At 37.2% G+C, this 119,930-nt stretch overlaps 7 protein-coding genes across 10 annotated transcripts in view; 3 read left to right on the top strand and 4 right to left on the bottom strand.

Moving 5' to 3' along the window:
* Positions 1–2,620: 2,620 nt before the first annotated feature.
* Positions 2,621–5,458, bottom strand: marcksb (myristoylated alanine-rich protein kinase C substrate b). The gene is made up of 2 exons (XM_037746374.1): positions 5,031–5,458; positions 2,621–4,064 (listed from the first exon to the last, which is right to left on the bottom strand). Exons 1-2 carry the CDS (start codon positions 5,127–5,129, stop codon positions 3,483–3,485), a joined length of 681 nt encoding a protein of 226 aa, XP_037602302.1. The 5' UTR covers positions 5,130–5,458; the 3' UTR covers positions 2,621–3,482.
* Positions 5,459–12,088: 6,630 nt separating this feature from the next.
* fyna (FYN proto-oncogene, Src family tyrosine kinase a) lies at positions 12,089–35,216 on the top strand. Its single transcript, XM_037746891.1, has 12 exons — positions 12,089–12,289; positions 21,166–21,422; positions 24,651–24,747; positions 25,674–25,772; positions 25,988–26,091; positions 27,059–27,208; positions 27,350–27,514; positions 28,502–28,681; positions 29,096–29,172; positions 29,722–29,875; positions 32,239–32,370; positions 33,592–35,216. Exons 2-12 carry the CDS (start codon positions 21,176–21,178, stop codon positions 33,798–33,800), a joined length of 1,614 nt encoding a protein of 537 aa, XP_037602819.1. The 5' UTR covers positions 12,089–12,289; positions 21,166–21,175; the 3' UTR covers positions 33,801–35,216.
* A 577-nt stretch (positions 35,217–35,793) lies between these two features.
* LOC119474671 (E3 ubiquitin ligase TRAF3IP2-like) lies at positions 35,794–40,446 on the top strand. Of its 2 annotated transcripts, XM_037746840.1 has the most exons (10): positions 35,794–35,914; positions 36,153–36,597; positions 37,006–37,139; positions 37,565–37,712; positions 37,925–38,121; positions 39,322–39,410; positions 39,509–39,577; positions 39,829–39,933; positions 40,035–40,109; positions 40,207–40,446. In XM_037746840.1, exons 2-10 carry the CDS (start codon positions 36,164–36,166, stop codon positions 40,375–40,377), a joined length of 1,422 nt encoding a protein of 473 aa, XP_037602768.1. In that variant the 5' UTR covers positions 35,794–35,914; positions 36,153–36,163; the 3' UTR covers positions 40,378–40,446. The 2 variants fall into 2 exon arrangements, with proteins under 2 accessions (XP_037602768.1, XP_037602769.1); XM_037746841.1 differs by lacking the exons at positions 35,794–35,914; positions 36,153–36,597 and having other exon boundaries at positions 36,880–37,139.
* A 3,403-nt stretch (positions 40,447–43,849) lies between these two features.
* On the top strand, positions 43,850–91,528 carry si:ch211-266g18.10 (titin). Its single transcript, XM_037746467.1, has 108 exons — positions 43,850–44,295; positions 46,633–46,824; positions 46,913–46,996; positions 47,089–47,193; positions 47,295–47,450; positions 47,624–47,767; positions 47,888–48,031; positions 48,324–48,467; positions 48,577–48,696; positions 49,328–49,447; positions 49,548–49,592; positions 49,694–49,741; positions 49,844–49,870; positions 51,466–51,612; positions 51,704–53,104; positions 54,771–54,830; positions 55,007–55,141; positions 55,469–57,256; positions 58,362–58,457; positions 58,639–58,734; positions 58,977–59,027; positions 59,331–59,396; positions 59,670–59,765; positions 59,938–60,033; positions 60,274–60,324; positions 60,624–60,689; positions 60,963–61,058; positions 61,240–61,335; positions 61,743–61,793; positions 62,094–62,159; positions 62,444–62,482; positions 62,786–62,851; positions 63,122–63,217; positions 63,399–63,494; positions 63,737–63,787; positions 64,084–64,149; positions 64,422–64,472; positions 64,778–64,843; positions 65,109–65,204; positions 65,341–65,436; positions 65,678–65,728; positions 66,023–66,091; positions 66,364–66,414; positions 66,720–66,785; positions 67,034–67,129; positions 67,243–67,338; positions 67,680–67,730; positions 68,031–68,096; positions 68,351–68,401; positions 68,696–68,764; positions 69,038–69,088; positions 69,394–69,459; positions 69,709–69,804; positions 69,918–70,013; positions 70,359–70,409; positions 70,710–70,775; positions 71,030–71,080; positions 71,378–71,443; positions 71,716–71,766; positions 72,072–72,137; positions 72,390–72,485; positions 72,599–72,694; positions 73,088–73,138; positions 73,444–73,503; positions 73,776–73,826; positions 74,133–74,198; positions 74,451–74,546; positions 74,660–74,755; positions 75,100–75,150; positions 75,451–75,516; positions 75,769–75,819; positions 76,095–76,160; positions 76,426–76,521; positions 76,705–76,800; positions 78,646–78,696; positions 79,340–79,390; positions 79,671–79,736; positions 80,001–80,096; positions 80,223–80,318; positions 80,647–80,697; positions 80,978–81,043; positions 81,310–81,405; positions 81,533–81,583; positions 81,864–81,929; positions 82,430–82,480; positions 82,704–82,769; positions 83,271–83,312; positions 83,437–83,484; positions 83,586–83,654; positions 83,748–83,795; positions 83,893–83,940; positions 84,029–84,070; positions 84,141–84,209; positions 84,394–84,441; positions 84,571–84,621; positions 84,766–84,810; positions 85,413–85,451; positions 85,674–85,706; positions 86,142–86,186; positions 87,190–87,237; positions 87,416–87,457; positions 88,075–88,122; positions 88,205–88,246; positions 88,355–88,399; positions 88,543–88,584; positions 88,665–88,709; positions 88,791–88,826; positions 88,926–91,528. The coding sequence occupies exons 1-108, from the start codon at positions 44,286–44,288 to the stop codon at positions 89,009–89,011; spliced, it is 10,752 nt and encodes a 3,583-aa protein (XP_037602395.1). The 5' UTR covers positions 43,850–44,285; the 3' UTR covers positions 89,012–91,528.
* Positions 91,529–93,581: 2,053 nt separating this feature from the next.
* On the bottom strand, positions 93,582–94,906 carry fabp7a (fatty acid binding protein 7, brain, a). The gene is made up of 4 exons (XM_037746456.1): positions 94,743–94,906; positions 94,396–94,568; positions 94,181–94,282; positions 93,582–93,893 (listed from the first exon to the last, which is right to left on the bottom strand). Exons 1-4 carry the CDS (start codon positions 94,813–94,815, stop codon positions 93,843–93,845), a joined length of 399 nt encoding a protein of 132 aa, XP_037602384.1. The 5' UTR covers positions 94,816–94,906; the 3' UTR covers positions 93,582–93,842.
* Positions 94,907–97,737: 2,831 nt separating this feature from the next.
* On the bottom strand, positions 97,738–113,678 carry usp40 (ubiquitin specific peptidase 40). 3 transcript variants are annotated; one of them, XM_037746453.1, is made up of 31 exons: positions 113,023–113,678; positions 111,491–111,558; positions 110,619–110,732; positions 108,903–109,067; positions 108,634–108,780; positions 108,280–108,423; positions 107,990–108,118; positions 107,599–107,715; positions 107,374–107,481; positions 107,033–107,233; positions 106,719–106,857; positions 106,398–106,479; positions 105,813–105,984; positions 105,641–105,725; positions 105,481–105,551; positions 104,984–105,393; positions 104,757–104,907; positions 104,581–104,641; positions 103,398–103,451; positions 103,076–103,164; positions 102,798–102,884; positions 102,666–102,702; positions 102,402–102,466; positions 101,983–102,057; positions 101,661–101,891; positions 101,288–101,406; positions 100,791–100,856; positions 100,465–100,675; positions 100,027–100,137; positions 99,838–99,932; positions 97,738–99,581 (listed from the first exon to the last, which is right to left on the bottom strand). In XM_037746453.1, exons 1-31 carry the CDS (start codon positions 113,222–113,224, stop codon positions 99,473–99,475), a joined length of 3,915 nt encoding a protein of 1,304 aa, XP_037602381.1. In that variant the 5' UTR covers positions 113,225–113,678; the 3' UTR covers positions 97,738–99,472. The 3 variants fall into 3 exon arrangements, with proteins under 3 accessions (XP_037602381.1, XP_037602383.1, XP_037602382.1); XM_037746455.1 differs by having other exon boundaries at positions 100,027–100,122; positions 113,023–113,224; XM_037746454.1 differs by having other exon boundaries at positions 106,719–106,854; positions 113,023–113,224.
* Positions 113,679–116,715: 3,037 nt separating this feature from the next.
* The window catches only part of LOC119474433 (thrombospondin-type laminin G domain and EAR repeat-containing protein-like), a 13,869-nt gene continuing 10,654 nt past the window's right edge, over positions 116,716–119,930 (bottom strand). Inside the window, exons 11-15 of the mRNA XM_037746466.1 lie at positions 119,891–119,930; positions 119,576–119,808; positions 118,710–118,888; positions 117,991–118,092; positions 116,716–117,753 (exon numbers count right to left, since the gene is read on the bottom strand). The exon at positions 119,891–119,930 is cut by the window's right edge and continues 162 nt beyond it. Of these exons, the coding sequence (XP_037602394.1) occupies positions 117,600–117,753; positions 117,991–118,092; positions 118,710–118,888; positions 119,576–119,808; positions 119,891–119,930 (708 nt within the window). The 3' untranslated portion in view covers positions 116,716–117,599. The remainder of the gene's footprint in view (positions 117,754–117,990; positions 118,093–118,709; positions 118,889–119,575; positions 119,809–119,890) is intronic.

Raw genomic sequence — 119,930 nt, 5'->3', positions numbered from 1 at the left:
TAGGAATCCAGTGTCTAGATCAAGAACACTTTAGCAGAGTAGTGTCTAGAAGGTAACCCGCAAATTGCAAAACTCTCGCGAGATTGTTGCAGTTAGGCATTGACCTCGAATGGTTAAAGTTAGGATAGGTTGTCTGGCAGCGTCAGAATTTGGGGGTTACCTTCTAGACACAAGCCTTTAGCAGAGATGGGATGCTTTCCAGTATGGGAGCCTGATGATGAATCCAATGTAAGAATGGCTCGTGTGCTAACTTTTCCACCTGACTATCGCTCATGCTTGCAATATGGTACAAACTAAGATTAAAACCTTTCTACTAGCCTTCCTGTGCAGCTCTGAATTAAAGATCCACTAAGACACCAGGAATTTACCTGGTTTCCAAGCGCATTTGTCACAAGTTCTGCAAAACATTACATCACTGACAAAATATAAAAAGTAAATAAGATGTCAAAAACAGTTAATAATGGATGCTAGCATATTAGCTACACATAGCCACATGGACTTAGCAGATATAAGATATACTAACATGACGTATTTATTGTCATGAGTCAGATGAAGAATTCAGACCCTTTTTATGAGAGTAAAAGTAGAAATACACCAACAGAATCTACTTGGAGTATCAAAAGTAAAAGTACACCTAATGCAGAATCCCCCCTTACTATAAACTGTTGTGTATTTTAGTTGTTTTAGGTCAACCAGGTTAGCAAGTAGCCAAGGTAAACAGTCCCTTATCATATAGACTGTATAGAAACTGTAGCAAGGCATCATAGTTCATAAGCTGATATGTTCTGTATGTAGAATCTAAGTAAGCCGTTACTTTGCCTGTCAAATAAACAAAATGGAGTAAAAAGTACAATATCTACCTCTGAAATGTACTGAAGAAGTAGAAAGTAACATAAAATGGAAATACTGACTTCCGTGCAGTACTTGAGTAAATGTACTTAATTACTTCACACCACTGGTCCGTGTATAGAAGCTGAGACGGATGAGGATCATAATGTTTAAATTTCTCCCCACATGTTGGCCACTGGTGGAGCCAAAGTTTACAAAAGCTACTCTACCATGCAAGTCTGAATATGGGTGTGCTGAAAATAGCTAGCATGTGGGATGAGGGACAGGGATGGTCCTTTTGGTAGGGCAGCGGACGTTTGATCTTTCCTGGGAGAGAGAGCGAGACGGTGGTGAGGTGAGGGGCCCTCAAGGGACAGAAGAGAGAGGAAGCTGGTTGAAGGAAACCGCCGGGGACTGCCATGTGAGGGGACGGCCGTTCAGAGACGGTCTGCGGTCAGTGCACGAGGTGGAACAGACAGGAACACAGACGGGAGCGCTGCCTCTGGTCCACTCCACAAGCCACACTCCAAAATTATCTGTTGCACTCAAAGGAATATTTTTCACTTTGATATATTTTTGGTTTTTAGCAGGCTCACCTGTCTGTATTTAGTTGTATACTGTATCCATTTGTCTATAGAGAAGCTAACAAAGGAAGGATTGGAAGAACTTGGAGTAGGATGGAGAGTGGTGTGTGTCATTATGGGATACTGTGAGGCACACTAGGGGACAAAATGGGCAGCAAATCCCTCAACAACCTGACCAAGATGGACATGCAGACCAAGAAGCAAAAATAGAAATATTATGTGTAAAACACACCCTTCTTGCGGTGGCCAAAGCTGCAGTACACTGGGTTAAACTGGGTGCAAAGGAAATAAGAGGGTTTGAAAATGGGAGCAGATGTGGGTGTCTAAAAACACCCTGGAGGAGTTTGCAGCAAACTCTTCTACTCTTAAAATTATTCTGGTGTTTTTATGGGGTTTGAAGGAATCCCAACACGTCAACGGTTAGGTGTGTGCTGCAGCTGCTAAAAAACTCTAGACGCCGTAAAAATGTTTGTTTCACACACTATCATTTATGGTGCAAAACCAGCAGCTAACACAACTTAAACCCGAATATTGTGACATAATTATGCTGTGGCTGTTCCTCGAGTTAGTCAGTTGTATCCTAAAAATACTGCAGGGCAACAAGCACGTCTCAATTTGTCTCTTTGCAAATTAAGCTGGTTTAAAGAAAGACAAATGCTTATGATGATCAGATACTTTTTAGGATGTGTTGACTGGGGCCTCAAGGTGTACTTAAGCTATTCTGTCATCTAAAATTAGATTTTTTTTGTGTGAAAATGTATTTATTCTAGAAAAAGTTGCATTCTTCCCTTCCAGAGGCTGTGCAGTATTTTATCTTCTTGCTAATATGATTAATGTAATTGCTCCAATTGATTAGATTTCCTCCACGTGGGAGATGTTATGCCATCTTATGATTCCAAATAGATTCTTTTTTAAATGCTTTTCTATACAGCAATTGTTCACCTCAGACTTTTCCCATAATGCACCACACGAGGGTGCTATAAAGCAAAGAACCAATGTGTTCATTTCTTCCTCCAGAAGCTGATCTCAGTCTCACAACACAATCTCACACCTACTCAGTTAACAGATTAATAAGGGGGGGACATTTGAAGCTAAACATTATGAATAAATGAGCTCAGTGTGCCACTTCATTCCTTTATTCTTCATCAGTGCTCACAGGAACAGAAACTGAACACCTATAACCAGTTTGTGGGCAATGTTACATTCCATATTGAATAAGCCTTATTATATACAAAAAAGATGCGGTTCAAATATTGCACCCAAAACCCTGAATTTGTGTGCTTTCTAGTGTCGATTTTAAGTGGCGTTGTAGTCATCACAGCTTGATGCAAAATTTGCTTAAAACATCTCCCAATTTTATTCAATCTTACAAATGGTGAAAAACAAGAAAAACTTCATTTACAATGGGTAATCTGTTAAAAACTTCAGTCATTTAGGTACATCTCAGTCATAAAACCAGTAATATCAAAGTCTATACAACGTGCATTACTACAGAGTCTTGAAATGGTGGAATCTAAATGGGAAGTGATGAGCACCTACTGTTCTGACAGTTAACTAAATCTACTTCATTCAGGAATGGTTGTGTCCACAGGAGCGTTTGAGTTTAAAAGAGTTGTAAACAACTGTGCACTGCAAAGACAACATTTAAGACTTGGTTCCCTTTAAATATCACAATGTGTCAAATCTTGCAGACACAGCTTTAGCTGCTACATCCAATTGCCCAGCACCAAATACTTTGATAAAATATGTCAAATTCAGCAACGTGTCAACACAGTCATGGTTTCATGTAGAAAAAAACACATTCACGCTCGCATTCGCACTTTCACACTCGCCCCGACGTCACGCATGCAAAGCACCAATGAGCAGTGAGGAAGCAGCACACTCTCCAGTACACCTCCTGTCCGTCACTGCCAAGGACCTTGCAGTCATTATGGATGAGATGGTTGCAGAATAGTAAACAAACACCAACAAAAAAAAGAAACAAAAAAAATCCCTGGTTTTAGACAAGTCCTCGCATTCCTTCAGACGGGCGCCGTCGCCTCCTTCATTCCGGTGTCTGGTTCAGCAGGGTTACTCAGCGGCGGCCTTGGCCTCTGGACTGGCTGCCGTCTCTGGTTCAGTAGGTGAAGCCTCAGCTGGTTTCTCCTCGCCTCCTTCTGCTGCTGCTGCTGGTTCTTCTGCCTTCACCTCCTCCGCAACCTTTGGCTCCTCAGCTTCAGCCGCCTTTGCTCCCTCCTCAGCAGCCTCAGCCGGTTTGGCCTCCTCGGCGGCTGCCTCCTCTGATGCCGCCTTCTCTCCTTCGGCTGGTTCTGCTGCTCCTTCCTCCACCGCTGCCTCTTCGGACTCTTTCTTGGTTTTCTTAAATGAGAAGCCGCTGAGCTTGAAGGAGGGTTTCTTGAAGGAGAAACGCTTCTTCTTCTGCTTGCCGTCCTCGCTGGTGGACGGAGTGCCCTCCTCCGGCTTGGCAGAAGCCTCTCCGTTTGTGGCGGCGGGCTCCTTCTCGCCGTTGGCCTCAGCAACCTCTACTTTCTCGCCTTCTCCTTCTTTTGGCGCCTCCTCAGTAGGAGTGCTGCCGTTGGCCTGAACATCAGCTTTGTTGGCCTCCTCTGCAGCGGGAGAGGCATCCCCGTTGGTCTTGGCGTGGCCATTCTCCTGGAAGGGAAACAGAATTGTATTGAACATGATGCACATCACCGTGCTATTTAAGAAAAAAAAGGATTTTGTAATCATGCATCTGTAGCCTACATATGAACATGTGTGTGCAAGACTACCCCCCCACCCTGCAAAATCTGTCATGCTGTGTAATTTAATCAATGCAACTGGTAACCAATAGGAAAATTGTGCTAAAAACTGCAGCAACATCTGTTACTAGGAGAGTGACGACAGATATGTGGCTTTCAGCAGTAGGCTAGTCGTTAGACTGCAGTACCACCAAGATCCGCCAGGTGGCGATCAGTGTGCAGCCATAGTGGATACAACATAGGAATTTGTGTTTTTTAACCCTTCTTTTAATGACCTGTGTACTCAACCAATGTGTGTTATTTTAATTTTGATACACTTCCCTCATCCAATTTGGTGCTTGTTTTATAATTAGTTGGTTTTGGGGGTTTTGGGGTGTCCAAAAAACGTGGCTTGCTTTCTTGAATCTGGCAACAAAGGCGTGGTATGGTTTTTTAAAATGGCCATGATGCCACAGTGAGAGCGGCCACAAACCCCCCTGCTGCACACATTACAACCAAAACGAATAAAAAAAACCAATGTGTTAGGAAGCTAAAGCACCCAAATAATGTTCATAAAAAAAAAAAAAAAAAATCTGAATTAACAATTCTGCAATAAAATAACATTAGTTGTGCAGCCTAATATCCATATTCAAATGATAAATGAAAAAAAAGATGAATGCAATTTAAAGAAATAAAATAAATTTGAAACAATGTTGCAAAATAGATCCATTTGTAACAAAGCAGTTCCAGTGAACATGGATGGATACATGTGGCCACTTTCTCCTGGATGCCGGTGTGCTATACAGAGAACATGGAGCACGCCATTGACGCAACACATTGCTACAAACGAGACACAAAATTCCGCTCGAAGCAATTAACACTAAATGCACTAATGTACCTGTCCGTTTGTCTTCGCTGCTGCAACAGCTGCACCTTCTGCTGCCTTTTCCACCACAGCTTCCTCTTTTCCAGCGGTTTTGGTGATTTGTGATCCCATGCTCTTTTTTTTGGTGCAACAAAGGAAAACCCAACCGATCAAATGAATGAACAAAGACCGCAAAGCTTTCCTCCCCAAAAAATACAAGTCGAATCAAACCGACACCTTCTTTCCTTCTCCAAACCGAAGCCGAAGAAGTGACCGCAAAAAGGAGGACGTGGTGTGGAGAGCGTGCAAAAAAAATGTGGCTAAAGATGCAAAAAGAAACGCGAATTCTTTCAGTTTTTTTTCCTCGAGCCGTGAGTTTGTAAATGGAGAAATTGGCCCAGCCGCAAATGAGATGCGGAGTACAACGCCCAAGTCCACTGATGAATGGGCACTGAGGCTATGACGACACAGCCAGCCCGGCTCCACCAATCACAAGTGAGGAATCTCAACGAGGAGTAGGGGGGTCATGGACAATAGGAGAGACACAACAACATGGCCAACAACTTGTCTTTATGTCCACTTTAGAGTGCAAAAAACTTGATTTTATATGACTGAAATAACGACTGAGATTTCATAGAGCTTTACTACTGATTTCAAGAAGAGCAATATCACAGAAATATTAAAATAAACAATATGTTTCACCAAAAAAACTACAAAAATGGCTAACATGCCTTTAGATGAGGTTCAGTTATATATATATTTAGAAATATTCATTCTCCCCACTGACGAATATTTTGGCTGCTTTTTATTTCTTAATACAGTGAGAGTCATCTACGAGAGCAATTAATTGTTTTATAATTTTATGGACAATATAATATGCAATGATATATAGCCTTCAACAATAGGAGAGACACAACAACATGGCCAACAACTTGTCTTTATGTCCACTTTAGAGTGCAAAAAACTTGATTTTATTTGACTGAAATAACGACTGAGATTTCATAGAGCTTTACTACTGATTTCAAGAAGAGCAATATCACAGAAATATTAAAATAAACAATATGTTTCACCAAAAAAACTACAAAAATGGCTAACATGCCTTTAGATGAGGTTCAGTTATATATATATTTAGAAATATTCATTCTCCCCACTGATGAATATTTTGGCTGCTTTTTATTTCTTAATACAACGAGAGCAATTAATTGTTTTATAATTGTATGGACAATATAATATGCAATGATATATAGCCTTGAACAATAGGAGAGAGACAACAACATGGCCAATAACTTGTCTTTATGTCCACTATAGAGTGCACAAACTTGATTTTATTTGACTGAGATTTCATAGAGCTTTTACTACTGTTTTCAAGAAGGGAATATCCTAGAAATATTTAATAATCCTATACTACTAAAATAAACAATATGTTTCACAAAAAAATACAAAAATGGCTAACATTTTTTTTTTTTTTTACCTTTAGATGACTTTCAGTTTATATATTTAGAAATATTTATTCTCCCCACTGACGGATATTTTGGCTGCTCTTTTTTATTTCTTAATACAGTGAGAGTCATCTACGAGAGCAATTCATTGTTTTATAATTGTATGTACAATATAATGTGCAATGATATATAGCCTTCAACATTATTAGAGACAATAGGAGAGACACAACAACACGGCCAACAACTTGTCTTTATGTCCACTTCAGAGTGCACAAACTTGATTTTATTTGACTGAAATAACGACTGAGATTTCATAGAGCTTTACTACTGATTTCAAGAAGAGGAATATCCCAGAAATATGTAATAATCCCATACTAAAATAAACACATAAATCACAAAAAGAACTAAAAAAATGGCTAACATTTGTTTTTTTTTACCTTTAGATGACGTTCAGTTTATATATTTAGAAATATTCATTCTCCCCACTGCTTTGGCTGCTCTTTCATTTTTTAATTTCAAGATTTCAAGCCCTTTATTGTCATTGTCTAGTACAACGAAATTAGATTGTGACAATCCCATAGGTGATAATGAAAAGATAATACAATAATAATAAAAAAGAGATAGTTCAATACAAATATTAAAAATATAAAAGATAATACAATCTAAAATTTTAAAATACAATATCTATATTGATGAGATGATAGTTTTGTCAGATTACAGTTTTGCCAGATTATTGCACAAAGTGTCCGTCAGATAATTATATAATTATTGCACAACATCAGATAATAATTGCACAGAGTGATCAGCATGTGTTATTACACATATCCATAACAGTAGATTTACAGTAATAATAATAATAATACAGTGAGTGTCATCTAATACAGTGAGTGCCATCTACAAGAGCAATTCATTGTTTTATAATTGTATGTACATATACAATATAATATGCAATGATATAGCCTTCAATGTTATTAGAGCTGCAACGATTAATCGATTAGGTGTCAACTTTTAAATTAATCGCCAACTACTTTGATAATCGATTAATTAGTTTGAGTAATTTTTTAAGAAAAAAGTATTTTTCTAAGTAAAAAACTCTCTGATTCCAGCTTCTTAAATGTGAATATTTTCTGGTTTCTTTACTCCTCAATGACTGTAAACTGAATATCTTTGAGTTGTGGACAAAACGAGACATTTGAGGACGTCATCTTGGGCTTTGGGAAACACTGATTGACATTTTACAGACCAAACAACTAATCGATTAATCGAGAAAAGAATCAACAATGAAAATAATCGTAAACGTTATTTCAATAGCTCATATTTTCAACTCATACATTTAAATGTACCTCTTGATATACAAAGCTGCAACAAATGGAGCTTAAAAAGTTGTTTATCATAACGTTTAAATTGATATGCAAGGGCCAAAACAACAGCATGTTTTGGACAGCTGAGCTGAGAAAGCACTGCTCAGCTGGTCTTGTGTTATATCATCCTGACATATGCCTCGCTCAGTGCACAGACGTCCCCTGTAACTATAAGCCCCTGTGCCCACAACTTCCCTCATCCCTCTTCTTGCATAATAGCGTCTTGTCTGCTTGTTGCAGCTGGAGCATCCCAGTGACCCAGATATAATGAGAGTTTATGGCCCTCTGCTCCGGCAGCCTGCAGTGCTCTGACTCCACCACCAGCCACAAGTCTCCTCTCTCTCTGCCATCACTGCATGACCCACATCTCCATGGTTACCAGTCCAAAATGGCTCCAAGGAAGAGGCTGCATGTCGAGGGCTTCAGCGATCGTGACTCCTGGTTATGAAGGGAGAAGTAGGGTGAGAGTGAGTGCAGACAACAGTTTGAGGATTAGGGTGACTTCTTTCACCCACCCACCCACCCTCCCTTCATCAGGCTAACTAGGCCACACTCATTGTTGTGATATTCTGATTACATGCAAAGCTGTAATTGTTGTGGTGAGCTGCCATGAATATGTAAACCAGGGGACAAAGCCAGTTTTCAACAAGCACCATGCAGCCCAGACATTCAGACATAAAGACTTCACCTGTCAAGAAGATGAAGATACTGTATCATGTCAGGATCCCAGATGGAGTGGGCACCGTGTGTGTGTGTTTGTGGGTGTGTGTGCGTGTGCGTGTGCGTGTGCGTGCATGTGTCAGCAAGATGACTTATAAAAAGGCACAAATCAACACAAAATCTTAAATATGCCAAAGGTTTCCATTAATCTTTTCATTGTAAATCATGTCAAATTTAACCCTTTAATGGTCCCATTCAGAAAAATACACAACAGAAAATTGATTTATCTGAATTCTTTAGTTTCTTTGGGTGCTAACAACAAAAATCAATTATTGTTTTTTAAATTCACCATAGTTTTTTTTTTTTTAATTATGAGCCTCTACCAAACAGTTGATATGTCCATTTATACAGTATATATATATACAGTATATATATAAAAATATGAAGCATCACCCAAAATTCAGGTTAATACGATTCCCCTCATGTATTTAAAAAAAAGAAAAGCCCAAACTGTGTTTAAAAAGCTGAATGGTCTGATATAGAGCTGGAACAGTGAAATATTTGATTAGTCGTTTGACAGAAAATGAATCAGCCACAATTTTGATAATCAATTACTAGTATAATTGTCAAGTAATTTTGTCTTGTTCCAGCTTTTTCCTGTTTAATATCATTATAAATTGAATATTTTTTTGTTTTGGATGAACTGACATCCCCTCGTACTTTTACTTTTTTTTCATTTTCTGACATTTTTTAAACAAAAATAAAAATTGATCAACCAAACAATTCATTCAATAATTAAAGTAATTGTTTACTGCAGCCTGAATCTGATATGGTACAAGTCATTGAATTGGAATGGCTTTCTTTGGAGACAGTTGGGTTGCTAGTTTGATTCTTCCTGTCTACATGTCAAACTGTTCTCGAGCCACTGAATGCTTTTTCAGTCAACTAAATAAACCTGGAGTACATGTTTGGTTTCTTGAAGCCTGACCAGAGTTCAAACAGCTGCTAAACTGGAAGACTGTTAAGTGAATGGAGGTCAGAGGTCAGCATCGTGATTCATAATTACATTACAGAGCTGTAAATCCTTGTAAAGTATTAAAAAGTGATATAGTCTAATCTGAGTGGGGATTGTTTGCCTTAATTGTTGCAATACATGTTGTTGCATTTTCCACCCAAAATCCCCCTTTAGTGTGTGTTTGTTGCTGATGTTTTCATTTATTAAGGAGGAGACACTGTTTTCCTGTTTTAGTTGCTTGGGAAGCCTCAAATGAGAGAAGTTCATCACCTGAATATTACCTGAAATAATAAGCTACCAAGTGATTTTCGTTTTGCCTATGTTGATTGTGACTCTTTTGCTATTATTTATGTGCAATGGAGGACCAGTTGTGTATTCAGTTTTAATTCCAATATATATATATATAAACTCTTAGCAGGTGATTTCACTTATCAGCTGCCCTTCATGCAGAGAGGAAAATCACCTGTTGTTGATTTTAGTAAGAATAAAACTAATCCACTTAAAGCTGAAGTAGGCGAGATTGCAGCAAATATAATTAAAAGTTATTTTTATAAAATCGTGACAGTAGTACATGAAACAGGTAACCTGACAAAAATCATGTGCCTCTGTGTCCTCCAGTGCTCCTCACGGCATCTGCAAGATTTCACAGACCAGAGGAAAACAAGCTCATCTGAGGTCCGCTGTCCAGCTGCCGTCTATGAGAGCCGGCTGTCAATCACTCGTGAACTCTGATCAAATGGTCAAACTAGGCAGCGCTGATCAAATATGAATCAATATTATGTTATGTCTCTCTGAATTGACCTGTGATTGGTCAAAGTCTCCCATCACGGGCTAGATTTTCTAAAGCCTGAAAACAGAGCCATGAGGAGGTGCAGAAGTCTAGTTTTCTCTCAGAACACTTGAATTACAATATGCTGAAAGGTTATTATGGAATTTTTGCCCAATGATGTCAAAAATATACTGCCTACTGCCACTTTAAACTTGTTGAATACAATGGGATACATAAAAAAAATAGACCCAAAGATTAATTTATTTTGTCTCTAATTAAAATTAGTAAGCCTAATTAATATGTTTTTCTCTGTGTGAGGATCTGTGTTTCTTATCCACATTTAAATACTTAAATTGAGAGTGTAAAGAGAAGCTCTAATCAGAACAAAAACTAACAATTTTCCATCATCATTCTCTGTTTTTCAGTGTTCCCAAAAACGGGGCGGTGTCCCACTACGCTTTGCTGAACTCCTATTGGACGAAGACGGTGTCAATCACAGCTATTTGACGCAATCACAGCTGCGTCATGACGTCAAGAGGTAAACCGGAAAATAAAAACAGTATCTGCAAGTCAAAATAAGAGCACAAAGGTTAGTCGTTTAGAATTCATGTTTATTTTATTTTTATTTTATTTATTTATTTGCACATATATAAAACTGCACAAAAATCCAGTCAATGAAAAAAAAATAACAGAAAAGGAAGGAAGATCTAAACTAACATAATTTTAAAAATACAACAAAAGTTAAACAACAACAAGAAGTACACAAAATGTGCAGAACAAACTAACCAAACAGTGGAAAAGAAACAATCCAATAAAAACAATGAAATACACACAAAGAACAGTACAGAAAAAAAGAAAATATATCTAAAACATATCAAAAGATAATTAGACATCATGAATTAAATGTGATGATAATTTCTTTTTAAGATGTTCTAAGGATAACGAGCTCTTGATAATAATATAAATATAATATAAATCACTTTAAAAGAGCTATACAAAAAATATATTTCTGGGAGGTATATGGTTGAGGAAGAGTTGTGATAAGGGTTGCGTTAAGGGTTGGTTTATATCTACTTTTTAACTCCGGATGGATATGTGGGTTGTAAATAAACTTGGGATGCTGTTAATATATTTAATTTGGGATGTAAATAAATCTGGGATAGTTTATATATTATATTATATTATCATTCTTTGATATATACGTTATTAGAGGAGAAGTGAGAAAGGGGTAGGGAATTATAAGTTTGACTTCTACCTACTCCTTTTCAGACACTATTACTCTTTGTTTTGTTTGTTATTATTTTGTATCTGTTTTTTATTTATTTTTATGTTTGAAATAAATTCTTTCATTCATTCATTCATTCATAACATGTATCTGGCGCTTAAATACTGCTGATATGGATGCATGTGTGCCCATGTAAATTATATAACTATATATTTGAGCATTTGTATGATGATTGTATTTTTTTTTGTTATGTGTGTTTTTTTTTTTTTTTTTAACTCTACTCTTTTTTTGTCATCATTATTATTGTTATTTCTTTTCTTGGTTTTGTTTTGGTTCTGAATGTTGAGGTTGTTGTACTTGACTTGAATACTTGTTGGGTTTGTCTGTAAGCTCATCTACTTAAAAGTTGGTTTATAGACTGTTGTAATTACAAACAGTGGATTGCATATATGAAAACAGCCTTGAAAAAAAGGGGAAAAAAGTATATAAAAAAAACTGCTGATACAGTATTAGAGGAATTACTTTATTATAAATTATAAAAAAAAAAAAAAAACATTTTTATTTTGACAGCATTAACCGGAAGCTGGGTGTTTGTTATTGTTTGTGAACTTGACATGTGGTCGCCATCGTCATCATCTGTACGCACGGCGGCGACAGCAGCTCCTGGATCGGCCTGGACGGGTATATCCCATCGCTATTCTCTCTCTCTCTCTCTCAATGCGAAGAGAGAGAAAAACACTCACAGAGAGCAGCAGACTATCGGCCATCTCCTGCAAGAAAGTCCCTCTGGAAACCCCCGATGGATTAATCTGATTTATCTGCGGTAAGCACGCTGTCTTTCCTCCCTTTCCTGTGTTGAATTTCAATTTGGTGCACCCTCCGCCTCGTCTCCTATTTTTGCACTGTGGAGATAAATAACACATTGTGGGGTCGCTGAGATGAAGCTATAGTGTTTCCCTCCAGTCATCCTGCAGATGTAGGTGCGTGTATTTGACACTTTGGGTAAAAACAGAGTATTGGTGGTGATTGTGTGGATGATGTTTTTGCAGTGCTGTGATTGTGGAGAGAGGAGCTCTTGTGTTGCAGCAGCAGAGGATGGATGGATGCGCTGCAGAGCAGAGCAGAGCAGAGCAGAGCTGACCACTGAGGCCATCCACACACACATGATGATAAACGCCACAATGGCCTGCAGACAGCCTCCTATTGATTCACCCCCAAAATAATTGTGCAGCCATGCTGTTAAATATCCAATTAAAGCTGTCCCTAATCGGGTTATCTGATGTGTCTGGAGGTGCAGGCCATCCATCTTTGCTGGCAAAAACACCAATGATGATGAATAGAATAGAATAGAAAGCTTTATTGTCATTGTATTAAATACGACTAGTTTCACAGATGCCACTTCTAGTCAGTGCTTTAAAACAAATACTTGACAAGACTAAACGAGTCAGATAAAACATATAACAGGTAAAACACACACACAGTTATAAAGCAAATAAAACAGGTAAAGTAGATGTGATGAATAAATGTAAACAGAAGTGTTACACTAGAAGTATAAAACATAAAAATAGATGTAATGTAAACAGAGGTAATTGCACTTGTAAAATAGGTAGGGTAGATGTAATAAATAAAATGTAAACAAAATTGCACTTGAGGTGTATATTGCATCAAGGATATATTGCATAGATAAATGTATTCACATTCAGCGTATTAATATTGCACAGATTTATTGTTATAAATCTAATGATATCTATGAATCTAAATGATACATAGTGTGTGTGTGTGTGTGTGTGTGTGTGTGTAGCTGGGAGCCTCTGTTTTTTTATCCATGTGCAATAAGTTAGCCAGTATAGTTGTGTGTTGGTTTTGCAGCCTGAAGCTCTGAGTATTCAAGCCTGTCATTGGGCCATGAATGGCTATACACAACTGGCGTGCGTGATGTGTATGAATTTTGAATGAAAAGGAGTTTCATATTATGGTTCATGGACCATATATATACATCCCCCCCTCAGGCCCTCTGTCCTTACAGTTTATAGCCTACTTATCACACACATAAGCTGCTACTTGTGACTTTTAAGTATCACAAAGGTGAAACATTTAGCCCAATAAGGGGTTAATTGATTACTTTGGTTAAAGCTAAAAATGTGTTAATTTGCAAGATGTCTAGTAATTGTTTGACTGTTTTTGTGTCAGTCAACAAATATCACAGGAGGGCTACAACTTACTGATTGTATTCATTTACAGTGACAACAGTTGATTAATCCATTTGTTGATCAACAGACAATTAACAAGCAACTGTTTTTTTTTTTATAATTGATGTATCATTTAAGTCAGTGTGGAGGGTATACATAGGTATACAAGCTCTACTCACCTCTTTTTCTGGCAGTTTCCAGACCCACCTATCAGCCAAAAAGCCATTGGAATATACAGGAGAGTATACCCAATTCCTCCTCGGTAACCTACCTATCTACCTGGTAGTACACCCACCTCATCAACGACCTCTACATTAGTGATTTGAGTCATTTTTGAAGCAAAATTGCCCAACTTTTCATTGTTTCACCTTCTCAAATATGACTGTTTGCTGATTTTCCCCATCTTTTCATGATTGTAAACTGAATATCTTTAGGTTTTGGACTGTTCATGGGCTTCGATGGGCATGTTTCATATGTGTTCTGATATATTGCAGACTTAGTTGATTAATTGGATACTCGTTTGGTACAACATATCCATCCTGGTGTCCCAGAGAGCTCTATAGCTGACATATTCAAATGTCTTGTTTTATGCGGCCAACAATCTAGGGCTGCAACGATTATTTACTCGATTAATCGATTAGTTGTTTGGTCTAAAAAATGGTGAAAAATGTTAATCAGTGTTTCCCAAAGTCCAAGATGACGTCCTCAAATGTCTTGTTTTGTCCACAACTCAAAGATATTCAGTTTACTGTCATAGAGGAGTAAAGAAACCAGAAAATATTCACATTTAAGAAGCTGGAGTCAAAGAATTTAGATTTTTTTTTTTTAAACAATTACTCAAACCGATTAATCGATTATCAAAATAGTAAATAGTTGTAATTTGACAGTTGACAACAATCAATGTTGGACTGTTGATCAGACAAAACAACTCATTTGAAGACACCATCATGGGCTCTAGGAAATGGTGACGGGCATGTTTCATGTGTTTTCTGATATTTTACAGACTAATTGATTAATCAGATAATCGTTTGGTTCAAAAATATCCATCCTGGTGTCCCAGAGTCTGAGCTCACATATTCAAGTGTCTTGTTTTGTGCAACCAACAATCCAAAATCAAAGAGATTCTGTTTTTAATTCTATAAAACAGAAAAAAGTAGCAAATCTGCACATTTTTGGGCATTTTTGCTTTAAAAATAACTTCTCCAAATAGTTTCCAGTTGACTCTTTGTTGATCTGCTTATTGAGTTAATCAACTAATCGTGCAGCTCTAAATACAACTCACTCAAGTGTTATTCACTTCTACCAGAAAGCTTCCAACCTCCGTTGCCGGAGACCCACCATATCATTATTTCCAGTGGATTCTTACATCGACCATTGCCCTCCACTGGCACGAGATCTGGAAAGAACAGTTTAAAACCCCCCCAGTTAAGAGTGACAAGCAGAAGAATCTGCTCCTGTTTGTGGAAAAAAAAAGAGAAGAAGTTCACGTTTTTCTAATTTTCTCCCATTTGGAAAATCTTTATCTACTAACTAGGCCCAACTCTCGCTGACTGAATGGGCATTTACAATGGGCTCAGTGATTTAACAACATGACTCAACACACTTAACTGTGAACATTGTGACACCAAAACACAGCCACGTACGTACTGTATGAAGCTCAGCTGTGGGTTTTATAACCAGCTCTGTTCATTCAGTACATTCAGTAGAATGCTTTGAAAGCCTCAACACTGCGTCGCATTGTGCTGATAATCTTGTAGCAGGGTGAAATGTGGCCATTGTCTTGTTGTTGATATACTGAATGAACTCAGTTGTCCGACACAAGCAAATATTGTAACTATTCAGAGAATGGCAGCCATAAGGAGGAGATTGTCAAGAGTTGTACCAAGTCCAGCGAACACAGGAGCGAGTTTCATACGCACTCAACAGAAAATGATCCTCTTTTACGTCATTCCTTTGTTGAATGAAACAGAAAGTTGTATTTCGGAGTTGAATAAGGTCGTTGCGAGTGTGGCAGCAGTGGGAGGGGTGTGGGAGGTCTGACCTTGTTTTGTGCCATGTCAATGATCTGAGTGTAAAGGGACCCCACACACTTCAAATTGAACAGAGCTGTCCTGTTAAAGGCCGTGTTGAATTGCAAAATGATTGTATTCTGGAGAGATTTGCAAGTTCATCAGGGTTGAATAATGAAGGCTTTCTTAGATGGAGTGATGTTCAGCACAATTTGTAAGTCAGATTTCAGATTGAATAGTGTGTTCTCATTGGAGCTGAGACCAATAGACTATTATTTTAATCTTTTCAGTCATTTTTCAAGCAAACGTTTCTTCTAAAATGTCAGAATTTGCTGCTTTTCTTTATCATACATGATGGGTTTTGGGCTGATGGTTAGATAAAACAAAGCATTTTTCTGGAAAATTATAATGGCCATTAAAAAAAAAAAAATTCTGATATTTTATAGACCAAAAGATGCATTGATTAATCTTGATAACAAAGCGACTTGATTTTTTAAAGACTTTATTTTAGACAGAATAAGTGTGGACCGTGAAAGTAACAGGAAATACAAAAACAGTTCCACAATTTAACAATTTGATAATTTGAGACCAGTGCACACGAGACAATAAAATGATAAAGTAAAAACTACATTAATAAAAATAACAAAAATTGTATAAAATTATACAAATTAAATACAATAAAATAAGTGATTAATAAAACAACAATAACATGGAATAAAATGATACAAATTTAAATACAATAAAATAAGTGATCAATAAAATAACAATAAAATAAAATATACAAATGAAATACAATAAAATAAGTGATTAATAAAACAACAATAACATAGAATAAAATGATACAAATATAAATACAATAAAATAAGTGATTCATAAAATAACAATAAAATAAAATACAATTTTACAACTTAAATACCATAAAATAAGTAAATAAAATAATAACCATTCTTCATCAAAGGCCTGGCTAAATAGGTAGGTTTTAAGTTTATTGATCACCAGAGGGGAAAATTCACATTTTATAGCAGTACAAGAAACAGTACAGTCTATTTCAAATAATGAATCAGTTATCAAAAGTGTTGTTGATGAATTGTCTGTTGAATGAATGACTATTTCAGCTCTATAATGAATCAACACCAGTGTTATTTATTATTATCTCAGTTCACATGTACCGTTTTTTCAGGCCTCACATCTGTCTGTTTCTCAGGCCTGACTGGCTGACTCCTGTGTAATCCATCAGTCACGCTGCGTGACCCTGACATGTCTGTCCTTTCTAATTTACTATATTGATCTCGAAGCTTCTCTATAAATGGCCGAGTATCTCATTATGGCTCCCAGCTCTCTGTGCTACTGTAGATAATTAACACTCGTGCCCGTACAGCATCAAAATAAAGGAGGAAATTAATTTCCAGTTGAGCTCCTCAGCTGTGATTGATGTAGTAGCACTAACCCTGTCCTGTTAGTTTGTGCTCAGATAATATTGGCGTCTTCATTTCTTTTCATTCTTCACTTCCTGCTGTGAAGGAATCTCGCGACACATTTGACAAAATACTATTCAACAGATTTTGGCCAGACATCAAAGTCACATTTCAGACTGCATCTTGAGCCGATCAAGATGAGGAGATTTAATGTGATGATAGCTCTGTCTGTCTGTCTGTCTGTCTGTCTGTCCTCCCACTCCTCCACGTCTCTGCCTTTTGCCATTAACTGTTACAACACAACACGTAGCTACGATCCTGTCTCCATTGAACCTTCCCCATCACGCCAGCGTGGTCCTCTCCTCTCGGAGGCAAGCTGTTCATTTGGGTCTGAAAATAGCGTGATGAGTGTTCTCGCAGGCTGAGGTGGTCATGCGATACCCAGGCCGTGCCACAGAAAGGAACAAGCCCCACGGCTGTGATGCCATCATCTGCAAGTTGTGCTAAAAGTACATCCAGTAACTTCAGTCACATCACACAGTGCACACAGATATGATTCATATGCAAATGTTTACTAGGAGAGTAAAAAAAACAAAAAACAATACCACAAAGGGAACATATGTATATAAACAATACAAGATGGCCTAGTTTCTGTGCAGCAGAATGGTTACAGATATGTTAAAGCTGTGGTAGTCCCTAGTCTTTTCACTTCAAGAGCAGGAAACCTTTCATAATCCCCACAGGCGGCACGACGACGTGAGACCTCCCCTCATTTACTCTGATCCCTCCAGGAGTGGATCCAGTGCTATTTTCATTTCAATCACTGCAGTTAAAGAGAAAATCCAACGTAAAACCAACTGTTTTGTACCTGTGTTGTCCCCGTCAGTTCAGTTCATATTTCCATGCTTCTGCACCAAAGCTGTCAAACATTTGAATATGTTACTAACCCTGTTTTCATGGAACAAGAGGCTGGTCTGGACTGGATATCTGTGGGTTATTTTTTGTTTCATTTTCTTGACCAATTGATAAATTATTTGACAGTTGGTCACGTTGACATTATAATAGTAAATAGGGCTGCAACTATCGATTATTTTCCTTGTCGATTAATCTGTTGATTATTTTCTCGATTTCTCGATTAGTTGTTTGCTCTGTAAAATGTCAGAAAATTATGAAAAATGTCAATCAGTGTTTCCCAAAGCCCAAGATGACGTCCTCAAATGTCTTGTTTTGTCCACAACTCAAAGATATTACTGTCATAGAGGAGTAAAGAAACCAGAAAATATTCACATTTAAGAAGCTGGAATCAGAGATTTTTTGACTTTTTTCTTAAAAAAATTACTCAAACTGATCAATCGATTATCAAAATAGTTGACAATTAATTTAATAGTTGACAATTAATTGATTAATCGTTGCAGCTCTAATAATAAACAGTCTCATTTCTACTCTTCTGGAGTGTCTTTCCCCCTAAATGGAAATTGTAGGTTTAACATGTGTTTTAAGTTAGACTTTTAATATACCTGCTGCTACAGGGGCGCTGTAAATGCCAGAAGATAGGAGATGTAAATGTCTTTATGAAGATTATTATTTGCTATTTTAAGGATTACCAGAGAGTCAGAATCAGTCCTCCTCCTCCTCCTCCTCCTCCTCCTCCTCCTCCTTGTATTTCAGTCTGTGGTCTTTGGGCTTATACTGTAATGCTACCGCTGGGCTTGTTTCTTCTTCTGGGTATTTTATGGGGTTTTATTGGCAGTAATGAATCACAATGATTCTCCCTCTCACTGCAGTGGCTCCGGTCTTCTGTTAATGGAGCAAATATAAGACTGGAGAATCTGAGAGTGCTGTGCAGTGTGCTCTTTTATTTGTCTTATACTTCCATGTACCTGTGGGCAGCAGGTAACACAGTAGAGATATACTGTATACATGTCTGCATCACTATGTAGTTATTCCTTATTGCTGTAGCCACAAGCACCTAGTCCACAGATAACAACAAAAGCATCATGGACTTTCACATAACAAATGCGAGCACTCCCTTATTTATTTTCCATTTGTCTTAAATATTAGGTGCTCTCAAAGAAGTGAAATACTGATGCAAGATTTTTTTCTTTGCCTGTACCCTGTTGCAGTGCTCACAGTGTGCAGCGAGTGACACATCTGTTTGCACTTTTTCTGATGTAGGCATTTGGGTTTCTGGCTAGTAAATGTAAAACAGGCCTGAAGGAATTCGGTCATATACTCTTTAGCTTTCCTTGTAACCATTAAGCTCCGGTGTCCTTCAGGTTTACCTCTGATTCCAGCTCATGTGGGGCTGCAAACTATACTTTCCTAAGAAAAGATCCCACGGTGACATCTTTAAATGTATTGTTTTGTCTGACCAATAGTCCAAAACCAAAATCATAGAAGTAGACATGGAACAATATGAAAATTTCATGTCACGATTATCTTGGCCAAAACAAAATATGCTTAAATCTCTTTAAATGACATTAAAACATACTGGAATCACTTTACCTTTTAAGAAACAATTATTTTTTATTGCATCACAGGTAGGACACACATCTTTTTTTTTTTTGTTGAGAAAATCAAACCATCTTAAATAAGGTAATCAGAAATCATCAGGTCCCCTGCATAAAGAAAGAATAAATAAATAAAGAATATCAACATTGTGTGAGTCTGTTCTTTCTTGCACGATAATTCCTGTATTTTTTTAATCAGTCACTTATTTTTCACTTCTCTACCGTGATAGCGAGCTAGACAGCTTTTTCAAGTCACTCATATGGCGATATTCACCAGATAAAATCCTATATCGTCCCATCCCTACATAGAAAACCAGGACATTTAAGAAGCTGCAACCAGTAAAACGATTAATCGATGATCAAAATAATTGACTTATTATTAATTTTCTATCAATTGACTAATTGTTTCAGCTCTAAATCCTAAGTAATAACACAGTTACCTCCAAAATCATCTTTATTCTCTGTGTGATGCTGCTGGTTATTTTTATACTACATATTGGTTATTTTCACCTGAACTAATGTTTTGTCTATATCATTGGCAAAAACATTTTTCATGAGATGATCATTTTTCTTGTTATATAAATGACTCTTGAAAGAAAAGAGGCACCACCTGTGTGAGTCGACCAACTTTACGGTTAATGTGAATCTGAATCTTTTAGCTGTGGTCAAGAGCGGTGCGATGGTTTCCCCTCCTTCTCCTCCGTCTCCTGCCGCACTGGCGTTTGCCCCTAGCACCCCCCTTCTCCGTCCACAGCGACTGTAAACAAGTGTGTTTCCAATTAGCCGCATCCGAAGTCAGCTGGCCGCCAGTGCTGATGAAAGACAACAGAGCTGTCAGCTGTCTCCTCCTCGCCGTGGCTTCATGAGCTCGCAGGGCTTAAAGGGGGGCACGGTGAGCCGAAATGTGTATTAGTTTAACAACTGGGTCTTTTAAAAGACGGTAAGGCTCTCTTTTTAATTGGCAAAGCAGATTGCCTCACTCTCTACAGAAACTGGTTTAGCTCTGGGTTAGTGAGGCCAGTCCCCCTCATGAGACTCCGTGTAGAGCCGGGGAGCGGTTTGCTGTTCAGGGTGCATTTTAACTGAATCTGTAGATGGGTGTGTGTGTGGCTCCTTGTAAAGAAAACAAAAATAAAGTGCATGCCAGCTTGTAAACCCAATGGCTGGGTGTAAATTCTTCCCACCATTGTGGTCGTGCAATAAGATGGAACAGTAAACCGTGATAAGTAGTGCTGTTAAATTCTTTTATAGTGTATGTTAAGCTGGATATTCTCTGCATAAAGAATCTTTATCTGTACACATATTTTGCAACAGTGATCACATTATTCATACACTGCAGCTCTGTCACATAACGTTCCTAAGTATAATTAGTAATGGAGTTTAAAGTATCGTGTTTAATTTCAGCCTAATTGAAAGATTTTTCACAAGGCTCCCTGTAACTCTCAGAGGAAGCTCTGAAATAATGGAATATTGAATCATAATTTCCCCAACGGAGACGGCTTTTGTGCTATTATTTCACCCACGTACTAATTTCATCTCTGTCTCTTTCTCTTTCTCTCTCTCTCTCCGCCCACAGAAAGTAGAGAATGGGCTGTGTCCAATGTAAGGATAAAGAAGCAGCAAAACTCACTGATGACCGGGAGACCAGCGTCTCACACAACTCGGGGTACCGCTATGGGTCCGACCCGACGCCGCAGCACTACCCCAGCTTCGGGGTCACCACCATCCCCAACTACAACAACTTCCACAGCGGCGCCACACAGGGGGTGACCGTGTTCGGAGGAGTCCACTCGTCCTCGCAGTCTGGGACGCTTCGGTCTCGGGGAGGAACAGGTGAGATTGAAGGAGCTCTTCTGTGAATTCATGTAAAGATGGTTCAAATGCACGCCAGCTGTTTAGTAATAACGAATAGGGTTTGACTGGTCCAGGTTTTTAAAGGCTGTAGCTGTGATGTATTTTTCCATGTCAAACTATACTTAGACTTGTTCAGCATTATTGCCACTATGGAAAATCCTCTGTCAATGTGTTTAGACCACCAATGTAACACTAAAACTCTCCACTTAGAATAATACAAATTAAGTTATTTGGGTGAAATACCTTTGGGCAGAGCCAGGCTATCTATTACCCCGGTTTCCAGTCTTAATGCTAAGCTAAGCTAACCGGCTGCAGCTTCATATTTACTTCTCCTCTAACTCTCTGCAAGAAAGCAAATAAGCATATTTCCATAGATTGTATATAAGAAGTGGACGTAGTCACCATGATGTCCCGCTGGTTTGTGGACTGCTGTTTTGAAGCCTTGAGTTTGGCATTTTTGCAGTCGCCATGTTGTTTTTTTGCAACCAGAAGTGACACGAGAGGGTCGGGCTAAGTACAACTGAACCCTGAATAAGACATTTTCAGGTGACCAAAAAAGTTACACTCTGTGAAAGGGTTAAAGCTCTACGACAAAAACACGGACAACTCCCAGACCGGACAACGCCGTGGTAGCGATTTGTCAATCACAATGTAGCCACGCCCTAAAGCATCCCCTGCTTTATGGTCTATTTGACTCTAAATGGACCATAATTTACTAAATGAACATCGTGCTGTATTGAAGAAGACTTGAAACTAGAGATTGAGACCATAAACTCATGTTTACAATGTTTACTGAGGTAATAAATCCAGTGAGAAGTAGAGTCATCTTCTGAAAGACTTCTATACAATCAGACTTCTTTTTGCAACCAGAGGAGTCGCCCCCTGCTGGCTGTTAGAAAGAATGCAAGTTTAAGGCACTCCCGCATTGGCTTCACTTCTCACACCCGGAGGTAGTCCACTGAATACTTCCCGAAATGTCGAACTGTTCCTTTAAGACAGGGTGACATTGTAATTCTGAAATATGTTGCTGTCATTAAATGGGGGTCAAATTTCAAACAGATTAATCAAAAGGGAAATAAAACGTCAGTCTAAATTGTAAAGCTGTAAACTTCTCTGAAGACCACTCACTGTCTGGCCCTCGGCCAATATTCAGTAAAAAGGCTAATGTCTGCTTTGTTAACTGAGCAGCATATGTTATTTGTCTCCACTCTTAAATGAACTCCATCAAGGTTGGAATTTCAGATTAATTTCTCCTTTTTTTTCCTCCTGCATTCCTAGTAAATACGCGATTCTTCTCATGTGTGCTGATAAATTCATGTTTCTGCAGAAGATGAATGTCCACGGCCGGAAAGTTAATAGAAAACAGAGCGACCTAAATTATCTCCGCTGCTCTGTGAGGCACATTTCACACGGCCAGAGACATCAGACTTTGTGCTGAATAGTGGAGAAATGGACTTTACAGCCTCTCTAATCTTAAGGTTTTAAAGATACATCTGATGTGTGATGCATAAATCAACAGCATCTCTCGCTTTGATGTAAACTACGTTAGGGTTTTATTTTCCCTAGCACAGATAAACACTCTGTGGAGTCAGCACCACCAGCTTGTATGAATAAGAAATTACTCCAGGAGGGCAGCACTAAACAACACATTGTAAAGAGAAGGAAAAACCCCTCCAAACAACAGTTGACTAGGACGGAGTAGAGCAGAAACCTCATCTACCCTCCCCTGTGAAGACAGTTTGAGGCAGTTTTGGTCATTGTAAGGTGTGTTTCGGAGGTCACTGCATGGACAGTGAAACGCGCACTGCAGCACTGTAGCTCTGACTGTCCAGGACCGATTCAGATCAAATCAGAAAATGAAATCATTTTACAGTTTCAGGCTTATTAAGAGATACAGGGACTCCAGGGCCGTTCCAAATCACATCAGATAAATTTGATTGGCCTCCCTTGGCAGCATTAACTGTTCCTAGAGGATGCTCTAAATCAGGCCTCTGTCTTTTGTGTGCCAAACAAGGAGTTCTATTTAGTTGCAGGTTAAACCTGTAATAGTGATTTTTTTTTGTTTTGTTTTACTGATAAAAGCCACCTGACAAATGTAAGTTCAATATTTGCTTTCCTTTTGTCTCCACCAACTCCTGAGGGAAATATCAGTCTCTTAATGCTCCAGTATGTTCATCAGCTAGTCGCTAAATGTGTCCGTTTGCCATTTGGTGTTGAGCAGGTAGCCTATCGGAGCTTTTTTTTTATTGAAAACAGCTGCCTGCTGCAGCCGAAAACAATGTTTGTAGTGAGAGTGATGCAAAACACAAGTTGCAGGCTGTAAAACCAAAACAGTGAGCTGAAAGTTGCTAAAATTATTATTATTTCTTTTATTATTTCTTTATAGCAGACCGTTGCTATGTATAACAGACCGTTGCTATGGACGCAGTTCTGATCTCCGACTCTGGAGCACCATTTCTGTGTAAAATTATTGATTTCTTAAGTTAGTAGCCGTGTAATAAGCGGGATAATGTACAGCTAGCGGGTCATTGTGGTGAAATAAACCTGCCGCATCGCCCTGTCGGGGTTTATTTCACAACGATGACCGGCTCGCTGTACATTATCCCTTACGTGGATTTGTTATTGCGAGCATCTACTTTCACATTACATCTAGTCATTTGATGCATCGTTGATATAAAAATATTGAGTGCAGCTTTAAAAAATTGAATAAAAATAAAACGAATAACCTAAAAATAACTATTTTTAATACACAGGAGGGGAATAAAACAACTACCACCAACTAAATAATGTAGAACAAATTATTCACAATGTCACAGATGTAAGTTATGTAATAACATGCATTTAATAATGTAATATTTACATGTTATTATAAATTATAAAACAAGTCTTTTTTTAGGCATGTTCTGTTGTATGTTATGTGAATTAGTCTGAAAGTAAGACATAAAGTGATCTAAATTGTATCTTGTATACATGTATGGAAAATAAAACAAATTGTGAGAATTTGGAGTTAAAATAAAAGCAGCAGATGGGACGCACGAAATAAATGAAGAGGGAAGTGATTCATATTGCCATTACATAACAAGCAGCCCATGTGTGAGACAGATGAACAAACCCAAACATTAAAACCACAGTGAGAATCACTCCATAATACTTCATCCATACCATTCACCTCTAACCGCCGCCATGTCGCTCTTTGTTTCCCTGCAGGGGTGACTCTGTTTGTGGCTCTTTACGACTACGAAGCCAGGACCGAGGATGACCTCAGCTTCAGAAAGGGGGAGAGATTCCAGATCCTCAACAGCACGTAAGCGTGGAAACATCTGCATGACAGCATTAAGGGTGGCGGTCGGTCGTGTTTTCCCCTTTTTCTGCTCTTTGTCTGTCGTGAATGTCTGAATGCTGAAATGTTGTTTCACAGACACAGTGGAAACACGTCTCTCTGTTATAGACCTGACCCTGCTTATGAGTGATATGTTGCATGTAAAGCCTGACAGATTTAATGATAGCTTTTATGACAGTTTGCATCTTAGAAATGAATTATTGTGGTGTAGAAATAGTGACAGGATTGCTCTGCTTTTACACAATGTGTTGTGTCATGAAATGACTTGTTTTTAGACGGTGTAAATTGGCATTGATCCCATCCTTGTAACTCAAATTTGAATTATCCTCACTATTTGTGTCGGTAAATATAAACTACAATGATTCTGCAGCTATTGTGTATATTGTTCCCAATTTATCAAAAGAGGATTGAACAGTTTTTGAGGCATATTTGTGGAAACTGCTTCTATCTTCAGGGCATTTCCTATGCCAGCGGTTGACGGACATCTGAGAGCCGGTGTTGTTTTGAAGACCGTTTCCATGCCGATATGTGTTTCCCCTTACATAAATCTGAACCAAACCTTGTCCCATTCTTAACCTGACCAACCGCAAAGACATTTTTTCTCCCTTTTTTAATTAAAAAAACAAACATTTTTGACAAACATAAGGGATGACTAAATGCAATTTCAGTTGGATTTTAAAGAGATGATTCACTGGAGCTTCAGGGGCCCACGCACTAGAAAAACAACTTGTTTTGTAGTTTGTTTTTGTGTGCTCTCTACTCAGCTCTCAGAGACCAGACAGCCAATACATCTGATCCACTACTGAGTGTGCCTGTCTGCATAATGTTTAAATGGTTGATGTGTTTATTTCAACCTGCCTCCATCTATCTATCTTTCCTTCTCTCCTCAGTGAGGGCGACTGGTGGGAGGCTCGCTCTCTCACTACAGGTGGAACTGGTTACATTCCCAGCAATTACGTCGCTCCAGTGGACTCAATCCAAGCTGAGGAGTGAGTAAAACTTTTTTTTATATGAGCACACACGGCAGCTTCATCAGCATATCATAAATATTTGAGCGCTCATCTCACCGCCTACTGTTAACTGTGGCATAGAGGCACGTACAGCCCAGCACAGTACAGTAAGAATAAAAGACAGAATATTTAAAAAAATGTTTAAACCGGATATTACACTCCATAGTTTGATTCCTTCTTTTTTTTCCCTGCAGCTGGTATTTTGGTAAATTAGGCCGAAAGGATGCAGAGAGACAGCTGCTCTCCAACGGCAACGCCAGAGGCACTTTCCTCATCCGTGAGAGTGAAACAACCAAAGGTACTCTCACCGAGCTGCGTCTAACATGCTGACATAAGAAGCAGTTATTTATAGACAAACTTACAATAAAATCATCACACCAACATATTTAATATCTATGCCGTTGCTCCATATTCACTGACCCAAATCTTTTGCACAATGTGCTTTATTAAAACTTTTTTGCTCCAGTCTACTTGAATCCATCAGTGTCTGTCTTAAGCTTCGGTCATGCTTTCCGCAAGAATGCTACGAGCTGACGTGGAATTGTGTCGAGGAAACGTTGCATCTTTTAAAGTAAAACAAAACGCTGTAGGTTTCTCCTCGCGGCAAACTGACATTCTCAAATCTCCTCAAAGTTCTCCATTTTCTTCGCCCATCCTCGTCTGCGTAGTTAGAAAAATTTGGATGTACACAGACAGGCGAAAACCTGCCATACGGAATTCCCGTTAAGGGTCTTGTCTGATGGTGTGACGTCACTTTGGCCGTGCGGACACTTGCGACCCTCGCGGATGCTGCAAGCATAAATCACGCTTTAAAAGTGCAGTGTGTAGGCGGCGCAGAGTGCAAAAAATCCTTACCATAATAACACTTCTTTAGGAGCAACAGAAGTCAAGACGGCGGCTGGCGGTACCAAAGTTTTGCACTCTGCGGCTCACGTTATCGCAGTTTTACAAGCGTGTCGGAAAACTACGGTGGCCTTCAGGTGACGTAAAAGCATGAAAGGCTCTCTCTAGAGCCAGTGTTTGGTTTGTCCGTTCTGAGCTACTGTAGAAACATGACGGAGCAACATGGCGGACTCCGTGAAAAGGACCAGCTCCCTATGTAGATATGAAGGGCTCATTCTAAGCTAACAAAAATGCAGTGATTCTTAGTTTCAGGTGATTATACACTAATGAAAACATAGTTATGAATATTATATTCCACTCCTGCTAATAGATCCCCCGAAATGTTACACACTGTTCCTTTAATCGTGTTGTGTCTGTTCCAGGGGCCTACTCTCTCTCCATCCAGGACTGGGATGATGTCAAGGGAGACCACGTCAAACACTATAAGATTCGCAAGCTGGACAGCGGAGGCTACTACATCACCACCAGGGCCCAGTTTGAGACCCTCCAGCAGCTAGTGCAACACTACTCTGGTGAGACGCTGCCACAGTTATGATGGATGTATAAAATGTCCCTGTCATGATAGATCTGCTGTCCCTCCTTTAAAAATTACAATGTCATGGTGTTATACTGCTTTAACTTCATTTAAAATTCCAACTGCATGTTTGGTCCAGCCAGGGCTGCAGGGCTGTGCTGCCGGCTGATCGTGCCGTGCCACAAAGGCATGCCTCGTCTGACTGACCTGTCCGTCAAAACCAAAGACGTGTGGGAGATCCCGCGGGAGTCGCTGCAGCTCATCAAACGTCTCGGCAACGGCCAGTTTGGGGAGGTCTGGATGGGTGCGTATATCTTTTTTGGCACAAAGGGAAGATTTGGACAGCTGTGAACAGAGTTGCAAAACATACTGCATGTGTTGGATCATTCAAAACTAACACCCAGCTAATGTTACCCACAGGGAGGAGCGTTTGCTTTCAGTGATTTCATATAGGAATTTACATCTCTGGTGATTCTCAGTGTCCATTTGGACTGGATTAAGGGTTTTCAACTTCCCATGGGCAGTTAGAAGTTGGTGTTTATGGTATTTGTTATGTCTAATTAGGTTTCTGTGACATGGCTTTTTTTTAACTCTGTTCAGACATGTGCTGTTTTTGTTCAGATGGGTTCAGTAAAACTTAATTTGTTCCACATGTGTGTCTGAACATGTTGGTACCGCAAACATGGATTAAGTAAAATCCTGGAATAGATTCTTTTTTTAACAAATATTTCAACTGGAAGCAACTTTTAGTCTCGCTCAGAGCTAAATTTAAGTCCAGAAAACTCAAGCATTATGTTACTCAATGTTAAATGTACATATTTTTTTGTTATCTATTTGCTTTTATTTTTCACTGATACTCATGTAAATGTTTTTTAGACTATTCTATCAAATTTTATTAAGATAGTTTTGAAAAGTTGGATAAACTGGTTTCATTTATTTTTCTGTTATTGATACTTCTATTTTTATAGATTTTAATTGTATTTGTATGACCGATACCTTGTGTTTGTACAACCTCCAGCCTCTATTTGTGCCAGTTATCTGCTCTACACTTTATTTAAACTAACTCAGGTGATAAAAAAGCGCAAGGTAACTGATAGGTAACTTCAGTAGATTTCAGTCAGACATTACTTTCATGTACTTTTATGTCCTTCTATTCTTCTAACATTTCATTTTGTCAGACTATGCATCATATTTTTCAAATGGTTAATATCTCCCATAGAAAATAAAATACCAGTCGCTATCCTCGGGAGAATTACTCTTGAACAACCTCTTTTTTTTTTCTTCCTGTCAGGCACGTGGAACGGCACCACCAAGGTGGCGGTGAAGACTCTGAAGCCCGGCACCATGTCGCCCGAGTCCTTCCTGGAGGAGGCTCAGATCATGAAGAAGCTCCGACATGACAAGCTGGTGCAGCTCTACGCCGTGGTGTCCGAAGAACCCATCTATATCGTCACCGAATACATGTGCAAAGGTAGATGCTATTTTAAACTGACACTTTAAAAAAGACACTATGAATATTACATGCATGCATTCGTGCATACACCTACACAGTATGTACATAATTTATGTATCTGCATGGACAGTGCAGTATGTGTCCTACTTCATAGCATATCCTTGTCACTATACTGTATCAAACACAATTTATTATCAGTGATACAAACACAACTTGTGGTTGTAAAAAGAAAACAAATAGATCCTCAGTTACCACAGCAATATCTGACAAATAAAAGTGTGAGCCAAGTGTAACACGTGGCAGGTATCCCAGAGTTGATGTCACATTAGCTGCAATGTTTTACTTCAGTTTTGAGTTCAGATCTGTTTGCTGAAGACAACACGAGACAACAGATCCTAACTCGTTTTTCTTCTGTTTTTTTGTTTTTTTAAGGGAGTTTGCTCGACTTCCTTAAAGATGGAGAAGGGCGAAGCCTCAAACTGCCAAATCTGGTGGACATGGCAGCTCAGGTACGCTGCTGTGAATAGTCTGAAATGTCTATGCTGAACACTGTGGTCTCTTTACCAGAGCACTCTGAAAGAGATTGTTTTTTTCCTAAGAGCTTTATTTACTTTAATCATCTCCAGCTGTTACCAATTTATTTATTAGAGCTCAGTGTTACAACCTTTTCCATCTTGATCTTAAGCCAGTGTTTACAGTTTCATTAGGCAGTCTGTTATTTTAGCAGGCCAAGATGGCAGTATTTCAAAAGATTGAACTTGTGATTTTTAGTTAGTGATTTAGCATTACTGCTGGTGGGACACCGCAGTTATTCTATTCTGAAGCTGTAATTCATCACTTCCTGCGAGTCGATAAGTAATCATACCCGACACTGGAGTTTATTTTCCAAATCTATGAATTTTCAGTTAAGAGATTATCCCCTCTATTGCAGCCCCTTTTTTAAAGCTCATATAATGTCTGTAAATCTATGTACAAATCTTGTTCAGCACAGATTTAATCGCCTTGAAACTGTTTCAGTGATATGATGTTCACTGAAAAAAAATAACTCCATTTCCCAGGTGGCAGCAGGCATGGCATATATTGAGAGGATGAACTACATCCACAGAGACCTGCGCTCTGCCAACATCCTAGTCGGAGAAAGTCTGGTGTGTAAGATCGCTGACTTTGGTCTGGCCAGGCTCATCGAGGACAATGAATACACAGCAAGACAAGGTAGGATGGCTGGGTTGGGTTGCACCATAGGTGGTATATAAGAAGTGGATTTAGTCACTGTGACGTCACCCATTGGTTTGTGGACAGCTGTTTTGAAGCCTCGAGTTCGGCATTTTGGCCGTCGCCATCTTTGTATTTGGCAATCAGAGGTGACACGAGAGGGTGGAGCTAAGTACAACCAAACACTGCATAATAATACTGCGACCAAAAGGTTTATAATTAACTTTCATGAACTGAAAACACACTGTGAACGCCCTAGAGCATACCCTGCTTTATGGTCTATTTGACTCTGAATGGGACCATAATTTACTAAATGAACATCATGCTGTATTGAAGAAGACTTGAAACTAGTGATTGAGACCATAAAGTCATGTTTACAATGTTTACTGAGGTAATAAATCAAGTGAGAAGTAGGCTTATTTTCTCATAGACTGCTATGCAATCAGACTTCTTTTTGCAACCAGAGGAGTCGCCCCCTGCTGGCTATTAGAAAGAATGCAGGTTTAAGGCACATCTGCATTGGCTTCACTTTTCAGACCCCGGAGTTTCCCACCGGGTTGCACCAGCTTTTACTAAATCCATCATTAAGTTTTTGTGTAAAATCCTTCCAGAGTTCTTCCTAAACAACCACTGACCAGTTTCAAACTAGTGATTTGCTAAATGGGGTTGCACCATTAAACCTTAAGGACGGTCCAATCAAAAGCATTCAACTATGTAAACAGGAAGTCACTGTAGCATCACCAGCTGTAACACAACTTCTTAAATACCAGTTACAGAAGAAATAGTAAATAAAATAGTAAACATAAGTATGAGTTTGTTTTATTTATATATGCATATATGGAGGAATGTGCGTATCAAGAGGTTAGCAGCTAGCATGGTGGCAATTAAGGTACTAACCCATAGCACCCGATTGCTGCAATTTGCAACAAAATCCAGAGTCATAACTCATAACCAAATCTGAAAACACAGACCTAATACACATATTTTTAGATTCAGTGTGACTTGCGCTTCCCGAGGATATCATTATCTCCATTGCGAGTAAACATCCATAAATCAGTTTAACTCTCTATCTTTATAAGTCCAGAACTTGCCTGAGAATCATCACATTTTTAAGTTTTCTTCAGTATTAAAATAATCCAGTGATAGTTGTAAGTACATCCATGCGTACTTTGCAAACAAGAACTGCTAATAGCTAATTCGGCATACATTTAATTTGCAAAAATATAAATAAATGCAGGCTAATACCAGTGCACATGACTGACACTATTTGGACATTTAGTCTGATGCTGTTAAACAGCATTCTAATCACGTGTCCAGTCAAATGTGATCATATTTACTTTATATGAGCAAGCTGACAGCTAACGTTGCCAGCACATGGTGCAACATTAAATATTTAGTCACAGCTAATATATACTTAACAACTACTTGTGTAGCCTTTTACATTATAAAACATTACATTTACATTTAAAACATTGTTTTAAATTAGTGATGTGTACATTTCCACTTAATAAGCACTTATGTTATAACTAGGCTAATTTAAAAAAAAAACAGCTGCAGCCACCGTTTAAAAGGGAACTTGTTTAATCTATTGGTCGCAGTCTGGAAATGCATATTTATTTTGCAGGACTTTATTGGAATAGAGATTAAATTGTGACTTGTGTATCTGTTCTTTAGTATTCTCTTAGTCCCCCAACCACAGCATCTTCTGAAAACCTCAACGTCAGAGGAAAAAGTTGGCGGGCTGGCAGGCGACTTATTCCATTTAGTTCATTCCAAGATACATTTTAGAATAAGTGCAGTAAATGAGCAGGAATTCGTCTCGGTGACACCAGTGGAAAAGAGAAGCACATGTGGTTGTAGCATGGCACAAAGACAACAGAATATCACACTGTGTACAAGGGCACAGTGCAGGATTTAGGACAGAGCACATGTTATGCCCACATATCCATCTGTTACTGTGTATCTCATTGGAAGGACGAGGAATAAGTGGCCCTACCCTGAAACACTCAAACGCTGTTTTCCCCCCTGATTGTTTTGGCAGACGTGAACTGCAGCAGGAGGACTCTCAGACTCCGTTAGTCACTCTGTCAACATGTTCAGTCACTCATTTGTTACTGATTTAAATATTTACTTGTTCAACTTGGGCCAAGTGCAAACCGAGACGGAGCGAGATAATGGAATTGTTCCGTTTTTTCCCTGGTGGGATGTTATCACGTCCTCATGTCTCTGCACTAATGAAATCACAGATGAAGGAAGACATTCACAGAGAGGAGACTGACCTACTTTCTCCTTAGGTTTCGGTAAAGTTTGTTGCTTTATTTCTCTACGTGTTTGACAATTAAAAATCACAATATTTCTTTTAGGTGCAAAGTTTCCGATAAAGTGGACTGCTCCTGAGGCGGCTCTCTACGGGAAATTCACCATCAAGTCGGACGTGTGGTCGTTTGGCATCCTGCTGACGGAGCTGGTGACCAAGGGCAGAGTGCCCTATCCAGGTGAGAGTGTGCAGCTTCGTGGATTATATAATCACTTCTCAACTCCAGGAGATTGCTTATAATGATTAATGCAGAGTGCGTGAGAGCGTTTGAGTCTGCTGAGACACTAGCCATGGTTCTGTATGCTAAAAAAAAAAAAAGAGCAGCATGTTGCATAATGTACATTATATTGTGCATTATGCAGAGCAATGTTCCCAGAAGACTGTGTGAACACGTGAAATCTATTTGTTATTATCTGCTATTCACATTTTGACATTATATCTTTAGCATTTAAATGAGTTAAAGAATAACAGAAAAGAAGAAAAAATATTATAAACTTAATAGAATGGAAAATAACTATTAATACTCTTATTTCTGTATATGAGTAGTTTTTTCTTCTTATACTTCTACTGTTTTAAGCACCTTTTAAAAATCTGGCCCTGCACATCCACACGTTGGGTCAACTCTATGTACTAAAAGGAGCCCTAACAGATGAAACAAAACTAAAATTAAATCAGCATTAAATCCTGTTTATTCGTCACATACACAATCATACACAGTAGGGCTGCAACTGACGATTATTTTCATTATTGATTAATCTGTCGATTATTTTCTCAATTAATCGATTAGTTGTTTGGTCTATAAAATGGTGAAAAAAGCCCAGGATGACGTCCTCAAATGTCTTGTTTTGTCCACAACTCGAACATATTCAGTTTACTGTCATATAGGAGTAAAAAAAGAAACTGAAAATATTCACATTAAAGAAACTGGAATCAGAGAATTTTTACTTTTTATTGTTAAAAATGACTCAAACCGATTATCCGATTATCAAAATATTTGGCGATTAATTTAATAGTTGACAACTAAACGATTAATTGTTGCAGCTCCAATACACAGTACAGCGTGTCCTGAAATGTACTATAGAATAAAATATTTTACAAGAGAAACAATAAAACAGTATGTTCCCAAAATAATCTAAGCTCAAAGGTCCACTTACTAGCTTTTAGAGCTTTTAACAGCACTTTTAGTCTTTATTCTGCATTCACTCTGAGCTTGAATGGTTACATGCATTCAGTTATTCTTTCTGCTGTTGAATGTATGCAGAATCCTCATGCACTTTTTTTTTAATTAAAGAGTTCATGAAGGAGGCAGTTAAAGTGAGACTGTGATGTGAGGTTTGTTGTTATTGGATTTGAGCTTTCAGCCACATTTGTCTTCATTTCTCCTCTCTTCTCTCTCCAGGCATGAACAACCGCGAGGTGCTGGAGCAGGTGGAGCGAGGCTACCGGATGCCGTGCCCGCAGGACTGCCCCTCGTCCCTGCACGAGCTCATGGTGCAGTGCTGGAAGAAAGACCCAGAGGAGAGGCCCACCTTCGAGTACCTGCAGGCCTTTTTGGAGGACTACTTCACTGCCACTGAGCCTCAGTACCAGCCAGGGGATAATCTCTGAGCGCCGCTGCCCCCTCATCTCATGTCATTTCACCGGCTCTCCACCAGAGAGAGCCAGACTTCACCTCTTCTCTCTCATCCTGTGGCCGTAACAATTCAAAGCTCATTGACTGACTTCTTGACTTCCAAGCTTCAGACAAAACAGGGACGGCTGCTGCTCTGACAGCATACTGACTATCAAATCAAAGGATGTTTCGGAGGCGGGCGCTGAGATGAGGATTTGAGGAGTTAAAAATGACTGCCATGGATGAACGAGATGAGTTGTGTTGTGTAACTTGTATGTAGTGTAAATATGAATTGCTTGTTTACTTATCTCTTTTTTGTTTCATTTTATATTACTTTTGATATTTTGGAAATGTGTGGATTTTTTCTTTTTAACCCAAGGTCAAAGTTATTTCAGATTTACGGCTCGTAGAAAACCGTGTGAGGCTCACAGTTGGTAACAAATCGTGACATAATAATTGTAGGAATGGTAATAGTTAGATATCGTGGACCGAAGCATCTCAGAAATTTTTCTGGGAGTCCACTGACCTTTTTTACGAGGTGAATATAAGGATACTGCTCTCCTCTTCTCAAGGAACTTAGATGTACTATAACACCTGTTCTTGCCTTTTCATGTTTAGTAATACTCTTATAATGTAAGGGAATGCCTTCATGCTTTCTACACACTAACTTAGTGCATCATGGACTCTTCCACTCAAACTTGTATGGCATCTGCACTAATATTAAGTGCATTCATCGCATTTCAGCTTCAGCCAATGATTTCTAGATCGGCTTAAAGTGACTTTTAGTTCAGCTTCTTGTAGTTGAAAAGGAGGCTGACGTTCTCTCCAACTGCAACCATTGTTCGGCTGACTGCTTATTATACTGGCAATATTTTAAAATGTATGTTGCATTATTGTATGGCAGCAGGCTGTGTAAGAACTCTTGTCTTTTTCGCTTCAACAGCCAAACAAACAAACAAACTGCCACTTACACGACGGGAATGAAGGAAGTGACCTGTGTTTGTCCCTCCATAATGTGTATCTGGGAATAACATGTTGTTTACGAGACCAAACATGTTTATTTCACTGTATTATTTTGCTAAGCATTTCAGCCACAGTCTTACGTGTTGTTAAGATTACATAATTCTGTGATTTTTTTTAATTTTTCTTTCCCCAGGGAAATCTGCAGCTCTGGATAACATGTTATCACCTTTCTCTCTGTGTGCATTCCAGGACAAAACACCATTTCTGTGCGTATTTAAGTTGCTTTTCACGGGGTGGAAAAGTGAGCAAATACTCGTTTTTGCATCACTTAGTTTGCCCTAATTCAGTAGATATACAGAACATGTTTTGGGTCTCTGCATTATTTATTGTCTCTGTCTGTTACTTGTACACATCTGGTTTTGAAATAAACAAATCTTGCCACCACCGTACTGTGGACTCACCACTTTGAAACAATTGAGCACTTCGTCATCAACTGGTTTTAACTTTCTCCATGCAGCACTTGGTAAAACTGACAGCATCTGTACATATGTATACATGTACTTGCAGCTGAAATGACCTAAGTTTGTGAGAGTGATTGAGTCGTTGTGGTTTTCCCCTCAGGCTGAACTTGACACAAGGACAACATGACTGAACACAGTATATGCAAATCACTTTTACCTGGCAATTGCAGAGCAGTCAAAAAGATAGTGGGGCGATCTTTGACGTAAAACCTGTTTAACTTGCGTTCATTGTACATTGTTCTCATCATGATTTAGCTTTTGAATTGTTTGGAATTTCTGTTCTGACTAAAACTGACTGTTTTTGTGGTATTTTGTTTGATTATAGCCTCATTAGTCATTTGAGAGTATAGCTTTAATGTATCATAGCTCCTGTTTCATTGTTACTGCTATAACTGAACAATATTTCACAGTAAATAATTTTAACAAAACTTTTTTTTTAGCAGTAAATTCACTTTTGAATGTGATCCTCAGCTAATCTACCCTGGCCAATCTGGTTGAGCAACACAAGCACTGCATTCTCGTCTCTGATTGGACGCCACTGAAGCATGAAGAATTTGCATATAGCAGACTGGAGCACACACAAGCCTCTGCACCCACAGGAGTGTAAATTATCCAGCAGAGAACAGGTATGTCATTGTTGCTCTTTCCTTCAGACTGAGTCCTTGTGGCCTGGTACGTACAGAAGACATTGTATGCATGTTTTAAAGTGTACTCTATATGTTAATAACTGCATGTGAAATAATTTCAAAGTCTTAGTTCAACTATGTTTTAATTGTATTGCAAACTTCCCTGTAATTCTGTGTTTTCTCTTCAAAGTTTTGAGTATAACTAACTGTTTCTTCTGCTTCTGTCTGTTACTTGCAGGACTACAGGCTATGCTCTTAAGTAATGAGATGGAGAAATCTGAAAAAGTACCAGAACTAAAAGTGTTTTCCAACACAAATAAGACTGAAAATACCCCTAGACTTTTAAACCCTGGTATCACAGTAAACCAAATTTTTCATGCTGATCCACATCATGCTAGATTCATACCGACCTGTTGCATGGATGCAGATTATTTCTGCCAAAATAGATCATGTAGAGTTGGAGATGTGAGCAAAGAGTTTAGGAGTCAGCCAGCTCGTGATGCACAGCATGTAGAGCTGATGCAGCAAGGAGACAGAGGAGCAACTCCTGCCAGGATGAATCTCCATCATCGCCCTCGTCCTGCAGAAACCAGGGAGGGTGATACTAGAGCAGAGTGCTGCTGTAAGGACTTTGGACCTAACCGGTGTGGAACTACAGATCATGCAAACAGAGACACAACTAGGTGACGGTTAAGAAATCAGTCAAAGAAAGGGGATAATTTTAATATTTTTTTATTTATTTATTTATTATTATTATTTTTAAGTTACTTATTCTTCTGTTTTTTTTTTTTGGTCCTTTCCTTTTTTTTTTATTCTTTTTCGTTTTTTTTTTTTTTTTTGTCTTTGTTTGGTATATGTTTCATTTATGTTGCTATCGGATTTATTTATATCTATAAATGTAATTGTTTATGAAATTAACTCTGCTTATTTAATGGTGCAGTAATATTGTTATAGGGATGGGGGGGTATAATTTGTTTATACAATTAATTATTAGATTTTGTACAGAATACCAAAAAAAAGGAGGGGATAATTTGTAGTCGTCTCAAGGTATATTTGGGATGATATAATTCTATCTATTTTTTATTTTTAAGGGGTGAGGATGAATACAATTCTCAGACTCAGAGTGATGAAGAGGATCTTGAGCCTCCCTTACCGCTAAGATCTGATGATGAGTGGCAACACTACAGACCCCTTCTACCTCCTCACCACTACATGGACAACTATGGTAAGAAAAATTCTATTTAAGTATATTTCATTCATTTTTCACTGAAAGGGGCAAAAATGGTAAATATGCAGTCCACTTGAAGAAGAAGACAAAAAGAAGATGATGTCATTAGCAAGTATTTTATTCTTTTACTTAAGTAAAAGTAGCAATATACAACAGTGTACAAATATTCCATTACAAGTAAAAGTCCAGAATTGAAAATCCTACATAAGTAGAGATTGTCTGCGAAATGTTCTTACAGTATTAAAAGTAAAAGTTACTTTCCATCACTGTCATTAGCAGCAGTTGTATTGTTATTATTATCTAAATAAAAACATAATTTTAATTTTAAGTCTATATGTATTTGAGCTGGCAACCTCCTTCTTTCTAGCCCGAATTATTTAGGCATTTTCTGCCTTCATCATGTGCTTAATCTATATCCACAGATCTTCATCATACTATGGATGTCAGGTATTATCACTCTGCAGGGGAAGCCCAGTACAACCTCAGTCCAGTCAACAGATACCCTCCTCAGCCACGTCACCACTCTGCTCCCTGCCACCACAGAAGACCCTGCGATGACTCCCAAAACTGGTACAAACATAAAGATGTTTGAGCAACTAGGTGCACTCCTTTTGTAACCTTACCCAGTAGTGCACAAAGTTCCTCCAAGCACACTGTTTATGTTTGTGAAAAATGCGGTAAACCAGGTGTTGCAACTACTTTGCATATTACCCAAGCCCATCACATGTCAGGACGATTCAACTGATGAGTCTTTTGTTTATTTTTCTTTCTCACTGCTTCAGGCAACGACGTAATGGTAACTTCATGAATGACAGCGTGGCTCAGGGAAGTGTCTCGGTTAACGTGCCTCACTTCTCCGTCCCTCCCCTGGAGGGTGTGTCACAGGTCAGCGTGATGAACCTGAGCTCAGCAGGAGCAGAGGCGTCTGTCTCACACCCACAGGAGAAAAGAAGAACCATCAGTCTGCCTGATGAGTGCAGTGAGTCACTTTTATTTATGTCAATAAAATCATAGTGTGTGTCATTAAAAAAGTCATAGTACAGCATGTCGAAAAAAAGGTCATAGTATAGTATGTCATAAAAAAATCATAATATAGTATGCTATAAAAAAGTCATAGTATAGTATAAAAAAGTCATAATATAGTATGCCATAAAAAAGTCATAATATAGTGCGTCATAAAAAATGTCATTAAAAAGTCAGTATAGTAGGCCATAAAAAAGTCATAGTATAGTATGCCGTAAAAAAAGTCATAATATAGTATGCCAAAAATAAGTCATAGTCTAGTATGCCATAAAAAAGTCATAATATAGTGCGTCATAAAAAATGTAATTAAAAAGTCATAGTATAGTATGTCATAAAAAAGTCACAGTATAGTATGTCATAAAACTGTAATAAAAAGTCATAGTATAGTGCATCATAAAACTTTTTATTAAAAAGTCATAATATGGTATGCAATTTAAAAAAAACATAAAAACATCACAGTATAGTATGCCATAAAAAAGTCATAATATAGTGCGTCATAAAAGTTTTTATTAGAAAGTCATAGTATAGTATGCAATCAAAAAATCATAGTATAGTATGCCATAAAAAAGTCATAGTATAGTGGGTTTAGGTTTAGGTTTTTTTTCTCAAATTTGATTTATAATGTGCTTTACATAGCAGTCAAATGTTTATAGTATTCAGATGTTTATGTTTACCTTTGTTCATTTTTGTTGTCCTTGTTTTAGCCGTATGTTTATTTCTGTGTATGTACACTTAGAGCAACAAAATACCAGAGTCAGATTCCTTGTATATATACACACTTAACTTGGCAATTAAAGCTGATTCTGATTCTGATTCTTCACTCGTCATGAAGAAAGAAATTTTAGAATTTGGAATTGTTGTTGACAGTTTCAGAGGTATTGATTCAATGTTATGGTTGTTTGTGTGGCGGTAGTTTGCTGTGTTATATTGGATTGCATAAATTGTAAGGTGTTTCTTGTACAGTAAATCAGTATCAGTATCAGTAGCTATATGGAAAAATTCATATTCAGTTTAGCTAAGATAGTATGTATGCAGGGCTCTTCTATTGCATGGCATTACAGCATACAGGTGTTTTGTATTTTTCAGGTGTTTCTATTTAACCTATAAGGATTAATTCTGTGATTAATTTGGGTTTTATGATCTCTTCTCTTCTCAGGAAACGTTTTCATAACTTATTCTTCGGACCTTTCTTCAGAGATAGTCCCCTTTGTAGACTTCCTCGCAAAGAAAGGTTTTCGACCAGCAGTAAGCAACTATTTCTTAATTTAAAAGTCAGATTAAAAACGAAAACAACAACACAACAGTTCAACAGTTCACTTACAGTCCTGGATTTAAATTCACAGATTGACATATTTGACAACCCCATCAGACGCATGGATATTAACAAGTGGAAGGACAGTTACTTGAAAGATGTAAGTTTTAACCATATTTAAAACTTGATTTTATCAGAATTTATGTACATTTTTGTATCGCTCTTGTTATATTGTCACATAAACTCTTTGTAAGTAGTATTACCAGATAATCAAAAATGACTTAGAAGACAAAATCTCACTAAATGTGACTTTGTACTTGAATATTCCATGTTTTGTGTCTTTGAAACTTTTGTGTTAAAGTTGTGTTTTCAGGCAGTGAACGTGTCTAAAAGGTTTGTTTTTCGAAACAGCCATCGACCCTGATTATCATCGCCATCAGTCCAAAGTATAAGGCAGACATTGAAGGATCTGTAGTGGATAGCCATGGTCTACACACGAAATATATTCACGCCATGGTGAGAATGTATTTTTTAGAATGAGACATAATTCTGAGAAGAATTTATAATAAATAAGTAAATAATAATAATAATAATAATAATGATTCTAATTTTGCCAGATGCAGAATGAATTCATCCAGCAAGGCAGCTTGAATTTCAGATTCATACCGCTTCTCTTCCTCAATGCGTCCCAGGTCAGAAAGGATTTTTGTTTAATAATAAATAGCTGTTACTCACCCATAAACCCTTCTCTACTACACAACAAAACATGTATATGCACACTCCTTGCAGAGGGACATCCCATGTTGGCTTCAGAACACTCATGTTTACCGCTGGCCACGAGACACTGAGGATTTGTTACTGAGGCTGTTCAGGGAGGAAAGATACGTTCCTCCTCCTGTTCCTCTGGAGCTCACCCTCATCATCAGGCCTGTGACCCTCAGTGCTGCAGCTACACTGTAAAGACACACCTGTACCCTGGTTCATGCGTGTGTATAATAATTTGTTTCTAGCTGATTTTATTTTGAGTTTGTGCAGCTTGTGTATTTTACAATCTCAGAATGAATCCACTCTAAGTAAATAACAGTTTATGTTGTATCGAATGTACAGTTGTTTTCCAGATGTTTCAATAAAGTTTTTTGTCTGTATAGTATTGTGTAGTATGTGGAAAAATGTCATGAAAAAAGTCATAGTATTGCATAGAGCAGCTGTGGCTCAGAGGGTAGAGCAGGTCATCCACCAATCGGAAGGTCGGTGGTTTGATCCCCGGCTGCTCCGGTCACATGTCGATGTGTCCTTGAGCAAGACACTTAACCCCAAAGTGCTCCCGAAGGCACAACGATCGGTGTATAAATGAGTATTCAGATTAGATCCTAATGGGCAAACTTGGCACCATGCTTGGCAGCCTCTACCATCAGTGTATGAATGTATGGGTGAATTCTGACATGTAGTGAAAAGGCCCTATATAAATGTAAGTCCATTTAAAATCCATTTTCAATGTCCAAAGGTTTCACCAAAAAAGTGATAGTGTATATAAATATCTTAAAAAAGTTCATAGTATAGTATAGCAAAACATTTCATGAAAAAATTCATATAATTTATAGCCTGTCGAAAAATTTCAAGAAATTTTCATAGTACAGCATGTCGAAAAATTTTGATGTAAAAAAGTCATAGTATAGCCTGTTGAAAAATGTAATGAATTTCAAGATACTTGTAAACTTGCTATGCTATGAAACTATGAAATTAAACTTTTTCGACATGCTATACTATGACTTTTTTTCATCAAAATTTCCGACACACTAAACTATGACTTTTTTCATGAAATTTTTCAACATACTATACTATGACTTAATTCTATAACATTTTTTGACATGCTATTCTATGATTTTTTTCATGACATTTTTCAACATGCTATACCATGATTATTTTTCAAAAAATTTGTAAACCTGCTATGCTATGAACCTATGAAATTAAATTTTTCATGAACTTTTTCAACATGCTTTACTATGACTTCTTTCATGAAATTTTTTGACATGTTCTGACTTTTTTTCATCAACATTTTTGACCTGCTATACTATGACTTTTTTTCATTAAAAATGTTCAACATACTATATTATGACTTTTTTCATGACATTTGTAAACTTGCTATATTAAGAAACTATGAATTTAAATTTTTTGTTTTAAACTTTTTGACATACTATACGAGGTTTTTCATGAAATTTTTCAACATACTATACTTTGACTTTTTTCATGAAATTTTTAGACATGCTATACTATGATTTTTTTCATCAAAATTGGCAGTATTCTATACTGTGACTTTGTTTCATCAACATTTTTCGACATGCTATGCTTGACTTTTTTTATGACATTTCTAAAGTTGCTATGCTATGAAACTATGAAAAGATTTTTTTCATAAACTGTTTCGACATACTATACGCTGATGTTTTTCATGAAATTTTTTGACATACTGTATTTTGCCTTTTTTCATTACATTTTTGACCTGCTATACTATGACTTTTTTCATCAAAATTTTCAACATGCTTTACTATGATTTTGTTTTCATGAAATTTTCAACGTACTATTCTATGACTTTTTTCATGAAATTTTTCGAAATGCTATACTATGACTTTTTTCATGAAATCTTTTGACATGCTATACTATGACTTTTTTAATGAATTTTTTTACATGCTATACTATGCCTTTTTTCATCACAAGTCATCGTATATTACGTCGAAAAAGTTCATGAGAAATTTAATTTCATAGTTTCATATCATAGCAAGTTTACAAATGTCATGAAAAAAATCCTATCATAGCATGTCGAATGATTTCATTAAAGAAGCCATGTATAGCATGTTACAAATGTTGATGAAAAAAAGTCATAGTATATATAGTATGTCGACATTTTTTTATGAAAAAAGTCATAGTATAGTATGTCGAAAAATTTCATGAAAAAATTCATATTATAATATTTCGAACACTTTCATGAGAAAAAGTCATAGTATTGTATGTCAAAAAATTTCATGAAAAAAAGTCACAGTATAGTATGTCGAACAATTTAATGAAAAAAAGTCATAGTATAGTATGTCAAAATATTTCATGAGAAAAAGTTATAGTGTAGTATGTCGAAAAATTTCATGAAAAAAGTCATAGTATAATATGTCGAACACTTTCATGAGAAAAAGTCATAGTATAGTATGTCGTACAATTTCATGAAAAAAAGTCATAGTATAGTATGTCGAAAAAATGTCATTAAGGAAAGTTATACTATAACATGTCGAAAGATTTCATGAAAAAAAAGTCATATTATAGTATGATGGAAAATTTCATTAAAAAAGTCATAGTATAGTATGTCAAAAAATTTCATGAAAAAAAGTCATAGTATACCATGTCAAAATATTTCATGAGAAAAAGTCATAGAATAGTATGTCGAAAACAATTATAGTATGTCATAAAGAAATCATAGTATAGTATGCCATACAAAATGTCATACAAAATTCATAGTATAGTATGTCATAAAAAGGAAGGTGCTCATGTTTTAAGGAGTGTGAAGAAATAATTGTATCAAGGTTTTTGCAGGCAGTATTGTCAATAGTGAATAGTCAGTATAATGAATAGTGAATAGTCAGTATAATGAATCCTAATGACTTTGAGGATCCTCTGACTTTTCCTCTAGCGCCACCAGGAGGTTGACATTTGTGGTTTTAACCAACTGACACTGAGACATTTACTATATGTCCCCTTCAGGATGAATTGTAATAACTTTAGTTGTCCTTTAACTTTCCATTTAGCACCACTGTGACAACTTCACAGAGAAGCCAGCTCGTCTGTAGTTGTTTGTTTTTTAATGTTTTCAAGGGAAAATTATTTCTTTCCTTTTGTTTACTTTTTACTTATTTACCTTGTAAATAGTTTCTATATTGTACATATAGTTAACAAATCACTAATAAATGTGTCAGCTCATGCAGTTTGTTAAAAGGATCCCAATATAAATGCACAAGCTAGACCTTTCTTTTTAGTTCATTAGTGATGTAGTTTATAATTTTAGAAATATGTTTATTTTGAAGCTGCCACATTCTGTATAACCAAAGTCACCCACATTAATGGCAGTAGGAGGAAGAGATCACAAATGTTTGAGCATAATGTTTGCTGTTCCTGGACAGTGAAACTTTTTAAGCACAGTTTTCACCAGTGTTGTTCTTGATCTTGTGCACCTGGTTTTGGTCCAGTTTAGTGGGTAGATTAAAGTTCTCCGCCAGTAGGGGTGCCCAATTCAGCTAACTGATCTCACACAAACACACACCCCTTCAACCGCCAAAAAAGGCCTGCCAGAGCAGCTGGTGTACAGAGCTCCAGCTAAGAATAACCCGGACCTTCTGGGGGATAAAGTTACCTTGAAGCCCCCCTGTGCTGTGCTCTGACCTATACCCATGTGAGGCACCAATAACACTGGGTGGGATATTCTGTCTGTTCCACCTCAGCCTACCCAGCCCTTTGCTTAGCTTGGCTCTTTCCTTCCCCTGCTTTGCTTTCCTTTGCCCCACCATCCCCAGAGATCCTCCTCTGCAATGCTGCCGCACTGGCAGCTCCAAATTCTCCAAACACCTGAAAATCGTAAAATTTATGCTTGATTTTTCCATTTTCTTCATTTCTTTTTAAATCTTGGAGAAATTCAGCCTGTGGATTACGCAAGTCAGGAGACAAGACTGTGATCGCCAAGTGGAAATGGAATAATTTACTAACTTGGACACTTTTTACAGATTAGTGGATGCTGATTGGATTCGTACTGAAGCTGTGATTTTCCATTCACTTCTGCATGAGGAGGCTTTGCCCCTAACTCAAAGGATTATAGCTGAAATTGTCTCCATATCACCATGGCTGAAGGTAGGACTGTTACACCTGCATCAGCACTGAAATAAACAACATTTACTGTTTGCTACAGCACAGAAAGCCAAAGTGATATATGCTATGTAATAAATAAATGGCAGTGTTTTGATAGGGTACGTCCTCTTAGGAAAATGTGTTGAAAGTCAGTTGCTATAAATACAGGATATCATGTAGCCGGAGTATTAGTGTTGCTCTCCTGTGACAGACATGACTGCTGCTGGGGCTGACCTCTGGTTTTCAACTCTCTTTGTGACATTTAAAAAATAAGCTTATATTTCTTATGTAATCTGCTCAAACAATTGGTATTTTCCAACCAAAACTTTTGTTTGATGAAGCTTCAGGGCTTGAATGAATTGAGCAATAACAGGCAGTTTTTCCTTCAGAATACATTTGTGATGAAATACTGACACCAACTGTCCATCCTGAATAACTCTGAAGGGACTGTTAAGAGTTTTTTTTCATAACTCAGCATTTGTATTTGAGGAAGTGAATCATTCGTCAGGCATGCTTAGAGTTCATTCACAGTTAGAAGGTGTCTCTAACACCTTGGCACCATGGTCCAAGTTGGAAAGTACAGCAGTGTTGATGATGGCGAGGGTGACGGTGTCAATAAATGCCATCACAAGAATTTTCCATTTTGCGGACTCATGTGCATATGTGTCTGGATAACCTGATGAAACGCCAATAACAGATGATTTCAATCTTTTCTGATCTTTAATCTGACAAGATGTTGCCAAACAGTTTCATTTAATTCACATAATCCCTCAGCATCCGGAAATGAGTTTACTTGTTTTGATGCAACACACTGTCTCCATCGTGTAAAGTTTTAATCCTTTCACAAGGGATATATCCTTCACCTGTCATGGTTTAGCTGTAGTGTGTTGATGATGAGACTGGAAAGGTGGCTATGGATGGACATTATTATCCCAAAACATGCCAGAAGAACGTCAGAGTCAGAGATTTGACTAAACCATGCTACTGTGTTCAAGTTAAAAGTTGTTACTAGTATTAAATTAATGGGAGAACTGATTTTTAAAGCTAGTGGATATTCTTAGTTTGATGTAATATATTAATAGCAGTAGTAAGTAATATTAAGTAAGTAATATTCAAGGTAAAAATATATCAGGAACTTCCACTAATATGTTTTTTATTATTGTTTATCAATTACTGAACCACATCCTCAATTAAAGGCCTTAAAAAAAACTATTTTCTCAATCAACTTTTTACTATGAGCAATGTGGTTCTATACATGGACATGCAATTTTCTGTTAAAGTTGTTGGAACAGTTTTGTTTTTTTATTTTTTCACACGAAAAAAAATTCTGTATTTGTGTTTTGTTTTTGTATTTTTGTTCTTGCTTTTCTCACTTGCCTGAAGTGGGTTGGACTGAAAATGGTGATGTCATTTATTTCTGTGCACCAATCAGAGTTCAAAAACATTTGAATAATAACCTAATGACACTTGTGTGGCTAGTTTACTGATGTTGCCAGCATTGTCAATTAAATGTGATCAAACCACACCCACACAATCCTGATGAAGCAGTTTAGATGAGATTTGAGTGTTAAACTTCTAATAAATAATAACTAAGGATGTTTTTCAGAACTTTAACTATGATATTTGCTTATTCCGTCATAAATATTTAATGTTAGAAAAAAAAACCTACATAAAAGTGAAGTGAAGTTTTTGACAGAGCAGATTTTCAGGAGCCTGACCAATAATTAGACTAGACTACATCAGATTTTTTATATTCTGATATCGATATTTAAGAGTTTTTAGATAATCTCTTAACAATATATTTGCCATTGTTTCATAAATATGATTATTAGTAGATATGTCCTGAGTGGCACATTTTACAGTAAAAAAATAAACATCTCAGCGCCCTCTGGCAGAAAAACTATGTAATTTTGACACATATTTTTGTTATCTCAGTGCCATCATACAAGCAGATGCTGATATATTTGCAATTTGGCCGATATACCGGCCCTGTTGACTTATTGGTCTGCATGGCTCCAGTATTTTCAAAAAGGTAGGCTACACATCCATACATGCTTATGACGGTGTAGGTTAGAAAAGAACACTATACATACATGCGTACAACACTTTCCCAATCATAGTTAACCAGCTGTATGCCACTGTATGTTTGTTATATACAGTGAGAATTGGGTCTGACTGTAAAAGGACAAACCAAATATGTAAGAATACATCGCAAAGTAAAAAATAGCACTTATTCCTACTTGTTCCAGTATAATAGGAAACCAAGCAGCAAAAGTTGACCCCAACAGGACCGTCTTGATAATGTTGAGAGTTATTGTTGTTGTTTTTTTTCACGTAAAGGAGCCCCATCCGCAGCCGGTGGGTCCAATGGAGCAGCTGCACCACAGACGAGCTCTCTCAAGTCCAAAGGTCTGGGTATCCTCGGGAAGCTGAAAATGTCTGCAGAGTTGCTGATTGCCCTGGCTGCTCTCCTGTCCTGGGTGGTGGTGGGAGTGGTGATGTTTGACTTTGTGGAGTACAAGGCAGTCCCTGGTTAGTCACCTCAAAATGGAAAAAAAATCTTTTTAGAATTTCAATCATCAGTCATGCATATTATCACATCATCTGTTATTATTCTCAGACATTCAGCAAATCGTTTCGGACCCTGTGAAAGCTGTAAACGACGCTGTTGATGAAGTATCCAGTCTGCTCAATAAGTTTCAAGGTACATAAGAGAGACAGCATGCATAACACACCTTTTTAGTAGTGCTGAAGCAAGTATTGTATAATACATGACTCTTATTTCTGGGCCCCTAGAATGTGCACCTGATTTAAGTGACCCCAGGTCCGTTGCCACTTACGCAGCTGAGGAAATATCGGAAGCAAAAGATGGATTTGTTCGCCATTTTTCAGATGAGGAAGGTATATGAAAGCACACTCAACCAGAACAAAATGAAGTTGTGAACATTTTAACACACATGTGATGTAACAATGACTCAAACAATCTACTCCCAAACCCACAGGGAACTTCTACCTCAGCTATGTTGACCCTGTGGTTGTCGGTAGACGAGCTTTCCATTCAACTAATGATTTCATGCACGGAGTTGCAGGCACCTTCAGGGACACAATGTGTGCCATTGTAGACACTGTATTGGATACTATATTGGATATAAATAAAGGTAAGTATTCTATATTTGTGACTAAGGAATTTATCTGCCTTCCTTTTTTTATTCACATGCAAATAACATGATAATTACCCTAATAACCTGAGTAAAAAAGACTAATTCAAGTAATTCAATAATTCTTGCCGTTTATGTTTGCCTATATTATTAATACTTTTTTTATTCCTCAGGAAAAGTTGACATTAGCTACATTGACCCGGTGGTCACAGGCAGAGGTGCCTTCAGTGTTATTAATGACTTTGTGTGCGGAGTGGGGGGCTACATCCGGGATGTGCTCTGTGGCATTTTGGACACAATTCTGGGTGTAGTGAAAGGTATTTACGCTCCACATTTAACATCTCTCTAATCTGTAACCTCTTCAGATATTAAAATGACAATTTAACACAGCATACAGTATTGATTTTACATATTTTTTTTCTATTTATTCTTCTCAGGAACCATGGATATTAGCTTCATGGACCCTGTGGTAGTTGGCAGAAATGTCTTTAGTTTTGCTAATGACACCGCGAATGAAATCGTGGACTACATCCAGGGGGTGCTCTCTGTCATCATAGACAGCATACTGGATATTACAAAAGGTACCTGCATCATATTTTAACCTTTGTATTGATTGTGGTGCAATATTGACACAAAACATTACTATGTCTGCATTGTTGAATCCTTATTTGTTGCCCAAATTAATTACTAAATCAAGATTATAACTGTTAGCTTGTGTTTGTCGTGGGTGTAAAATGATTGATTATTGGCCAATATCTTTTCCCATTGGGGTTTAACTGTTTTTTCAAATGTCTGTTAATAAAAAACGATTGAATTTGCTGAATGAAGTAACTCACTGGAGCTTTGGACTGAATGTGTGTTTGTTTGACTCAGGAATCACTGACATTAGCTTCATTGATCCTGTGGCTGTTGGCAGAAATGCCTTCAGTGTTGCTAACGACTTTGTGAGTGGAATATCAGGATACATCCAGGATGTGCTCTGTGCCATCTTTGATGTGATACTGGACACATTAAAAGGTACAGTATTTAAGCATTAACCTAATCTACTAGTATGTGTACCACTGCGATGTATACTCTGCTGTCGCCTGCAAACTGCAGTTTTCACTTTGACTTTTCTGTTGATCAGATATCCAGGATGCTCTGGAATTCAGCCCCATGTCAGCTCTGAAGAGAACAGCAGAAATCACCACCGAACAGATGAACATGCTCGTGAGCTACGTCTCCACATCGCTGTCTGGTGAACAAGGTCTGTTTTAACACATGACGACATATTTACAAATCAGCCGCATTACAATACTATTGCTGGTATATCCAGCCTGCTGTCTTTTGCAGGGCGTCAAATACTGAGGCTTTGTCAAGGCCATCGCCATTCGATACCGCTGCACAAGGCACCCGGTGCCAGTGCGGCGGTGCCCAGTGCGTCTTATACCAGCACGTAGCGCTGGTATAAGACGCACTGGGCGTTCGATTAACTACAAGGTATACCCATCCGCGGTAACATTAAACACTCTGAGATGGTGCGCCGGGAGTGTGGTGACGTAGTTTAAAGTGGATTTAAGGTGGATAGGTCCAACAAACACAAGGCTTTCATCCAGGAGACCGCTGTTTGTGTGTGAAGTTTTACTTTCCCATGTAGTTTTTTCCTAAACCTAAGTGGTTTTGTTGCCTAAACTGAAAGTGACGGCAAGGAGTGTGACAAAGCGGCAGTATGTGACAAGTTGGGATGAGAACTTGTTGGTATATCAATGTGTTTGCATTTTAATGTATATACTCATACTAAGATGTGAATGAGTATGGAAGAAATAGTAAACAATCGGAAGTTGTATTTATTTATGAACAGCAGCTTTAACTGACTCTGTGCTGTGCTGATATTTCAGGGATCGTGCCCGAAGTGTCCATTGACCCCATGAAAGTTGTTGAAGATGCCTTGTTGGAGTTCTCAGACAAGAAAGATGTGTTCGTGGCTTACATGTCGAGCATGCTGGTTGGTGATCAAGGTATGCTTGTTTGCATTAGTTATATAATAACTTAACTAAAGATAAAAATACTATTAAAACTATACTGACACCTGTGTCATATTTTCTTCTCTTGTTTTAGGTGAACCTGTCGCCACACCGGTTGTAAATATTGTAACTGAAAAAGGTTTCACTTTTTATTAAAGTTTTAATACACCTAAAAGTATCTTACAGTATGACTAGAAATTACACCCCATTTGCACATGTCTGTTTTTTCTCTTTGTTTAGATGAAATTGTAGCTTCCTCAGCTGATATAAATCTGCTGCACAGGAAAGGTAAGTTATGACTTTTCTCCATTTTCTTTGCTGTAAAACTAAAATAATTTATTAAAAATGAAGCTAATTGTCTTTCATTACCATATTTCCTTTGAAATGTAGGTGAATTTCTGCCACCTTTTGAAAAAGGTAAGAAAACACCACCATATACGTACGAATGTTTATTTTGGATATGAGCAATGTGTGTTGCCAGCAAGTAGTTGCCTTTCATGCATGTTCGCATTGATTTTTGTTTTTCTTACCACTATGTATCAACTGGTCTCAAGTCTGCCTCATGTCATGTTCAGTATAATACAGCAAGCCTGAAGTACGATGAAATTGTATGTCATTGTTGTTTGAATAAACTCCATTGTTTACTTTAACAAATATTCATCATAATCACTGTATACTTTCATTGTATTAAATGTCTATATAACGATTTGGTGACTGCATCTCTCCCTGACCGTTTGTGGGTTATAACATTTCATGGAACTGCAGTCATGTGTTTTACCATTAAGTTGTTTTTGTTACAGTCATCAAAAAAAAATATTTCTTTGTTATAATGAGCATGAAAATTTGTCTTTAATATGTGTCTTTTGGAGTTGCATTCCTCTGACTGACTTAAAACATTTGTGATATACTTTATGTGTGTATTTATCTGGATTGTTCGTACTGGATGATTTTCGTGTGGAATATTTGATTTTATCTTTGCATGGAATCACACAAGTCTACACCACATGTTTCAAAAGTGAGCCTTCAGAATATCATTAACTACAGTCATTTTGGGCGGTAATATTTGGGGGTGGTGACAGGAGGAAAAAGAATAAGTCTGGTAATATCTCTATATTTTTCTTTTTGCCAACAAATCCCATGAAAAAAATTAAAACCAACAATGAATCCATCAAACTAACAAGTCATGTCTGTGTCCTGATATATCTCATTTCTCTGTGCCATAGGGATGTTGATTCTCACGTTTTAGTTTGAGACTTAGATAAACTTGCTAGCCTAGTAACATTAAGGCTACAAACAACCCATCTAAGTAAGAGACACTCTTTCCATCCAAAAATAATATCTGATGTTCAGTATATAGTATTTACAGTATTTGTTAGAAAAGTTTAGTGTGCGATTAGATTAATCTATTATTCGTACCCATTCCTTCGGTAGACCTCTACTTTTGTCCAAAAAAAATTAAAAACTCCATCAGTGAGCCACATTATTTCACTGGGTTACATTGAACTTCACTATGATGAACATTGTAACACTAGTTTATTTTGAATCAATCTCAAGTACACACTTCTGCTACTCACTAGAGCAAGAAATGTGCATTAATACGTCGCTGAAAATAGTCCCCGACAAATGCACTATTTACTGTTGTTTGAGTAAAGTTTGCTAAAAGGTACAGTGCTCAGCTGTGATTTTTTCACCTGCCCATATTTTAAAAAAAATTAACATTTTATAAAGATTCTTCAGTCCAAATGTCAGAAAATATTAAAAGATGAACTACTGCATTTTTGGTTTTGGTCATTTCCTAAGATTTGTTGGCAGCAAGCTAATTTTAATTATAGGAACAAATGGAGAAAGTCATTAATTGCAGCATGTGGTGTGTACTATATAACGTTATAAATGGTCATTGTTCCCATTTCACCCCATCAAATTCTTCTGTACCTGGAAATAAGTTTGGAGCTGCGTTTTCGTTTAAAGATGTGAAGGTCAGATAAGACAGGTCACGTGGGTTAATGATACAGTTACAGAGATCATGCAAGCTGCCAAAGATGAAGCCGCTGCTGCAGAGTTAAGTGAAGCCTCAAAGATTGAGGAGGAGGAGGAAGAGGAGGAGGAGGAGGTTGAAGCTTCCACTGAAGCCACCAGTGAAGCAGATGAGGAGGAGGATGGTATTCATACGTTTTTTCTCAAATAGTCACATTCATTAGTCAAATACAAGATCAATAACAGGCACTAAATTTGTTGCTATCACATCACTAGTGAAACATGTCGACCTTGAAGAGACTGAACATGAACCATCACGGGAAGAAGAGGGAGAAGAGGTTGATACTGAGGAAGAGGAGATTAAAACGGAGGAGGAGGCAGCACACGAGGAGGAGGAAAAAGAAGATGAGGAAGATGTTGGTACAGAAGAGGAGGAGGAATTGAAAACAGAGGATGATGAAGAAGAACAAGAAGAGGAACCAAACACTGAAGCAGAGGTGATAGAAGCTGAGGAAGAGGAGATCAAAGTTGAAGAAGTTTTGGTAGAGAGGGAGAAAGAGGAGGAAACAAAAACAGAAGATGCAGTAAAAGAAGAGAAGGAGGAAGAGGAGACCAAAATGGAAGATTTGGTAGAGGAGGAGGAGGAGGAGGAGGAGGAGACCAAAATGGAAGATTTGGTAGAGGAGGAGGAGGAGACCAAAGCTGAAGAAGTTTTGATAGAAGGAGAGGAGGAGGAGGAGGAGGACGAGGATGAGGACGAGGACGAGGAGGAGGAAACAAAAACTGAAGAAATTTTGGTAGAAGATGGGGAGGAAGAGGAGGAGGAGACAAAAACTAAGGATGCATTAGAAGATGAGATGGAGGAGGAAGAGGAGGCGGAGGAGGAGGAGACCAAAACAGAAGATTTTGTAGAAGATGAAAAGGAGAAGGAGACAAAAATTGAAGAAGATGCAGTCGAAGATGAGGAGGAGGAAGAGGAGACCAAAACTGAGGATGCATTAGAAGATGAGATGGAGGAGACCAAAACTGAAGAAGATGCAGTCGAAGATGAAGAGGAGGAAGAGGAGACCAAAACAGAAGATTTTGTAGAAGATGAAAAGGAGAAGGAGACAAAAATTGAAGAAGATGCAGTTGAAGATGAGGAGGAGACGAAAACTGACTTTCTGGTAAAAGATGAGGAACTGACAAAAACAGAAGGAGATGCTGATGAGGAGGAGATTGAAGATGAAGATCTTCATGTTGATGAAGAAAGAGACGAAAAAAACATTGAAATAACCGACACTGATGTCAAAGATCAGTTTGTAAAAACTGACCAGGACGATCAAGCTTTAGATCTGGACGATGATGAGGATTTAAAGGAGGACGAAGGAGAAGTGGAGGATGAGGATGAAAAAAATGTCCAACAACTTGATATTAAAATTCTGGCAGCTGAAAAGCTCGATAATGCCAGTGTAGTGCCTGAATCGGATAATGAGGACGAAGAAGAAACAACTGTTCACGATGACCAAGACGAATACTCCGACATCATCGAGGAACTTGATGAAAACAACAACAACAGTGAAAGTAGGAAAACTGGACTCAAACGAAGGAGGAAGGTTCATTTTCCCTTTCAGAGGCTCAGAAGAGTCGGATCCAGAGCGGCTCACAAAGAAGAACATCTTCACAAACATGAGAAAGGTACAACACTCTCATCATTATCATCACATATTTTTCATCCTTTTTTTTCATTATCAGGTAATGAAAATGTTTCTGAATCTTGAGTGTGTTAATAATGACAAATGTAACGTGTGGATATTTATCATCTTAACACTTTCTTAACATGTTTTCAAAGGACCACTCGGTTGTGACGTGATTAATGTTATTAGGGCCTAACAGATATTTGTTCGATGACTGATTTACTGACATGTTTCATATTTTCATTGTGTTGTACTGTTTTAATCATCAAGGTTTTAAACCAACAAAATGATTTTCATCACAAAAGGTTTTTCATTATAGATTAGCGAAACATTTCAACATTTTAGGAAATACTTTTTTTGTCTGCTCTTTTACCCCAAATCAGAGGAGAAGGTAAATAGGATAAATACCTAAACCAGCTTGCAGCAACAACAAGTCACCTCCGTAACTTGTTGTCAGTATAACCTGGGTATTGCAAACAGGAACTGCTAATAGGTAATTCAGCATACTTTTAATGGTGCCAAATTGCCAAATTGTAAACAAATATAGGCTAAAAAATACCAGGGCTCAAGTTGTAGCCCACAATTGAGTTAGTAAACTCGCCCAGACATGTCTGCACCTCAATTTGTGTTGCCCAAGGGGGATGTTGGTCAAGTCAACTCATGTCTTTGCTCATGTCATTGACTGTACTATAGCGTAGCCTCTAAATTTAGGTTTGAGTTCAGTCTGAACACTCTTAGGTTGGGCTTACGTGGCTCTGGGATCATAATACTCCACTTCCTTGTGAGAAACAAGGTCACCTTTGCCATTTATATATCCATGGATGGCTACTAGTCCCATTCTAGAAAAAAAAAGTTTTGTGTGCCTGACCAACATCTGTACTGGACACACAGGGATTAAACTGATATTGATCTTTTCATCTGACTACAGGAAAAATAAGCACATTTCCCAATATGTTGGGGGGTTTCTTTAAGAGACCAATTATAGTCATTGTTTTAATTGGAAAGCAATTAAAGATGGACATAACCAGATCAAATCTAACTAAAGTTTTATTTAGATCAGATCAGAAACTCATCCTGACTTAGGTGTTAATAGCTGCAGGGAAAGAGGATCTTGGGACTAATACAGCACAGCGCTCTTTTCACTGTGCTCTTTTCTTTTTGATGACTCAGTAAAGCAAAATCTATTTCCCCAAGGTGCTAATTATGTACTTAAGTGTTCCCGCTTCAGACCAAACAGTCTTTGCCTTAGGCAGCTAATAGTACAGAGGGCAGCTAGATGGAGCTAACGGACAGAGAAAAACCTTGATAGGTTTCTGGATGAGGGCATGATACAAAAATACATGTATACCTAGTTATTATGACTTTATTGTAGATCTCTACAGTCTAGCTCTAAAACTAAGGTGTGATTGTTTTAACAATATAATATCTAGTTGTGGTGTGGTTTTGATCAGTGTTTTCAACGCTGTAGTGCTTATAGTGCTTATGCAAGCATGATTATTTGTCATGATGACTGGGCTTTTCACACTGCACTTAGCCTGGGGCTAAGGATAGCCGTTGGCTAAGAATATGCAGTGTGAAAAGCCTAATATTACTCTCTGATTACTGGTCAGAACTGCACTGTATGTTGTATTGTATATATTTAAATATGTCTGCATGATATACTTTAGTTCTCAAAGAGGCAAAGGAAAGACATGCAATAAAAGAAGTTAAAGATGCCATTATTAAAGGTAATACTCTTGAAATTGTACACCTTCTTCACTTTGCTTACACCCAATATTATATTATATTTCTTCATGTTTTGATTAAATGCCTGGATTTAGTATAATTTACTGTAAACAAGAAGGTACTCTACGCACATAAGCATCTGATAGTTTTACCTATGAGGATTTATTGCTGCTTACAGACCTCAAAATCACAGAAACTGAAAAGGAGAAAAAAGTGGATGCCAAACTTGAGGAAACCATACAGATAAAACTAAAGGAGGATAAGCTAAAGGAGGAGGTCAAACCCCTTGAGAAGAAACAACCGAAGCCCAAAGGTAATCACACTCAACGGTGAAAGTACAAAATATTGTTCAAATGTGTATATGTGTAAAAATAAAAACAAGGCTGTTACCTTTTGTAGAGTAAATATACAAAATATGAAGTATGTACACAACAGAATGCTGCAACAGTGCTCAACATGTAAAGCAGGTGTATACCACTAGTACATGCTTCTCTTAACAAATTATCAGTATCAGTAACCTCCCCACTTGTACACAAAGGGCACCAGGTACTTTGTCCAGCTTCAAAAGTGCTACAATATCAAGTCTGTTACTGACATCTAAGAGTACATGAAAAACTAACACTTTGATGATTGCTTGCAGAAGAAGAGCCGAAAAAGAAGGAAGAACCTAAGAAACCATCCAAAGAAGAGAAAGAAGTCAAGAAACCTCTCAAAGAAAAGGAAGAAGTCAAGAAACCATCTAAAGAAGAGAAAGAAGTCAAGAAACCTCTCAAAGAAAAGAAAGAAGTCAAGAAACCATCTAAAGAAGAGAAAGAAGTCAAGAAACCTCTCAAAGAAAAGAAAGAAGTCAAGAAACCATCTAAAGAAGAGAAAGAAGTCAAGAAACCTCTCAAAGAAAAGAAAGAAGTCAAGAAACCATCTAAAGAAGAGAAAGAAGTCAAGAAACCTCTCAAAGAAAAGAAAGAAGACAAGAAACCAGCTAAAGAAGAGAAAGAAGTCAAGAAACCTCTCAAAAAAGAGAAGGAAGTCAAGAAACCTCTCAAAGCAGAGAAAGAAGTCAAGAAACCTCTCAAAGAAGAGAAAGAAGTCAAGAAACCTCTCAAAGAAAAGGAAGAGGCCAAGAAACCACTCAAAGAAGACAAAGAAGTCAAGAAACCATCTAAAGAAGAGAAAGAAGTCAAGAAACCTCTCAAAGAAAAGAAAGAAGTCAGGAAACCATCTAAAGAAGAGATAGATGTAAAGAAACCATCTAAAGAAGAGAAGGAAGTCAAGAAACCTCTCAAAGAAGAGAAAGAAGTCAAGAAACCTCTCAGAGAAAGGAAAGAAGTCAAGAAACCATCTAAAGAAGAGATAGATGTAAAGAAACCATCTAAAGAAGAGAAGGAAGTCAAGAAACCTCTCAGAGAAAAGAAAGAAGTCAGGAAACCATCTAAAGAGGAAGAAGTCAAGAAACCTCTCAAAGAAGAGAAAGAAGTCAAGAAACCTCTCAAAGAAAAGAAAGAAGTCAAGAAACCTCTCAAAGAAGAGAAAGAAGTCAAGAAACCATCTAAAGAAGAGAAGGAAGTCAAGAAGCTTCTCAAAGAAAAGAAAGAAGTCAAGAAACCAGCTAAAGAAGAGAAAGAAGTCAAGAAACTTCTCAAAGAAAAGAAAGAAGTCAAGAAACCAGCTAAAGAAGAGAAAGAAGTCAAGAAACCATCTAAAGAAGAGAAAGAAGTCAAGAAACCTCTCAAAGAAAAGAAAGAAATGAAGAAACCATCTAAAGAAGAAACAAAAGAAATGAAGTCTCTCAAAGAGAAGAAGTCACCCAAAAAAGGAGTAGACTTGAAACCTTCAAAGGAAGAGAAACTGAAAAAGCCTCAAGAGGAGAAAGTAGAGAAAGAGATGAAAGAAGTAAAGGAAGACAAGAGGCCTTCTAAGGAACGGAAAGAAGTGAAAAGGCCTTCTGTGGAGGCAAAACCGCACAAAAAAGAACTGGCAAAAGAAGAGAAAGAACCAGCAAAGCCTAAAGAGGCCAAAGAAGTTAAAAAGCCTCCCAAAGAAGAGAGAGGTGTAACAAAGCCTGCAAAAGAAGAACCAGAAAAGCTCTCCAAAGAGAAGAAACAACCAGATAAGCCTTCTAAAGAAAGGGCAGTACCAAAGAAGCCCTCTAAAGAAAAACAAGAACCAGAGAAACCTTCTAAAGGCGAAAAAGAACCAACAAAACTGTCTAGAAAGGGAGAGACAGTACTGAAGAAGCTCTCCAAAGAACAAGACCAAGAGAAACCTTCCAAAGACAAGAAAGAGGTCAAGATGATTCCCAAGGAAGAAAAGGAACCAAAGAAGATCTCTAAGGAAGAAAGAAAACCACCAAAGCATGATAAAGAAGAGAAAGAAATCAAGAAGACTCACAAAGACAAAGAACCTGTTAAGAAGAAAGATACTAAGACAGGTATGCATAGGCCAGCAATGCAGTGTTTTTGCAATTACACAATATAAGGATCCATATTCCCAACTAATCCATTAACAATAGTAAGAGTCTACAGCCATGCTAGCTGCTCAGTGAGGCTATACTACACAGTGGTGCTTTGAGTGCTCACATCATAATGCTTACATGCTCACATATGACAATGCTAGTATGTTGATGTTTAGCAGGTATAATTCACATGAGCGTATCTATGTCCCAGGGTCCTATGTTCCCGACATTGTTGGGATGTTCTCAACATGCTTGTAAAACTGAGGTTTCGCACAGAGACCAAAACCGTGGTACCGCCATCTGACTTCCGTTGCTCCTAAAATAGTGTTATTATGGTAAGGATGGCCTCTGAGAGAGGGAAATTAGGTTACCACTGTTTTTCACGCTGCGGCTCACGCTACCACAGTCTTGGAAAGGGAGGGGTGAGCGGAGGGGTACTCGGTTTCAATCTGCAACCACACCACTAGATGCTGCCTAATCCTACACACTGTCCCTTTAAGGAGACTTATTCTGTTTTATGTTCTAAGCTATATTTTTTCCCTACATCAAATGTTCAATGTATGTTTCCCTAGATCAATATGTTGAAATCACCTACCTACAGCTTATATCCTACTGATGTTACACTCCTTGAAACTAATGCCCTCAAATTAGTGGGCAAGACACTTTTTCCTGACTTTAGACATTGATAGCTCAACAGTGGCTGCAATGGATTTCTACCATTCAAACAGCATTTGAAACGTCTATCTCCCTTTGTTGCAACTCTAACTGCGAAGATAGCCCTTGCCATTCTCTTACAATGTTAGTTTATATCGAGAACATAGGGCCCTAGGAACGTAGGGAGGACCCCCATGTTGAATATTCACTAGTTTAGCATGTTAACATGCTAATATTTGCTAATTTGCACTAAATGTAAAGTACAGCTAAGGCTGATGGGAATTAAATTAGTATTACAGGTATTTGTAGAGGTATTTAAAGAAGGCTAAATAGATTGGTAGGTTTCTTTTGTTCAATGAAGGGTATATTTATTTATTCTGTATAATTTATGTGAAACTGTTCAATTCGTTTTGCCTTTTTATTTCAGACGCTGGACTCAAAAAGGCTGCAAGGAAGATTAAAATAGTCAAGAAGAAGGTTGCGTCTGTCCTGAAGAAGGAACATCTTAATGTTACAAAAGCAGGTGAGATAATGCAGTATATAGAAGAACAAGTCACGGTGACATTTTATCCTTGTCGTTGATATTTTATCAATTTTGCAGTGACAGCTTAAACCAGTAGTTTAAATGGAACAAAAAGAGAGACTGTCCTCACCTGAAAATTACATTATTGGTCAATTGTGTCGCTTTCTGCTGTTTATTTCAGCTGATGTACCCATGAGGGCAGTAAAGATGGTGAAAGCTGCCAAAAAGCAGATAGTTCCTGTCCTGAAAAAGGAGCAAATGAATGTTACAAAAACAGGTAAGTAACAGGCCAGAGTCAATATAATGATATGTTAACTTAAAGCTATAAACTAAACAACTTGACAAGTATAAATCTGGCATATCTAGTGACAGATTGGGTTCCACCATCTTTTAACACAGCACTGTCCTTGTCTAATAGGAGAATAATTATAGTTTGCAAATAAAGTGCAACCATTACATGTCTAATGGGAAGCTAAGATGAGATATTGAATTATTTTTTTTAATATTCTCCAATAATAGAGGTTCCTAAAGTTCCTAAGGTGAAAGCTAAACCAGAACCTGCAAAGAAAGGTAAAAGCATGCTTTTAATCTTTTGTGTTAATTGTCAATTAATTTGTCGTAAATTGAATCTGATGTTTTTTTAGCTGGTTAGATGCTCCATAACCTATATCTTGCCAATCATTAATCAGACCATTTAATAATGAAAATATATTTAGATATTATCCATAGTTTTGGTGTGCTGACATTAACTTTTCATTTGTAGAACATGTTAAAAGTTATATACAGTATTCAAAGAAATTGTCACATAATAAACACTTATCTTTATATAAACCTAAAACTTAAGGGCTTGTCGATGTCATAATTTTCCACCAGTGGCAGCTCCCAAGGAGTCCAAGAAGGAACCAAAGGAAAAAATCAAATCTAAACCTGTAAAACCAGGTAATGCAAAGCCATCCATTGAGCCATACTGTGAGCACTGCTAAAGAAAATGTTATGATACATGTACAGTTTGTCATGACAACATAATATCTGTAAGCATTAGTTGTACTTATGTACTTAATCATAGAAGAACCCAAAGAGAGGCCCGACTGGAGCCTAAAAGAGGCTAAATAGATTAATAGGTTTATTTTGATCAATGAAGGGTATACTTTATTTATTTATTCTGTATAATTTACGTGAAACTGTTCAATCAGCTTTTCCTTTTTATTACAGATGCTGGACCCAAAAAGGCTGCAAGGAGGATTAAAGTAGTCAAGAAGGAGATTGCGTCTGTCCTGAAGAAGGAACATCTTAATGTTACAAAAGCAGGTGAGATAATACAGTATGTAGAAGAACAAGTCACAATGACATTTTATCCTTGTGGTTGATATGTGATTCATTTTGCACTGACAGCTTAACCCAGTAGTTTAAATGGAACAAAAAGAGAGACTGTCCTCACCTGAAAATTACATTATTGGTCACTTTCTGCTTTTCATTTCAGCTGATGAACCCAAGAAGGCAGTAACGGTGATGAAAGCTAACAGAAAGCAGATAGTTCCTGTCCTGAAAAAGGAGCAAATTAATATTACAAAAATAGGTAAGTAAGAGGCCAGAGTCATTGTAATCATATGTGAACTAAAAGCCATGAACAAAACAACTTGACAAGTATAAATCTGACATATCTAGTGACGGATTGGGTTCCACCATCTTTTAACACAGCACTGTCCTTGTCTCATAGGAGAAGAATTATAGTTTCCATAAAGTGCAACCATTACATGTTTAATGTGAAGCTAAGATGAGATATTGAATTATATTTTTGAATATTCTCCAATAATAGAGGTTCCTGAAGTTCCTAAGGTGAAAGCTAAACCAGAACCTGCAAAGAAAGGTAAGAGCATGCTTTTAATCTTTTGTGTTAATTGTCAATTCATTTGTAGTAAATTGAATCCGATGTTTTTTTAGCTGGTTAGATGCTCCATAACCTATATCTTGCCAATCTTTAATCAGACCATTTAATAATGAAAACATATTTAGATATTATGCGTAGTTTTGGTGTGCGGACATTAACTTTTTATTTATTGAACGCGTAAAAAGTTATATACACTACAGTATTCAAAGAAATTGTCACACTTATCTTTATATAAACCTAAACCATAAGGACTTTTTGATGTTATAATTTTCCACCAGTGGCAGCTCCCAAGGAGCCCAAGAAGGAGCCAAAGGAAAAAATCCAAACTAAACCTGTAAAACAAGGTAATGCAAAGCAATCCATAGAGCCATACTGCGAGCATGGCTAAAGATACTGTTATGATACATGTACAGTTTGTCATGACAACACAATATTTGTAAGCATTAGTTGAAATTATTTACTTACTCATAGAAGAACCCAAAGAGAGGCCCGACTGGAGCCTAAAGGAGGTTAAACAGATTAATATGTTTATTTTGTTCAATGAAGGGTATACTCTATTTATTTATTCTGTATAATTTATGTGAAACTGTTCAATCAGCTTTTCCTTTTTATTTCAGACGCTGGATCCAAAAAGGCTGCAAGGAGGATTAAAGTAGTCAAGAAGGAGGTTTCGTCTCTCCTGAAGAAGGAACATCTTAATGTTACAAAAGCAGGTGAGATAATACAGTATGTAGAAGAACAGGTCACAATGACATTTTATCCTTGTGGTTGATATGTGATTCATTTTGCACTGACAGCTTAACCCAGTTGTTTAAATGGAACAAAAAGAGAGACTGACCTCACCTGAAAATTACATTATTGGTCACTTGTGTCGCTTTCTGCTTTTCATTTCAGTTGATGAACCCAAGAAGGCAGTAACGGTGCTGAAAGCGAACAAAAAGCAGATAGTTCCTGTCCTGAAAAAGGAGCAAATGAATGTTACAAAAACAGGTAAGTAACAGGCCAGAGTAGATATAATGATATGTTAACTTTATGCTACAGTGTGTGAGATTAGGCGATATTTATCGTAAATCAAGAGGAGTAGAGCAGTATTTAAAACTGCTGTTCTAATAATTGTACATTTATATTATATTTGAAATATAAATCTCATTAGGCATTCTTTTATCTTGGATTGGGACTTAAGTAATGTAATTAAGAGGTTCAAGGCAAAACAATATGATAGGTATTAATCTAACATGTCAAGTGACAGATTGAATTCCACCATCTTGTAACATAGCGCTGTCCTTGTCTCATAGAAAAATAATTATAGTTTTTATAAAGAGACACCAGTACATGTCTAATGTGAAGCTAAGATTAACTAATGAATTTTTTTTTTTATATATATTCTCCAATAATAGTGGTTCCTGAAGTTCCTAAGGTGAAAGCCAAACCAGAACCTGCAAAGAAAGGTAAGAGCATGCTTTTAATTTTTTGGTGTTAATTGTCAATGCATTTGTAGTAACTTGAATCTGATGGGGTTTTTTTTAAATGTTTAGATGCTCCATAACCTATATCTTGCCAATCTTTAATCAGACCATTCAATAATGAAAATATATTTAGATATTATTCATAGTTTTGGTTTGCTGATACTAATTTTGATTTGTAGAACACATAAAAAGTTATATATTCAAAGAAAGTGTCACATCATAAACACTTATCTTTATATAAACCTAAAACTTAAGGCTTTTTGATGTCATCATTTCCACCAGTGGCAACTCCCAAGGAGCCCAAGAAGGAACCAAAGGAAAAAATCAAAACTAAACCTGTAAAACCAGGTAATGCAAAGCCATCCACAGAGCCATACTGATAATAATAATACATGTATATTACATTTAAAAGGCCCAGTCACTGTTTTATCTTGGATTGGGACTTACATATTGTAATTAAGATGTTCAAGTGACAGACTGAATTCCACCATCTTTTAACTGAGTGTTGTCGTTGTCTCATAAAAGAAGAATTATAGTTTCAATGAAGTGCCATGTACCATTACATGTTTAATGTGAAGATAAGATGAGCTAATGAATTATATTTTTGAATATTCCCCAATTATTTCCTGAAGTTCCTAAGCTGAAAGCCAAACCAGAACCTGCAAAAAAAGGTAAGAGCAAGCTTTTATTCTTTTGTGTCAATTCATTTGTAAAAGTAACTTGAATGTGATGGTTTTCTTTAGCTGTTTAGATGCTCCATAACCTATAATATCTCACCAATCTTTAATCAGACCATTCAAGAATGAAACTCCTAGTTAGATATTGTGCATATGTTTTGTATGCTGACACTAACTGTTTATGTGTAGAACATTAACAGTTATACAACTGAAGACAGTGTCGCATAATTAACACTTATATAAACTTTATATAAACCTAAACCTTAAGGGCTTTTTGATGTTATAATTTTCCCCCAGTGGCAGCTCCCAAGGAGCCCAAGAAGGAACCAAAGGAAAAAGTCAAACCTAAACCTGTAAAACAAGGTAATGCAAAGCCATCCATAGAAGCATATAGTATGGCTAAAGATACTGTTATGATACATGTACAGTGTTCATGACAATACAATATCTGTAAGCAGTTGCGCTTAGTAGATGTACTTACTCATAGAAGAACCCAAAGAGAGGCCTGACTGGAGCCTAAAGGAGGCTAAATAGATTGATAGGTTTATTTTGTTCAATGAAGGGTATATTTATTTCCTCTGTATAATTTACAGTATGTGAAACTGTTCAATCAGCTTTTCCTTTTTATTTCAGACGCTGGACCCAAAAAGGCTGCCAGGAGGATTAAAATAGTCAAGAAGGAGGTTGCGTCTGTCCTGAAGAAGGAACATCTTAATGTTACAAAAGCAGGTGAGATAATACAGTATGTAGAAGAACAGGTCACAGTGACATTTTATCCTTGTGGTTGATATTTGATCAATTTTGCACTGACACAGCTTAACCTAGTTGTTTAAATGGAACAAAAAGAGACTGTCCTCACCTGAAAATGACATTATTGGTCACTTGTGTCACTTTCTGCTTTTCATTTCAGCTGATGAACCCAAGAAGGCAGTAACGGTGCTAAAAGCGAACAAAAAGCAGATAGTTCCTGTCCTGAAAAAGGAGCAAATGATTGTTACAAAAACAGGTAAGTAACAGGCCAGAGTCAATATAATGATATGTTAACTTAAAGCTATAAACAAAACACCTTGACAAGTATAAATCTGAAATATGTAGTGACAGATTGGGTTCCACCATCTTTTAACACAGCACTGTCCTTGTTTCATAGGAGAAGAATTATAGTTTGCAAATAAAGTGCAACCATTACATGTTTAATGTGAAGCTAAGATGAGATATTGAATTATATTTTTGGATATTCCCCAATAATAGAGGTTCCTGAAGTTCCTAAGGTGAAAGCCAAACCAGAACCTGCAAAGAAAGGTAAGAGCATGTTTTTAATTTTTTGGTTAATTGTCAATTAATTTGTAGTAACTTGAATCTGATGGGTTTTTTAGCCATTTAGATGCTCCATAACCTATATCTTGCCAATCTTTAATCAGACCATGCAATAATGAAAATATATTTAGATATTATGCATAGTTTTGGTTTGCTGATACTAACTTTTACTTATAGAACACATAAAAAGTTATATATTCAAAGAAAGTGTCACATCATAAACACTTATCTTTATATAAACCTAAAACTTAAGGGCTTTTTGATGTCATCATTTCCACCAGTGGCAACTCCCAAGGAGACCAAGAAGGAACCAAAGGAAAAAATCAAATCTAAACCTGTAAAACCAGGTAATGCAAAGCCATCCATAGAGCCATACTGATAATAATAATACATTTATATTACATTTAAAAGGCACAATCACTGTTTTATCTTGGATTGGGACTTACATATTGTAATTAAGATGTTCAAGTGACAGACTGAATTCTACCATTTTTAACTGAGTGTTGTCGTTGTCTCATAGAAGAAGAATCAAGTTTCAATGAAGTGCAACCATTACATGTTTAATGTGAAGCTAAGATGAGCTAATGAATTATTTCTTTTTAATATTCCCCAATAATAGAGGTTCCTGAAGTTCCTAAGGTGAAAGCCAAACCAGAACCTGCAAAGAAAGGTAAGAGCATGCTTTTATTCTTTCATGTCAATTCATTTGTAAAAGTAACTTGAATGTGATGGTTTTCTTTAGCTGTTTAGATGCTCCATAACCTATAATATCTCACCAATCTTTAATCAGACCATTCAAGAATGAAACTCCTAGTTAGATATTGTGCATATGTTTTGTATGCTGACACTAACTGTTTATGTGTAGAACACATACAAAGTTATACATTCAAAGACAGTGTCACATAATAAACACTTATATAAACTTTATATAAACCTAAAATTTAAGGGCTTTTTGGTGTTATAATTTTTCACCAGTGGCAGCTCCCAAAGAGCCCAAGAAGGAACCAAAGGAAAAAGTCAAACCTAAACCTGTAAAACAAGGTAATGCAAAGCCATCCATAGCAGCATAGAGCATGGCTAAAGATACTGTTATGATACATGTACAGTGTTCATGACAATACAATATCTGTAAGCAGTTGTGCCTAGTAGATGTACGTACTCATAGAATAACCCAAAGAGAGGCCTGACTGGAGCCTAAAGGAGGCTAAATAGATTGATAGGTTTATTTTGTTCAATGAAGAGTATATTTATTTCTTCTGTATAATTTATGTGAAACTGTTCAATCAGGTTTGCCTTTTTATTTCAGACACTGGACTCAAAAAGGCTGCAAGGAGAATTAAAGTAGTCAAGAAGGAGGTGGCGTCTGTCCTGAAGAAGGAACATCTTAATGTTACAAAAGCAGGTGAGATAATACAGTATGTAGAAGAACAGGTCACAGTGACATTTTATCCTTGTGGTTAGTATTTGATTCATTTTGCTGTCCTCACCTGAAAATTACATTATTGGTCACTTGTGTCGCTTTCTGCTGTTCGTTTCAGCTGATGAACCCAAGAAGGCAGTAAAGGTGCTGAAAGCTAACAAAAAGCAGATAGTTCCTGTCCTGAAAAAGGAGCAAATGAATGTTACAAAAACAGGTAAGTAATAGGACAGAGTCAGTATAATCATATGTGAACTTAAAGCTATAAACAAAACAACTTGACAAGTATAAATCTGACATATCTAGTGACAGATTGGGTTCCATCATCTTTTAACACAGCACTGTCCTTGTCTCATAGAAAAATAATTATAGTTTCGATAGAGAGCAACCATTACATGTTTATTGTGAAGCTAAGATGAGCTAATGAATTATCTTTTTTAAATATTATCCAACAATAGAGGTTCCTGAAGTTCCTAAGGTGAAAGCCAAACCAGAACCTGCAAAGAAAGGTAAGAGCATGCTTTTAATTTGTTGGTGTTAATTGTCATTTAATTTGTAGTAACTTCAATCTGATGGGTTTTTTAGCCATTTAGATGCTCCATAACCTATATCTTGAAAATCTTTAATCAGACCATTCAATAATGAAAATATATTTAGATATTATGCATAGTTTTGGTTTGCTGATACTAACTTTTATTTGTAAACACATAAAAGTTATATATTCAAAGAAAGTGTCACATCATAAACACTTATCTTTATTTAAACCTAAAACTTAAGGGCTTTTTGATGTCATCAATTTTCAGCAGTGGCAACTCCCAAGGAGCCCAAGAAGGAGCCAAAGGAAAAAATCCAAACTAAACCTGTAAAACCAGGTAATGCAAAGCCATCCATAGAGCCATACTGATAATAATAATACATGCATATTACATTTAAAAGGCACAGTCACTGTTTTATCTTGGATGGGACTAAAATATTGTAATTAAGATGTTCAAGTGACGGATTGAATTCTACCATTTTTAACTGTGTTGTCGTTGTCTCATAGAAGAAGAATCAAGTTTCAATGAAGTGCCATGTATCATTACATGTTTAATGTGAAGCTAAGATTAGCTAATTCATTATTTTTTTTTATATTCTCCAATATTAGAAGTTCCTGAAGTTCCTAAGGTGAAAGCCAAACCAGAACCTGCAAAGAAAGGTAAGAGCATGCTTTTATTGTTTTGTGTCAATTAATTTGTAGAAGTAACTTGAATGTGATGGTTTTCTTTAATTGTTAAGATGCTCCATAACCTTTAATATCTCACCAATCTTTAATCAGACCATTCAAGAATGAAACTCCTAGTTAGATATTGTGCATATGTTTTGTATGCTGACACTAACTGTTTATGTGTAGAACACATAAATAGTTATACATTCAAAGACAGTGTCACATAATAAACACTTATATGCACTTTATATAAACCTAAACATTAAGGGTTTTTTGGTGTTATAATTTTCCACCAGTGGCAGCTCCCAAGGAGCCCAAGAAGGAACCAAAGGAAGAAATCAAACCTAAACCTGTAAAACAAGGTAATGCAAAGCCATCCATAGAAGCATAGAGTATGGCTAAAGATACTGTTATGGTACATGTACAGTGTTCATAACAATACAATATCTGTTAGCAGTTGTACTCACTAGATGTGCTTACTTATAGAAGAACCCAAAGAGAGGCCTAAATAGATTGATAGGTTTATTTTGTTCAATGAAGGGTATACTGTATTTATTCCCTCTGTATAATTTATGTGAAACTGTTGAATCAGGTTTGCCTTTTATTTCAGACGCTGGACTCAAAAAGGCTGCAAGGAAGATTAAAATAGTCAAGAAGAAGGTTGCGTCTGTCCTGAAGAAGGAACATCTTAATATTACCAAAGCAGGTGAGATAATACAGTATGTAGAAGAACAAGTCACAGTGACATTTTATCCTGACTGTCCTCACCTGAAAAGGACACTATTGGTCACTTGTGTCGCTTTCTGCTTTTCATTTCAGCTGATGTACCCATGAAGGCAGTAAAGGTGCTGAAAGCTAACAAAAAGCAGATAGTTCCTGTCCTGAAAAAGGAGCAAATGAATGTTACAAAAACAGGTAAGTAACAGGCCAGAATCAATATAATGATATGTGAACTTTATGCTACAGTGTGTGAGATTAGGCGATCTTTATCGTGAATTAAGAGGAGTAGGGCAGTATTTAAAACTACTGTTCTAATAATTAAACATTTATTTATTAAGAGGTTCAAGGCTAAAGAACATGATAGGTATCAATCTGACATGTCAAGTGACGGACTGAATTCCACCATCTTGTAACATAGTGCTGTCCTTGTCACATAAAAAATATATATAGTTTCCATAAAGTGCAACCATTACATGTCTAATGTGAAGATAAGATTAGCTAATGAATTTTTTTTTTTTTATATTTTCCAATAATAGAGGTTCCTAAAGTTCCTAAGGTGGAAGCCAAACTACAACCTGCAAAGAAAGGTAAGAGCATGCTTTTAATTTGTTTGTGTTAATTATCAATTCATTTGTAGTAAATTGAATCTGATAGTTGTTTTTATCCGTTGAGATGCTCCATAACCTATATCTTGCCAATCTTTAATCAGATCATTCAATAATGAAAATATGTTTAGATATTATTCATAGTTTTGGTTTGCTGATACTAATTTTTATTTGTAGAACACATAAAAAGTTATATATTCAAAGAAAGTGTCACATCATAAACACTTATCTTTATATAAACCTAAAACTTAAGGGCTTTTTGATGTCATCATTTTCCACCAGTGGCAGCTCCCAAGGAGCCCAAGAAGGAGCCAAAGGAAAAAATCCAAACTAAACCTGTAAAACCAGGTAATGCAAAGCCATCCATAGAGCCATACTGTTAATAATAATACATTTATATTAAATTTAAAAGTTACAGCCACTGTTTTATCTTGGATCGGGACTTAAATTTGTAATTAAGATGTTCAAGTGACAGATTGTGTTGTCGTTGTCTCATAGGAGAAGAATTATAGTTTGGATGTAAAGTGCCATGTACCATTACATGTTTAATGTGAAGCTAAGATGAACTAACACATTTTTTTTTAAATATTCTCCAACAATAGAGGTTCCTGAAGTTCCTAAGGTGAAAGCCAAACCAGAACCTGCAAAGAAAGGTAAGAGCATGTTTTTAAATTGTTGGTGTTAATTGTCATTTCATTTGTAGTAACTTCAATCTGATGTGTTTTTTAGCCATTTAGATGCTCCATAACCTATATCTTGAAAATCTTTAATCAGACCATTCAACAATGAAAATATATTTAGATATTATGCATAGTTTTGGTTTGCTGATACTAACTTTTATGTGTAAACACATAAAAGTTATATATTCAAAGAAAGTGTCACATCATAAACACTTATCTTTATTTAAACTTAAAACTTAAAGGCTTTTTGATGTCATCATTTTTCAGCAGTGGCAACTCCCAAGGAGCCCAAGAAGGAGCCAAAGGAAAAAATCCAAACTAAACCTGTAAAACCAGGTAATGCAAAGCCATCCATAGAGCCATACTGATAATAATAATACATTTATATTACATTTAAAAGACACAGTCACTGTTTTATCTTGGATTGGGACTAACATATTGTAATTAAGATGTTCAAGTGACAGATTGAATTCCACCATTTTTAACTGTGTTGTCGTTGTCTCATAGAAGAAGAATCAAGTTTCAATGAAGTGCCATGTACCATTACATGTTTAATGTGAAACTAAGATTAGCTAATTCATTATTTTTTTTTATATTCTCCAATATTAGAAGTTCCTGAAGTTCCTAAGGTGAAAGCCAAACCAGAACCTGCAAAGAAAGGTAAGAGCATGCTTTTATTGTTTTGTGTCAATTCATTTGTAGAAGTAACTTGAATGTGATGGTTTTCTTTAATTGTTAAGATGCTCCATAACCTTTAATATCTCACCAATCTTTAATCAGACCATTCAAGAATGAAACTCCTAGTTAGATATTGTGGATATGTTTTGTATGCTGACACTAACTGTTTATGTGTAGAACACATAAATAGTTATACATTCAAAGACAGTGTCACATAATAAACACTTATACGCACTTTATATAAACCTAAACCTTAAGGGTTTTTTGGTGTTATAATTTTCCACCAGTGGCAGCTCCCAAGGAGCCCAAGAAGGAACCAAAGGAAGAAATCAAACCTAAACCTGTAAAACAAGGTAATGCAAAGCCATCCATAGCAGCATAGAGCATGGCTAAAGATACTGTTATGGTACATGTACAGTGTTCATGACAACACAATATCTGTTAGCAGTTGTACTCACTAGATGTGCTTACTTATAGAAGAACCCAAAGAGAGGCCTAAATAGATTGATAGGTTTATTTTGTTCAATGAAGGGTATACTGTATTTATTCCCTCTGTATAATTTATGTGAAACTGTTGAATCAGGTTTGCCTTTTTATTTCAGACGCTGGACTCAAAAAGGCTGCAAGGAAGATTAAAATAGTCAAGAAGGAGGTTGCGTCTGTCCTGAAGAAGGAACATCTTAATATTACCAAAGCAGGTGAGATAATACAGTATGTAGAAGAACAGGTCACAGTGACATTTTATCCTGACTGTCCTCACCTGAAAAGGACATTATTGGTCATTTGTGTCGCTTTCTGCTTTTCATTTCAGCTGATGTACCCATGAAGGCAGTAAAGGTGCTGAAAGCTAACAAAAAGCAGATAGTTCCTGTCCTGAAAAAGGAGCAAATGAATGTTACAAAAACAGGTAAGTAACAGGCCAGAATCAATATAATGATATGTGAACTTTATGCTACAGTGTGTGAGATTAGGCGATCTTTAAAGTGAAACAAGAGGAGTAGAATAGTATTTAAAACTACTGTTCTAATAATTATACATTTATTTATTAAGAGGTTCAAGGCTAAACAACATGATAGGTATCAATCTGACATGTCAAGTGACGGACTGACTTTCCATCATCTTGTAACATAGTGCTGTCCTTGTCACATAGAAACAAATTTATGGTTTCCATAAAGTGCAGCCATTACATGTCTAATGTGAAAATAAGATTAGCTAATGAATTTTTTTTTTTTTTAATATTCTCCAATAATAGAGGTTCCTAAAGTTCCTAAGGTGGAAGCCAAACTACAACCTGCAAAGAAAGGTAAGAGCATGCTTTTAATTTTTTTGTGTTAATTGTCAATTAATTTGTAGTAAATTGAATCTGATGGTTTTTTTTTACATCTTTAGATGCTCCATAACCTATATCTTGCAAATCTTTAATCAGACCATGCAATATGAAAATATGTTTAGATATTATTCATAGTTTTGGTTTGCTGATACTAATTTTTATTTGTAGAACACATAAAAAGTTATATATTCAAAGAAAGTGTCACATCATAAACACTTATCTTTATATAAACCTAAAACTTAAGGGCTTTTTGATGTCATCATTTTCCACCAGTGGCAGCTCCCAAGGAGCCCAAGAAGGAACCAAAGGAAAAAATCCAAACTAAACCTGTAAAACCAGGTAATGCAAAGCCATCCATAGAGCCATACTGATAATAATAATACATTTATATTAAATTTAAAAGTTACAGCCACTGTTTTATCTTGGATCGGGACTTAAATTTGTAATTAAGATGTTCAAGTGACAGATTGTGTTGTCGTTGTCTCATAGGAGAAGAATTATAGTTTGGATGTAAAGTGCCATGTACCATTACATGTTTAAGGTGAAGCTAAGATGAGCTAATACATTTTTTTTTAAATATTCTCCAATAATAGAGGTTCCTGAAGTTCCTAAGGTGAAAGCCAAACCAGAACCTGCAAAGAAAGGTAAGAGCATGTTTTTAAATTTTTGGTGTTAATTGTCATTTCATTTGTAGTAACTTCAATCTGATGGTTTTTTTAGCCATTTAGATGCTCCATAACCTATATCTTGAAAATCTTTAATCAGACCATTCAATAATGAAAATATATTTAGATATTATGCATAGTTTTGGTTTGCTGATACTAACTTTTATTTGTAAACACATAAAAAGTTATATATTCAAAGAAAGTGTCACATCATAAACACTTATCTTTACATAAACCTAAAACTTAAGGCTTTTTGATGTCATCATTTTCCACCAGTGGCAGCTCCCAAAGAGCCCAAGAAGGAGCCAAAGGAAAAAATCCAAACTAAACCTGTAAAACCAGGTAATGCAAAGCCATCCATAGAGCCATACTGATAATAATAATACATTTATATTAAATTTAAAAGGCACAGTCACTGTTTTATCTTGGATTGGGACTTACATATTGTAATTAAGATGTTCAAGTGACAGACTGAATTCCACCATTTTTAACTGAGTGTTGACGTTGTCTCATAGAAGAAGAATCAAGTTTCAATGAAGTGCAACCATTACATGTTTAATGTGAAACTAAGATGAGCTAATGAATTATTTATTTTTAATATTCCCCAATAATAGAGGTTCTTGAAGTTCCTAAGGTGAAAGCCAAACCAGAACCTGCAAAGAAAGGTAAAAGCATGCTTTTATTGTTTTGTGTCAATTCATTTGTAAAAGTAACTTGAATGTGATGTTTTTCTTTAGCTGTTTAGATGCTCCATAACCTATAATATCTCACCAATCTTTAATCAGACCATTCAAGAATGAATCTCCTGGTTAGATATTGTGCATATGTTTTGTATGCTGACACTAACTGTTTATGTGTAGAACACATAAAAGGTTATACAATCAAAGACACTGTCATATAGTAAACACTTATATAAACTTTATATAAACCTAAAACTTAAGGGCTTTTTGAAGTTATAATTTTCCCCCAGTGGCAGCTCCCAAGGAGCCCAAAAAGGAACCAAAGGAAAAAGTCAAACCTAAACCTGTAAAACAAGGTAATGCAAAGCCATCCATAGAAGCATAGAGCATGGCTAAAGATACTGTTATGATACATGTACAGTGTTCATGACAACGCAATATCTGTAAGCAGTTGTACTTATTCATAGAAGAACCCAAAGAGAGACCTGACTGGAGCTTACAAAAGGCAAAATAGATTAATAGGTTTATTTTGTTCAATGAAGGGTATATTTATTTTCTCTGTATAATTTATGTGAAACTGTTCAATCAGCTTTTCCTTTTTATTTCAGACGCTGGACTCAAAAAGGCTGCAAGTAGGATTAAAATAGTCAAGAAGAAGGTTGCGTCTGTCCTGAAGAAGGAACATCTTAATATTACCAGAGCAGGTGAGATAATACAGTATGTAGAAGAACAAGTCACAGTGACATTTTATCCTGACTGTCCTCACCTGAAAATGACATTATTGGTCACTTGTGTTGCTTTCTGCTTTTCATTTCAGCTGATGTACCCATGAAGGCAGTAAAGGTGCTGAAAGCTAACAAAAAGCAGATAGTTCCTGTCCTGAAAAAGGAGCAAATGAATGTTACAAAAACAGGTAAGTAACAGGCCAGAATCAATATAATGATATGTGAACTTTATGCTACAGTGTGTGAGATTAGGCGATCTTTATCGTGAATTAAGAGGAGTAGCGCAGTATTTAAAACTGCTGTTCTAATAATTATGCGTTTATATTATATTTGAAATATAAATCTCATCATTTTGGATTGGGACTTAAATAATGTAATTAAGAGGTTCAAGGCTAAACAACATAATAGGTATCAATCTGACATGTCAAGTGACAGATTGAATTCCACCATCATATAACATAGCGCTGTCATGGTCTCATAGAAAAAGAATTATAGTTTCCATAAAGTGCAACCACTACATGTCTAATGTGAAGCTAAGATGAGCTAATGAATTATTATTTTTAAATATTCTCCAATAATAGTGGTTCCTGAAGTTCCTACGGTGAAAGCCAAACCAGAACCTGCAAAGAAAGGTAAGAGCATGCTTTTACATTTTTGGTGTTAATTGTCAATTAATTTTTAGTAAATTGAATCTGATGTTTTTTTTTTACATCTTTAGATGCTCCATAACCTATATCTTGCAAATCTTTAATCAGACCATGCAATATGAAAATATGTTTAGATATTATTCATTGTTTTGGTTTGCTGATACTAACTTTTATTTGTAAACACATAAAAAGTTATATATTCAAAGAAAGTGTCACATCATAAACACTTATCTTTATATAAACCTAAAACTTAAGGGCTTTTTGATGTCATCATTTTCCACCTGTGGCAGCTCCCAAGGAGCCCAAGAAGGAGCCAAAGGAAAAAATCCAAACTAAACCTTTTAAACAAGGTAATGCAAAGCCATCCATAGAGCCATACTGATAATAATAATACATTTATATTACATTTAAAAGGCACAGTCACTGTTTTATCTTGGATTGGGACTTACATATTGTAATTAAGATGTTCAAGTGACAGACTGAATTCCACCATCTTTAACTGAGTGTTGTCGTTGTCTCATAGAAGAAGAATCAAGTTTCAATGAAGTACAACCATTACATGTTTAATGTGAAGCTAAGATGAGCTAATGAATTATTTCTTTTTAATATTCCCCAATAATAGAGGTTCCTGAAGTTCCTAAGGTGAAAGCCAAACCAGAACCTGCAAAGAAAGGTAAGAGCAATGCTTTTATTCTTTTGTGTCAATTCATTTGTAACAGTAACTTGAATGTGATGGTTTTCTTTAGTTGTTTAGATGCTCCATAACCTATAATATCTCACCAATCTTTAATCAGACCATTCAAGAATGAAACTCCTAGTTAGATATTGTGCATATGTTTTGTATGCTGACACTTACTGTTTATGTGTAAAACACATAAAAAGTTATACAATCAAAGACACTGTCACATAGTAAACACTTATATAATCTTTATATAAACCTAAAACTTAAGGGCTTTTTGAAGTTATAATTTTCCCCCAGTGGCAGCTCCCAAAGAGCCCAAGAAGGAACCAAAGGAAAAAGTCAAACCTAAACCTGTAAAACAAGGTAATGCAAAGTCATCCATAGCAGCATAGAGCATGGCTAAAGATACTGTTATGATACATGTACAGTGTTCATGACAACGCAATATCTGTAAGCAGTTGTACTTATTCATAGAAGAACCCAAAGAGAGTCCTGACTGGAGCTTACAAAAGGCAAAATAGATTAATAGGTTTATTTTGTTCAGTGAAGGGTATATTTATTTTCTCTGTATAATTTATGTGGAACTGTTCAATCAACTTTTCCTTTTTATTTCAGACGCTGGACTCAAAAAGGCTGCAAGTAGGATTAAAATAGTCAAGAAGAAGGTTGCGTCTGTCCTGAAGAAGGAACATCTTAATATTACCAAAGCAGGTGAGATAATACAGTATGTAGAAAAACAGGTCACAGTCACATTCTATCCTGACTGTCCTCAACTGAAAATGACATTATTGGTCACTTGTGTCGCTTTCTGCTTTTCATTTCAGCTGATGTACCCATGAAGGCAGTAAAGGTGCTGAAAGCTAACAAAAAGCAGATAGTTCCTATCCTGAAAAAGGAGCAAATGAATGTTACAAAAACAGGTAAGTAACAGGCCAGAATCAATATAATGATATGTGAACTTTATGCTATAGTGTGTGAGATTAGGCGATCTTTATCGTGAATCAAGAGAAGTAGAATAGTATTTAAAACTACTGTTCTAATAATTATACATTTATTTATTACGAGGTTCAAGGCTAAACAACATGATAGGTATCAATCTGACATGTCAAGTGACGGACTGAATTCCACCATCTTGTAACATAGTGCTGTCCTTGTCACATAGAAAAAAATATATAGTTTCCATAAAGTGCAACCATTACATGTCTAATGTGAAGAAAAGATTAGCTAATGAATTATTATTTTTTTTAATATTCTCCAATAATAGAGGTTCCTAAAGTTCCTAAGGTGGAAGCCAAACTACAACCTGCAAAGAAAGGTAAGAGCATGCTTTTAATTTGTTTGTGTTAATTGTCAATTCATTTGTAATAAATTGAATCTGATAGTTTTTTTTAGCCGTTGAGATGCTCCATAACCTATATCTTGCCAATCTTTAATCAGACCATTCAATAATATAAATATGTTTAGATATTATTCATAGTTGTGGTTTGCTGATATTAACTTTTATTTGTAGAACACATACAAAGTTATATATTCAAAGAAAGTGTCACATCATAAACACTTATCTTTATATAAACCTAAAACTTAAGGGCTTTTTGATGTCATCATTTTCCACCAGTGGCAACTCCCAAGGAGCCCAAGAAGGAGCCAAAGGAAGAAATCCAAACTAAACCTGTAAAACCAGGTAATGCAAAGCCATCCATAGAGCCATACTGATAATAATAATACATTTATATTCAATTTAAAAGGCATAGCCACTGTTTTATCTTGGATTGGGACTTAAATTTGTAATTAAGATGTTCAAGTGACAGATTGTGTTTTCCTTGTCTCATAGGAGAAGAATTATAGTTTGGATGTAAAGTGCCATATACCATTACATGTTTAATGTGAAGCTAAGATGAGCTAATACATTTTTTTTAATGTTCTCCAATAATAGAGGTTCCTGAAGTTCCTAAGGTGAAAGCCAAACCAGAACCGGCAAAGAAAGGTATGAAAGGAATTAATTTGTAAAAGTAACTTGAATGTGATGGTTTTCTTTAGTTGTTTAGATGCTCCTTAACTTATAATATCTCACCAATCTTTAATCAGACCATTCAAGAATGAAACTCTTAGTTAGATATTGTGCATATGTTTTGTATGCTGACACTAACTGTTTATGTGTACAACACATAAAAAGTTATACATTCAAAGACAGTGTCACATAATAAACACTTATATAAACCTAAACCTTAAGGGCTTTTTGGTGTTATAATTTTCCACCAGTGGCAGCTCCCAAGGAGCCCAAGAAGGAACCAAAGGAAAAAATCAAACCTAAACCTTTAAAACAAGGTAATGCAAAGCCATCCATAGAAGCATAGAGCATGGCTAAAGATACTGTTATGATACATTTACAGTGTTCATGACAAAACAATATATGCAAGCAGTTGTGCCTAGTAGATGTACTTACTCATAGAATAACCCAAAGAGAGGCCTGACTGGAGCCTAAAGGAGGCTAGATAGATTGATAGGTTTCTTTTGTTCAATGAAGGGTATATTCATTTCCTCTGTATAATTTATGTGAAACTGTTCAATCAGCTTTTCCTTTTTATTTCAGATGCTGGACCCAAAAAGGCTGTAAGGAGGATTAAAGTAGTCAAGAAGGAGGTTGCGTCTGTCCTGAAGAAGGAACACCTTAATGTTACAGAAGCAGGTGAGATAATACAGTATGTAGAAGTACAGGTCACAGTGACATTTTATCCTTGTGGTTAGTATTTGATTCATTTTGCAGTGACAAAGCTTGACCCAGTTGTTTAAATGGAACAAAAAGAGAGACTGTCCTCACCTGAAAATGACATTATTGGTCACTTGTGTCGCTTTCTGCTTTTCATTTCAGCTGATGAACCCAAGAAGGCAGTAACGGTGCTGAAAGCGAACAAAAAGCAGATAGTTCCTGTCCTGAAAAAGGAGCAAATGAACGTTACAAAAACAGGTAAGTAACAGGCCAGAATCAATATAATGATATGTTAACTTTATGCTACAGTGTGTGAGATCATAAACAATAGACAATCTTTAAAATATCATGATTTATATCACATTCAACCCTTGTGTGGTGTTCATGTTTTTGTTACTCAGCCAATGTCCGCAGGTCTGATGGACCCACCCCAGTATTGGGTTTTTAAATCAATAAAGCCAAAACAATTTATGTAAAAATACTTAACAGATGTTTACTTTATCGTAATTATAAGCAATATAGACAGCATATGGTTAATATTTGCCTCTGTGGGATAATATTGATGAACAAAAGTGCTATTTGTTTTTTGTGATAAAATGTAATTAAAAAGAAAAATCAATTATAATGAAGATATGGGTTGAAAAAAACATTTATCTTGAACAAATATAAATGAAACAAGGTTTTTATTGATGTTTATTTCTTTGAACTTAATTAGAAATTCATGTCAGTCTACACAACACGAACCCCATTGAACACATAGCCTATTCATGCCAGCTTATACAACACATGAGGGGCAGAGTTTCACTGTGTGTGTGTTGTATTTTTTGACATCCATATTTCTGCACTTACTGGCTGCTGAGGGGCTTGTTTTTGAGCTGCCGGATGGTCAGTCTCATCCTCTTCTTCATACTCACTGTCAGACTCTGAATTGACAGAAATGTGATCCTCATATTCTGAAAACTCTTCATCTTCATCTTCCAAAGGTTCTCTCTCTTCTAAAATCATTTCTAAAGCCCTCTAAGCAGAGAACCTTTTCGCCATCTTGATCGATTGCGATAAGGAGCCACACAGCCAATTTGCAGCTGGGATATAGTGTGAGGAAAATATAGAGTAGTTCCCGCAAGACAGAGGGTAAAAAGTGCGGGAATGTGGGAGCAGACAGGTGTCGGTGCTTAAAATGTAACAAACTTGGCGGGAACAGCAGGAGCAGAAAGACAAAACTCACACACATAGAAACAAACACAAACAAACAAACAAACAAACACACACACACACACACACACACACACACACACACACACACACACACACACACGCACACGCCACACACACACACACACACAAACACACATCAAACAAACACACAAACACACACACACACACATACTCGTGTTTCCCGCTTGTGGGGCCCGGTTTATTTTACCCAATAGTGGGGCCCACCCTTTCCCGTGGTTCTACACTTCTGTAAAAAATTAGGCAAGATAAAATAAAAATCCTAAACACAAAAAGCACTTAAATTTAACGGAATTCAAAACTTTTTTTCCCACACTCACACACACACACACACACACACACACACACACACACTTACAGCAGGCCCAGGTCAGAGGAGGACAGACTGAAGGAACTGTACACAGCACCTGCAATTTCCACACATTTATCTCCCTCGGGTCCAGAGGACCAGAACACCACATATGTAATATAATTGTGTAGGGGGTTGTACAGTGAGCAGTCATTGAAAAATGTGTTCTTTTATATGTTCGACACAGAAAATGAGCCAAGGCCAATGAGTCTGAGGTTGAAAAAATAATTAATCGCATCATTTTTTCTTATACTAAACATTGAAAACGGGTTCCACAGACTCTGAATACCACACAAGGGTTAAAAAGCCAAGTCACTGTTTTATCTTGGATTGGGACTTACATATTGTAATTAAGATGTTCATGTGACAGATTGAATTCCACCATCTTTTAACTGAGTGTTGTCCTTGTATCATAGAAGAAGAATTATAGTTTGGATGTAAAGTGCCATGTACCATTACATGTTTAATGTGAAGCCAAGATGAGCTAATGAATTATATTTTTGAATATTGTTCAATAATAGAGGTTCCTGAAGTTCCTGAGGTGAAAGCTAAACCAGAACCTGCAAAGAAAGGTAAGAGCATGCTTTTATTTTTTTGTGTCAATTAATTTGTAAAAGTAACTTGAATCTGATCTTATGCTCCATAACCTAATATCTCAGCAATCTTTTATTAGACCATTCAATAATTAAAATATATTTAGATATTATGCATAGTTTTTGTATGCTGACACTACAATAAATAACTTTTCTATGTGTTCTACACATAGAAGTTATATATTCAAAGAAAGTGTCACATCATAAACACTTATCTTTCTATAAACTTAAAACTTAAGGACTTTTTGGTGTTTAATTAATAACTAATTTTCCACCAGTGGCAGCTCCCAAGGAGCCCAAGAAGGAGCCAAAGGAAAAAAATCAAATCTAAACCTGTAAAACAAGGTAATGCAAAGCCATCCATAGAGCCATACTGATAATAATAATACATTTATATTACATTTAAAAGGCACAGGCACTGTTTTATTTTGGATTGGGACTTACATATTGTAATCAAGATGTTCATGTGGTAGACTGAATTCCACCATCTTTAACTGAGTATTGTCCTTGTCTCATAGAGAAGACTTATAGTTTGGATGTAAAGTGCCATGTACCATTACATGTTTAATGTGAAGCTAAGATGAGCTAATTAATTATATTTTTGAATATTCCCCAATAATAGAGGTTCCTGAAGTTCCTAAGGTGAAAGCCAAACCAGAACCTGCAAAGAAAGGTATGTGAGGAATTAATTTGTAAAAGTAACTTGAATCTGATGTGATTTTAGTGGTTTAGTTGCTCCATAACCTAATGTCTCATCTATCTTTAATTCATTAAAGAATTCAACCAATTCAAGAACTAAACTTAACCATATATTCTAGTTTGGTATCATGCATATTTTTTGTATGCCGACACTAAATTTAGTTATATATTCAAAGAAAGTGTCAGATAATAAACACTTATCTTTATATAAACCTAAAACTTAAGGGCTTTTCGATGTCATAATTTTCCACCAGTGGCAGCTCCCAAGGAGCCCAAGAAGGAACCAAAGGAACAAATCAAAACTAAACCTGTAAAATCAGGTAATGCAAAGCCATCCATTGAGCCATACTGTGAGCATGGCTAAAGATACTGTTGCGATACATGCAGTTTTCATGACAACACAATACTTGTAAGCATTAGTTGTACATAGTAGATGGGCTTACAAGGTCCCAAAGAGAGGCCCGACTGGAGCCTAAAGGAGGCTAAATAGATTGATAGGTTTCTTTTGTTCAATGAAGGGTATATTTATTTTCTTTGTATAATTTATGTGAAACTGTTCAATCAGCTTTGTCTTTTTATTTCAGACGCTGAACCCAAAAAGGCTGCAAGGAGGATTAAAGTAGTCAAGAAGGAGGTTGCGTCTGTCCTGAAGGAGGAACATCTTAATGTTACAAAAGCAGGTGAGATAATACAGTATGTAGAAGAATAGCTTAACTCAGTAGTTTAAAAGGAACAAAGAGAGAGACTGTCCTCACCTGAAAATGACATTATTGGTCACTTGTGTCGCTTTCTGCTTTTCATTTCAGCTGATGAACCCAAGAAGGCAGTAACGGTGCTGAAAGCGAACAAAAAGCAGATAGTTCCTGTCCTGAAAAAGGAGCAAATGAATGTTACAAAAACAGGTAAGTAACAGGCCAGAGTCAATATAATGATATATTAACTGTATGCTACATTGTGTGAGATCATAAACAATAGACAATCTTTAAAATATCATGATTTATATTACATTTAAAAGGCACAGTCACTGTTTTATTTTGGATTGAGACTTACATATTGTAATTAAGATGTTCAAGTGACAGATTGAATTCCACCATCTTTTAACTGAGTGTTGTCGTTGTCTCATAGGAGAAGAATTATAGTTTGGATGTAAAGTGCCATGTACCATTACATGTTTAATGTGAAGCTAAGATGAGCTAATGAATTATATTTTTGAATATTCCCCAATAATAGAGGTTCCGGAAGTTCCTAAGGTGAAAGCCAAACCAGAACCTGCAAAGAAAGGTATGTAAGGAATTCATTTGTAAAAGTAACTTGAATCTGATGTGGTTTTAGCGGTTTAGTTGCTCCATAACCTAATATCTCATCTATCTTTAATTCAATAGATAATTCAACCTATTAGAGAATTAAACTTAACAATATATTCTAGTTTGGTATCATGCATATTTTTTGTATGCTGACACTAACTTTAGTTATATATTCAAAGAAAGTGTCAGATAATAAACACTTATCTTTATATAAACCTAAAACTTAAGGGCTTTTCGATGTCATAATTTCCCACCAGTGGCAGCTCCCAAGGAGCCCAAGAAGGAACCAAAGGAACAAATCAAAACTAAACCTGTAAAACCAGGTAATGCAAAGCCAGCCATAGAAGCATACTGCAAGCACGGTTAAAAATACTGTTATGATACATGTACAGTCTTCATGACAACACAATACTTGTAAGCATTAGTTGTACATAGTAGATGTGCTTACAAGGTCCCAAAGAGAGGCCCGACTGGAGCCTAAAGGAGGCTAAATAGATTGATAGGTTTCTTTTGTTCAATGAAGGGTATATTTATTTCCTCTGTATAATTTATGTGAAACTGTTCAATCAGCTTTGTCTTTTTATTTCAGACGCTGAACCCAAAAAGGCTGCAAGGAGGATTAAAATAGTCAAGAAGGAGGTTGCGTCTCTCCTGAAGAAGGAACATCTTAATGTTACAAAAGCAGGTGAGATAATACAGTATGTAGAAGGACAGGTCGCAGTGATATTTTATCATTGTGGTAAGTATTTGATTAATTTTTTAGTTTACAGAGCTAATGAATTATATATTTTTTGAATATTCCCCAATAATAGAGATTCCTGAAGTTCCTAAGGTGAAAGCCAAACCAGAACTTGCAAAGAAAGGTAAGAGAAAGCTTTTATTCTTTTGTAAAAGTAACTTGAATCTGATGTTTGTTTGTTTTTTTGCTGTTTAGATGCTCCATATCCTAATATCTCGCCAATCTTTAATGAGACCATTCAAAAATTAAACTCTAGTTAGATATAATTCATATTTTTTGTTTGCTGACACTAACTTTTTATGTGTCTAACATTACATATTCAAAAAAAAGTGTCACATTATAAACACTTATCTTTATATAAACCTAAACCTTAAGGGCTTTTTGATGTCATAATTTTCCACTAGTTGCAACTCCCAAGGAGCCCAAGAAGGAACCAAAGGAAAAAATAAAACCTAAACCTGTAAAACAAGGTAATGCAAAGCCTTCAACAGAGCCATAATGCAAGCATGACTAAATATATTGTTATGATACAGTTTTCATTATAATACAATATTTGTAAGAATTAGTTGTACTTACTAGATGTGCTTACTCGTGCTGCACCCGATTCAACTGTTATGAGACCATTAAATATTTGTTATTGGTCGCTATAAGCCTCATAAATGTGGGTCAGTAAGGGCATACAATGTTATAAAAGGGAAACCAAAACTAAAAAGCAACGCCATCTTCTAACACGTTTTTCTAACACAGTATGTAAGACAAGTCACAGTGACATTTTATCTTTGTGGATAGTATTTGATTAATTTTGCAGTTTGCAGTGTTAATGAATTGATGAACAGATTGGATCCTGCCAATGTCCTTGTCTCATACAGTCTACTACAATTATAGTTTGTATAGAGAGCTACTATTACATGTTTAATGTGAAGCTAAGATGAGCTAATGAATTCAATTTTTGAATATTCCCAAAATATAGAGGTTCCTGAAGTTCCTAAAGTGAAAGCCAAACCAGAACCTGCAAAGAAAGGTATGAAAGGAATTGATATGTAAAAGTAACTTAAATGTGATGGTTTTTTTTTAGCTATTTAGATGCTCCATAACCTAATATCTCATCAATCTTTAATTAGACCATACAAGAATGAAACTCCAGATATAATGCATATGTTTTGTTTGCTGACACAATTGTTTTATGTGTTGTAGAACACATAAAGAATTATATATTAATATAAAGTATCATAATTTTCCACTAGTGGCAGCTCCAAAGGAGGTCAAGAAGGAACCGAAGGAAAAAATCAAAACTAAACCTGTAAAACCAGGTAATGCAAAGACTCACTGATGCTGCAGCCCCATTTGGGGACTGTCTCACTAACTGGAAAACTGGAAATAGTTACATCTACAACTTTATACCCCATTTATATCAATGAGGACAGGCTAAATAACAGAGACAGCTCCCTGCATAATGCAATACAGTTCAACAGCACCACAAAATGCATCCTCAACACCTATTTTAAGAGTTTAAACAAAAAACTGAACATTATCATGAAGGTCGCATTTATTGCAGGACTGTTGTATTAGACTACATCAGTTTTAGCTATAGGTGTACCTGATACACTGAAAACTGAGAGTATACTGTATACACACAGTTCAAATAATGTTCTTCAACACCATCCAAAAATAGCTTCTATGAATAAAATACTCTGCTAGAATGTGATATAAAGATTATCAGTTTACAATGCAGATGTTTTTGATGTAAACTCTAAAAGTAACTAATTAAAAGGCAAATCTCCACTAACTCTGTGTCCTATTTTGTGACACAGAAGTCCGAAAGGAAAAGGCCAAAGCTGCTCCTGCTAAGAAAGGTAACACACACATTATGAGTTTATAAGTTCTTGGTAATATTTTCAATCACCAAAGAGCAAAATGATTGTCACAATGGAAATAAAACTATCCTGTTATAATAAATATTGTGCTTTTGACACACAGAAGCTGTTGCTCCCAAAGAAAAGGCCAAACCAGTCATCTTGAAAAAAGGTAAGAATAAAAAAGATAAAGAATGAAAATAATAAACTAACTACATCTTGAACTGTAATGACATACTGTGTATTTTATTTTCAAATGTCTGCTGCTGACAGAACAAGAGAGCGCTGTCAGAAATGCCTCTCTGGTGAAACATAGAGTCAAAATAGTGCCTATGAAAAAAGATAAATTATTTTGCTTTATTTGTTTTATTATGTTCAGATTTTGAATTGAGTCAATGATCCTCAGCATGTTTTTTGTTCACTTTTTCTTTTCAGAAGTCAAGGCGCCCAAAGAGAAAGCCAAAGCGGTCTCTGCAAAGCCAGGTATTGTACATTTAAATATTTCAAAAACCAAAATGTTCATGACATCAAGGTTTGGTATTGCATTCTGATCATCATGTTTTATGTTTTTTTTCTTTAGTAGTTAAGGTTTCAAAGCAGGAGCCCAAACCAGTTCTGACAAAGAGAGGTAAGAGACGTAGGTTTGTATTTAGCTTCATCGTTCCAATGTGCCATCTTATTTTCAGGAATGACAAATCTAAAATCTCTTTACACAGAACCTGCTCCACTCAAGACAAAACCAGCCCCAGTAGTCAAAGGTAAGAAATCAACATTTATGTTTAAATAAAGGAGCAACCGATTTTTCGACTCATTCAATTTATCTTACAGAGGCAGGAGTACCGCGCAGAAATGTCTCAATAACAGAGGAGAAGATGAAAGTTGTGCCACTGAAGAAAGGTACATCTTTTTGTTTCCACACTAACTTTAATATTTTTCATATGCTCACCACTACAGTGTGCTTTTTATTATAGAAAATGCTGATTGCTTAACATACATTTATGACTTTTGAATTTCAAACAATTAGCAATACTGGTGCTTTGCATTTTCATTTTTTGTTCAACACAAATATTGTCCCTTTTAGTGCCTGTAACTCCAAAAGAGAAAGTCAAACAAGCACCAACAAAAAAAGGTAGTTATATGGATGAAAACTAGTTTTACCAATCAAATATTATTCATATTCATTTCATACCCATATGATATGTGAATTACTTACAATATTATTAACTTATTCTTTTTTATTTTAATGCTTTTATTTCAGAAGCTGAGGTTCTCAAGGAGAAGAAGGCCAAGCCAGTGACTCCCACAAAAGGTTTGTTTTTCTTCATTTGTTTTACAATGTATTGGTCTCTCTTTTATTCCATCCATCCAGATTGTAGTTTTGCAACAGTAGTTTTTTTGTGGTTTCTCACTTGACTGGATACATTAGAATTAATGGAGCCGTGTATTTCTCTAGCACCTGTTATCAAAGCAAAACCTAGATCTGCTGAAAAGAAGAAAGGTACGCCACAGAAGTGTGTTTCTGTGCTTTTGTAATAACATGTGGCTGCTGATGAAATGCTCACACAGACTTCGTGCTTTATTGCCACATTGAAAATATATATTATAATTAGGGCTGTCCTCGACCAAAGAAATTCTTAGTCGACTAACACTCAAACTATTCGGTTGACTAATCGATTAGTTTATTTAAATCTAATATAGTTTCTCCACAAAGCATCACACAAAAGCACTACATTCAAATCTTGTGTTTACCAGAGATGTGCTCATAAGTTTCTTAGAAATAAGCATAAACATAAACATAAAAAACGGCTAATCGACTAAAGACATCTTAGTTGACTAAACCAAAACACAGATTAGTCGACTAAGAGGGGGCAGCCCTAAATATAATAATTTTAAAGATATGTTGAGGAAACGACCCAAATTTTCCTGTGAAAACTGTCATTTTCAGTTTGGTCATTTTCATGCTTAAACGTTTAATAAATTATAATTCCCTAAAAAAGACTTATCTAAGCTGCATTGCGTAGGTGTGAAACGTGGCTTGAAAAAGGCTTGTAGCTTTTCAAACAGTTATTGTGACATTTTCCCTCGTTTCTTTTAATCTAGAAGCTGTTGTGAAAGAAAAGGCAAAAACCTCACAGAAAGGTGCGTCCACAGGACATAGTGTGGACGCATTTTCCACTTTCCAGATTAAAAACTGTAACAAAAACTGTAACATACAAACCAGATTTCCAGGAAATGTTCTCATGCTTAATAGCAGAAATTTCAAATCACATCTTAAAGAAATATGATATTGTTTCAGTACAATTGTCACTCATCAAAAAGCAAGAATCATCACGCCACTTATTTTTTCTTCTTTCTCTTTAGAACCTGAGGCCAAGCCAGTTCTTGCCCAAAAAGGTAATGCAGATACAATCCATCATTACTTGGCATGAAGTTAATTATCTAACTTTCCTTTACACAAATCATTCTCATTACACTCAGCACCTGAGGTTACAAAGGAGAAGCCTAAGCCAGCTCATGAAAAGAAAGGTTAATATCTAATTAAAGCAACAACAAAGTCACAGACATTTTTAAATTGTGAAAATTCACAATTTAAAAATAATTTGTTTTTTCATTTCAATTAGCTCCTTCTAAAAAGAGGCTGATACAAAGAGGGAAAAGGTCAAATCACTCCAAAAGAAGAAAGGTAGCCTGGCACTGCCATTTGCCTGCAGATGATTCGCTTACAAAAATGATTGGTATCATCTATAATTAGATGCTAATTATGTTTTATTGTAAGCAACATAGCTACTTTCTGAGTATAAACAATTGCTTACATTTTTATTTACTCAGAGCCCAAAAGGCCAGAGGAGAAAGTTAAACCAGCTGTTAAAAAAGGTACAAAAACAACAACATTTACTTCTCATATTGTCATGTTTGGTGACAAATACATGCACTGAATACTTAAAAATCAGCTCTTTGTGTCAGTATGGCATTTTCCATTAATGTGCTATAATTATACCCAACCATTATCATAAATAAACATGTATTAATTGCATTTTCTCCCAGAATTGTTGAGGGAAAAGGCCAAAACCAGTCCACATAAAGAAAGGTACATAAGCGGTGCTTCAGTAGGAGTAATCCATGTTACCAGTGTGTGATTGTGATTACAGTGATCTAGTCACAAAATGTAGGTCACTGTAAAATCTGGATTAGATTGCTCAGGAGGGAAACAACAATAAATCAACATAGTAAATGGAGAGTGATTTCTAGGCAAATGTCATATGCAAACATCTGTTTCTATTTGGTGATCCTGAGGAATACTGTATGCTTAGGTGTAGTTCGTAGATTTGCAAGCACTACATACACAGATTTTGTCAGGCTTTTCTAACTCACCCCTTACCTTCTAAAACGTAGACAATAAAGAGCTGAGATTTCAAAGCAAAAGCTGTTTTAACCCACCAAACATTAACAATGTGTTGTAAATGTTGAAATGTATCTGGATGCTTCATGCCCTTTGCTCTAGAGTGGAAGATTATAAAAATATAAAACATGCAGAGAATCACACAGCCAGAAGCATCAAATGTGGACAAACCAACACTGGTCAAGTGGTTTTCTCAGAGCACAATTCAGATCATTGTGTTTTGCAGAAAAGCCCCCAAAAAGGTTCAAATCAATAATATTTCTCTGCTCAACAAAGATGAACTTTCTAACACTAATTACAGCTTTCTAGTTGTTGATCCCTCATGCACTGCAAGCTGCTTTTCGACATTAATTTTGTTGTGCCAATGCTGTGGCTCCAGCTGCAATACGCATTGTTGAAAAATGAGCTAATTGTGGCTTCCGCTCTCAATTTATGTGTCCCAATTGTCCGAGTCTGACCTTAGATTCCCTTTTTCAGAACTGGAGGCTGCTAAAGAAAAGGACAAACTTGCTGCAGTGAAGAAAGGTACAGTGTTTAGTACAATGACAACTATTATTTAGATCAAGTTATTATGGAACTGGAGTCAATTTAGTGATGCATTTGAGACTTACGGTTTTATATATGCTGCAACGCTATACCGCCAGAAATACTTCCACACATAAAAAGAATGTATATCAATTGCATTTTCTTCCCGATGACGCAGACATTTCTAGGGAAAAGACCAAACTGGCCCGTGTGATGAAAGGTATATTTGTGGTGCTTCAGTAGAGGCAGCACTTCATGTAACCATGTAACCTTCATGGTAATCTGATTACATGTAACCTGAAGGCGAATAGAAGATTTTCCTGCTGAATGTCAAAGTGTCTATGAATCCTTTATAGAAAATACCAAAAATGAAGATTATTTATTCAGCAAGAAACTATTCGGTTATAGATTTATAGACAATAATTTAGAGAATATACAATATAGATTATTGTCTATAAATCTTAGGCTTATAGACAATAACTGTAGAGCTTAACAATTTTCCAGTATCTTACTGAACATGCATGCTAGTAGATTTAACAACCCTAAGAAGTCTCTTTGCTATGAGGTTTTCAGTTTTCAGGCTTTTCATAATAAACATACATAAACAAACAACATATACTGTAAGTTAAAGTATAAGTTTGAAGTAAATGAGCCACAGCCAACATCAATGTCCTGAAACTAATGAAACATGCATATATGCTACACTTGCTTACACAAGCAAGAAAGAAAAACCCTTTTACTTTCACGAAGGGGTAAAATGAAACAAAACATTACTTCAAATATGTTGTAATTGTTCATTTCTTGCCTGCTTGTGTTTGTTTCATATTTGTGAAACAGAGCTTGACGTTTTAAAAGAAAAGGTCAAATCCACTGCAACAAAGAAAGGTACTGCGTACGACCAGCTTTGAGTAGATCAATAAATCTACAATATGCTGTAAATTTATGGAACATTTGTGATTTATTGCAGAGGACAGAGTTCGTAGAGAAAAAACAGAGCCTGTAAAGAAAGGTATCTTGATTGTTAAGAAACTGACTCTGTGACCAGACAAACAGTGTACAGTACACCTGCTACTGTACACTGTTTTATGAATTATTCATTCATTATTTTTCTTTTCAGAAAAAACAGTTGAGAAGAAGGCAACTAAAGAAGTGAAAGCTAAAGGTACAGTGAACATTTACATCATCAAATCCGCAAAATGTCTGTGTGAAATATATATAACAAATACAATCTGCGGTTTTAGTCTACTCTGCAGAAAGCGGTTTGGATCTCTGACTAATAGTTATTAATCTTGTTGGTATTTACAGAGGACAGAGTTCTTAAGGAGATACAGGAGCCAGCTAAGAAAGGTATAATTCTTATAATAATCGCAACAAAAAAATGAGTGTTCGAACCTTATTTGCACACAGTAAATGCTCTTTTGTTGTAGAAAGATCTCCGGAGAAGAAAGTTGCCAAAGAAGAGAAAGTAAAAGGTACTGTATTGTACAGCAAAGCTGTAATTCAGGATTATATTGTATTGTTTTATGGTTAACACCGTGTTCTTATTTTAATAGAAGAGCCTTCTGTATCAGACAGCTTTCAAATGGAAGGTAAGTACAAATTCCTCTCTCATAACCGAAATATCACATAAGTATGCAAATTGCGCGCTCAGCGAGGGACAAAATACTGAACTGTACTGTTCTCCACAGAGGACCTGCCCTACTTCCAGTGTTTCTTTGTGGACGAGGACGAGGCCCAGTTTCCTTTCTATGCCTTCTCACCGCTGCAGATTTGAAGCTTCAGTCTGAATCCAGTCTGAGGTTTACAATTTAGTCAATTTTACTGATAACGACAAGGTCACGTCACGCCCTGCACTGCTGAAACGCAGGTCACTGTTGGTTTTCAGGAGAAAACCCTGGACAGCAGAGGATGATGGGAGATTTTATGTGATGGACCGGTTTTATTTTATTTCCAGATTTGGTTGAGCTCTCATACCAAATACATGCAGCCAGTGTCATTCCTTTAATTTTTGTTATTTATTTTATTGTGTTTTGAAAGGTGGATATCATGAGAATGTTGGAACAATATAGTATATTACCTCCGTGGATCTTTCATTTAGATCTTCACAGCAACACATGCAAATAAATACGATGGTGCATTTCTTTTTAAAGAAGGAACATAGTGTAGATTAATATGTTCCACTACGCTGTAAACAGGGTACAAAAATGGCCACAATTGCGGATTCAAGGCGGACAGGGGTTCAATTCCCAAATTTACTTGAAAAGTGGTTTGTACAGTAATCGTACACACATTTTTATGCACCGTCATCTGTGTAATTGTAGCTTTTTCCTTCATTGCATTGTAGATGGCAATTTTTTTTTTAATGCTCAACTTATCCTAAAGCCTTTGAATCAACAAGTGGGCATTTATAGTGTTTGTGCATAATTCTTGAAATTATTTCACTTTGTTTCTCACACATATTCCTCTATCTAATGAAAGGAACGTTTTTTTCTGTTTTTGTCTACTATGTCTGTTATGTGTCAAAAGGAATGACCACGCACTGTATATGAGAGCTCCCAAACGTACAGAAGAGACACCACCTTTAAAGTCTTATTAAACTGCCGACATGTGCACCAGCTCCTCATTTTGACATTGGCGCTAAAAACAAGCATTGCCCGCACCGTCAGAATGAAGTTTGAGTTCATATCGAAGTATCAGATTCAGTCTATAGATGGACGACGTGTTCTTTTACTTGAGATATTTTGATAATATTTGTTTTAGTCAATGAGAGGACGAGAATAAGTCTTTTCTTGCACTGTTATCAAAGATGTTTTACAAGTTGGAACATTAAAAGTAGGGCACATGTGATGGGTTTTTTTGTCAGTCAAAAGGGATGTGGCTAACAGCGATTCCTTGATAGACCAAAAACACACGGTCGCTAACTTTGGTCAGTGGCTGTTTGTCTGAGACGTAGACACACGATATATTTCAGTAACCTTTCGAATAGGTTCTTAACATGATATTAATGCATATCTTGTATTATTACATCCCATTAACTGTGCTAAAACAAGGTAACAGGATTCATATTACAGATTATGAACATCCTATGCATGTGATGTACAGTATGGGTTACATGATTTCAGATTGATTTCGAATACTAGATTGAAAAATCCAAGTCACGTATTTTGAAATCTCTGAAGAGTGATAGTATGAATAGAGCTGCAAGATTCAGCTCTTCTACAGGTTAATTTAACAACCAGAATGTGGTTGTTAACGTGTTTATGTTTAAGTGTAATATTTGAAATGAAACATTTGCATCTTTGATTATATCTGCACAGCGTGTGATTGCAATCTAAATTGTTGCAGATGGCGTCACGTGTTTTTGGCAGCAGATGATCTCAGATGTAAACTGGTACATTATTGCTCAGCTTGTAGCAGCTGTTGTTTACATATGGCTCTTTACATTTAGCTCCATATGCCGCATAGAAGACAGTTATTACAGCTTGTGGCACTAATCCCAAGTTTAATCAAATGTAAATCCACTAATAATAGAAACAATCTCTTTATTAGTCCATACAGGACTCATAAGACCCTCTGCAGCTCACAGTGAGCTCTGGCTCCAGTAACTGTACTGTAACAGCTGGAGATTTATGGTGACTATCACTGGTGTTGTAGGTTTTGTTCCTAAAATGACAATGAGAGTCTTTGGGTATTTATTTTGGAGGTATTGGATTTTAGTAAAGAAGACATTGTTGCTTAGTATAACAGAACGTTATACTAAGTTTTGATTTATGGTGACAAAAGATGACCGATTTGTTTCAACCATTTTAACTGAATTGTATCTAAAGACTCACTTTAACCAGTGAATATGTGCAATACATACATTTTTTTTTAAAAATATATCAGTGATCAAATCACTGTATGATTGTTTAATAGCCACTGAATTAAATGTGCATGATGTGTGTGTTTTTTTTTTGTTTTGTTTTATGTTCACAAATGTTTTTTGTGATATTTTTTTCCCAACTTTGAGAATGGCAACACTAAATACTTGAACTTTTGAATCATTTGATACCAATAACTCACATTTGGTGTTGCTAACAACTACCTAACCATTATTATTTTAAATGATGTCATTGTAAATAGTTAAATAAATGATAAAATAGACAGTTTTAACCCCACGAAACCATTACAACTGAAACTGCTCTTTAACTGCAGTTAAAGTCACATTATGTATTATTTGTCAATAACATCTTCCTTGTGAGTAGTAGCGATTTGACATTAAAACAAAGCAATGCACGTGTTTCTTTTGTAAGTCATGTCTTTCTCTAAAAGGTGCCAAACACAATATCTCTAACACAAAGAGTAAGTCCCGCCTTTTTCTCAGGTGATGGAAAAGTTGGGGGTCAATGTGTTAGTCTCAACTGTTTATGATAACACTAAGTGGATGAGCAAAACAAAAAAAAATTATGTAATAGCTTGAGTATGAAGTGTATAACGTAATTATTGACATATGATTTATGCTTTCATTTCCAGTTGTATCAATTTTGTACAGTTTTGTGTGCATGTGGGAGTGGCTTTCTCAGTCCAGATATTTTGATTATCTATATCATCATCTTTATCATCTGTAATGAAGTTTGCCTGACGACGTTATGATAAATTCAAAATATTATTCTCCATGAATAGCTGATATTAACACATTTTCTTGCCCTTTTTCTTGTTGTTTTATTGTTACACATAATACAGTATATTCGCAGGAGTGTCAGGGCTATATACAGAATTTTGGAAATACTGAGATCATGAGTCCAAATTCTCCCAAAACAACAACACCCACCTAAGAAATTGATGAACTAGCCACCAACCGAACTCTGTATAAAATTTTGACTTTTTAAAAATATCAACAAAAAAAAAATTGTTTTATTTATCTATTCGGTTATATTTTCTGTGAATTTATCATCCAAAATGTTATTTCAAAGCCATCTCTTCATTGCCAGGTATGTAATTATGGTGGAGAATACTAAATCTCTTTTATTTTAATTTAACATATTTAATTGTTTTGCCTAAAAACAGACACATTTTAAGATAATACGCCTGAAATAAAATCTGAATCAGCCTTAAATGACATGTGTAATATGTATGTCATCGTTGAATATAATGTAATTTAACCCCCAAAATTTCCAGAAATTCAGATTTTTAAATGACCACATTGTATTTCCCTAATGAGGCCAGAGATGGGTTACTACTGACAGATTCCACATGAGGAGGAAACTCCCTCTGCTCTCCTGGGAAGCGTACGGAGAACAGAAGAAGCTACACTAAACTATTATCTCTCACTACAACATGGAATGTGATTTAATCTCCCTTTTCTGTCTTCTCAGTGGGATTGTGCTGCTGTGAATATTGTAACATAAACTCGCCTGAACTGGCCATCTAACTGTTTTCACCCCAAATACTTATGCAAATGACTTCGCCTGGTTTTGTGAGAAAAGAGGCAATTCTTGGCATGCTACAAACTGGAGCATAAAGACGGATTTTGATTGAAATTAATTCAGTGAGCAACGGCCGAATGAGTTCCACTCCAGTTACCAGGGTTTCTTTGTGTTGCCGGCTATTCAGAGGGGGCCAAAAAACCTGGCAGCCTGTGGGGTGAGATGAGAAGAATGGCCACTTGTAGTCACAGTGTTCAGTAGGCTAGGCACAACTCACAGGGCAGGACAGGGAGCCTTTAACTGGGCTTCTTAAAATGTGGGAAAGATGGAGGAACTTTAAAATGAACACAAGTCCCTCTTGTTTATTTAAAAGATGTAAAGACTAACTGTTGGAGATCACAAAGGTTTACTGACAGACTCTAATTTTAGATTTTGAACTGCTAACTGTGGGATATTGGATTGACACAAACTGTCCACATCCGGCACAGTGTCCTCTCTTAACTGCCTGTCATTTGTCACGCCAGCAGCAACATTCAATCACGGTTGGTCCACACACCATCGAATGATGCCTCTACGTAATGACACCACGACTAAAACCGGATTATCCCGAGGAGAGTGACATCACCACCCCCACCTCCAGCTCCTAGTTGTCTCTGACCATCTGGGGGTTACTGGAGGACATTCATTCCCACGAGTTCAATGGTCACACTGGCTGCTGGTGCTGCACGGCCGGCTCTGGCCCGCACAGTCACCCTGCAGCTGTCACCTGGAGCTGACCCGTCACAGGGAAAGCCCTGTTCCCACAACTTAGGTTGACATGTTTGAAAAGAAATGTAGGACTGGATTCAAAGTTGCATGAAAAAAAAAGTCAGCTCTGTTGTTGAGATAAAGTGGTACCACTACTTTTAAATACCAACTGAAAAGTCTGAGACATTGAGGTTTAGTCGAGCAGTTTATTTTTTCATTTTTATTTTATAACAGTTTTAGGCCCTTCACAGTCTGAATTTCTTACAAAAGATCTTACAAAAGATTTCCCAAAATATTTATCTCATGTTACAAGTGCAAATCACTGCATTACACTGTGAAAACAAACAAAAACATTTTTGTTAAAAAAAAAAAGAAAACAGAGAAAAAGGAGAACACTTTGTTGATCCTTTGCAGTGCAGGGGGTGATTTGCTCATTCAAGTAGGATGGTAAAGTTAGGCTTTCTCATATGTGCGGGTTGCCTCAACTCCCTCAAAAGTCAAAGTCTGTGAGGCAGAGAAAAGAAAAAGCAAAGGACATCCTTTATTACATGATAATTAAAATTAAGCTGTGATTTTAATGCAAAATCAGTCACACTGGATGTAAAGCATGTCATCTGCAGTGCATTAGGGTCATATAACATCGGTTATTACACCATTGCAAAGGCGAGGCAAGTGTATTTGAATATCTTAAAAACAGGGCAATATTTGCATCATAAAGTGCTTCACATAAGCACTTTATGATGCAAATGGCTCCATAAATTATCAAGTTACGTGTGTTATTTAATTCTTACCGCCACCATCTTCCCATCCTTGATTTCTCTGACAAATTTGGTCTCCTTGCCGTCCCACTTCTGCACTTGCACAAGTTTGGCTCCTTCCATGGTGAAGGTAGACTGCAAGCACAAGCACAGTATAAATTTAAACCATGTCCGGGTCAACCTGCAGCCAGAGGAGCACATGTTACACAGTTGAAGATTACACCCTGACTTTTTAAAACTCAGCTTACTTTGACATTCCGGTCATCGACTGTGGTCTCATCAAACTCTTCTCCAAGTTTGGCTGAGATCTCAGTGTTCTTGAAGGTGCTCTGGGTTTTCACCACCACTTTGTCCCCATCCTGGCTGATCACTACTGTTGGTTTGGTGACATTGCCCACTTGTCTTGTGGCAAAACCAACACCTGTCAAACAAAATAAATGCCTTTAGTAATGCATTACTGCACACAAATTAAAATAACAACTAATCACTTCTTTTTTGTACTTAAAAGTAAAAATAAAAAGCAAATGTTATCCCAGAAACATTGTTCACACTACAGTTATCTCTTATTTTTAAGGAGAAAAATAAATGATCTTACCAATTGCCTTCATGTATTCATCAAAGTTCTGGCTGTCGACCAGTTTCCATGTTGCGCAGAAAGCATCAACCATTTTTGCAGATGTTACTGGTCAGTTCAGTGTGAAACTATCAGAAGGACTCTTGTCTCTGTGCAGTAAATCCTGCAGCGTGTCTGCCTGCAACAATTAATACTGGGTGGGAGGGCGGGATTAGAGCGGCAGCGAGACAGCTGATTGGTTGTTCCAGACGTGTCGTGGGCTGTGATTGGCTGTCGCAAAATGATCCGTTATTGTAGTGTTTGAATGATGACTGACAATTGTAATGTGTTGTCTGGGTGATAAATGGAAATATAGATCAAATGTATACAAAAATTACTATAAAGACACAATACAAACATCTTTTTTTTCTCTCCATATATCTCATTTCTATATCTCATTATGACACTACAGCCATATTGCAGCAATGCTAGCGGCTTTGTGAGGCACTAAACCGGGGGTCAGCAACCTTTACTATCAAAAGAGACATTTTAGGCAAATAAATAAATAAATAAATAAATAAATAAATAAATAAATATCTGAAAAAACATTTGAGCATTGTGATGAAGGTAACACAGTTTATTGTCTAAGTATATAGTATATAAGTCTAATGCAGTGAGGGCCAAAGAGCAAATGCACTACGGAATAGTAGGGCCACATTGAGGGAAAAAACACCGGAGATTTCCAGCATAAAGTCGTAATATTACGAGAAAAAAGTCGTAATGTTACGAGAATAAAGTCATAACTTAACGAGAAAAAAATCGTAATATTACGAGAATAAAGTCAACTTTACGAGAAAAAAAGTCGTAATATTACGAGGATAAAGTCAACATTACGAGAGAAAAGGTGTAATATTACGAGAATAAAGTCATAACTTTACGAGAAAAAAAGAAAATAATATGACTTTATTCTCGTAATATTCCGACTTTTTTTCTCGTAATATTAGGACTTTATTCTCGAAATCTCAGATTTATTTTTTTTCCTCAATGTGGCCCTAATACTCCGTCATACCATAGACCTACAACGATGATAGATAAAAATGAAAATGTAAACAAAAAAACAGTTATTCATTTCCATTTTTTAAAATCCACAGGGAGCCTCTGGAGAGGAGGTTGCTGACCCCTGCACTAGACACTAAATGCTAACGCCAGCATGCTTAGCAGATGCAAGCTAATGATTACCATGTTCATCTTAGTTTAGCGTGTTAGCTTGCTATTATTTGCTACTTAGTGCTAAACACAAAGTAAAGAAATAAATAAAGCCGAGACCGATAAGAACTTCGTAACTTGGACAAATTATTATTGGACATGTCAAAAGTATGACATGATGATGGTATTGGAGAAAAGTATGATTCCCTAGTTAAAGGGACTGTTTGTAAGAATCAGAAATGCTTGTTAACAGCGACACCTGTGGCCGTTAAGTCAACACAAGTCAGCGTCGGGCTCTACATAGACATGAACGAGCATCGCTGAAAACAGTGAGGCGACACATGTCAGCTAAAACCACAATATCACTCTATATTCCAGCTGCTTGGCAGTAATGTTAGCTGACCAGACGAAGGTCTCTCCATGAATCACTGCTGATCCTAGTGTTGGTTTTTCCTGCTTCAGCCTCCCGACCGCGGTCGGATGGAAAAGGGGGGAGGTGAAGGCACCCGGTCGGAGACGATAATGTTTCTCGCTGCGGAGCACCTTCACTTCACAAGACACGGAAAACCTCTGTTGGTCTGGAGGAGCTGCAGCAGTTATTTCTGCACAAACGTCCACTGTACATTCACTAGATATTCTCAGAGCTGAACTTACTCTTCTGCAGTGTGTTGTGTTCATGCATGCACGTGAGAGTGGAGCGAGCTGAGTGAAGGCAGGCTGGCAGAGGAGCAGAGTACAGCAGAGACTCCGGCCCTGGAGATCAAAGCTACTGTCTCCTCTGCGTCCTCCGACCGCGGCCAACACTGTTTTGCAAGACGGGTTTCACTAGATATAACTTTGGTGCTTCTGTATAGTTTGTGTTGGAGTCTTGTGTGAACAGCGTAGCCACACGCGAGCGCGCATTGGACACCGACCCGGATTGATTTATATGTGTAAGAAGTTACAAACAGTCCCTTTAAAAAGTCATGTCATCTGCAGTGCATTAGGGTCATATAACATCGGTTATTACACCATTGCAAAGGCGAGGCAAGTGTATTTGAATATCTTAACAACAGGGCAATATTTGCATTATAAAGTGCTTCACATAAGCACTTTATGATGCAAATGGATCCATAAACTATCAGGTTATGTGTGTTATTTAATTCTTACCGCCACCATCTTCCCATCCTTGATTTCTCTGACAAAGTCCTATGTTCACCTTTTCCAAAAGGATAATTTAGTATTCCTATAAATTTCTAAATCCTATAAGACTTTCTCTTTAGCTAAATTACTCTCATTCTTTATCTGGAATCTAACTTTGCTATGATGGATTCTTTAAAATAAATTTATATAGTTGCTAAGACAGACATTTCGATTAAAACCACAAATGTCAGCCATGGTGGCGCTTCAGGAAAAGTCAGGGGATAGCCAAAGTCATTAGGATTCATGATATGTGAACTACACTTGTCTGTACCAAACCAACATTGCCATTCAGCCATGCCGCTAGAACGGCCAAGAAGTTGTCGGAATCTGTATAAATGCAACGGTTATTCAGCAGGGCTGTCCCGAATACCAGTTTTTCAGGCTTCAGAGCTTCGATGAGAAATACTTTAAGGTATTTCGAATCTTCGAGGAGCAGCACAGTGCAGAAGACTGAAATGTTTTTCTGTCTGTCTGTCTGTCTCCATCCCCCCATTTCACTGTTCGGGACAGCGCCGCTGCCACACACCATCTGAGAAGAACTAATATGTTGAATATTAATAGTAAGTCGAATACTAGGGCAACGCTCGAAGCTTCGAAGCATTCAGGTCAGCCCTATTATTCAGCCTAATTAACATGACATGACTGACAGTTACTACTGTATACCTTTATTGTTGATAAAATATTTCCTGCAGATACAATCTGACACGATACAAATAGATGTCCACTGTCATACAGTAGAGCATCAATAACACCAAAGATGTAATCAATAACACTATTAAATGATAAGTGAAATTTCACTATTGCTGAGTATATTGTAAAAAAAAAAAAAAAAAGCTACTTGCAAATTCTTGGCACTGATCAAGGCCAGATTAATACATGAAACAAAACCTGCAAGCAGCGTAAAAAATATTGTATAACAAAATCAGATTTCCACCCAAAAAAAACATATCACAACTCAAACAGTAACAAAATTATTTTGTCACTTTTTTTTTCAAATAAATTATCTATAAGAATTATTTTTATTTTTTTTACTTCCCTGAAGTTCACATATTATATAGTGCATGCAAATGAAACATTAAATGTTCCACGATGAAAACTCATGGAGCAACTCAGGGATCTTTACTTTGAAATAATGAAGGAAAATAGTGGCAGCGAGGATTTTTGAATGTTTTACAGTATATTTCTTGAGCAGCAGTGAGCAGCAAATTCATCCGGCATCATAGATGGTTAATAACCCAATGATGTTTGGCTCCATACGGTCATTCCTTTGAATGTGTATATGATAGATTGAGGTGAAAGTGAAGACAGTCTGTTTGATTTGTCAGCTCTAAAGAGGATGTCCAATAAAGGAACCATTCATCAACTATGAATACAAGTAAACAAAGGCTGACAATCTACACTTTAACAGTTAACGTGTCATGTCACACCTTCAGTGGGAGATGCACAGAGCCAAATGATCAAAGTATGTGTTACTGAAATACTGTTTTAACCGTAGTTGATTCTAACAGATGTGGGGGCGTGAAAACAGATGTGGCAGCAGAGGTAGAATGAGAGAGGTAGAGAGTGAGGTAGGGAGGACAGAGCTGCACCGAGGCTTCTCCACATTAAGGCCTATCTCTCCTCTCTTTTATCAACCCAAAACAAGCCCATGATCCAGATAAACGCTTTTGTTCTCGGTGCACAGTGACCGGTTTGCAAACACCTTATGAGCAACAACAAGACCTGATGGTGGTCCTACTATATCCTACTATAATGGCTTGATGTGCTGACAATTTACAGCCACTGGCGGGTGGCTACAAGTATGTTTTCACCCTGATTGCTATAGTTTATACAAAACGGTATATGAGATAGAAACTCCAGTTTGCACAAGAGTCAGTTTATAACTGCCAGCCTTCAATAGCAAAAAAAAAACACTTGAAGTAGAAACTGTTTTCTCTGGTTCTCTTAAATACCGATTCATGCAGGAAATCTGTTTTCCTGAAGGTCAAACTGTCTTCAAATATGCCTCAGAAAATAAAATAAAACGGCAATTTAATCAAATAGAGGGCATGTGTGGTGGTTGTAATTCAGAAAGCTTGTAGAGAGAGGAAGCAAGACCAGCATCTAATAAGGAATCCAGTAATATTGTATAAAAATAACGCAAATTACGGTCAGTTGTTACAAAACAGCAAATCAAATTTCCAAAAGGAAATTCCTTCTATTCCCGTCAACAAAAGAGATCCATTTCAGGCAGTTTTAAAAGATTTGCGGAGAAATACAGTAAAGAAAAAAATGGCACAAGACTGACGTCAAGTGGATTGTCCTAATTGCATCATGGCATCTGTGTGTGTGTGTGTGTTTTATAGGTAGTTCTGATTTGTCCATGCACCCATGGGAGCAGGGTGCTATCTGAATACCCCAACGTTGATTGACAGCGCTACCTCTGGTTTCCTGGATTTGGTCAGTCCAGTCTTCTTCTGTGGTCCGACACCATCAGAGCCTGCAGCCTGCCCTCTGAAAAGAAGCAAGGGTAAAAAACAAATTACAAAAGGATGTTGAATAACATGAAGCATAATCAGAAATAATTGACGGTGTCGTAGTATTACAGCTATAGTACTAATCACTGCAGTTACATTGCCAAATAATAATAATATATACTGTATAGTCAGTTCCAGCTATAACATCTGTAAAGCCTTGATCATAATTGTTACACCAAGGAACAAGCATATTTTCCTGCAGCTGCATGTGTCAAAGTAAAGGAGTCTCCCACCCTTTCCTGCGTTGCTCTGCCTGCTCTCTGAGCCTCTGCTGGCCCCATTCGTCCTCCAGGGTGAGGAAATCCCTGTTGTTATCAATCAAAAGATTCTGGGAAAAATATCAAGAAGGGTTTCAGTGTTTCTCAAACAAATCAAACCAAAATGGACTAAATTTTTTAAAACAAACAGGGTTTTATCAATACCTTGATGCCGATTGTGTCGCCATCTTTGAGGTGAAATGGTGCTCCCAGTAGTGATTCCGCCTTTCGCTTCTTTTTCTTTTTGGAAAACTGCTGGCTCTGTACGTAAAAGTCCTATGACATTTTATTCACTGACAATGTGACGATTAATTAGCAACACATACATGAATACTGAGATTTTGGGATCTTTTCTTTGCTTATGAAATAAAAATGCCACAAGTTTCTGATAAAATGATGAACTGAGTGATCAAGGTCGACTGACTATATCAGCCACTCTTTGCTACATTACATGCAGTCAACATTTCTTCCAAAATGCTCTGAAGCTTTACTATGTCCTCTACCAACTTTTCTATTGATTAAGAGACTGGAACTATACATATGGATTGCCCCAAACACCTAAAACAGGTTCCTTCTCAAGAAATGACTTTCTTCTAATCTCACCCAGTTTGAGATTTCCTCCCAGGTCTGTTTGTCCGGCTGGTGTTTGGCCAACAGCAGAGAGTCGGGGGAGAGGCCGTAGTGTGCAGCCAGACAAGTGCGTAGAGACCGAGGAGAAGAGTCACGGGCTGCATCCCAAACCAGTTCCTCTGGAGGGTAGTAACCCCTCTCCCCTGGTACTCCCATTTTAACATTCAGCATCACATCTTTAGGACTTGGGAACAGAAGGACATGAAGAATTTAACTAACCTTAAAATAAGGGAAATGCACGTATTGGAAATGGAGGGATGCCACATAAAGCAGAAAACTGGTGAGAGCCCAAACTTTACCCAAGATCTTCTTCTTTTAGTAGCTGTTGCACACAAAGGTCTATACCACTGGACAGCTTCAGTTTCCTGATCAGGAGGAAGCCAAACAGAAAATGTGGTTCATGTGTATAATAATAATAGAGATAATAAATAGAAACTGGTGGTCATCACATTTCAAACCAGAAGTGTACTCGGAGAGAGCAGACCTCCGCCAAGGCAGGTTTCATGTACGTCGCTGCCCCTCTGTGGTTAATGGTGTAAATGCACAGGCTGAGCGGAATTATTAAAACAAATTCCCGAAGCTGGATCATGATCTGGATTGCCACCAAAATCTAATGGATTGTTCATTGTGCCACACCCCACCCCTCCAAACAATGTATTCAAATCCATCGCAGACTTTTTGAGTAATCCTTCAAACGGACAAACCAATAAACCAATGCCGGTGAAAACATAACCTCCTTCCTAGGACTTCGGCCTTGGCGGAGGTAATAAACGCTGTGACAGGAAAGTGTCCATACTTGAGTGTGAGATGTTGTCCTCTGAGGACACGCGCCAGCCTCCGTCCCTCAAGCTGCCACACACGCATGAACGCAGTGGTCGGCACACACACTTCCTGAAGTGCAGGCAGTGTCAACACCTGATACAGAAGTAGATAATAAAGCAGAGCAAGAGGTTTGCATTTGGTTAGAAAAAAGGCATCAAAATCACATACAGTACACTTGCACTTTGCATGGCCTGATTTATAAGTCTTCTATAAATGGTAGGACTGGAAAAAGACAGTTCTCTGGGTCCTAAGTAATGAAAACCACTACAATCCATGAGGATTACCTCACTAGTACAAACGGCTATCAACTCCTGCTTTGCGATATACTCATAACCTTCATGCGCTACCTGAGTCTTGAGATCCTCCAGGGTGGCCTCGTCTGATATCTCCACCTGTCCTGCACTTATCAGATCTATGTTGCCGGCACACAGAGGAGGTGAGTAGCTTTCACTTGCAGCCGCAACCTCCAGCATTTGCTCCTCAGTGTGGCCGTTGTTAGTGTGGTTAAAATCCATGGAAACCGCTGCTGAGTTGTTTTGGGGAGCCAGATACAGCCACATAGATAACTTGAGAAAACCCTGACAAAAAAAAAAGACAGCAGAGGCTAAAGAGAGAGGTAAAGTTATAGTATATAATGAATCTCCCGACAACATAAAAATATTTAAGTACCTTCGGAGGAAGTTGTCCTTCTGTGACGACTAATGTCTCTCCATTGTTAATCTTCAGCTCTGACAGAGAAGCATCCTGAGGATATAAGGTTGTTGTTTTTTTTTAAATGGGACAGTAGACATATATTTCTGTCAAATATATGGCAGAAGTTGGTCAAATTATTTCAAACACTACTAAAGGTTTTGGTGTCATGTGAGTGGGTTTTATCCTCTCGTACATATCTGCTTTTGGTTATATACAAGTTTTCATTCACAGTTTGCTTTCAGACAATATTCTCACAATGAATTTTGCCTGGTGCTAAATATCATACGTGAAAATGTACACCCAATATGAAATGTAAAAAGCGCAAACAAGAAAACATCCATCTGACATCTGCAAACACTGTTTGAGTTAGGTATGACATATTGTCAGCCACTCACCTCATCCATAATTGGCTCTCCAACCTCCTCACACCAATCGAGCCTCCTTAAGTGCCAACAGGTGCCTGCAAACACACATTTAAACGACATTAACAACCTGATATTGCATCAAAGGTCTACAAAAAATGTTTAATTACAGTCTTACAAAAGCAGAGATAATCTTAAAAAGCAACACTCAATGTACAATAGCTGAGTCTACATGCAGCACAAACAAGTTGCATACAGTACAATAGGAAAACAACTGGAAAAAAACTGTAGTTTTACCATCAAGTCCAACAGCATCCAGCATTGCCTTTAGACACTGCAATAAAACAATCAAAAGATAATCATTTTTAAAAGTACACATACATGTAACATAAGCGCATAATGAATGTTTTGCAAAATAAGTTTCCTCACCTCTTTGACAGTACAAGTTTTCTCCACAATTATGTCCATCTCCATGCCAGCAGAGGGCGCCGTGCCCACAGAGAAGGGCAGGAAAAGCTGCAAAGCAAATAGAAAATCTCACATCAACAACATCAATCAAGCATTTTAAAACGCTCCTAACTCTTCATCTCAATTTATTTTTAAATGTAGGATAGGATAGGTTTACTAGTACTTAAAGGGTCTGTAACATCCACCTGTGCAGCTGCAGGTACAAAGGATTTATTGAAGATTTCAAATAAAAGACACACCTGTGATGCCTTGGGGGCTTTTCCTGGACAGAGAGTTAGTGTGGTCATGAGTCGCACCCCTGCATCCCGAACACTCAACTCCTCACACACTGTCAGGTTAACCAGGGAAAGACAACACAAGTGCACTCAGTAAATGTGTTCCAAAACTTCAAAGACAGATGATGAGAAGAAAAATTACAAGCAGGGGGAGTACCTTTTAAACATTTTATGAGGGGCAGTGTAAAGGAATGCCTATCTTAATATTTTGTTAAAATGAGGGGAATTTCCAGCTCTAAGTTATCTGTACCATTAAAAATCACCCCCGGGTAACAAATGACAGTACCTGGAGGAAGGAGTTTCCCTGTGCAGTCCATCTGTCTCAGACAGCACTGTGCACCTGGTCAGTGAGACAAAAAACAACAGCTGATTTAAGAATGTATATTTATGTAAGAATTTAAGAATCCAAACACAAATACACATTTTGAGATTGCCTGAACAGTAGCTGAGATAAAAATATTAATTGAAGAAACATGGGAGGTCAGAGACGATTTTGGCAATCAAAGGCATATTGTATATTTATAATTTATCTTCTATATTAACCCTATTCAAATTCTGATCCTTTGGTCCAATAGTGAGAATACATATATGAATCATAAATTGGCAATATCCAAAACCTAAAGCAGTGTGGCCTTTAGTTTGAATCGTTCCAGTTTAAAAGGGACAGTGTGTAGGATTTGGCAGCATCTACTGGTGTGGTTGCAAATTGCAACCAACTGAGTACCTCTCCGCTCACTCCTCCCTTTCCAAGACTGTGGTAACATGAGCCGCCGAGTGCAAAACCGTGGTAACGCCGTTTGCCTCACTCAGAGGCCATCCTTAACATAATACCACAACTTTAGGAGCAACAGAAGTCAGACAGAGGCTGGCGGTACCACGGTTTTGCACTCTGCAGCTCACGTTAACACAGTTTCACAAGCGTGTCAGAGAACTACGGTGGCCTTTAGGTAAAAACATGAAAGGCTCTCTCTACAGCCAGTGTTTGGTTTGTCAGTGTTTGGTTTGTCTCCCCATGCAGATATGAAGGGCTCATTCTAAGCTAATGAAAACAAAACGATTCTTAGTTTCAGGTGATTATACACTAATGAAAATATAGTTATGAATATTATATTCAATTTCTGCTAATGGATCCCCCGAAATGTTACACACTGTCCCATTAATGGCCTGTGATTTTACATTTTGTAAGAGATATTTTGGATATTTTCTGTTTACTTCATTACCCTAAAATGAAAAAAAACTCTAAAAAGGACATCTAATGCAAACTCTTTTTTTTTTTACTAATTCAACGATGTTCACTTGTAAATTGTTAAGCATATTCTATAAACATAAAATAGATTGTTTCAATTAACTTTAATGTATTGGCGGCATGCATTGCGTTGCTGCGTTATTGAAACAAATACTAAGTGAGACTTGGTGGGAATCAGGAAATCCCTTGCAGACACAGCTATGTTTAGCACAGAGCATCTTGCCTGGGGGTTGCTCCTGTAGCTGCAGCTCCTCTGTGGCCCTCTGTTTCACCTCACACAGCAGCTGTAAGAGTGACACATTAAACAACTAAATTACTTTTAGAAGGAACAATGTGATGCTTAAATGGAGAGATAAAGAGGACAACTACCAGAGCAGAGCAGTTAAAAAAATTACTGACCATATTTCCTGTAGCTGGAACCTTGATCTTCCTCCTCTCCTCTTCTTGCTCCCCGTCTCCTCCTCCTCCATGTGGTCGAAACTCCACCTGGAGCCAGCGGCAGTCAGACGGGGTAGTCACAGTGACAACATCTCCGTTTAGAGTGAACACGCTGAGCAAAGTTAAGAAGACAGTTGTAAAACACACACCTAAAGGAAACAACACAGACACATTGCAGAGGATTGTACCTGCTGTCGAAGGACTGTGGCTCCAGCACCAACAGCGCGTCTCCGTCTTTCAGCGACAGCTCTTTGAGCGTCCGTTGCATGTCATCGGGGGGGAACACCCTCCATCCGCTTGCCCCTCCTCCCTCTGCTGCCCCCTGCTCTCCCCTCTTTCCTCCCTTATGCTCTTGGCACAGCAGACTCTCCTCAGGCTCCCCCAGTGCTTCCCTCACCTCGCAGAGAGTCGCAGCACCTGCAAACCCTCTGGCCTCCCTTTTAAGCCCCGGCCCCCCATTTTCAAAATCTCCTCTTCCATCCTCACACTCCGCCCCATCCTCCACCTCCTGATCCCCATCTTCCCCCAAAAAGGGACGGACTACATTCAGCAGCACCGGCTCAAACTCAGCTCCAATTAGAACAGTCGCACCACACACCTGAAGAGATAAAAACCAGTGCACAAGTTGGCCTTGGGATCTTGTCAAGGGAGCATGGTTATCAAAACATATTGTGATTGTACGCACCTCTCTGCCGTTCCACACAAACAGGTCAGAGTTTGTACAAATGCCTGCACTGTACAGGGAGACACTGTCATCTGCAAAGAGAACCGCAACCAGAATGTAGTTACGAAATTTGTAAATCTCCTTCTACCTTCTTGAGGTATTTTGCATTTAAGCATCTCACCTGTGACAGTATTGTAGAGGTGAAGACCTGCAGGAAGACTCCTGGCCACAGTCAGAGCCATATCCCCTTCCCAGAGTTCCTGCATCTATATAAACAGATACACAAAAACAGGTTATTTGTATCATTCTTTTCAGCGTTTTAAAACAGCTACTGTGTTTGGGAATGAAATTACCTGATAAATAGCTAAGCGAAGATCTCCCACAGTCTTTCTACGGTCAAAACTCAGAGTGGTGCTCCCGTTCTGCTCTTTGCTGTTTGGTTGCAGGGCTCCATTTTCTAGCCTATAAGAGGGTGCCAGGTGGAGACGCAGCTCCACGGTGTTATTAGTGGCTTCAAACTCCTCGCTGTAACAGAAACAATGTTGACTGATATTAATAATTTGTGTAAGAAAACTATTTTCACTTAACTTTCTTCTTTTTTTCTAGGTGTTGATCCTCGCTGATTTAGGAATTTTAGCTACCACTGAAATGTCACAATCATAAGTCAGAACCAATCAGAGGTGAGACCAAGTCATTATTTTGCAAGTCACAAGTCACTCTCGTCTTTGCACTCAAGCCCCAAACTTTGAGTTTCGAGTCCTAAACAAGTCATAATGCGCTCTTCACCAAATGTAATGCCATTTTAACGTCCGGTACTGAGCAGTTGATCGTCTTCGTGCACACACTTTTTAAATAACATACTTTTCAATCTTTGAACCTACTAAACAGCTTAAAAGTGTCATATGATAATGGTGTAATATGTGGGGGGTTTTCTGTACCGCATTTTCTGCACTTTGATGTTCTCCTCCTGAGCCATCTGGATGAGGTTAAGAGGAACTTTATATTGAGGATTGTTCAGAGCTGCAAATGTAGAAACACAAAACATATTTTAATAGATATATATTAGTCATCTAATTTCTTCATCTTTTGTGTACTTGATGACAAAACTCAATAAATTATTAAAATTAAATCAAGGATTAACCGATTTATTGTTTCATTGAATCAAATTACCCCAATTTCAATTTACCCTGCCTAACCTTTTCTTCTCTCTTTCTCCGATTCTCTTTTCTAATACAAATGTTAAACATGGTGTCCGTTACCTTCACTGGGCCTGTGCAGCTGTGTTTTTCTGTAGAACAGCATGTATGCGCTCTCTTTGCCCTGGAACTGCTTCTCTATGTCAGACTCCCTGATGGAGGTCACCGTGGAGTCGTTAAGGTCAAACCAGTGGCTACCCTGCTGACAGACAGGAAGAAATACCGTGAGAAACAGGCATCAAAGTAATCACGAGATGTCCACCAGGAACCTGGACGAAAAACACAATTTAGTAGGTGTATTTTTCTCCTTCAAAAGTCTTCTCAGCGTCATTTCAGACCTTGAACTCTTGCTAAAAACATGACTGTTGCTCTAATACCTTTTGTTCAGACTGTGGCTTCTGGTCTAGTCCTGGCTGTTGGTCAGCAGCTCCGGGGTCTGAAGGTGTTGAAGGATCAGAGTTAGTGGTCTGCTCTGCTGGGCCGGGGGGCTCAGTCACGGGGCTTGGCGGGTTGGCCTTCAGTGCCACTCGAGTACCACTGGACACCAACATGAAAACATCACTGTGGGACTGCAGGAACTACACCAGAAGAGAAAAAGCAAAGAAACAACAATCATTGGTATAGATATGTATTGGTATGGGCCTCAAAGGCCACCAGCAATCATTAAAGATTTAAAGAAAACATAAACTAATCATAGAAACAAAGAAACCAAAAATACCTTTCCTATGGGACCATAGTGTTTTCTGAACTTTTTGCTCCAAGATGAACCAATCTTATCCATGATTTTCTGTCCCAGCTGGTCCGACAGGATGCTCTTTGATGGCTCCTAGAGGTCAAGATATGAACAGCACCTAATTAATTAACTGGCTGTACTATTGACCCAACAATGGAAAAAAATATGAATTACACAAAATTCAGACTCTTAGATTCGTGGTCACTTTACCTGGGCAATAATAACAGTGATGACAGACAAAGGATCATCCTCTTGTAGTTTTGGCTCACACATTTGCTTGACCTCCTCCTTGACTTTCTTCTGAGTCTTGGGTTTGCAATCCTCTTCCTGACAATAAAACACAGAGGTGATGCCTTTCCTAATGCACACATTCAAAAGATTACAGATTTTGCTAAACTGTTTTTGAATTGCTGATAGTAATTCACGTCCGGATAATCTGCCAATCTGAGTATTAGTTAGCCATTTTTAACAGTAATTTTATGGGGAATGAGCAGTTAATCATTAGCCACTACTGTAATCTCATATTCTTATGAACTCTTACATTTAATAAAGCACATATTAATACATATTATTTTCCTGTTTGCTCTTCTGTTTTTCTTACCGGCGGCTCCCATTGGCCAAGCTGGTCAATGTCCCTGATATAAACATGGTAATGGCCACCATAGCAGCCGCCTTTATGGATGATCACAGAGGACAGCTCGTAGCAGTAATCAGAGTCCTCTCCATCAGTCTGTAAGGGAGGAACACATGGTAGTCAAGACATCTCAGTGTATTTAAGCCTTCCTGGATGAAGATAAGCGTATGCTTGGAAATCAAGAAAAAGGAAAAAAAACAACAACGATTAAGAAAAGTCATGTTAAATGTGCCTGATCTTAGAAATCTCTCATGTACCTCTTCACAAAATGGCCGTAGGTTGATGGTTAAGGGAAAACTGTAGCGTCCCGTCTCCTTGTATCGCTCACATTTGGCAAAGTCAAAGCTGAATCTCAACAGCGACATGGTCATGAATGGAGGAAGCTTCTTCAGCTTGGCAGACTGAATAATAGCAAAATAAGTAAAGGAAGGTGAGAAAGAGCGAAATAAATTATATATTTTTTATGTAAACAAGAAAAAAATGTGAATACAAAGAAGTATTTAACATGTTTAGTTTTAAGGGGAAAAAGGGGGGGGGGGGAAAGGAGAATTTCAACATCACTGTATTATAGCCTTTGTTATTGTGTTGACAGTCTAAAAGCTGGCACTGACCTTGGCAGCAGTGACCAGCCTGTCACACTGTGCACAGCGGTACAGGTTATTGCCCTCAAACAACTCCTCCTCCACAAACATGTTCCACAAAGCCTCCTCCAGGCTAGACACGCCACAAACACACGCCGTCAGGTCCAGGAAGTCCTCCTAAAGAAGGCCCAAAAAACAGAACTGGTTAATTAGTCAGTTTAGCATTTAGTAGACTTATTATCTAGAGACTTATTAAGCCATGTCACAGAGGCAGAGAAACCCTGTACACATGGACACACCTGTCTCTGGCTGACGTTACCACACTCCTTGCAGACAATGCTGTTCACAATGGTCCCATGATACAGCTGGTGGATAAAAGTACTACCAGTGGTGCCCACAAGAGAGTGCTCCAACGCACTGAACAGAATCCTGTTCAGCTCCTGCACATCATGCTGATTGGTTCCCTGAGAGAGGAAAACACACAAAAAGGATCAAATTATAAGACATCCGCTGTGTCCCAGTTCCATCCAATGAACTAATAGTATACAGTACATAACTATATTACTCTTTTCATAGTGTATTGGTTTTGGTTATTATTGAAGAGCTCAACGTACTTCACTGTTTAATACAAACAGGAAATTAGACAAGACTTGCACCGATGAATGTCAAACTTCACTGAAAAAGCAAAACAGTTCAGTGTTTTTTTCCGGTCGTGGCTAGAAGGTAAGACGCAAATTGTGAAACTCTCATGAGATGGTTACAGTCAGGCCTTGACATTGAAGAGTTAAGGTTAGGCATTGACCTCGAATGGTTAAGATTAGACATTGACATTGAATGGTTAAGATTAGGCATTGACATTGAATGGTTAAGATAAGGCATTGACATTGAATGGTTAAGATAAGGCATTGACATTGAATAGTTAAGGTTAGGATAGGTCAGCGAGTCTTGTGAAGAGTTTTTGCAAGTTTCGTAATTTGCAGGTTACCATCTAGACGAGGGATTCTCAAAGTGGGGTCCGTAGCACTCTGCCAGGGGTTCCGCAAAATAATTTTCTATAAATTATAAAATTGTACTGTATCATTAAAAAGTGCATATCTACAGATGGGGACCATTTACACCAATAAAACAAGCATATTGTGTCCTTTACTCCCACCCACATTAGCTTTGGGCCAATAGAAACTCTGATATGATTGTGACAAACGGCAACAGGTTCATTATTTTTAATTATTTAAAAGTCAAAACGTCCGGAGTTGTTAGGACTATGCCAGTCTTGCATTTCTGACAGATTTTGAAATCAATTACTTGAAAAGTATAAATGCTGTCAAGTTGAGTCCAAATGCAATTTTGAGTTTGAGAAGCCCTGTTCTAGACACAACCTTTTCCCTCTAGCTGTTAGTAGCTTCTTAATTTCTTTTGAGCGATGCATTGTGGGACAATGGCGTCTATAAACAGAACACTCAAAATACAAGTGGATTTAGAATGCCTATTGACTTTATCTAATTGCATCACGTTATCATTATGGATACACTATATATTTTTAAAACCTCTCTCTAACTGGTAGTAAGCAGCATGTCACTCTTAAGCCATCATTTACACAGAGCAACTCTTCAACATTTTTGTCTATTATGTGCATAGCCACTCCCCATGTCCCCAAGCCTAGTTACACTTTCCATTTTGATTAGCTTTAGCTCTGGCTCCTGTTTAATCACATCACTGCATGTACAGTCTTGACCTGGAAAAGGTGGTTATGCATGTCCTGTGGCAAATTCTGTGAATATTTGTTTCTGTTTTCCCTCTTCGTGTTTTTATTTTTGCATGACTGCAGCTGGAATGCCGCCAGATAAAATGCAAACACAGGTTGCTGGCCTGACCTGACCACGATTTGAAAACCAGTTTTAATTCAATTTAAGCATGCATTTCCCGGTATGACTGGAAGGTAAATCAATCACTTAAATGAGAAGTGTAACCTGAGTCCCTCTTTCTCCTTTCCACTGACAAAGATAATGGACACAGACCTCGCTGCTGTTCCAGCCGAAGCTCTCGGTGAGGTCGGCAGTGGAGGCGCTCTGCTGGTCCACCAGCAGCAGACTGGCAAACAGTCTCTGTAGCTCCAGTGGGATCACTCTGACCTGGGGAGAAGAAAGAAACACCTTATTACAATTCAGAAATACACAAAGACATTACATCTGTGGATACTTTTTTATATATAGTATGCTCCCAGTAGACCACGTACACTTACACTCCAAAAACTGACAATAACTGCACTATACTGTATAATGACTTTGCAATATCATTATCATTATTACTACTCACGTGTAATTCATACTGTGCAATATTTTCAGGTGGAATTTCATTTCATTCTCACTGTGCAATATCATTTTCCATTTGTGCAAACAGTCTGTTTATTGTCAATACTGTATATATTGCTCCTATTTTTATACTTCCTTCTATTTAAATGGTTCATATTTTGTTACACTTTGTTTAGCTCTTTTTTTTTTACTGTGTTAGCTGATGCATCTTGTTTTTTGCACTATCCCCTTTGCTGCTGTACACTGCAAATTTCCCCACTGCGGGATTAATAAAGGAATATCTTATCTTATCTTATGTAATTGCACACTTTGCTATTGTATATAGTATGTAATTGTTATTCTATATTCATATTTGATATTTTCTATGCTAGCTGTAGTAGTCTGATATATTTATAGTGTATTCTGATATATTCTTTATATTGTGTATACTATATATATTATCTTTAGTGTTGATATGTATATTCACTGTTCCTGCGCACTGTCTGGATAACCTGCTGCTGTAACACAAGAATATCCCAATTATTGGGATCAATAAAGTTTATGTATCTATACAGCTACAGGCACTTTGCAACACTTACTTTGGCCCCTGGTTTCTCTTTGTCTTCCAGGCATCCTAATTCATCTGCCCCCAAACTAAACAGCTCCTCTGTAAAGACACAAACAATGAATAAGTAAATTACATGACCTCTGGTTGTTGTTGTACTGCACCAGTGTGCCTCAATCTCTAAGGCAGGGGTCTGCAACCTGCGGCTCCGGAGCCACATGCGGCTCTTTAGCCCCTCTCCAGTGGCTCCCTGTGGATTTTTATTTAAAGATTTGTGGAAATGAATAACGTTTTTTTTGTTTACATATTCATTTTTATTTATCATTGCTGTAGGTCTATGGTACGATGGTCAACGGAGTATTAGGGCCACATTGAGGAAAATAAAATAAATCTGCGATTTCGAGAAAAAAGTCGTAATATTATGATAATAAAGTCATAATATTAGTATATATATATATATATATATGTATAGTAGTATAGTAGTAGTAATTTTACAAGTTATTTTCTTTTTTTCTCGTAAAGTTATGACTTTATTCTCGTAAAGTTATGACTTTATTCTGGTAAAATCACGACTTTTTTTCTCGTAAAGTTGTGAATTTATTCTCGTAATATTACGAGTTTTTTCTTGTAAAGTTATGACTTTAATCTCGTGATATTAAGACTTTTTTTCTAGTAAACTTATGACTTTAATCTCGTGATATGACTTTTTTTCTTGTAAAGTTATGACTTTATTCTCGTAATATTACGACTTTTTTCTCGTAAAGTTATGACTTTATTCTCGTAATATTACAAGTTTTTTCTCGTAAAGTTATGACTTTATTCTGGTAAAATCACGACTTTTTTTCTCGTAAAGTTGTGAATTTATTCTCGTAATATTACGAGTTTTTTTCTCGTAAAGTTATGACTTTATTCTAGTAATATTATGACTTTTTTCTCGTAATATTACGACTTTTTTCTCGTAAAGTTATGAGATTATTCTCGTGATATCACGACTTTTTTCTCGTAAAGTTATGACTTTATTCTCGTAATATTACGACTTTTTCTAATAAAGTTCTGAGATTATTCTCATAATATTACAACTTTTTTTCTCGTAAAGTTATGAGGTTATTCTCGTAATGTTACGACTTTTTTTTCTCGTAAAGTTCTGAGATTATTCTCGTGATATTACGACTTTTTTCTCGTAAAGTTATGACTTTATTCTCGTGATATTACAATTTGTTTCTAGTAAAGTTATGATTTTATTCTCGTAATAGTACGACTTTTTTCTCGTAAAGTAATGACTTTATTCTGGTAATATTACGACTTTTTTCTCGTAAAGTTATGACTTTATTCTAGTAATATTACGACTCTTTTTCTCGTAAAGTTATGACTTTATTCTAGTAATATTATGACTTATTTCTTGAAATCTCAGATTTTTTTTCCCCCCTCAATGTGGCCCCATACCTCACTGCAAATGTTTTGTGGCTCCAGACAGATTTTTCTTCTCTTTTTTTTTTACCTAAAATGTCTCTTTTGATAGTAAAGGTTGCTGACCGCTGCTCTAAAGGTGTTGTGATGTGTCCTTACCCCTGAACTCTGGTGTGAACAGCAGGGTCTGGAGCAGAGAGTTGAGGTAGCAGGTGCCTCCCTGGTTCTTGATGCCGCACAGATTGCTTCTTCCTCTGGGTGGAGGTGGCTCATTTCCCCCCTTTCCCTTTGCAACTCTGGAGGAAGAAGTCGAAGAGAAGCCTTCCTCCTCCTCCTCTTCCTCAAAAAGATTCCCAAACATGCTGCGTTTGAGTGATTTATTCTGTATTGTATGCTGTGGCCTCCTAGTTCAAATCACTCTGATATGCCCTCTTGCTATCTCATCTTGGTCTTGCCGAGCTCTCTGTTGACAATGGCCGGGCTGACTCTGAAATAAGAAGACTTCACGGGGCTGAACATAGCGACTATTACCGGATATATATGCGATGGACTCAGTTGTGTTGCTTAGCAATGCTAAAAACTGCTAATCAAGCACAGCCTGATGAGCAGCTTGACAGCTACTACGACTGTAAAACTGTCTTCTTCTTCTCACAGTAAACTTTAACGACTCATTCAACTGACTCGTTACACAATGTAGCCTCTCACACCGACTCTTTCTTCCTCTGTCTGTCTTAAAACAGATAACAAACCAAACGTAAATAGAAACACCGTCGGTGAACAGTAGGCAGCCATGTTTCTTCTTGGCAGAGCAGAGAACGGAGTGGTGCATTATGGGACTTGTAGTATCAACACTTAAAGGTCCCATATTATGCTCATTTTCAGGTTCATACTTGTATTTTGTGTTTCATGCTTTTAAACACAAACACCGACAAAACCAACAATAAATCAGCACACATTGGTCACAATAACTAAACACCAGATTTAGATCCCTAACACACAGTATACATAGCACCTAATATACTCAAAGAGATGATTGTACACAATCACATATGTATTTGAAAAATCAAAGCATCTATGTATGTATATGTATAGGGATAAGGAGGCGCTCAGTCCGTTACAATTTATCGCAGTCGACACTGATGCAACAAAACATTTTAAGAAAATAAAAAAACATAACAAAATAAATAAGTCAACAAATAAATATCTCGCCCTACGACCCAAAAATGGCCCTTTGGCGAATTTTCAATATTGCAATCTATCAGACCCTTTAGTTCAAGTTTTTTCAACAACATATTTAAATAAGGATGTCCAAGTCTTAAAGAAATCACCCATTTTACATTTAAATCTGTATGTTAGATATTCCATTGATATTAGCTCAAATATCAGTTTATACCACTCCACAACTGTTGGTGTTTTTTTTTTTGGTTTTTTTTCCACTAATATGTTCATTGGGTTTTCCTATTTTCACAAACACAATAATATATAGTATTTTGTGTTTCTATTAGAACATGTTTACATGCTTTAAAGGGACTGTTTGTAACTTTTTAAGTGTATAAATGTACCGGGTCGGGACACATGCGCGCTCGTGTGTGGCCGGAGCCTCTCCTCCGCTGCCTGCTTGCCTTCACTCAGACACCGTGTGCGCGTTCTCGCTGTCTCGCTCCACCTCTAGTCGTGAACACGCGCTCACTCCACACTGCAGAAGAGTAGCTCTGAGAATATTTAGTGAATGTACAGTGGACGTTTGTGCAGAAATAAATGCTGCAGCTCCTCCAGACCAACAGAGGTTTTCCGTGTCTTGTGAAGTGACGGGGCTCTGCAGAGAGAAACGTTATCAGCGGCACCCGGTCGGAGACGGTAACGTTTCTCTTCCTGCTCAGCCACGGCACCGACCCGCTTTTCCTGCTCAGGAATGAAAAGCAGGAAAAGCCAGCATTGATTCATGGAGAGATCTTCGTCTGGTCAGCTAACATTACTGCCAAGCAGGTGAAATATAGAGTGGTATTGTGGTTTTAGCTGACGTGTGTCGCCTCACTGTTTTAAGCGATGCTCGTTCATGTCTATTTAGAGCGAGCAAGTGCGAGCCCGACGCTGACTTTCGTTGACTTCACGGCCACAGGTGTCGCTGTTAACAAGCATTTCTGAAAGTTACAAATAGTCCCTTTAATGTTAAAAAAACCCTTTATTTTTCTCATATTGTCGACCTGAATATACCTGTATTCACCCTCTGTCTGAAACGCTCCGTTTTAGCGCATTTTGACGGAATTGCAACAGAATTGCATTAACATTGCTAGTCAACAGCTTGGGTCCATGTGTACTTCCTGTCAGCTGATGTCATTCACAAACACACTGCAACCAGGAATAAACTGGGACACATTTAGAATGTTTAAAATTGTGTCAAGGATCTAAATATTGTATATTCGTGACATCACGAATGGGCAGAAATTCTGACAGCTTGTTTCAAATGCAGAGTTTCTGAATACGGGCTGTATGAATTTCCCTGTGGACTGAGTGTTTCGATACTTTCACAGTATTTATATAGGACTTAAGCCTGCTTTATCATAAAAAAAAACATGAAAATCTCCCTTTTTTATAATATGGGACCTTTAACATCAGGTAAAATCAGATGGTGGAGCTGACCAAGACATTATGGCCATATTAGGAAAAGCAAGGACAGCATTTCTCAAGACTTGGAAACATCTGGAAGTCAACACATAACTAGAAACACCAAGATAAAGTTATACAACAGCTGTGTACTATCTGTACTTCTATATGGTGCTGAGTGCTGGAGAATGACTGAAAGAGACATATAGGCAAGCTTTCCAGCTTTCACAATACCCGCCTCAGAAAGGACATGAGGATATTCTGGCCTATAGGAAGATCACAAACCATGAACTACACAAAACAACAGGGTGCTTGGACATGGAAACAATATTGATAAGAAGAAGATGGAGATGGCTTGGACATGTATTAAGGAAACCATCTGATGACATGACAAAAGTGGCATTGCGTTGGACACCAGAGGGGAAAACGCAAAAGAGGGAGGCCCAAAACAGCCTGGAGGCGAACCATCGAAGGAGAGATGAAGACGAGAGGATACAGCTGGAACAGCATTGAGAAGAAAGCAAACAACAGAGATGAGTGGAGATCCTTAGTCCTTGCCCTATGTGCCACCAGGCGCAACAAGGACTAAGTAAGTAAGTAAGTATCACACTTTGTCGAGTACATACTCGAAATTTATATAACTTGATGGTGTTTTCATTACTTAGCCATATCAACACCTTTAAGTGTGATTTTTATTGTAATATCAGTCATTTTACTGTCACTTTATGATAACAGCCATAAAATATGTTTATAGCTACATTTTCTTTTCACAGCAACAATAATTGCTATAAAAAACTTAATTTCCGACAAGTCTAGTCTTGAAGTTATGGGGCTTGTAGTCTTCTTGGCAGAGAACGGAATGGTGCATTATGTGACTTGTAGTATCACACTTAGTCGAGTACATACTCGAAATTTATATAACTGATGGTATTTTTTCATTACTTGGCCATATTAACACCTTTAGGTGTGATTAATTGTAATTTCAGTGATTTTACTGTTATGATACAGACATAAAATATGTTTATAGCTATATTTTTCTTTTCACAGCAACAATAATTGCTATAAAAACTACATTTCCGACAAGTCCAGTCTTGAAGTTATGGGGCTTGTAGTCTTCTTGGAAAAATCATGGAACAAACCTAATGTGTGGTTGTTAGTGTTTATAGAGGATGACAGTTATGTGCCCGGGGCCATGCATATCAATCAAAAACTTCAACAGGATTTTTGATTAGCCATGAAATTACTTGGAATAAAAAACTTGTGTACTTTTGTTCCTGCAGGGTATGTTTGCCACCCTATAAGCTCTTAATGAGCATAGCTGACGGTTAGACAGTGCAACTCTTGTCTTGCATATAAACATATTAAGTCTGGTTTATTGTAATTACAATATAATTATAGTATAATTCTATATACAATTCATGCAAAAAGTAATAACCAGTCCATTTTTATGAGAACACACATTCCTGTTCCAATAAAACATTTATTTAAATATCATTAATATTAAAAGTTTTTACAGAAAAACAGAAATCTCACTGTCTTGAGCTGTTACTCACACAAATAGACAGATATATTCTCACAAAAATCTATTTGTGATATTCATATGAGGTACATCAGTTGTTAACCTATCACTGACGGATGTTGATGGGTTACTGGATGCTGGGCTGGCCATTATACCAAATTCCCCCAATCAAAACCTCTAGGACATTTCTCACAAAAAAACTCTGACATTTTTTAATTACTTACATATTTTCTCATTTTATTCATTTATTTAACTGTAATATTATATTTTCTGTATTTTCACTATATGATGGTCTACTCTAAACAGTTTTAAAACCATAACATAGTCTATGTAGGATATAGTTATTGTGGAGGAATACTAAATCCTTTTAACATATGCCAATTTAATGTAATAGTTCTTGCCTAAAACTGTGATATTTAAAGATATTTACTCTAAGAAATATCAGAATCATGACCTTAATGATTGCTACGGTCCTGGCTGTACTCAACCTGGCACATTTACTTAAACACACTCATTTTCAAATATTATTGCAAACATTTTCTCACACAGGAACACACAGACACTTACAAAGAATGACAACATGTAAACACACATACCACCCAAAGCTACATGTCTAGTAGGTTTTCAGCTTAAACACTTTTGAGAGAGGTGCTTTGGCACTAGAATAGATCAGATACGATTCTCCTTTAGAGCTAAAAAACTCCCAGTCACTGCACCCAATCGTTGGGAGCCAGTGAACAGGAACAAATCCTTCATATCCCTGCCACCTGAAAACAAACAGAGAAGAAGAATCACATGAGAGGTGTATTTGCATCTGCTTAACAAAGGCTCTAGTCCCAGAAGTCCCTTATAAATCCTCACATGTCAAAAGTGCGGGTATGCTTTCACTAGTCTGGCACACAGGACGAAAAATAAATCTACATTACATTAACACTTAGTTAGAGGGCAATCAGAATGGATGAACTATTTCACACTGGGAGGGGTGTTGTTGACAAGTTGAGTACCTGTAGAGAATGCTGTTGAGAGAGTAGGATTCTCCGTTAAAGGAGTTGGCGACGACCAGAAAATATTCCTCCCCGAGGCTGAAGAACTCCCAGTCCACCGCACTGGAGAGACAGAAATATGACGAGACATTGAAATGGCAGCAAACACTTTATTACCACCCGATTTGACTGCTATCAGACCATTAAATTGGCGTTATCAGGCGCTATAAGCAGCATGGGCAAGAAGGTATGACGAAAAGGAAGAGATTATTATACATATTATTATAGATGTGGGTCAGTAGGGGCCTACTACACTTACTATGTTGTAAAAGTGAAAGTGAAACTTAAAAGGTTTAGGCAACAACACTACAACTTCACTTCTTTAAGTTTAGGTAACAAAACTACAACTTCAATTCTTTAGGTTTAGGCAAAACAAAAACAGTTAAGTTAAGGGAAAAACATTGTGTTTTGGGTTAATCCGCTTCCACTTCGGCTCCTGTCATAATTACTACAGTCGCTAGAGGTCGCTGTCATATTGTTTTATACCTTCTTTCGGTGATCTACCATGTGAATTCACGATAAAACCTGCTAGTGGGTGTAATAGGCCCCTATTGACCCACAGCTATGGGGCTTATAGCGACTGATAACGACTATTTAATAGTCTGACAACAGTCTAGTCAGTTGTTATTACGGTGTTCTCATAATCTGTCTGTATATACATGCATCTGGCACATCTGTACCTGTAGGTGACAATATCCTGGAAGCGGACAAACAGCTGTCCAGTCATGTCCAGCTCATAGATGGTGGAGTTGATGGTATATTGACTTGGTCCATTACCATGGAGTCGGTGTCCATTGGCAACGACTAAGAAGACCCTACTGCCAATCTGAAACATTTCCCAGTCTGTGGCGCAGAACGTCTACATCAACAATGAGAGAGAAACCAACCCGTGTTTTTATTTTATTGCTTCCTTGAACATAGAGACGGAAAAGCTGAAAGAGAATAGATGTAAAACAAATGCCAAAATGATATAATTTCCCTCATTTCAGGATGATTTTACATGATTAATTTCCACCTGCCCCAAGGTGTTCTCCTCACATCCAGCTGTGGAGTTCCCCTAAATCATCTCCTTATGGTTTCTCGTGTGACTATCAATGTGTCAGCACTCCTCAAATGTGGCTAGATTCAAAAATATGATTCACTATCAGTTACATGCCAAAGCGCTGCTATCGCTCAGGCAAATCATGGCCAACCGCACACTCTATTTTTGGCCATGTGTCGTAAAAATGAATGGACACGCCTGTTCCTTGCTCCCCATCTCTCTTTCATTACCCTTTTATCTCTCGTCTATTCCCTTCCTTCTGTGTGTACAGACAAGATGGTTTTTCATACTCATTTCAAAGATACAGATCTCATCAGAGGAAATCAAAGCCCAGCTGCAGAGAAGATAAATTGTATGGAAATCATGCAGCAAAATGCAACATTAATAGTGCCATTATGTCTAATTTACACCATAACCTGTCAATGTGGTAGGGTAAAAGTCTTTTCAGGCATTTTTTTAAAGCAAACTCTGCATTTCTTTTGCCGTTTTATGTTAACCACATACCTTAATTGTCTGAAACACCTGGAAGCTTCCATTGACCCAAACATAGATGACTGAGTCCACAGAAGTGGTAACTCCATCAAAGGCATTTGCGACCACCAGGAAATGGTACGGTCCGACTGTGAAGAACTCCCAGTCATAGGCCCCTGAGGTCTGCAGCGTCTGGTAGACTTCAAAAGACTTTGCAAACCTGTTCCATCTGTATATCACACTGTCTATAGTGTGATTAGTATCACCTGAAAGACAAACCAGAAAGCGAGAGAATGCAACAGTGATATTTTATGAATGTCATGCCAGGATCGTTTGATGGATATTTACCTTGCCTGTGGTTGGCCACGGCGAGATAGGTTTGGTGGTT

The sequence above is a fragment of the Sebastes umbrosus genome, chromosome 16 (genome assembly GCF_015220745.1).
Source record: "Sebastes umbrosus isolate fSebUmb1 chromosome 16, fSebUmb1.pri, whole genome shotgun sequence".
Taxonomy (NCBI): Eukaryota; Metazoa; Chordata; class Actinopteri; order Perciformes; family Sebastidae; genus Sebastes; species Sebastes umbrosus.
The sequence above is the reverse complement of the archived record's forward strand: the minus strand, read 5'-3'. Positions and strand labels throughout refer to the sequence as shown.

Excerpts from the sequence above, each read along its gene's own strand:
- usp40 (XM_037746453.1), bottom strand. The coding sequence starts at position 113,224 with ATGTTTGGGAATCTTTTTGAGGAAGAGGAGGAGGAGGAAGGCTTCTCT. Across the intron at positions 109,068-110,618 it reads TCGGCTGGAACAGCAGCGAG|GGAACCAATCAGCATGATGT; the intron begins GTCTGTGTCCAT and ends TTCCTCTCTCAG. Across the intron at positions 100,138-100,464 it reads GGGAGGAAATCTCAAACTGG|GACTTTTACGTACAGAGCCA; the intron begins GTGAGATTAGAA and ends AAAATGTCATAG.
- fabp7a (XM_037746456.1), bottom strand. The coding sequence starts at position 94,815 with ATGGTTGATGCTTTCTGCGCAACATGGAAACTGGTCGACAGCCAGAAC. Across the intron at positions 94,569-94,742 it reads TGAATACATGAAGGCAATTG|GTGTTGGTTTTGCCACAAGA; the intron begins GTAAGATCATTT and ends TTTGTTTGACAG. Across the intron at positions 93,894-94,180 it reads AGGATGGGAAGATGGTGGCG|ACTTTGACTTTTGAGGGAGT; the intron begins GTAAGAATTAAA and ends TCTGCCTCACAG.
- fyna (XM_037746891.1), top strand. The coding sequence starts at position 21,176 with ATGGGCTGTGTCCAATGTAAGGATAAAGAAGCAGCAAAACTCACTGAT. Across the intron at positions 27,209-27,349 it reads GCTAGTGCAACACTACTCTG|CCAGGGCTGCAGGGCTGTGC; the intron begins GTGAGACGCTGC and ends TGTTTGGTCCAG. Across the intron at positions 29,173-29,721 it reads TGGTGGACATGGCAGCTCAG|GTGGCAGCAGGCATGGCATA; the intron begins GTACGCTGCTGT and ends TCCATTTCCCAG.
- si:ch211-266g18.10 (XM_037746467.1), top strand. Across the intron at positions 81,044-81,309 it reads AACTAAACCTGTAAAACCAG|ACGCTGAACCCAAAAAGGCT; the intron begins GTAATGCAAAGC and ends TTTTTATTTCAG. Across the intron at positions 88,827-88,925 it reads AGACAGCTTTCAAATGGAAG|AGGACCTGCCCTACTTCCAG; the intron begins GTAAGTACAAAT and ends TGTTCTCCACAG.
- LOC119474671 (XM_037746840.1), top strand. The coding sequence starts at position 36,164 with ATGCTCTTAAGTAATGAGATGGAGAAATCTGAAAAAGTACCAGAACTA. Across the intron at positions 38,122-39,321 it reads CAGTCTGCCTGATGAGTGCA|GAAACGTTTTCATAACTTAT; the intron begins GTGAGTCACTTT and ends TTCTCTTCTCAG. Across the intron at positions 39,578-39,828 it reads AGGACAGTTACTTGAAAGAT|CCATCGACCCTGATTATCAT; the intron begins GTAAGTTTTAAC and ends TTTTCGAAACAG.
- marcksb (XM_037746374.1), bottom strand. The coding sequence starts at position 5,129 with ATGGGATCACAAATCACCAAAACCGCTGGAAAAGAGGAAGCTGTGGTG. Across the intron at positions 4,065-5,030 it reads CAGCGAAGACAAACGGACAG|GAGAATGGCCACGCCAAGAC; the intron begins GTACATTAGTGC and ends TTTCCCTTCCAG.